This window comes from Dasypus novemcinctus, chromosome 1, assembly GCF_030445035.2.
Source record: "Dasypus novemcinctus isolate mDasNov1 chromosome 1, mDasNov1.1.hap2, whole genome shotgun sequence".
In the NCBI taxonomy this organism is placed as follows: domain Eukaryota; kingdom Metazoa; phylum Chordata; class Mammalia; order Cingulata; family Dasypodidae; genus Dasypus; species Dasypus novemcinctus.
Window position 1 is genome coordinate 128,246,077 of NC_080673.1, and position 121,896 is coordinate 128,367,972.

The 121,896-nt window shown below is 39.4% G+C and overlaps 1 protein-coding gene across 4 annotated transcripts; it reads left to right on the forward strand.

Moving 5' to 3' along the window:
* Positions 1-49,993: 49,993 nt before the first annotated feature.
* CCNI (cyclin I) lies at positions 49,994-120,755 on the forward strand. 4 transcript variants are annotated; one of them, XM_004472591.4, is made up of 7 exons: positions 49,994-50,555; positions 62,956-63,112; positions 111,199-111,327; positions 114,388-114,462; positions 114,601-114,741; positions 115,013-115,243; positions 119,151-120,755. In XM_004472591.4, the coding sequence occupies exons 2-7, from the start codon at positions 62,999-63,001 to the stop codon at positions 119,589-119,591; spliced, it is 1,131 nt and encodes a 376-aa protein (XP_004472648.1). In that variant the 5' UTR covers positions 49,994-50,555; positions 62,956-62,998; the 3' UTR covers positions 119,592-120,755. The 4 variants fall into 4 exon arrangements, with proteins under 4 accessions (XP_004472648.1, XP_058152553.1, XP_058152556.1 ...); XM_058296573.2 differs by lacking the exon at positions 49,994-50,555 and adding an exon at positions 71,191-71,248 and having other exon boundaries at positions 62,998-63,112; XM_058296570.2 differs by lacking the exon at positions 62,956-63,112 and having other exon boundaries at positions 50,010-50,555.
* Positions 120,756-121,896: the final 1,141 nt, after the last annotated feature.

A 121,896-nucleotide genomic window follows, 5' to 3' on the forward strand; every position in this document is an offset into this window, starting at 1 on the left:
TTTGTCCCTTCACACTATTTATGGAATTCTTTTCCTCCAGCACTAAGGATGGAAATCACACTTGATTGAAATGGTAGGATTATCAGTATAGCAGTGGGGGAGGAAGGAAGGAGCACAGAGCAGCATTGACACATTGCATTTTCCTTTTTTAGTAAGCTAACATCTCCTTTGAGTGATGTTGATATCTTCTTCACTCATCCACAAAATTTGCTCATTTAATAGAATTAATCAAACCACCTACTGGGGAGCAATGTGGCTCAACCAGTTGGGTGCCTGCCTACCACATAGGAGGTCCCAGGTTTAGGTCCTAGTTCCTCCTAAAGAAGATGAGCAGATGCCACACCCATGGCAATGAGCTAGATGCCTAAATGAGCAAATGACACAAGCCAGCAGACACCACAGCCCACGGGGAGTTGATATGGCACAGGGCATTGGGCACTCGCCTCCCATGTGGGAGGTCCCAGGTTCAGTTTCCAGTACTTCCTAGAGAAGACAAGCAAACAATGAGCAGACAAGATGAGAGATATATCTGGGGGAGTAGGGGGATAAATGAAGAAAAACTAAAAGTAAATGAATAAATCTTAATAATAATAATTTAAAAAATACCTCGTGGTGTGACCACCCCATGTGTGTTTTGAAACCTACAAAGTATATCAGGCTTTTCTTAAGAGGGAAAGTTTTGAAGATGTACTATATCCATAAAATTAGCTCCCAGTAGGCCTCAGCTCTCATTTATTCTCCAAGTCCAGTTCTGCTTTCCATTCCAGCTTGCTGCACCTTTTGCTCTTCTGGTTTTCTAGATTTTGCTCCTTGCTCTCTCGTTAGGTTGTGTCCACAGATTTATAATCTGTAGCATATCACTTTGAATGGCCCCCCAACACCTGCAACCCCTTCTACATGTCAGTGTCTTATCCTCCAAGGGAACCCAAACTGGAGTGGGTCTGTAGCCCAAGAAAAATGTTTAAAGCTTCCTGCTGTATGCTAGCTACAAAGAGAAATATCTCCAGAAGCAAGGAAAAAAGTCTGATTAAACTAAATTGGTGATTCAGGATAGAAAACAGTTCTACAAAGAGTAAAATGATGTTGTTTTAATGTGGTCCTTTTTTCCCAATGAAAAGAAAAGAAAATTTTTTTAGTGAAGTCTTTTTGAGATACAAATTTCAATAGGCAGTTACCATTTGATTTCTGTGGGGCTTCTTAATAAAGTATGGAACCCATAGTCCCTCCCAGTGAAATCTTTCTAAATAGGTACCTAGATATGAAAAACCTAAAGACCTTTGACAGTTTACAATCATAGTTGGCCAAAGTCTAGCAAAGTAGGTTGAGGCTTCCTGTTTTAACTTTTTTGACTTTTCTTTCTAAATACGTTCTCGCCACTTAATAGCAAAAATCATATTATTTAATGAACAGGCATACCTTTTCTCTTGATATCCTGAGATTGATTTGGAAGCTTTACTCTTCTCACTGTCTGTGTAGAGATTATGGAAAACAAATATTTTGGAACTAACAATTCTTAAGATCCTAAAGACAAGTGATCATAACAACGATCATTTCCTTTAGTATTTCTCCTACAAGACAGTACTTTCATAAATTGCTGCAAATGTTACCCTAAAAAATGTCATTTAGGACAAAGGACACTAGAAATTTTTATCATTGAAGATTAAACACTGTCCCGGATTCATATCCTGGACGAGCCCAGCCCCCACCTCCACCCCCACAAAATAAAAAAATTATGCCTTCTTTACTCAAAAATGTTAACTGTGTATTTCTTGAAATATAAGAATACTTAGCAAACCATTTTGTATTCATCATTTTGATTCTCTTCAGTTGTCAGACTTCTGAGGGAGTCTCATTATGCTATTTTGCATTTCAGAACAGAGCTTTGTTATGATAGCACACTGCTTTGTCCTGTGCTTCCTTACTCTAACACTTTGCATTTGAAGCAAGGTTTTGTTTTGTTTTGTTTTAGTAGGAACCAAGGATTGAACCTGGACCTCATATGTGCAAAGCAGGCATTCAACCACTGACCTACATTCACTCCCTGAAGCAAGATGTATTTTTTTTTAAGATTCATTCATTTTCTTTTTATTTCTCTCCCCTCCCCCCGACCCCGTCTGCTTTCTTGTGTCCATTTGCTGTGTTCTCCTGTGTCTGCTTGCTTGCATTCTCCACAGCACTGGGAATCTGTGTCTCTTTGTTGTGTCATCTTGCTGCGTCAGCTCTCCTTGTGTGCGGCTCCACTCCTGGGCAGACTGTGCTTTTCACGAAGGGCGGCTCTCCTTGCAGGGTGTGCTTCTTGTGCATGGGGCTCCCCTACATGGGGGACACCCCTGTTTGGCATGGCACTCCTTGCATGCAGCAGCACTGCATGTGGGCCAGCTCATCACATGGGCCAGGAGCTCATGTGATGAGGTTTGAACCCTGGACCTCCTATATGGTAGGCAGACGCTCTATCAGTTGAGACACATCTGCTTCCTCAAGATGTATTTTTAGTTCAATTTTCAATATTCCAGTCATGAAATAAAACAAGTCTAAGGAAATTTTAGCAATGCTTTTCAAGGAAAAATTAAAATCTTTAGAAACACAAATATCAACTGCTCACTAAGTATTTTTTCTGAATATTTGCTCTAAGATGAAAGACAAGCCCAAAACAACCAAAGGTGAGTATTTTTGTTCTAATGTTTAATGCAATCCAGAAATATCCACAGGTTGAAGCAGTGAATGAAAGTACACCATATTTTGGAGTCAGTAAAGCTGGATTTGAATCTTGGCTATGCCTTTCTAAATTATGTGATCAGTCTAGGGGTTTTACTTTGCTTCTTTACGTCTGTAAAATAAGGACACTAAAATACCTTTTGTAGAGGGATGCTGTGGGGATAAAATGACATAATACAATAAAAAGTGCTTAGTATAGTGTCTGGTACATAGTAACTAATATCAAATTATTATTCTCAAATTCTATGTAGAGAAGGATTGTGGGAAGATAGTGATATAGGGATCTCCAGGACTCACTCCTTCCACCAAAACAACTATTAAACAGGCAGAAACTCTTGAATACAACTATTTTGAAACTTTGGACTCTGGAAGAATATTGTATAGCATCCAGGAAAGAGTGGGAGGAGGAGGCTGATAAATAAGAAAAAGAACTGTAAATTGCTCTCTTCATGTGGCTGTTACTAGTGCCCATTCCCTACTCTTGTGGCAGGCTGCATGGCATCCAGCCCCTGGCTAACTCATTGGTGACAGAAAAGGCCATAAAAATCCCAAGAACAGGGGTGAATATGGCTAATCACTGATCACGGCTTTCGATTAGAAAACTTGGATTGCTGGGGCCCAGTTCCTAGGGTGGCCATTGTTTCAGCCTGTCCAGACGGAGGTGCTGACAGCCATTGTTTTTACCCTCCCTGGACTGGGACAGGAGTAGTGGAGACTTAAAGATGTTGCACTTCCTCAGGCCTGTGGGGGATAGTTAGTAAAAGGTCTGCATGTACTAGGCAGGCCAGGAAAGCTTAGTTTTGGGGAGCCATCGAGGAAGCTCTTGATCCCTCCCCAGGGCACTTTGGAGATGGTCTCTGTCCCCTTCATGGGTCCCTGGCCCTGTTTTGGCTGGGCAAGACTTACTTGGGAAAGTCCTCTCTGACATGCCGCCTCCTCCAGAATTTGCCCCACAGACAAAAAGCAGTTTGAGAAAATGAAAGGAGTATAAGAAACTATAGAGGTGAGCAGTCTGAGGCAAAAACCTGCCAGCATCAAGGGAGAGGGATATTTGTCTCTTGGGAAACAAAGAGGACAACAAAACTCCTCTAAATGGGAACACCAAGACAACTAAAAAGCAAAACCTCATGACAAGACAGAGACCCAGAAAGATAAGAAAAACCCTGCATACTGCATTTGGCTTGGGGCATACCTTCCTGATAGGAGGGCTGAAGCTCAAGAGAATCTCTGTCTTATCACCAGCTAGCTACAAAATCAAGAAACACACATCTCAGGGAATAAATCCCAGAGTTAACATTTTAAATTATTAAAATGTACAGTGTGCAAAAGAAAGTACAAGACAAGGAAAAAGGAAATGATAAATCATCCAAAGGAAGAGGATAAAAATCCAGAAAACACCAATGAAGAAGATGACAATGTGGACATACCAAAAGAAAGCCTTTAAAAAAATTATCTGGGAGAGGCAGGGCAATGTGGCATCTGAGTGAGTGCACCCTTGTCATCTCTCCTGCAAAAAACTGGCTGAGTAGGGTCAGAATCCTGCCTAAGTGAGCTGTACTGGGAGCCCACAAAGCTGGAGGCTTCTGGACATCGATCTGGAGAGAATGTGACAAAAGGAGTGATGGCTCAAGGTAAAACTGGTGGTTTCTGGCACTTGTGCCTGAAGCTGTGGGAAGGCTAAACCCTTCCCCTAAGGCTAGTGGCTGTAGCATTCCCTGAACACCGCTGGTTGCACATTGGCATTCCCTGAGCCCCATGTTCCCCAAAGCCGCGATCCCTGAACCCACATTCCCTGAACCCCACATTCCCCAAAGCCCGCATTCCCCAAACTCACATTCCCCGAGCCTATGTTTCCTGAATGCAGCAGTCCCCAAATTCAGGCATTCCCCAAGCCCGCCAGTCTCGGAGAAACTCCGAGAGTAGGAGAGTTCTGGTGAGTGGTGCAGAAGGGCCCAAGGAGTGCAGGTTCAATGGTCCGGTCCCCTCTTTTTGAGCTGGGAGGAGCATGCCACCTGGCTTGGGAAGAAACTAGAAAGAGATGAGAGGTGAATCTGCTGAGGCAGCCTGATCTACCTAGGATAGGAAAAATTGGTCTGGGAGAAGGTGGAGTCCAGCAAATAACTAGTCTTGTGCAACACACCTAAGGGAGGGAGACAGTAGGAAGTGCTTGGTAGGCTTCTAATAGCACATTTAGGGTTCCTGGCACGCTGTGGGTGCTCTCTCTCAAAGAGACTGAGAGTCATTAGCTTCTGTGCTGAGTTGGTTCAATAAGGTCCCATTTGAATCTCAGAGGTGAGCTCTTATATGGGCTTCCTGCAGCCCTGGGAGAGAGAGAAGTGAGGAAGGGAGAAAAGGGGAAGGACATATTCCTAATTTATTCAATTGCAAAGAGGACTCTGTGCTTGAGCACATGTCTGGCTTTTTTTGTTTGTTTTCTTGTCTTTCCTTCCTCTTTATTCCCCTATTCTCCGCCGCGCCCCCCCCCCCCTTTTTTTCTTTTTGTCTATTAGGTGCTGCTGGTGATGTTTCTTGTTTGCTGTGCTTCCTCATCCTCAATTTCCTCTTTTCTGTGTTTACTGATTTTGGCTACCAATGCTGTCTCCTTACCTTTACATCTTTCTATCTTCCATCTTCTGTTGTTGCTCATATAGTCTACCACTCTTTGTTTAGCCTCCAATTTTTTCTGGCTTTTTATTTCTAACAACTCTATTCTGTTTTCTATCTTTTATTCACTCTTTATGTTATTGTCCTTTCTTTTCTCTTTCCCTCTCCCCTGTTCACACTGGCCTTTTCATTCATACTATACTCTTCTCCATATTCATTTTCCCATCTTATTGTAGATACTCCACATTTTTATCCTATAACTCTACACAGCTTACATGAGTTTAATATCATTCTCCTAGGTCTTATATGGTTCTTCTGCTAACATTTACTATCAATACTACTATTACACTTTTTCTTTTCTTACCTCTTTTGCTTTCCCTGGCCCTAATCCTTTTGCTTCAAGGGAATTTAGACAACAACAAAGAAATAGAATAAGAGGAACAAAGTGTCAAAGAGAAGACTTAAAACCCACACAAAAACAGCACCTAAATAAAACCCAAGACTACACAGAGAAGCTAATCAACTGAAAAAACCCATCAAGATAAAATGATGACCAGATGGCAATAAAAAATTACAAACCATACCAATAATCAGGAAGACATGGCCCAATCCAAGGAACAAACTAAAAATCAGGAAGAGGAGCAAAACATCAAACAACTAATCAAAGCTCTCCGAACAAATATAATGGGCCAACTTAATAGAGGGAAGGAAGAAATTAAGGATATATATTTTTTAAAGATTTATTTATTTATTTAACTCCCCCCCTCCCCTGGTTGTCTGTTCTCTGTGTCTATTTGCTGCGTCTTGTTTCTTTCTCCGCTTCTGTTGTCGTCAGCGGCAGGGGAAGTGTGGGCGGCGCCATTCCTGGGCAGGCTGCACTTTCTTTCGCGCTGGATGGCTCTCCTTATGGGGCGCACTCCTTGTGCATGGGGCTCTCCTATGCCGGGGACACCCCTGCATGGGGCGGCACTCCTTGCGCGCATCAGCACTGCGCATGGGCCAGCTCCACACGGGACAAGGAGGCCCGGGGTTTGAACCGCGGACCTCCCATGTGGTAGATGGATGCCCTAACCACTGGACCAAGTCCGTTTCCCATAATAAAACACTTGGAGAGCATACAGAAGAAATTGTAAACATACACAAAAAGATAATAGATATGATGGTGATGAATGGCACAATCCAAGAAATCAAAAATACACTCTCAGCTAATAACAGCAGATTTGAAGAGGCAGAGGAAAGAATTAGTAATGTGGAGGACAGTTGAAATCAAACTGATAGTAGAATTGATAGATAAAGAGATAGAAAAAATTCAGCAGGGACTAAGGGCTCTGAATGACAACACAAAATGCACAAACATTACATTATAGGCATCCCAGAAGGAGAAGAGAAGAGAAAGGGGACAGAAGGGCTGTTGGAGGAAATAATGGCTGAAAACTCCCCAAAACTATAGAGGGAGATGGAGGTACATGTCCAGGAAGTGCAACACACCCCAAGCAGCGTAAATCCCAACAGGTCTACCCCAAGACATATACTTGTCAAATTATCCAAAGCACAGGACAAAGAGACAATGCTGAAGGCAGTAAAAGAAAAGAGAACCATCACATACAAGGGAAGCTCAATAAGATTAAGTGCTGATTTCTCATCTGAAAACCATGGAGGCAAGAAGGCAGTGGTATGACATAGTCAAGGTACTAAAAGAAAAAAATTTCAAGACAAGAATATTCTATTCAGGAAAGTTGGCATTCAAAAATGATGGAGAGTTCAAAACAGTCACAGATAAACAGAAGCTAAGAGAGTATGCCAACAAGAAAACTGCCTTCAAGAAATACTGAAGGGAGATCTGCAGGAGGAAAGAAAAAAATAGGAGAGACAGAGTTGTAGGAAAGTATAAGAACAACTAAAAAGACAAAAAGAGAAATAAAAACAACAGATGACACATACAAATCCAAAGAAAATATGTCTAATGTAAGTAATTCCTTGAGAGTAATAACACTCAATGTTAGTGAATTAAACTCACCTGTCAAGAGACACAAATTGGCAGAATGGATAAGGAAATAGGACCCATCTATATACTGTCTACAAGAAACCCACTTTAGACCGAGGGATTCAAGGAGGTTGAAAGTGAATGTCTGGAAAACAAACTTACAAGCAAACAATAGCCAAAAAAGGGCAGGAGTAGCTATACTAATACCTGAAAAAAAGAGATTTTAAATGCAAAACTATTGTGATAGACAAAGATGAACACTCCATATTAGTAAAAGGGGTAATCTTTCAAGAAGAAAGAATTATAAATATTTATGCATCTAACCAGGGTGCCTCCAAATACATGAGGCAAACACTGGAAAACCTAAGTGAAGGAATAGATTGCGACAGTTTGCTCGGTCGGTAGAGGTGGGGTCTGGCTGTGGACGAGGGGTCGGTCCAGCTCTGGACGAGGGGTCGGTCCCACTTGGGACGAGGGGTCGGTCCGGCAGCAGACGAGGGATCGGTCTCACAAGGGGTTGCGCGGTTGGGCTGACGGGGTCGCCCGGCGAAGCCGGCGACGAAGGGGTCGCCCGGAGAAGCAGGCGACGAACTGGGGACAAGGGAGGCCAGGCCCTTGTCCGGGGCTCTCAGGACTGGAGGGCGCATGGCAGAAGAACTACCGCGGAGACAAGGTAAACACGCAAGTCCACTTTATTGAGGGAGAGGCAACAGTTTTATAGGGGCTGGGGAAGGCTGATTGGTCGAAGCCACGCCCTGCTCTGATTGGTTGCCGGAGAAAGGTCAGTGGGAGGTGCTGGACGGGGGAGGGGTGGTGGTTAGGGATTGGCTGTCGCTGTTGCTGGGGGAAGGGGCAGGGTTTAGGGATTGGTGGCTGCTATTGCTGGGGTGGAGGGCAGACTTGAGTTTCCCGCCCATACCTGCCTGTTGCTGCTGTCGGGGGGAGGGAAAAGGGCAGACTGGATTTTTCCGCCCACGCCTGGCTGTTGCTGCTGTCGGGGGAGGGGAAAAGGGCAGACTGGAATTTTCCGCCCTGCGCCTGCGCAGGGAGAAAGAAGAAGAAGGGTGCCGCCCCACAGGCATCGTGTGGCGCCATCCGGGAGGAGGGGCGGCCGCGGAAGCATGGCTGCCGAGAAGGGGAGACCCGAGGGCACTCTGCACCCATGCCGAGCTCCCTTCAGGGGTGGTGGTGAGTCCGACCAGCCACCCTATTATGGGGGCAGCGGCTTGGCCTGCCGCGGCTGCTCCCCCGCCAGGCCAGCAAACCACACTTCAGCCCGAGGGGTGACCGCATTTCCCCCTTCTTTTCAAATAAGGACCAGGATGGCAGCAGCAACAAGTAGCCGAGGCCCAAGAGGCAGCAAGCAATGAGAGAAGTGGGGCTGAAGAGGGAGGTGAGTATGACGGGGATACAATTGTACAATTTGGGGGGCGGTATCTTGCTGTTGCAAGCAAGGGTGGCCAATGTCCAATTCTTGTTGATCTCGGCGGCTATAAGGTCTATCTGTTGTTAAAAGTCCAGGATGACCGCGCGTTGCAGGTAGTTGATCTCTCCTTGGCAGCGAAGACATTGTAGGAGAGGATTACGTTTTCCTGCCAGAGGCTTACTGTCCAATTAAAAGGCTGATGGCTGGGGTTGGTGAGTGCAATGGGGAGTGTGAGGAAAAGAAGGGTGACGGTTTTGGACAAGAGGAGGCTTGGTGAAGTCATTATGGGAGGAAGATAAGGAGTAAAGCATAAAAGAGGATAATAAACAGAAAGGCGATGGAGAGTAGAATTCGTTGGCCGAGGTTCCAATCTTCTGGGGCGGTAGCGGCTAGACAGATGGCGGAAAATATTATCAAGAAAGCAAAGGTTATGAGGAAGAAATAAAGTATTAAAGGCTGTGGGGGAAGTGAGAAGATCATTTAGAGGATAGGGTTGAGAATGGTATGTTTAAGACAGAAGCTTTGTGGTTTGTAGGAGACTGCTTTATAAACGAAGGAGAATGAGGGCAGTAAATATAGTAATGATAGATAGGAAGATGACAGTGAGGAGGAGTCTTTGTTTAAGGTTCCAATCGTCCAGCGCAACAGTGGCTAGGCCGATAGCGAGGGGTGTTGCTAAATAGACAATGGCTGCAAAGACAAAATCATCTTCTGTTTCCTTAAGAATAACTTTTCTTTAAATACTTAGTAGCATGCAATATTAGAAACCATTTCCTAAAAGCAAGTTGGCAGGGGAGCTTGGTTGCTGTTAATCTTTCCTGTTATAAAATTACCTTTTATTATTATTATCATCAATTCAGTTTTATATATATATATTTAAGAATGACCTTTTGGAATTAGCCATTTAATACCTTAATGTAAACTATTGAAGATAAATTTTATCTTTACAGAACACATTCCCCCACGTAAAGTTATCACAATACCTTTTACACTTGCCGCATGCAAATTAAGTTTCAAGAGTTTATGAAAAATTAGCCATCTTACTTTAGGACAAAATACGTCTTTTTGCAAAACTTATTACATTTCCGTTAGCATTTTTACAAACTTTTAACCTTTTTAATATTCATATAAGTTTTACATTCTTTATATTATCCTGTGAAGAAAAATAAGTTATTCATTTTAATCTAGGCAAGAACAACTTTTTATGAAGACGTACAGTTAATTTTGTTAATTAAGACTTACAATTTTTTTTAATTGTAGATATCTTATTAACATTTAAACTTATGTATTAATATAATAAACTTAAGTATTAATATAAGTGCTTATTTAATTTTTGGCCATTTGAATAGAGCTCTTTTAAAGATTTCTAGTAATTTATATATACCATCCGGAGGTATCACAATATATGTTGACACTGAACGAACAGACAGACAAACACAGAACAATTACAACACATTAACAGAAATATATAATTTATTTACAGTTGACTCATAATTCTTACTTTCTTGGTATAGCTGCTTTTAAATCCTTTTTTATATAGCATATCATAGATTATACCCTTCAAGATTTCTTCTGGACTTCATGTTGCCTGTAATAAGCCAGGAGGGAATCTTTTACCTTCCTGCTCCACAGCAAAAGTGACCCTATCTATAAGGCGAGTATAGGTGTCCGGGTCCCAAAGCTGACACGTGGTAAGCCACGGATTAAAGGGGAGAAGAAGGTCCCAATATACTTGAAGCTGTTTGAAAGAGATCTTACACCGGTGAGTGTCTAGGAGACCGGCAAGAGCCCGAACTTGCGGGGCTTGCTTAGCAGATAGGATGTTACCCATTGCTAATGGCCTTTTGGAGCCGATAAGAAAAGGGGCCCTTACCTTGAGAGCGTGGCAATGGGAGCCGAGGTGCGCGGTGAGACGAGGGGTCGGAGCCGATGGGACTCCGACGGTGGTCGCGGGCCAAGAGAAGGCCCCGACGAGGGGAGGGCGGGATGACGAGCAGTGGAGCAAGGCAAAGGGGAGCAAGCGCAGAGGGGAGGAGGCAGAGGTGAAGGCAGGGGTGGAGGTGCTCAGGCACGCGCTCCTGAGAGTTTTATTGGCGCCTCTTAATCATAGCGGGTCGGTATAAGCCCCCGACATGGAAGGAGAAAGCCATCCAGCGATTCTCCCAGACCGCCGTGGATCATACAAGGTCACCAAGGTTCAGGAGCAGCAATGCAGAGTGAAAAGATAGGGGTGAGAAGAGAGGAGGGCGTAGGGCTGTGGTAGGGTTGCTTCAGACGTGCAAGCGCACGCTCCCGAGAACTCCAAGGCTCCTCTTAATCATAGTGGGTCGGTGTAAGCCCCCGACATGGAAGGAGAAAGCCATCCAGCGATTCTCCCAGACCGCCGTGGATCGTATGAGGTAGCCAAGGCTCAGGTAGCAGCAATGTTGCATGAGAGAAGTCCCAAGGTGAGAAGAGAGGAGGGCGTAGGGCTGTGGTAGGATTACTTCAGACGTACAAGCACGTGCTCCCGAGAAATCCAAGGCTCCTCTTAATCATAGCGGGTCGGTATAAGCCCCCGACATGGAAGGAGAAAGCCATCCAGCGATTCTCCCAGACCGCCGTGGATCATATGAGGTAGCCAAGGCTCAGGTAGCAGCAATGTTGCACGAGAGAAGTCCCAAGGTGAGAAGAGAGGAGGGCATAGGGCTGTGGTAGGATTACTTCAGACGTGCAAGCGCGTGCTCCCGAGAAATCCAAGGCTCCTCTTAATCATAGCGGGTCGGTATAAGCCCCCGACATGGAAGGAGAAAGCCATCCAGCGATTCTCCCAGACCGCTGTGGATCATATGAGGTAGCCAAGGCTCAGGTAGCAGCAATGTTGCATGAGAAAAGCCCCACAGTGAGAAGAAAGGAGGGGGGCGGGCCGCCAGGTTATGGAGTGAGGCTGTGGTGGGGTTGCCTTGCCCCATGTTGGGCGCCAACTGCGACGGCTTGCTCGGTCGGTAGAGGTGGGGTTGCTTTGCCCCACGTTGGGCGCCAACTGCGACGGTTTGCTCGGTCGGTAGAGGTGGGGTCTGGCTGTGGACGAGGGGTCGGTCCAGCTCTGGACGAGGGGTCGGTCCCGCTTGGGACGAAGGGTTGGTCCCACTTGGGACAAGGGGTCGGTCCGGCAGCAGACGAGGGATCGGTCTCACAAGGGGTTGCGCGGTTCGGCTGACGGGGTCGCCCGGCGAAGCCGGCGATGAAGGGGTCGCCCGGAGAAGCAGGCGACGAAGGGGTCGCCCGGAGAAGCAGGCGACGAACTGGGGACAAGGGAGGCCAGGCCCTTGTCGGGGGCTCTCAGGACTGGAGGGCGCACGGCAGAAGAACTACTGCGGAGACAAGGTAAACACGCAAGTCCACTTTATTGAGGGAGAGGCAACAGTTTTATAGGGGCTGGAGAAGGCTGATTGGTCGAAGCCACGCCCTGCTCTGATTGGTTGCCGGAGAAAGGTCAGTGGGAGGTGCTGGATGGGGGAGGGGTGGTGGTTAGGGATTGGCTGTCGCTGTTGCTGGGGGAAGGGGCAGGGTTTAGGGATTGGTGGCTGCTATTGCTGGGGTGGAGGGCAGACTTGAGTTTCCCGCCCATACCTGCCTGTTGCTGCTGTCGGGGGGAGGGAAAAGGGCAGACTGGATTTTTCCGCCCACGCCTGGCTGTTGCTGCTGTCGGGGGAGGGGAAAAGGGCAGACTGGAATTTTCCGCCCTGCGCCTGCGCAGGGAGAAAGAAGAAGAAGGGTGCCGCCCCACAGGCATCGTGTGGCGCCATCCGGGAGGAGGGGCGGCCGCGGAAGCATGGCTGCCGAGAAGGGGAGACCCGAGGGCACTCTGCGCCCATGCCGAGCTCCCTTCAGGGGTGGCGGTGAGTCCGACCAGCCACCCTATTATGGGGGCAGCGGCTTGGCCTGCCGCGGCTGCTCCCCCGCCAGGCCAGCAAACCACACTTCAGCCCGAGGGGTGACCGCAATAGATGCCTCTACAATTTTAATGGGGGACTTTAATACACCATTATCACCTTAGACAGAATATCTCAACAGGGAATCAATATGGAAACAAAGTCTTTGAATGATATATTAGAGGATCTGGACCTAATATTCATATACAGAACGTTACACCCAAATACAGTAGGATATACATTCTTCTCAAGGACACATGGATTGTTCTCCAAGGTAGGCCATATGCTAGGCCACAGAGAAAGTCTCAATGAATTCAGAAAGATTGAAATCATATGAAATAATTTCTCTGACCACAGTGGAATTAAGCTGGAAATAAAATAAAATTGACAAATCCTTAGCTAGACTAACAAAGAAAAAAAGAGAGAGGATGCAAATACACAAAATAAGAAAAGAGAAAAGGGATATCACCACTGACCCCACAGAAATAAAGAGTATTATAAGAGGATACTTGAAAAACTATATGCCAACAAGAAGGACAATTTAAAGGAAATGGACAAATTCCTAGTAACACATAAGCAGCCTACATTGACAAAGGAAGAAATTGATCTCAACAAACCAATCACAAGTAAAGAGATAGAATTAGTCATTAAAAACCTACCAACTACAAAGAGCCCTGAGCCAGACAGCTTCACATGTGAATTCTACCAAACATTTCGGAAAGAACTAAAACCAATCTTTCTTAAACTCTATCAAAAAATCAAAAGACAAGGAACATTGCCTAACTCATTCTATGATGACAACATTACCCTAATACCAAAGGCAAACAAAGACACCACAAGAAAGGAAAATTACAGACAAATCTCTCTAATGAAACTAGATGCTAAAATCCTCAACAAAATACTTGCTAATTGTATTCAACAGCTCATTAAATGAATTATACACCAAGACCAAGTGGGTTTCATCCCTGGTATGCAAGGATGGTTCAACATAAGAAAATCAATCAATGTAATACATCACGGAAACAGATTTTAAAAATCACATGATCATATCTATAGCAGAAAAAAACATCTGATAAAATACAGCACCATTTCCTGATAAAAACCACTGCAAAAGATAGGAATAGAAGAAAATTTTCTGAACATGATAAATGGTATATATGAAAAACCCACAGCTAACATCATTTACAGTGGAGAAATCATAAAATCTTTCCCTCTAAGATCAGGAACAAGACAAGGATGCCCACTATCATCCTTCCTATTTAACATTGTGTTAGAAGTACTTGCTCAATCACTGAGGCAAGAAACAGGTATAAAAGGCATCCAAATTGGAAATGAAGAAGTCAAAATTTCACTATTTGCAGACAACATGATCATATACATAGAAGGCCCTGAGACTCTACAACAAAGCTTCTAGAACTTATAAATGAATTCAGTTAAGTTGCAGGTTATAAGATCAATGTGCAAAAATCAGTGGCATTTCTGTACACCAATAATGAGCAATCTTAGGAGGAAATCAAGAAAAAATACCATTTACAATAGTAAATAAGAAAATCAAATACCTAGGAATAAATTTAACTGAAGATGTAAAAGATTTATAAACAGAAAACTATACAACACTGTTAAAGGAAATCAAAGAAGACTTACATAAATGGAAGAATATTCCCTGTTCATGGATAAGAAGATTAATTATCATCAAGATGTCTATCCTACCCAAACTGATCTACAGATTTAATGCAATCCCAATAAAAATCAACACAGAATTTTTTAATGAACTGGAAAAACTAACTATGAAATTTATTTGGAAGGGAAAAAGGCCCCAAATAGCCAAAGACATATTGAAAAAGAAAAATGAAAATTGGAAGAATCACACTCCCTGACTTTAAAACATACTACAGGGAAGCAGATTTGGCTCAATGGATAGAGTGTCTGCCTGCCACATGGGAGGTCCAAGGTTCAAACTTAGGGCCTCCCGACCCATGTGATGAGCTTACCCATGAGCAGTGCTGATGCACGCAAGGAGTGCCATGCCATGCAGGAGTGTCCCCCGCATAGGGGAGCCCCACACTCAAGGAGTGCACCCCTAAGGAGAGCCGCCCGGCATGAAAAAAGTGCATCCTACCCATGAGTGGCGCTGTGCACATGGAGAGCTGATGCAGGAAGATGATGCAACAAAAAGAGACACAGATTCCTGGTGTCACCGACAAGAATACCAGTGGACATAGAAGAACACACAGTGAATGGACACAAAGAGGAGACAACTGGCGGGGGGAAGCGGAGGGAAATAAATAACAAAATAAAAATCTTTTAAATAAATAAAAAATAAAACATACTACAAAGCTACAGTGGTTAAAATGGCATGGTATTGGCACAAAGATAGACATACTGACCAATGGAACTGAATTGAGAGTTCCAATATAGATCCTCACATACACAGTCATCTGATATTTAACAAGGCCACCAAGCCCACTCACCTGGGAGAGAATGGCCTCTTCAACAAATGGTGTAAGGAGAATTGGATATCCATATGCAAAAGAATGAGAGAGGATTTCCATCTCACACCTTATACAAAAATTACCTCAAGATGGATCAAAGACATAAATATAAGAACCAAGACCATAAAGCCCTTGGAAGATAACATAGGGAAGCAGCTATATGACCTTGTAAGAGGAAATGGCTTCATGTGTTTCACACCCAAAACACGGGCAGCAGGAGAAAAAAATAGATAAATGGAACCTCCTCAAAATTAAAGCCTTTTGCACCTCAAAGGAGTTTATCAAGATAGTGAAAAGAGGGGGATGTGGATTTGGATCAACTGATAGAACATCTGCCTACCATATAGGAGGTCCAGGGTTCAAATCCTGGCCCATGTGGTGAGCTGGCCCATGTGCAGGGCTGCCATGTTCAAGGAGTGCCATGCCATGCAGGGGTGCCCCCGTGTAGGGGAGCCCCAAGCACAAGGAGTATGCTCTGCAAGGAGAGCCACCCTGTGTGAAAAAAATGTGCTTCCCGCCCAGGAGTGGCGCTGCACACACGGAGAGCTGACGCAGCAAAATGACACAACAAAGAGACACAAATTCCCAGTGCCACTGAGAATGCAAGTGTACACAGAAGAACACACAGCAAATGGACACAAGAGAGCAGACAACTTTGGGGGAAAGGAAAGGGGAAGAGAAATAAAATAAATCTTTTAAAAAAATAGTGAAAAGACAGCCTACTCAATGGGAGAAAATATTTGGTAACCATATATTTGATAGGAACATAATAGCCAACATATATAAAGAAATCCTATATCTCAAAAATAAAAAGACAAACAACACATTCAAAAAATGAACAAGAGATTTGAACAGATGCTTCTCCAAAGAAGAAATACTAATGGCTAAAAAGCACGTGAAAAAGATGCTCAAAATCACTAGCTATTAGGGAAATGCAAATCAAAACTACAGTGAGATACCATCTTACACCCATTAGTCTGGCAACTATTAAAAAAAAACAGAAGACTACAAGTGTTGGAGAAGATGTGGAGAAATGGGAACTCTCATCCACTACTGATGGGAATGTAGAAGGATCCAGCCATTCTGGAGGACATTTTGGTTGTTCCCCAAAAAACTAACTATAGATTTGCCATATGACCCAGCAACTCCACTGATGGGTATATACCTAGAAGAACTGAAAAAAAGAACACAAACTGATATATGCACTCCAATGTTCATAGTGGCATTATTCACTATTGCCAAAAGTTGGAATCAACCCAAAAGTTTCCCATCAACAGATGAATGGATAAACAAAATGTGATATTACATACAATGGAATACTACTCAGCTATAAAAAGGAATACAGTACTAACACATGGGACAACAGGGATGAATCTTGAGGTACTTATGTTGAGTGAAGCAATCCAGGCACTGAAGGACAAATACTACATGACCTCTATGACATGAATTAAGCAAATCAGGCTGTCTCAAGAGAGCTAGAGACTGGATGATAGGATTACAGGAAATAGGGGGAAGAGCAAGGTTATGAGCTGATGCCTACATGGGCAAAATCTATGATAAAGGGGAGGTAAGTAGCTTTTCAGTGAAGGAATAAGACGGGTGCATAAGGAAACTATTGGGTGGGTCTTTGCAGGCTTGAGGGGGGCTAAGGTTGGGAGGATGGGTCAGATGGTCCATGGAATTTGGGGGGAGGTTTTGGGGGAAGCAGGTGAACATGGGAGATTGTCAGGTATGGTGTTGAAACTATAATGTTGAGGGACTTCCGGCAAGATGGTGGCTGAGTGAGCTTGCCTTGCCGTCTCTCCTGGGAAGAGGCAGCTGGGCACCGCTGGAGGTTCTCCAGGACCAGGCTTTTTCAGGATTTTTTCAGGGCAGGAAGTGTCTGGACATCGATTTGGTGGGAAGGTAACGGAAAGGACTGGTCTATAAGTTATAATTTGGGACTTTTCAGGAAGGGGAGGCAAGATGGTGGCTGAGTGAACTTCCCGGTTACTAGCTCCTGGGGGGAATCGGCTGGGAGGCGTCGGAGACTCTTTGGGACCGGCTGTTTCGGGATTTTTCCTGGTTCAGAGGTGTCTGGACATCGATTTGGAGGGAAGGTAACAGAGAGGATCCATCTGTGAAATATACACGGAGATCCCAGCTACGTGTGGAGGACTCCCTCCTTGGGTAGGCGGAGCCGAGGCAGCTAGCACCGCGCGGAGCCCCGGCGGGCGGCGGCCAGGGTAGCCTAGCTGGGCCGAGGTGGGCAGCGGGCGGGGGATACGAGCCACGCCATGGCGGGCAGCGGGCGGGAGAGCCGAGCCGGGCTGTGCCCCTGCGGGTGGCGGGCAAGGGAGCCGAGCCCAGCCGAGCCTAGCCACGCCGCGGTGGGTGGTGGGCGGGAGAGCCGAGCCGCGCTGTGCCGCGGCGGGCGGCGGGCGAAGGAGCCGAGCCCAGCCGAGCCTAGCCGCGCTGCGGCGGGCGGCGGGCGAAGGAGCCTAGACACGGCGGGAGGGGAAGCCGAGCCCAGCCGAGCCGCGGCGGGCGGCGGGCCGGGGACCGGAGCCCAGCTGAGCCCAGCCAAGCCTGGCGGCGGGGTGTCTGTTCTTTGGGTTTTTTTTTTTGTTTTTTTTGTTGTTGTTGTTGTTCTTCTTCTTGTTCTTTTTTTTTTTTTTTCAATCCTCTCTTTCTTGTCCCCAATATTCTTCTTATACTATTTTACCTTAACAATACAATAGGTCCTACAGGAAATACCTCACATTTGCTGGGTTTCCTCACCCTCCACTGCCTCATTTCTCTGTGAATAGATTTAGCCTGTCTACACTATCCCCTTTCCCCTACAACTTGATATCCTCCACCATCTGCTATCTCTCCTATATTCCATCTCCCTCTCTTTGATCCACAAAGTGTCTAACTCTTAATTTCTAATACCTTTGTTTAGTTTTCCATCTGGTATTCGTCCCTGAAACTATTACCTTTCTTTTCTCTTTCCCTCTCTCACAAAAACAATAGCCTCTTAGTACGTACCACATTCCTCCCATATTCAGTCGTCTACCTCATTATAGGTACTTTCCTACTACTATAACTCTACACAATTTACATGATCTAACCTCCATCCTCCCAGAACTCATATTGTTGCTTTGTAAACATATATCACCAATACTACTTCACACTTTTTCCTTCCTTACACAATTGACTTTCCCCAGCACTAATACTTTCCTTTAAAGTGAGCTTAACTAGCAATAAGAAATTGGAATAAGAAGAACAAAGTGACAAAGAGAAGATATAACACTTACACAAAAACAACAGCTAATTAATCTCCAAGACTAGACAAAGAAGCTAAGGAACTGATTAAACCCGTCAAGAAAAAATGTTGACAAGACAGCAACAAAAATCTACAAACCAAACCAGTAATCAGGAAAACATGGCTGAATCCAATCAACAAACTGAAAATCAGGAAGTGGGGCAGGACTTCGCACAAGCAATGAAAGATCTCAGAACATTTATCACCGACAAATTTGATGAAGTAATGAAAGAGGTTAACAGCGTGAAGACAACACTTGGAGGGGAAATTGCAGACATGCGCAAAAAAATAACAGATATGATGGAAATGAACACCACAATTCAAGAAATCAAAAATACACTTGCAGCAAATATCAGCAGACTAGAAGAGGCAGAGCAGAGAATTAGTGATGTGGAAGACAGTGCATTGGAAATCAAACAGATAGTAGAAGTGGTCAATAAAAAGGTAGAAAAAATCCAGATAGGACTTAGGGACCTGAATGATAACGCAAAACGCTCAAACATACGTATTATAGGCATTCCAGAAGGAGAAGAGAAGGGAAAGGGGTCAGAAGGAGTGTTGCAGGAAATAATGAATGAAAACTTCCCATATCTACTGAAAGAGACAGATGTACATATCCAAGAAGCACAGCGCACTCCACTGGTCATAAACCCCAACAGGCCCACCCCAAGACATATACTTGTCAAATTATCCAATGCTCAAGACAAAGAAAAAATTCTAAAAGCAGCAAGAGAAAAGAAAACCATCACATACAAGGGAAACTCCATAAGATTAAGTGCTGATTTCTCATCTGAAACGATGGAGGCAAGAAGGCAGTGGTATGATATAGTCAAGGTACTAAAGGAAAAAAATTTCCAACCAAGAATACTCTATCCAGCTAAACTAGCATTCAAAAATGATGGAGAGTTCAAAATATTCACAGATAAACAGAAACTCAAAGAGTATATCAACAAGAAACCTCCCCTTCAAGAAATTCTTAAGGGAATTCTGCAGGAAGAAAGGAAAAAAACAGGACAGTCAGAGATGGAGGAGAGTGTAAAAGCAACAAGAAAGACAAAAATAGAAGGGGAAAATAAAATATTACAAACAAAATATAACAAACACAAATCCAACCAAAATATGGCTACCATAAATAACTCTCTAAACGTAATAACACTGAATGTCAACGGATTAAACTCACCTATCAAAAGATTCAGACTGGGACACTGGATAAGGAAATACGACCCATCTATATGCTGCCTACAAGAGACACATCTTAGACCCAGAGACTCATGGAGGTTGAAAGTGAATGGCTGGAAAACAATCATACAAGCAAACAACAACCAAAAAAAGGCAGGAGTAGCTATATTAATATCAGACAAAATAGACTTTAAATGCGAAACAATTGTGAGAGACAAAGAAGGATACTATATTTTAGTGAAAGGGACAATTTGTCAAGAAGATCGAACAATCATAAATATTTATGCTCCTAACAAGGGCGCCTCTAAATATGTGAGGCAAACGCTGGAAAAACTAAGTGAAAGAATAGATGCATCTACAATTATAGTGGGGGATTTTAATACACCACTATCAACTCTGGACAGAACATCTCAAAAGAGAATCACTAAAGAAACAAAACATTTGAACAGTATATTAGAAGAGCTGGATCTAATAGACATATATAGATCATTACACCCAAACACAGCAGGATATACATTTTTCTCAAGCGCACATGGAACATTCTCCAAGATTGACCATATGCTAGGCCACAAAGAAAGGCTGAACGAATTCAGAAAGATTGAAATCATACAAAACATTATCTCTGACCACAGTGGAGTCAAGCTGGAAATTTGCAAGGGACAGAGACCCAGACTTCACACGACAATTTGGAAATTAAACAGCACACTCTTAGAAAAACAGTGGGTCAAAGAGGAAATCTCAAAAGAAATCAATGACTACCTTGAAACAAATGATAATGATAACACAACATACCAAAATTTATGGGATGCAGCAAAAGCGGTACTGAGAGGGAAATTTATAGCCATAAATTCATATATCAAAAAAGAAGAAAGAGCAGAAATTGAAGAATTAACTGCACATTTGAAGGAATTAGAAAAACAACAACAAAGTAACCCAACAGGAAGAAGAAGGAAGGAAATAACAAAGATAAGAGCAGAACTAAATGAAATAGAAAATAAGAAAGCACTTGAAAAAATAAACAAGACCAAGAGCTGGTTTTTTGAGAAGATCAACAAAATTGACAAACCTTTAGTGAGACTAACAAAGAAAAAAAGAGAAAAGATGCAAATACACAAAATAAGAAATGAGAAAGGTGATATCACCACTGACCCCACAGAAATAAAGACTATCATAAGAGGATACTTTGAAAAACTATATTCCAACAAAAATGACAATTTAGAGGAAATGGACAAATTCCTAGAAATACATAAGCAGCCCATACTGACGAAAGAAGAAATTGATGATCTTAACAAACCAATCACAAGCAAAGAGATAGAATCAGTCATTAAAAATCTCCCAACTAAGAAGAGCCCAGGGCCAGACGGCTTCACAGGTGAATTCTACAAAACATTCCGGAAAGAACTAACACCAATCCTGTTGAAACTATTCCAAAAAATCGAAACAGAAGGAACACTGCCTAATTCCTTCTATGATGCCAACATTACCCTAGTACCAAAGCCAAACAAAGACACCACAAGAAAGGAAAATTACAGACCAATTTCTCTAATGAACCTAGACGCAAAAATACTTAACAAAATACTTGCTAATCGTATTCAACAACACATTAAACGAATTATACACCATGACCAAGTGGGATTTATTCCAGGTATGCAAGGATGGTTCAACATAAGAAAATCAATCAATGTAATACACCATATAAACAGATTGAGAGAAAAAAACCACATGATTATATCTATATATGCAGAAAAGGCATTTGACAAAATACAGCACCTCTTCCTGATAAAAACACTCCAAAAGATCGGAATACAAGGAAACTTTTTGAACATGATAAAGAGTATATATGAAAAACCTAAAGCCAACATTGTTTACAATGGCGAAATCCTGAAATCCTTCCCTCTAAAATCAGGAACAAGACAAGGATGCCCATTGTCTCCGCTCCTATTTAACATTGTCTTGGAAGTACTTGCTCGAGCACTGAGGCAAGAACCAGATATAAAAGGCATTCAAATTGGAAGGGAAGAAGTCAAAATTTCATTATTTGCAGATGACATGATCCTATATATAGAAAACCCTGAGAGATCTACAACAAAGCTCCTAGAACTCATAAATGAGTTTAGCAAAGTCGCAGGTTATAAGATCAATGCGCAAAAATCAGTAGCATTTCTATACACCAATAATGAGCAAGATCAGGAGGAAATCAAGAAACAAATACCATTCACAATAGTAAATAAAAAAATCAAATACTTAGGAATAAACTTAACTAAAGAGGTAAAAAACTTATACATCGAGAACTATACAAGATTGTTCAAGGAAATCAAAGAAGACCTAAATAAATGGAAGAATATTCCCTGTTCATGGATAGGAAGACTGAATATTATTAAGATGTCTATCCTACCAAAACTGATCTACACATTCAATGCAATCCCAATAAAAATCAACACAGCCTTCTTTAAGGAACTAGAAAAACTAACTATGAAATTTATTTGGAATAAAAAGAGGCCCCGAATAGCCAAAGACATATTGAAAAAGAAAAACGAAATAGGAGGAATCACACTTCCTGACTTCAAAACATACTACAAAGCTACAGTAGTGAAAACAGCATGGTACTGGCATAAGGAAAGACACACAGACCAATGGAATCGAATTGAAAGTTCAGATATAGAACCTCATGTATATAGCCGTATAATATTCGATAAAGCCACCAAACCCTCTCAACTGGGAGAGAATGGCCTATTCAACAAATGGTGCCTGGAGAACTGGATAGCCATATGTAGAAGAATGAAAGAGGATTACCATCTCACACCTTATACAAAGATCAACTCAAGATGGATCAAAGACCTAAATATAAGAGCCAAGACCATAAAGACCTTAGAAAGCAGTGTAGGGAAACATCTACAGGACCTTGTAATAGGAAATGGCTTCATGAATATCACACCAAAAGCACGAGCAGCAAAAGAACAAATAGATAAATGGGACTACCTCAAAATTAAAGCCTTCTGCACCTCAAAGGAGTTTGTCAAGAAAGTAAAAAGGGAACCCACACAATGGGAGAAAATATTTGGCAACCATATATCTGATAAGAGACTTATAACTTGCATATATAAAGAACTCATAGATCTCGAAAACAAAAAGATAAACAACCCATTTAAAAAATGGGAAAAAGATTTAAACAGACACTTCTCCAAAGAAGAAATACAAATGGCTAAAAAGCACATGAAAAAATGCTCCAAATCCCTAGCTATCAGGGAAATGCAAATCAAAACTACAATGAGATACCATCTTACTCCCATAAGATTGGCAGCCATGAAAAAAACAGTAGAATACAAATGCTGGAGAGGATGTGAAGAAAGGGGAACACTCATCCATTGCTGGTGGGAATGCAGAAGGATCCAACCATTCTGGAGGACAGTTTGGCAGTTTCTCAAAAAATTATCCATAGATTTGCCATATGACCCAGCAATACCACTGCTGGGTATATACCCATCAGATCTGAAAACAAGGACACAAACCGATATATGTACACCAATGTTCATAGCAGCATTGTTCACCATCACCAAAAGTTGGAATCAATCCAAAAGTCCATCAACAGATGAGTGGATCAATAAAATGTGGTATATACACACAATGGAATACTACTCAGCTGTAAGAACCAATACACTACAATCGCACGTGATAACATGGATGAACCTTGAGAATCTTATGTTGAGTGAAGCAACCCAGGCATTGAAGGACAAATACTATATGACCTCAATGATATGAAATAAGTTAACTGCCTCAGAGAGCTAGAGTCTGGAAAAGTGGCTTACTGGAAATCGGGGGGTGGAGGAAGGATGTGAGTTAATGTCTGTAGGGGTGGAATCTGTGATGAGCTGGGGGTAAGTATGAGCACAAAGAAGGGACAAAATGGGGGCAAGGGGTTACCTTCAGGTGGGGTTTTCTGGGTTTGAGGGGGGCTGGGGATGGGAAGAGGGGCAATATGGTCCAAGAATTAGGTGGGAGGGAGGGGCAACATACAAACATGGGAGAGTGCCAGAAGTTCGTTGAGAACTAAATGTTGAGTAAAAAAAATGTTGAGTATCAAAGTATAAGTAGGAGGGTTACCTGGTTAGGACGCTCAGGGGGTATGGTCTGATGCGGGACGGACTCCGGAGGGAATAGCTGAAGGCTCATTTTGCCAAGGTGGGTTCTACCATTGGGTGGGGTGGACCCATATCCTGGGGAAGACTAATGCCGTCGAATAGAGAGAACTGTATCTCTCGTGAGAAAGGACGGCTCCCAGGGCATTAGATTGGCAGGCGTTGTGGGCCCTAAGGGGAGGGGAAAATGGACGTGCAATGGATGGAACAAAGGTAAATAAGGGGGCAAAAGAGGAGTTATGTGAGAGTAAACGAGGATGAATATAAAACAGCTAATATTACACCAAAAACATATAGGGGACGACAGACTAATAATGAAAACCATAAGACAAAACATAGGATAACTAAAAAATTTAGAAAACTGTACAACCTAAAGTATGGACCACATAGTAAGCACAAATGTTACCTTGTTTGAAAACTATAGTTTCGGAATCTGTACATCAGTTTCAGGAAATATGATATGAATAAGTTAAAAGATTATTGCTGTGGAAGGCAAAAGGTTTTATGGTGGATCTGGGGAAATACTGTATATTGTATATATGAATTTTGGTGATCTAAGACTCTTCTGAAGCTGACATTATGTTGGGATTCACTTTACGGGAAGTTTTGGATCACAGAATGGTTCAACAATGGCAGCGGAGGAATACTGATATGGGATATTATTGACAGGATATATATGGTTGACAGGGAGTTATACAGGGCATATGCCCAGGGTATATGGTAATGTCTATATATACTCATAGTGGAAACAATTAAAAACAACAGCTGGGGGGGTACTGGGCTCCTGGCCGGGGGGTCACTGTTGTGGGCCCTGGGAGAGCAGCGGCAATCCTCCAGGTGCAACGGCAAGAACCAGGAAGGAAGGAGGGCCCAACAGTGGGCTCTTGATACTAATGGCTATACTTTTGAGCCTTTGCACCTGCAATAAGAACAAGGCCTAGAGTAGCATTGTGCCTGGGGGTTTCCTCCTGACAGCCTTCATGTTACTCAAATGTGGCCACTCTCACAGCCAAACTCAGCGTGTAGATGTGATGCATTCCCCCCAGCGTGGGACACGACACCCGGGGATGAGCCTCCCTGGCACCGAGGGATCACTACCACATACCAGCTGAAGAAGCAACTAGAAAATGACCTTGAATTAAAGATTCAATGTGGAACAGCAGAATATACCTGTCTACATATAATAACATGACTTCGGGAAGCAGTTTGACCTAATGTAAGGGGGAAATGGAAAGGAGAAATGGGATTATAAGGCTGTGAGTCTCTAAAAAAGAGTCTGGAGGTTGTCAGAAGGAATACCCCTATGTACAACTGAACAGAGTCTAAGAGACAGATAAGGTAGATACAACCCCAGGTATTGGTTCTTTTGAGGGATAAAGAGACCCACGGGTTCTATGGTCATGGCAGAAGGGGTTCACTGCCATGACAGATGGCCCTTCTTTGGAGCTGGTGTCTCTGCGTGATGGAAATGGACTCAGAGGGGATCTCTTTTCACAAGACTTGCATGCTACTTTATTGGAATTGTAGTTGGTGCTGGGTTTAAGATATATGTAGGGGATTTGAATCTCTGGACTGATAATATGACACCCAGGCCCAAAGCCTCAACAGACTTCAGCTCCTACACTTTGACTTATTGGACTTACTCCACTCAGCTAACATGGAGTTGAAGAAGGTCAACCACCACAACATGGAGCCTAGAGTGTCTACAACTAGAAGCGGGAAGAGTGCATCCAGTACCCATGTGGAATCTAAGCCCTCACTTGACATAGGTGTGCAATGGACACAACCAATCCAATGTCCACAGAGAAAATGTGGAATGGGTGTGGGAACGGTAGCCATGGGGGCTGCTGGGTGTGGGGAACGGGAGGAAGAGATGAGATGTGGAGGCATTTTCGGGACGTGGAGTTGTCCTGGATAGTGCTTCACGGACAATTACGGGACACTGTAGATCCCCCCAGGGCCCACTGGATGGAACGTGAGAGAGTCTGGGCTATGATGTGGACCATTGACTATGGGGTGCAGTGATGCTCAGAGATGAACTTACCAGGTGCAATGGATGTATCACGATGATGGGAGAGAGTGTTGCTGTGGGGGGAGTGGGGGGCGGGGGCGGTGGGGTTGAATGGGACCTCATATATTTTTTTTAATGTAATTAAAAACAATAATAATAAATAAATATTAAAAAAAAAAAGAAACTATAATGTTGAGACAACTCTTTAGAAAATATAATAAGGAAGGGTTACTTGTTTAAGGTGTTTGATGGGGGCATCTGGCACAGGGTGCACCTGGGGAAGGCTTCCAGGGAGTGCATGATTGCTCATCTGTCATAGTGTATTATATCAGAGGGTGAAGACCCATATAATGAGCAGAAAGGTATTGTACCACTATCCTGGGGAGGCCTGATATTCTCAGAGGAGAGGGAATCCCTCGAGAGCATGGGTGACTCCCAACTGGTGAGGACAGACTAGTGTGTCAAGCCCTCAGCATTGTTGCAAGGATCTATCAATCTTCTCCTTCAAGCGGTGAAGCTTGGTTGTCACTGTGGGCCCCAAGGGGAGGGGGAGAGAGGAATAGAATAGATGGAAGAAGGGGTAACTGAAGGGCAATGGAAGTGTTCTACAGGATAATGCAACGATGGATATAGGCCATGTTAAATTTCACCAAAAATTTATAAAAGTGTATAGTCCAAAATGTAAATGATAATGTAACCAAAAATGTATAAAAGTGTACAGTCTAAAATATAAACCATAATATAAACTATAATGCAACCATTATTATAGCTATGTTTCAATATCTGTACATGAATTATAGCAAATATAACAGTCATATGTAAAAAGATCATTGTGGGGAAGGGGGAAAAGTGTTTGATGTTGGGTACATGGGAGTAGATTGTATATATGACTTTACTGTGATTTAAAACTTTTTTCAAGACAAAATTTAAAAAATTTTTTTGAAAAGGATGTAGACACTAAGGAAGGAATGGAAGAGATTGCCTTGCCACTATCTATTACACTATCTAGGACACTATCTATTACAGTGATGAAAGAAAAACATCAAAAACAAAATTTTATGATATTTTTCATTTTTTAATACCCTAATTTATTTTTTACTTTACTTAAGCTTTTCTAAATTATTATGTATCCTATTTCTAATCTTCAAACCTATCATTACTATTTCATTTTCCTACTAATTGAATTTGGCAATATATTAGGTTTCATTTTTGAAGAACTTTTGGATCACAGAGGGCTTAAACTATGGCAGGGGAGGAGCACTGGTGTGGGGTGTCATTGATGGCAGATGCATGGCTGGGAGGGAGTTCTCCAGGGCATGTATATAGGGTATATAATATGTTTGAATCTTCACTAGGTATTGTCATAGTAGGTAGAGTTACACACAACAACTGAGGGAGTGCTGAGTTCCTAGCTGAGGGTGCTCTGTTGCATTCCCCAACGGAATGCCAAAGATGTACTGTGTTGATAAAGCGGCAGTATGGAAAATGTGAGCCAAATGTACACTATGGATGTGGTAACAATCAAATATTATCTGTAACAAATGTTCCACCACAGTGTAGTGTGTTGATAGAGGGGTGTTGTGTGGTAATTCTGTACATGTGCATAATTGTTTTATAAGTTTACAACTTCTATCATAAAAAATATATATTTTAAAAATAATTATAATAGAGTAGGTTGGGGGAAAACACACAAAATGTAAGATAAGGACTGTAATTAGTAAGATTTTGACGATATTCTTTCATAATTTGTAAAAATCTCGTGACAGTGCAAGGTGTTGGTGGAGGACTGATGCATGGGAACCCTGTATGATGTTATACATGTTTGCTTTGTAAGTTCACAACTTTTACTATGCACTTAATTGTTTATGTATGTTCATATATAAATGATATAAAGATAATAATAGGGTGGGTTGGGGGAAAAATACTTCGGTTAGTAGTAGTATTTTGACAATGCTCTTTTATCATTAGTTAAAAAGGTTTAACAACAATGCAAGGTATTGGTGGTAGGGTGAGTTATGAGAGCCTTCTATGATATTATATATGTTTGTTTTGTAAGTTCACAACAATTACCAAGCACTTATTGTTTATATATGTTTATGTATGAGTGATACATTTCAATAAATTAATTTAAAAAATAAGTTGGAAGGTCATCAGAGGGGTCAGCCTTATGCAAATCTCAGCAGGATCCCAGAGAAAGCCAAAGTAGATATAACCACAAGTACTGTTGCTCCTGAGGGCTATGGAGACACAGGTTCTATAGTCATGGCAGATGACTCTGGAGTTCAGTGCCTTACCTTTTGAATTGGTGCTTCTGTGTGATGGAGTTGGACTCAGATGTGACCTCTCTACACATGCCTCTTCTGTCACTTTTTCTGAACCTGTGGTTGGCACTGGGGTTAGTGTATGCTCAAGAGACTTGAATCTCTGGATTGTCTATGTGGCAGCTGGTCCTGAACCTCAGGAGAGTTGCAACACCTACTCTCTGGTTCACTGGACTTACCCAGGTCAGCTAACAGGGAGGTGAGGATGGCCAACCACCACACCAGGGAAGTGAGAGAGTCTACAACTGCAAGCAGGAGAATCACATACATCAGCCTTGTGAGATCTAAGCCCCTCTTGACTAGAGGTGGAGTGGACATCATCCCAGGGTCCACAGGATGGAGGAATACAATGTGGATTAGAGTAGACTTATTGGTATTCTACTACAGAACTATTGTAACTAGCAATGGAAGAAATTGTATCATTGGTGTGGAGACGGTGGCCACAGGAGTTGCTGAGGGCAGGGAGAGAGAAGAAGAGGTATAATATGGGGCATTTTCAGGACTTGGGGTTGTCCTGAATGATATGCAGGGATAGATGCAGGACATTATATATCTTACCATAACCCACTGAATGTACTGGGGGAGCGTGTAAACTACAATGTAAACTATAATTCATGTGGTGTAGCAGTGCTCCAAAATGTATTCACCAAATGCAATGAATGTGCCACATTGATGAAAGACATTGTTGATGTGGGGGAGTGAGTGGTGTGAGGAGTGGGGTATATGGGAACCTCTTAATTTTTTTAATGTAACATTTTGTGTGATCTATGTATCTTTTTTTAAAAAGACAATAAAAATTTTGGTAAAATAAAAAAGATTCTGGGAGATCAAAGATGGTGACAGAGTAGGGATCTCTAGCAATCAGCTTGTCCCACAGGGCAGCTAATAATCAGCCAGAATTTGTCCAGATCAGCAGTTTGGGGGACTCCAGTACACTATCCAGGGAAGAACAGAAAGAGAAGACTGAAAATGTGCAGTGAAGATTCATGAGTAGATTCCTCTACATTGCAGAGGCAGTTGCCCATCCCCCACTGACAGACCCACTCCCTGGCTGGAAGCAGAAGCTCCCTTTCCCAAAAGCAGGGGAAAGAAGGTAGCCTGGTACCAAGTATGGCTGTTGATCAGCAAATTTGGCTAGCTGGATTCCGATTATTTTGGGTGCAGTTTGAACTTTTCCTTAGGGCAGAGTTGGCAGATTCACCCTGTCCAACTTAAATGGATGCAGCAGTCTTAGCCCCAAGGCACAACAGGAAAGAGAGGAAGGGTGAGCAACCTGATCATTCTTGGGCAGTATGGGCCATCTTGCACTCCTCGTGGCCCACTTTGGGGAGCCAGCACATATTGTGCCAGTTGATTAGAAAACTCAGATCTCAGGGACTGGGAGCTGTGCAACAGTTTCATCCTAGGTAGTCTGGCAGCTTCAGTCTCAACCATACCCACACCAGAACATAAATCAGTTGAGAATTAAAGGCACAGAAAAACCTAAGGGCAGCAAGGAACAACTGGATAAGGAGTGCTACTTGCTGGGTACATTAGGAAAGCATAGAATTGGAGAGATGTCAAAGAGAAGATTGGGGGCCTTTAGGGTCTCTTCTCCAGAGCACATTGGAAATCCATCTACAAACCCCTTCAAAGTTCCCCTTGGCCTATTTTGAAATATACAGAGGTAAATAAAAAGCAAACAGAGCATATTAAAATTGCTGGAGGAGCAACAGGGAAAGGTTTAACAAAAAGCCAACCAAAAAGAAAGGCATAGGCTAAACAGAGAGACAGCACAGAATAAACACATCAAAAAATCAGATGCTAATACAACAGCAGAAAACTACAAGCCATACAAATAAAAATGGAGATAAGGCCCAGTCAGAGGAAAAAATTAAACCTCAGAATGAAACAGGATATGAGACAACTAATCACAGATATCCAAACAAATCTCCTTAATAAATTCAGTGAGATGGCTAAAGAGATTAAGGATATTAAGAAGACACAGAGTGAGCTAAAGAACTATTTGAAAGCCTACAAACAAAAATAACATAGCTTATGGGGCTCAAAGACACATGTATGAGATTAAAAATACTCCAGACACATATAACAGCAGATTTGAATTGGTGGAGGACAGAATTAGTGAACTGGAGGACTGAGCATCCCAACTTGGGTTAATTTTTTTATAAGGTGAGATAGGGGTCCTCCTTCTTTCCTTTAGCTCTGTTTACCCAGTTCTCCCAGCACCATTGGTTGAACAGGTTGTTCAGAACCAGCTTGATGGGCTTGACAGCCTTGTCAAAAATCACTTAGCCATAGAATGGAGGTTCTGTTTCTTAGTTCTCAATTCAGTTTCACCAGTCAATCTATCTTCATTCAGTACCATGCTGTTTCTACCACTGTAACTAGGTAATATGCTTTAAATTCAGGAACTTGGAGTCTCCCAACTTCATTCCTTTTAAAGACATTTTTGGTTATTCAGGGTCCCTTACCCTTCCAAAGAAATTTGATAGTTGACTTTTGAATTTCTGCAAAAAAAAGGCTATGGGGATTTTTATTGGGATTGCATTCAATCTGTAAATCAGTTTGAGTAGAACTGACATCTAAATAATATTTAATCTTCCAATCCATGAACATGAAATGTCCTTCTACTTACTTGTGTCTTTGGTTTATTTTAGCAATGTTTTATAGTTTTCTGAATACCAGTTCTTTGTGTCTTTGGTTAAGTTTATTCCTAAATATTTGATTCATTTAGTCACTATTATATTATAAATGGAATTTTTTTCTTACTTCCTCCTTAGATTGATCAGCAGTACTGTATAGAAATGATGCTGGTACAAAAGTGCATTAATCTTTTATCCTGCCACTTTGCTGAACTCAGTTCTGATAGCTTTGTTGTGGATTTTTTAGGATTTTCTAGATACAGAATCATATCAGTGAAAATTGAAAGTTTTACTTCTTCCTCTCTTATTTGGGTGTATCATTTCTATCTACCTATCTGTCTATCTATCTATCTATCTGGCCTAATTGATCTAGCTAGAACGTATAGCACAATATTGAATAACAGCGGTGACGTTGGGCATCCTGGGCTTGTTCCCAATCTCAGCAGGAAAGCTTTCAATCTTTCACTGTTAAGTGCAATGTTAGCTGTGGATTTTACATGTATACATTTTGCCATGTTAAGAAAGCTTCCTTTTATTCCTATCTTTTGGAATATTTTTATCAAGAAAGATGCCTTTACTTTATCAGATGCCTTTTATGTGTCAATTGGGAAGATGATTTGATTTTTCTTCTATTTATTAATGTGGTTTATTACACTAATTCATTTTCCTGTGTTGAACCACCCTTGTATACCTGGGTTAAGGTCCACTTGATCATGATTTTGGAATTGGTTTGCAAGTGTTTTGTTGAGAATTTTTGCATCTATATTCCTTAGAGAAATTGTCCTATAGTTTTCTCTTTTAATTGTATCTTTTTCTGTTTTTTATTTTTATTTTTTATTACAGTCATGCTGACTTTATAGAATAAGTAGCATTCCTTCTGTTCAATTTTCTGAAAGACCTTGAGCATGATTGGTATTAGATCATCTTTGAATGATTGGTAGAATTCACCTGCCATTCATCTGATCATCGACTTTTTTTTTTTTAAAGATTTATTTATTTATTTTTTATTTCTCTCCCCCACCCACAGCTGTCCGCTCTCTGCATCCACTCGCCATGTGCTCCTTTGTGACTGCTCTTATCCTTATCAGCGGCACCTGGAATCTGTGTTTCTCTTTGTTGTGTCATCTTGTTGTGTCAGCTCTCCATGTGTGCGATGCTATTCTTGGGCAGGCTGCACTTTCTTTCACACTGGGTGGCTCTCCTTATGGGGCACACTCCTTGTGTGTGTGGCTCCCCTATGCAGGGGACACCCCTGCATGTCAGGGCACTCTTTGTCACATTAGCACTGCGCATGGGCCAGCTCCACACAGGTCAAGGAGGCCCAGGGTTTGAACCACAGACCTCCCATGTGGTAGGCAGACGCCCTATCCATTGGGCCAAGTCTGCTTCCCTGGTCATAGACTTTTGATTTTTGGGTGGCTTTTGATGACTGTTTCCATCTCTTTGCTGGTTTGTTGAGGTCTTCCATTTCTTCTAGGGTCAGTGTAGATTGTACATGTATTTCTAGGAATTTGTACATTTTGTCTTACATTGTCTAGTTCGTTAGCATACAGTTGTTCATACTATCTTCATATGATCTCTCTTATTCTGCAGGGTCAGTGGTAATGTCCCCCCTCTCATATCTGATTTTATTTATATGACCTTCTCTCTCTTTTTTTTCTTTGCCAATCTGGTTACGCACTTGTCAATTTTGTTGATCTCCTCAAAGAACTAATTTTTGGTTTGGTGATGTATTGTTTTTATTTTTGTTGTTCTCAATTTTATTTCTTTCTGCTCTGATCTTTGTTGTTTCTTTCAGATTGCTTTGGGATTAGTTTGTTGTTCTTTTTCTAGTTCCTCCAGGTGTTCAGTTAGGTCTTTGATTTTGGCTCTTCTTTTTTAATGTAATCATTGAGAGGTGTAAATTTCCCTCTGAACATTGACTTTGATGTTTCCCATAATTTTGTGTTGTGTTCTCATTATCATTCACATCAAGATATTTACTGATTTATCTTGCACTTTCTTCTTTGGCCCACTGGTTATTAAGGTTGTATCTATAACCTACATATATTTGTGAATTTCCCTTTTTCCATCCATTATGGATTTTCAGCTTCACTCCAATAATAGAAGAATAAATGCTTTGTATAATTTCAATCTTCTTAAGCTTATTGAGACCTGTTCTGTGATCCAACATATTGTCTATCCTGGAGAAGGATCCATGAGCAAATGAAAAGAATGTATATCCCACTGTTTGGGGATGTAATGCTCCGCAAATATCTATTAGGTCTAGTTCACTTTATTATTCAAGCTCTATGTTTCTTTATTTATCCTCTGTCCAGATGTTCTATCCAATGCTGAGAGTGGTATATTGAAGTCTCCAACTATTATTGTAGAGACATCTACAAGGTTGGGAACCATACCTGGCTCTAAGACAGGGTAGAAAGGTGGGGATGGGGGCAGAAGTGAGACAAAGCTCCTAAGATCCAACCTCCAGACTGATATATGGAGAGTCTGAAACAAACATCAGACTAAAGCACATATAATATAGAACATGTATGTTTACAATGTCGTGTATAAATGGGGTAACTCCTCATCCTCTAGCCATCCCTTCTCCCTTAGGTTATATGGTTTCCCTCTTTTTCTAAGAACACCTGGAAGGAGTGCCTCCTTCAGAGCTAGCTGGGGGCTTGGCCCATCTACCTCTTGGGTGCCTGCTTCTTCCTCCCCATATGGTATCCCTTCCCTCTCCCATATGTTCAGTGTTTAGTGGAGTATATTTCTTCACTCAGAGTATATTTCTTCACTCTCCTTAATCTTAGCTCATGGGGCTCTTTATAAGGAGTTGGGGGAGTCATGAAATGGAAACTGAGCAGAAGCAGGGACTGAGATTAGGACTGGATGTGGGTGTCTGTAGATACCCAGCCTTCTATTGATAACCATTCCCAGGATTAGAGATGCTGTTCCCAAGGAAAAATGTTATCTCTCCCATCCCCCACATGGGCTCCCTGGTGTGATGCTGTGTCTGTATATTCCATACCAAGGTAATTGTCTTTTCTCTTTGTAACTACATTTAACTTGGATTAAGCCAACAGCAACAACAAAATTTATATGGAAGGACAAGTGTTATAGTTTGAGACTGTATGCACTACAGAAAATCATGTTCTCAAAGTTGGTCCATTCCTGTGGGTTGGAACCTATTTTAGGTGAGCTCTTTTGATTACATTACTTTAATTAAGAGACTTTTGATGAGGTTACCTCAATTGCTGGGTGACCCAGGGTGGATCTTAATCCTCTTCCTGAAGCCCTTTATAAATGGGATGACTATGAATAAAGAGACAGACAGAGGGGCGGCGGACTTGGCCCAGTGGTTAGGGCCTCCGTCTACCACATGGGAGGTCTGCGGTTCAAACTGCGGGCCTCCTTGACCCGTGTGCAGCTGGCCCATGCGCAGCGCTGATGCGTGCAAGGAGTGCCCTGTCACGTAGGGGTGTCCCCCGCATAGGAGAGCCCCACGTGCAAGGAGTGTGCCCCGTAAGGAGAGTCGCCCAGTGTGAAAGAAAGTGCAGCCTGCCCAGGAATGGCACAGCACACAAGGAGAGCTGACACAAGATGACGCAACCAAAAGAAACACAGATTCCCGTGCCGCTGACAACAACAGAAGCAGACAAAAGAAGATGCAGCAAATAGACACAGAAAAGACAACCGGGGTGGAGGGGAAGGGGAGAGAAATAAATATAAAATAAATAAATCTTTTAAAAAAAAAAAAAAGAGACAGAGAGAAAGGTACAAAGCAGAAAGCTGAAGGCAAGGAAGTCTGGAGGAGGAGGGAGAACACAACAGATACCACCGTGTGCTTTATTATGTGACAGAGGAGTCCAGGATCACTGGCAGCTGGTCTTTGGGGGAGAAAGCATTGTATGATAATGCCTTGATATTTGGATGACACTGTTTTCAGCCTCAGAACTGTAAGCTTGTAAGTCAAAAAATCCCCATTGTAAAGGTCAACCCATTTTGGGTTTATTGCATTTTGGCAGTCTTGAAGACTAAAACGGCAAGGAACCCTGAATAGCTAAAGTTATCTTGAAAAAGAAGAATGAAGTTGGAGGACTTATACTTCCTGATCTAAAACCATATTACAAAGCCACAGTTATCAAAACAGCATGCTACCGGTATAAGAACAGACATATAGAACAATGAACCTTAACTGAGAGCTCAGAAATCAATTTTGACAATTGATTTCTGACAAGCAGGCAAAGGCTGCTTGATTGGGAAAGAATAGTCTTTTCAACAAATGGTGCTGGGAAAACAGGATCCCCATTTGTAAAACAAAGAAGGAGGATCTCTACACACCATATATTCAAATCAACTCAAAGTGCATCAAAGACCTAAATATAAGAGCCAAACTACCAAATTTTTAGAAGAAAATGTAGAGAAGCATTTTCATGACCTTGTGTTATACAATGTTTTCTTAAACTTTACACCCAGAGTACAAGCAACAAAAGAAAAAAATAGATCTATGGGACCTTGTCAAAATTAAAAACTTTTGTGCCTCAAAAGACTTTATCATGGGAGAAAACCAAGATGGTAACAGAGTAGGAAGTAATCTGTAACAATCAGCTCTTCCCACAGGGCAACTAATAATCAGCCAGCATCTGTCTGGATCAACTGTGGGACTCAGGAGACCAGAACACAGTGTACCATCCAGGTAAGAATGGGAAAAGGAGACTGACAATCTGGGGTGAAGATTCGTGAGTAGATTCTTCCATGTTGCAGAGGTGGTTGTCCATCCCCCACGGGCAAGGTGCCTCAGGACCACTCTCCAGCTGGAAGCAGAAGCTCTCTTTCCCCAAATCATGGGAGGGAATTGGCCTGGCACCAAATACAGCTGTTGACTGGCAAATTTGCTAGCTGCATCAGAGAACTCAGATCTCACGGGTTGGGAGTTGTGCAACTGTTTCATCCCAGGTAGGCTGGCCATCTCAGCCTCAACCACTTTCCAACTAGGAGCTAAATCCTATGAGAATTAAAGGCACAGAAAAACCTTAGGGCAGCTGCTCACTGCTGTATATCTTAGGAATGCCTAGACTGGGAGAGATGTCAAAAATAAGATTGGAGGCTTTTAGGGTCTCTTCTCCAGAGAACATAGGAATCAATATACACTCCCTTCATCAGTCTCCTGATCCAGTTTTGACTGGGAAGCCAGAGCTGGGAAAGTTGTCTCCAAAGGATACTTCTACCAAAATTAGCCCTCCAGGAAATAGCAGTGAGAGAAGACAAAGGAGTATTAAAAATATATAGAGGCAAATAAAAAACAAACAGAAAATACTAACATTAGTGGAGGAGACACATGGAAACTTTAGCCTAAAGCCAACCAATTAGAAAGCCACTGGGCATAGAGGGAAACTGAGCACAGAGTAAACACATAAAAAATAAGATACCAAGACACCAACAAAAAATTACAAGCCATACTAAGAAACAGGAAGATATGGCCCATCCAAAGGAACCAAATTAAACGTTCAGAAAAAACATAGGATTTGAGACATCTAATCACAGATAACCAACCAAACTTCCTTAATAAATTCAATGACATAGCTAAAGAGATTAAGGATATTAAGAATACACTGGTAGAACACAAAGAATTTGAAAGTTTGAAAAAAAAAGTAACAGATTTTATGAGAATGAAAGACATAATGGATGAAACTAAAAATACACAGGAGGGGAATAAATGTGACTCAAGCAGTTGAGTGCCTGCTTCCCACATGGGAGGTCCCAGGTTCAATTCCTGGTGCCTTCTAAAAAAAAAAGGCAAAAACAAACAATAAAACTAAAACCAACTCAGGGGAGACAATGTGGCTTAGTGACTGAGTGCTAGCTTCATACACATGAGGTCCCAGGTTCAATCCCTGTCCACAGTACCTCACACACATACATACAAATACATGGAAAAGGAGCAGGTGAGGCTTCGTGGTTGAGTGCCTTCTTCCCATGTACAAGGTTCAAAGTTCAATCCCCAGTAACTCCTAAAAAAATTACATGAGAGGTTTATAGAAGCAGGTTTGGATTGGTCAAGGACAAAATAAGTGATTTGGAGGACAGAACAGCTGAATTTGAAAAGACTGGAGTACAAAAAGAGAAAAGAATGGAAAAAATGGAACAGGACCTCAGGAAATCGAATGACAATGCAAAATGCACACACATATGTGTTATGGTGTCCCAGAAGGAGAAGTGAATGGAAAAGAAGAAGAACGACTATTTCAGGAAATAATGGTCAAAAACTTCCCAACACTTATGAAAGACATAAATATCAATATCCAAAAAGGACAACACACTCCAAATAGAATAAATCTGAATAGGCCTACTCTGCAATAACTACTATTCAGAACGTCAAATGCCAGAGATAAAGAGAAAATTCTGAAAGCAGCAAGAGAAAAGCAATTCATCACATAAAACAGACTCTCAATACGACTAAGTATGATTTCTCATCAGAAGCAATGGAGGTGAGAAGTCAGTGGTATGATATATTAAAGGTTCTGAAAGAGAAAGACTGTCAGCCAAGAATTCTTTATCAGCAAAACTAAGAGTGAGTTTAAAGTCTTCACAGATAAAAACTAAAAATATATGTTAACAGGAAACTGGATTTACAAGAGATACTAAAGGGAGTGCTGCAACCTGAAAGAAAAAGACAGGAGAGAGAGGCCTGGAGAAGAGTGTAGAAATGAAGGTTATCGGTAAGGGTTACAAAAAGGGTAAAACTTTATAGCAAGGTAGGTCAATGGAAAGCAAAAAGATATCATGGATGAAGTAATAATGCCTTTACAATAATAACATTGAATGCTAATGAATTGAACAACCCAATCAAAAAACACAGAATGGAAAAAAAGAAATTAGCCATCTATATACTGTCTACAAGAGACTCACCTTACACACAAGGACATAAATAGACTTAAAATAAAAGGTTGGAAAAAGATATTCCACTCAAACAGGAATCAAAAAAGAGCTGGAGTAGTGATACTTATATCAGACAAAATAGACTTTAAATACAAACCTGCTATTAGAGATGAATAATTCACCAAGAAGAAATAACAATAATGAATATTTATGCATTTACCAGGGTGCCCCAAAATACATGAGGCTAACACTGGCAAAACTGAAGAGACAAATAGATGTCTTTATAATAATAGTTGAATATTCAATATAGCACACTCATCTTTGGCTAGAACAACTGAAAAAAGACTAATAAAGAAACAGAAAACTTGAATGGATGATAAATGAACCAGACCTCAGAGACATTTATAGAGCATTGTACTCCATAGCAGTTTGATATGGTTATGAATTCCAAAAATGGATATTAGATTATGTTTGTAATCTGACCTGTACCTGGGCATGATTGAATTATGATTAGGGCATTGAGTCCCCACCTATTGGTGGGTGAGAATTCACAGATAAAAGGCATGGCAAAGAACAGAATTGAGGGCTTTTAATGTTGGCATTTTGATGTCGGAGTTTGATGTTGAAGCTGGAGCCCCAGGGAGAGAGACAGAGCCATTCGCTTGATAGTCAACAGCTGATCTTGTGGAGATAGACAAAGCATAGAGAGCCTCAAAGTCTACAGCTGACCTTGTGGAGAAAACAGAGGAGCTGAGCCCAGAGGAACCCAAAAAGCCTGAACCCTCACAGACGTCGGGAGCCATCTTGCTCCAACACATAAAAATAAACCTTGGTAAAAAAAAAAAAAATTAAAAATAAATTAAAAAAATAAATAAAAAATAAAATAAAATAAAAATAAATAAATAAATAAACCTTGGTGAGGAAAGTAACTTAGGCTTTATGGCCTGGTAACTGTAAGCTCCTACTCCAAATAAATAACCCTTTATAAAACCAACCAATTTCTGGTATTTTGCATCAGCACTCCTTTGGCTGACTAATACACACTCCAAAACAGCAGGATATACATTCTTCTCAAGTGCTCAGGGATCTTTCTCCAGGATAGACCTTACATTGAGTCACAAAGTAAGTCTCAATAAATTTTAAAAGATTGAAATTATACAAAGCACAAATTCTGGTCATAATGGAATGAAGCTGGAAATCAATAGGTGGAGAAAGGGAAAACTCACAAATATATGTAGGTAAAACAACATACTTTAAATAATCAGTAGGTCAAGGAAGAAATCGCAGGAGTATTCAGTAAATACCTCAAGATGAATGAAAATGAGAACACAACATAGCAGAACCTATTGAATGCAGTGAAGACAGTGCTGAGAGGGAAATTTATAGCCCTCGATGCTTACATTACAAAAGAAAAAAGCTAAAATCAAAACCTAACTGCATATCTGCCGGAACTAGAAAAAGAACAGGAAGTTAATTCCTAATAAGTGGAAGAAAAGAAATAACAAAGATCAGAACACAAATAAACGATATTGAGGGAAAAAAACAATAAAGAGAATCAACAAAACCAAAAAGTGGTTCTTTGAAAAGATAACAATATCGACAAACCCTTAGCTAGACTGACAAAGAAAAAAGAGAGAAGAGTCAAATAAATAAAATAAAAAATGAGAGGGGATACATTACTACTGATCTCACAGATATAAGAGAGATCATAAGAGGATGCTATGAATAACTGTACACCAACAAACTAGACAATGCAAACAAAAGGACAAATTCCTAGAAATACCCACACAACCTACTCTGGCCCTAGAAGAAACAGAAGACCTCAAAAAGCTAATCACAAATAGAGATTGAAATATTTATAAAAAATCTCCCAAAGATGAAAGCCCAGGGGCAGATGGCTTCACAGGTGAATTCTACCAATCATTCAAAGAAGAATTAATACAATTCTCGCTCAAACTTTTCCAAAAATAGAACAGGAGTGAATGCTACCGAACTCATTCTATGAAGCCAACATCACCCTACTTCCAAAGCCAGATAAAGATAAACATGAAAAAAGAAAATTATAGACCAATTTCTCTATGAATATAGATGTGAAAATCCTCAACAAAATACTTCCGAATCAAATCCAACAGCACATTAAAAGAATTATAAATCATGAACAAGTGGGTTTATCCCAGGTACACGAGGGTGGTTCAACATAAAATCAATGTCCCACATTACAATACTAAATTGAGGAAGAAAAATCACATCATCATCTCAATGATGCAGAAAAGGCATTTGACAAAATCTAACATTCTTTCTTGAAGAAAACTTTCAGAAAGATAGGAATAGAAGGAAATTTTCTTAACATGATAATGGGCATATATGAAAACCCCACAGTTAACATTGTACTCAATGTTGAATGCCTGAAAACTTTCCCACTAGACTGGGGACAGGACAAGCATGCCCACTATCACCACTGTTATTTGATATTGAGCTAGAAATTCTAGCTAGAGCAATTAGGAAAGAAAAAGAAATAAAGACACCAAAATAGGAAAGGAAGAAGTAAAACTTCCACTATTTGCTGATGATACAATCCTATATCTAAAAAATCCTGAAAAGTCCGCAACAAAGTCACTAGAACTACTACAAGAGTTCACCAAAGTGCCAAGATATAAGATTAATATGAAAAAAAACAGTAGTGCTTCTATATACTCCTAATGAACAATCTGAGGAGAAAGTCAGGAAAAAATCCCATTTACAACAGATACTAAAAAGAATTAACTATTTAAGAATAAACTTAACCAAGGACATAAAGGACTTGCATTCAGAAAGCTACAAAACACTGTTAAAAGAAACCAAAGAAGAGCTAAATAACGGCATTCCATGTTCATGGATTAGAAGACTAAATATTGCTAAAATGACAATTCTACACAAATTTATCTACAGATTCAACACAATCCCAATAAAATTTCCACAGCCTTTTTAAAAATAGAATTGGAAAGGTCAATTATCAAATTTATTTGGAAGGGTAAGAGGTCCCGAATAGCCAAAAATATCTTTAAAAAAGAAGAATGAACTTGGAGAACTCTCAGCTCCTGAGTGTAAAGCATATTATTTAGCTACAGTGGTAAAAACAGCATGGTACTGGCATAAAGATACATAGGTTGACCAATGGAATAAAATTGAGAGTTCAGAAATAGATCCTCACCTCTAATGGCAAAGCGATTTTTGACAAGGCTGTCAAGCCTACCCCACTAGGCCAGAAAAGTTTATTAAACAAATGGTGCTGGGAAATCTGGATACCTATATAAAAAAAGAATAAGGAGGAGGACTCCTATTTCACACCTTATATAATAGTTAACTCAAAATAGATCGAAGACCTAAATATGAAAGCTACAACTGTAAAACTCCTCAAAGAAAATGTAGGGAAACATCTTCAAGACCTTGTGGTAAGCCTCCAATAATGGGGGTCCTGAGGGCTCTGGAGACATCCAGGCACTATAGGCAGGGCCGAGAGCTCAGGAATTTGGCACCCTGCCAATGGGTCCTACTTTTGAATTTATGCTCCCCAGTGTGATAGAGTTGGACTCAGTTCTGGTTCTCCTACACATGGCTCTTCTGCCCCAAACTATATTTGAACCTATATGTTAATACTAGAGTTGATTGTTGTACATCCAGGAAACTTAAATCTTTGGGCTGTCATATACTGGCTGGGCCCTGAATCTCAAAAGATTTGCAACACCCACTCTCCAGTTCATTGGACTTACCAAGGACAGCTAGCAAGGAATGATGGACAATGACCATCCAAAGTAACAGAGAGTCTACAACGGCAAGCAAGATAGTCCCATCCACCTACCCCATGGGATCTAAGCCCCTTCTCAATTAGAGGTGGAGTGGGCATCACCATCCCAGAATCCTCAGGCTTGGGGAATGAACAATGGACTAGAATAGACTTACTGCTATTCTACTATAGACTTATCGCTATTCAATAGAAGAAATTTTATCTTTGATGTAGAGGCAATGGCCACTGGAGGTTCTAAAGGGAGTGAGAGGGGGGGAAAAAGTGTAATATGGGGGTATTTTCAGGACATTGAAATTGTCCTGAGTGACCTTACAATTACAGATACAGGTCATTATATATTTTGTCATAACTTAAAAAATTGTGTGGGCGAAAGTGTAAACTATGATGTAAACTATAATCCACACTTAGTGGCAATGCTCCAATATGTGTTCATCAATTGCAACAAATGTACCACACTAATGAACAATGTTGTTAATGTGGGGAAGTGTGGGAGGGGTAGAGAGTGGGGCACATGGGAATCCCCTACATTTTTTTATGTAACATTTATATAATCTAAGTATCTTTTAAAAAAATAAAAATGAAAAAAAAAGATCTTGTGATAGTTGATACTTTCTTAAACCTGATACCCAAAGCATGATCAATGAAAGAAAAAATAGATAATTGGGTGGGGCAGTTTGAGATTATTTATGAATTCCAAAAAGCGAGATTATGTTTGTAAACTGGTCTGTTCCTCTGGGTATGATACCCTTTGATTGTATTAGATTCAGCTGAGATGTCTTTGATTAAATTATGTTAAGATTAGGGCTTTAGTTTAGATCCCTGTCCCCTTGGTGGGTTCTATAAATAGACATTCACTCAAGAAGATACACAGAAGATACAGAAGAAGAGAGATCTTTGTCAGTTTTGATCCTGGAGCCCCTGGGAGAGATGAGCCATTTGCTTGATAGTTTACAGTTTATCTTATGAAGAGAACAGATTAGCTGAGAAGCCCTGAGGGATGACCTCTACGCCAGCCTATAGGTGAGATTGCAAGAAGCTGGGCCCATGGAGCCCTAAGAAAAAGGAAGGAGACACCAGGGAATATCACCCACCATCTTACGTCAACACATGGCAACTGACTTTGGTGAGAAATCAACCTTTAGTTGGATTCTTTAAGGCCTTGTAACTCTAAGTATTTACTCCAAATTAAATACCCTTTATAAAAGCCAACAAGGAAGTGGATGTGGCTCAAGCAGTTGGGTGCCTGCCTCCCACATGGGAAGTCCCAGATTTGCTTCCCAGTGCCTCGTAAAGACGACGAGCAAGACAGAAAGCTGACATGATGGGCTGGTGAGGCGAGCTGATGCAACAAGGAGATACAACGAGAGACACAACAAGCAGGGAGCAGATACTGTTCAAGCAATTGGTGCCTCCCTCCCACATGAGAGATCCTGGATTTGGTTCCTAGTGCCTCATGAAAGAAGATGAACAGACACAGAAAGCACACAACAAACAGACACATTGAGCAGACAGGGAGCTTGAACAATGAAGGGGGGAGGAGAAATAAATCTTTCTAAAAAGCCAACAGATTTCTGGTAATTTGCGTTAGCACCCCTCTTAGCTGACTAACACATTGGGACCTCCTCAAACTTTAACACCTCCTCAAATAACTCTGTCAAGAAATTGAAGAGGCAGCCTATTCAGTGGGAGAAAATATTTGGAAACCACATATCCAATAATGGTTTGATATCCAAGTTACATTAAGAAATCATACAACCCAACAATAAAAAGACAAACAACCCAATTTAAAAATGGGCACAAGACTTGAGTAGATATTTCTCCAAAGATGAAATACAAATAGACAAAAAACACATGAAAAAAGTTCAACATAACAAGCTATTAGGGAAATGCTGATCAAAACTACAATGGTGATATCATTTCACAGCTTCTAGAATGGTCAATATTTTTAAAAAGCAAAAAATAGAAAACTACTGGAGCTGGAGAGGATGTGGAGAACTAGGAACACTCCTTCACTTTTGGTGGGAATGTAAAATGGTGCAGCCTCTGTGGAGGACAGTTTGGCAGTCCTTAAGAAACCAAATATAGGACTGCCATATGACCCAGCAATCCCATTCCTGGGAATATATTCAGAACCGAAACCAAGGATGCAAACTGACATTTGAACACCAATGTTCCTAGCGGCATTATCATAATCACTAAAATATGGGAACAACCCAAGGGTTCATCAATCAATGAGTAAATAAACATAATGTGGTATATTACATACAACGGAAAACTATTCAGCTGTAAGAGAAAATGAAATTGGGATACATATGACAACATGAATGAACCTTGAAGACATTTCACTTATATTGAGTGAAATAAGTCAGACACAAAAAGGACAAATATTGTATGTCTCTTAATATGAATTATATACTATGAGTAAATTCACAGTGGTAAGCTCTAGAGTATAGGTTACTAGGAAATAGAGTGAGTTGAGAATGAGAACTGGTGGTTAATGTATGTAGAATTTTTAAAAAGGTTTATTGTAAATGTGTGGAAATGAATAGAGTTGATGCTAATACATTATTGAGAGGATAACTAACACTGCTGATTTATAAATGTGATTGTGGCTGAAAGGGGTAGTCTGTGTAGATATAATATTTCAATTGAAAGGAAGCTAGAGAATAATCTAGGGACTGTATAATATACTAATCTTGGTGATGGAAGAAGACTGTGGTTAATAGTATAAGAATGTTCTTTTGCAAAGTGCTAAGAATATGGTGATACATGAGAAAATTACAACTAATGTAACTTATGGATAATAGTTAAGAGTAATATTGTAATGTTTTTGCAGCAATGGCAAAAAAAGATATTTTATCAATTCTAAGAGACAACAGTTGAGGGCCATAAGGGAGTATGGGATTTTTCCTTTTGGAGTAATGCCCATGTTATAAAATTGACTACTGGGTTGACAGCACAACTCTGTGACAAAAATGAGAACCACTGAGTATAAACTTTGAATGCATTGTACAAAGCATAGGACTCCATAACACAATGAATCCAGTGGTAGAATAGGGACTGTGGTTAACAGAACAAATATGAGAATGTTCTCCCATGAAACTGTAACAAGTATATAATACTGATACAGGGTGTTAATAACCTGGTGTGTTTGGGGAAAAATACACCAAATATAAGATATTGACTATAGTCAGTAGTAATATTTTGATGATGCTCTTTCACAGTTTGTAACAACTGTTTCACAATAATGCAAGGTGTTGGTGGTGGGGTAATATATGGGAGTCCAGTATGATGATATACATATTTGTTTTGTAAGTTCATAACTTTTACTATACATTTTTTGTTATTAGGAGGTACTGGGGGTTGAACCCAGGGCCTTGTACATGGGAAGCAGGTGCTCATTCACTGAACTACATCCACTCTCCAATGACAGTTGGTTTTTTCATTTATTTGTTTGCTTTTAGGTGGTACCAGGAATCGAATCCGGGACCTAGTACATGGCAAGCAGGTGTTCAATCATTTGATTTACATATTCTCCCCTACTAAACTCTTTTTGTTTATTTATGTTCATGTGTGAATGATAAACTTCAATAAAATGTTACTGAATGACTGTGGAGGAAAAAAGCTTTATCAAGAAAGTAAAATGACAACCTACACAATTGGAGAAAATATTTGAAAAGCACATCTCTAATAAAGATTTATTACCCAGAATATATAAAGAAATCCTTCAACTTAACAAAAAGACAAACAAATCAATTAAGAAATGGGCAAAAACTTGAACAGACATCTCTGAAGGAGATATACAAATGGTTAGAAAACACAGGAAAAGATGCTCAACATCATTAGCCATTAGGAAAATGCAAATCAAAGCCACAGTGATTGCAGAATGAACAATGGACTAGACTTATTATTCTACTGTAGACTTATTATTCCTCTAGCAATGGAAGAACTTGTACCACTGATGTAAAAGCAGTGACCACCAGACGTTGTGAGGGGAGGGAGAGGGAAGAATAGGGGTAATGTGAGGGCATTTTGGGTTCATTGGAATTGTCCTGCATGACATTGCAATGACAGTACAGACCATGATATATTTTATCATAACTCACAAAATTGTGTGAGACAGAGCGTAAACTATAATATAAACTATAATCCATGGTTAGTGGCAGTGCTTCAATACATGTTCATCAATTATAACAAATGTATCACAGTAATGATGTTGTTAATGTGGGAAAGTGTGGGAGGGGTAGGGAGTGTGGCATATGGGAATCCCTTATATATTTTATGTAACATTTATGTATCTGAAGTATCTTTAAAAAATTTTTAATGTATTAAACAAACCCATAGTGACATACCATTTCACACCCATTAGAATAGCTGCTTTTTAAAAAAATGGAAAATAACAGGTGTTGGAAAAGATGCAGAGAAAAAGGAATATTCATTCATTGCTGGTGGCAATGTAAAATGGTACAGATGCTGTGGGGGACTGTTTTCCCATTCCTCAGAAAGCTACATATAGAACTACCATATGACCTGTCAATCCCACTACTCAGAATATACCCTAAAAAAGTGAAAGCAGGGACTCAAACAGATATTTGCTTACTGATGTTCATGGTGGCATTTTTCACAATTGCCAAAAGGTGGAAGCAACCTAAATGTCCCTCATCTGATGAATGGACAAACACATTCGGAATAAAGGAATGAAGTGCTGATGCAAGGATGAACCTTGACATCAGGTTCAGTGAAATAAGCCAGACGGGGAAACAGACTTGGCTCAATGGATAGGGCATCCGCCTACCACATAGGAGGTCCGTGGTTCAAACCCCGGGCCTCCTTGATCTTTGTGGAGTTGACCCATGAGCACTGCTGATGTGCACAAGGAGTGCCCTGCCACACAGGGGTGTCCCCCGTGTAGGGGAGCCCCACGCACAAGGAGTGCGCCCTGTAAGGAAAGCCGCCCAGTGTGAAAGAAAGTGCAGCCTGCCTAGGAATGGCGCCGCACACATGGAAAGCTGACACAACAAGATGATGCAACAAAAGGAAACACAGATTCCCGGTGCTGCTGATAAGGTTAGAAGCAGTCACAGAAGAACATACAGCAAATGGACACAGGGAGCAGACAGCTGGCGGGGGGGCGGGGGGTGGGGGAGGTTGTGAAGGGGAGAGAAATAAATAAATAAATTAAAAAAAAAAAAAAAAAAAAGCCAGACAGAAAAGGATGTCTTTGTATGAGCTTGCTAATTTGAAGCAATTAGAATAAATAAACTCAGAGTCTGAATCTAGAATTCAGGTTACCAGGATAGAAGATGGGATAGGGAATAGAAAGTTAAGGCTTAAAATGTACAGGGTTCCTCTGTGGAAGGATGAAAATATTTTGGTAATGGATGGTGGTGATAGTAGCACTATATTGCAAACACAACCGCACTGAAATATACATATGAGTGTGATTAAAAGGGAAAATGTTAGATTGTACATATGGCAACAGAAAAAAAAATTTTTAATCCATGCAATTACAATATACAAACAGTGAAACCTAAGTCAAAACATGGACTACAGTTAGTAATACAATTATGATTTCATCATTTGTAACAAAATACCCACAGCAATACAAGGTGGTGGCGGCAGGCTATTTGGTGTGTGAGAATCCTGTGTTTTACATATGATTGGTCTGTAAACCTACAATTTCTTTAATAAAGGAAAACATTAAATGTAGAACGGCATTCTTTTCATTATTTAGGAAAAATGGGAAGCTTTTCTTAAAAATATAAAAATATGAAAAAATATAAATTCCCTGGATAGATGGATATTAATGTTTTCTTTAAATACCTTATTTGTTTTCTCAGGGTATTTAAAAGATCTTGCATTTTCCACAAATTACAATTCATTGTAAAAGCAGTATTACAATTAAGAAAAAAGTGGGGGGAATGGATGTAGCTTAAGTGATTGAGCACCTCCTTTCCATGTACGAGGTCCTGGGTTCAATCCCCAGTACCTCCTTAAAAAAAAAGTTGAGTGAAAGTAAAGTCAAACAAATGAATAGTGAAGAAAAAGATGTCCATATTCTGTTAGGACAACTGAAACTAGTTCCTTACCTACCCATTAATTACTTATAGCTATATTTTTAGAATTACAGATTAAACTGTTACTGGCAATTTCACAGTCATTAGGAGCTTTAATAAACCTAAACTTCAGAAAGGATAAGCATTTAATGAAATGGGGCTCTTAAATTTTCCTAGCTATAATTGGTTCAACCCCTCTGACAAGCAATTTGACAAGTTGATATTCATCAAAAGTCATAAAAACGTAAATACCATTATACTCAGCAATAACCCAGAAGAGGTCATGCATGGAGATGTTAATTGCACCATTCTTTTTGGTTTTTGTGGGGTTTTTTTTGGTAACAGCTTTATGATACCTAATGCATATATCAGAATATTTACCTTTTTAAAATGTACAACTCAATGGTTTTCAGTGTATTCAGAGTTATGGAAGCATGACCATAATCTATTTTAGAACATTTTTATTACGTCAAAAAGAAATACCATATCCCAATCACTCCATCACATCCCCCTACCTCCAGCTCTAAATAACCACTAATCTACCTTTTGCCTCTATAGATTTGCCTCTTCTGGACATTTCAGATAAATGGGATCATTTATACATTGTCTTTGTGACTGACTTCTTTCACTTTACATAATCTTTTCAAGACTCATCCTTGTTGTAGCATGTATCAATACTTCCTTTTTATAGCCAAATAATATTTCATTGTACGGATATACCATATTTTAGTTATGCATTTATCAGTTGAGCCATTTTGTTGTTTCACTTTTTATGGATAATGCTACTATGACCATTCATGTACAAGTTTTTGCACAGACACACGTTTTCATTTCTTTTGGGTATATATACCTAAAAGTAGAATTTGTATTATTCTTATGGGATTGAAAATCAGAAGCATTTTCATGGTCCGACAATGGAATTATGCTATTTTCCCACGGGTATGATGCAGAAAAAAAATGCTGGCGATGTAATGTGAAAACCACATAGTAATAAGGGAAAATACTACACCTAGTGAAAAAAGCAGGATACAACCCACTTAAAATCTTTCTGGGGCTTCCCATGGGGCTTCCCATTTCCTACCAGGTGCTGCGGAATTCCCCCTTATTCCCACACTACCTTTCAGTAAATTTTAGATTGTTCTGCCTGTATCATTCTTTCCCCACTACTTACTGAGTGGTTTCAAGTCTCTTCTTAAATGTCACTTCCTCAGAGAAGCATTCTCTGATATCCCTAAGTAAGCAAGATTTGTTTCCATAGCAACTTGCAATTTTCCATGTTAACACTTTTGGTGCTGGTAATTGCTTAGTCAGTAATCAAAATATTGAGAACCTTTTACACTGAGGAATATAGGTTGAAAACAAAACATACAAGATCCCTGCCAACCTAGGGCTGCTGGTCTAGGGAGGGGATACAACATTACAAGTAAATAAATCAATGTACTGGGTAATTTTTGGCAGTGATGATTAGCTCAATGGCTATCCTTTGTTTGGATAGTTAACTTAATGAAGGCAGGAATATTTGTCATGGTTACCTCCTTTTGCTCGAGTTTAGCACTGAATCTGACCTGATGGATAAGTTCAAAAAACATTCTTTCACTGGCAGTTAAAATGGGCACATAAAACACAGAAACAGGAAAGACAAATGAGACTTCTCTAAATGGTTGAGTTTGGGGGTCTTTTTTCCTTTCATTCTCAAAATTTTCTGTAATATTACGTACTCTTTATCACTAAAAATTAGAAGATAAAAAAATTTAACATAGGTGAACAAAAGAAGCCCAAATAAAATAAATTTGTATCATCACACACATATTAAAGACTTGGTCATAAAAACCACTCTGAAATATTCATACTTTTATGTGTATAGAATTCCCTCGGTGTACTACCAAGCTGGTACCTGGCCTCAGCAGTAAAAGTTACCGTTTAGTATGAGGACTGAAGCACTCAAAAAGGACTTTGAGGATTTGATCCCAATTTCCCATTTCTAAAGCGTTTCATAACGCATGGCGAGGCAGTGAAAAAATACACTATGGTAAAAAGAAAACACAATTTTTTGGCTAAGTAAAAAAGGAACTCAAGGTTTTTGCAAATCTGATCCCCAGTCCCTTCCCAACAAATCCTTCCAGCAGCCCCGAAAACAAGTCACGGTGGAATCAACCAGACAATTCTAGATCAGGCCAAGGAACCTCTACAGAAAGCTCAAACGCGTCTTTCTTAAAGCGACGCGTGCGCAGCACTCTCCAACCGCCGCACGCCTCTTCCAACCAGTGGCGTGGACTCTTACGTCACCGTGTTGTCAGTAAGAGATCCTTTCGCTCCTCCAAAGAAAATAAGTCCGCGCACCCATGGCTTTTCTCAGTCCACTGTAAACGTAGTTTCGCTCCCAAACTAGTCCTAATGACTTCCCCAGCCTGTCTCCAACAATCTAGATTTTTGGTGGACCTTCCCGTACTTTCACGGGGTTGGGAAGGGAGCGGCGGAGAGGAAAAATGGGGAGGGTGAGAAACCAAGTCTATGTTGTTTACAGGAGTGAGAAAGCTTAGGAATCGATCCGCAAAGGCGGAGTCGAGGCAGCCGGCACTTCTTTCCCCTCTCCCCTCCCTCCCCAGCTTTCCCCGCGAGCGGACGCGGCAGCGCCTCTGTCTCGCTTTTTCTTATTTTCCCCTCCCCTTTCCCCTTCCTTTTTTTTTTTTTTTTTTCCTTTCCTTTTTCCCCCTTCCCCCTTTCACCATTTCCCCTTGGAGGCGCTTTCTCCGGGCAGGGGCAGAGCCGGTCTCCCCCTCCGCCTCTCCCCGGCCCCCGCCGCCTTATGGCGAGAGGGAGCCCCCTCCCCACCCGGGCACTCGCGGCGGCGGTTGGAGGAGTAGGACCGGCGGTGGCGGCCTCAGTTCCAGGATCATCATGGAACTAATTCGCTGACCGACCCACCGGCCGCAGCCGTGCGTCCCGCTCGAGCCCCGCGCGCCCCAGCCCGGTTCCCCCTCTTCTCCCTCCTCAGTCAGACTGGTCCTCGTCCCTCGCGCTCCGCCGCCGCGCGCTGAGGAAAATGAAGTGGTAACGGGCCCGCGGATGACCCCGCGTCACCACTGTGAGGCCTACAGCTCTGCCGGGGAGGAGGAGGAGGAGGAAGAGGAGGAGAAGGTGAGGGGCGGGGGTTCGAGGAGTCTCCGCAACCCGCGCACCCACCCCACCCCCACCCGCATCCCCCTCCCCTGCGCAGTTCACAACCAGGCTCCCCGACTCGCGCGCGCCTGGACTGAAGGTCTCCCCTCCGAAGGAAACCTTTGGGACAGCCCTTTCGTCCGCTCCTTGCAAAAACAGTCCGGCACCTGCCTTGTTTGAAAACGGCTCTGCTGTGTTCCCTTTAAAGCCAGTTTTTCTGTCAGCGAGTAACTTTTTTTTGTAGCAACAGTAAACTACGTACTCTTTAGTGCATGTTCTAGGCACCGCGAACCTGTAATAACACACACAGAAGGGGGGACACACCCCCACTCTGAGACGGAAGATCCTACGGGAGCTAAGGGAAGAGTTTACTTTGCAAAGCGGAGTGAATGCCAAATGAATGGGGCGAAACGCTAGTGCTGTGGGATTTGGGGGGAGGAGGACGTTACTTAGGGTGGGTGGGGGAAACTGAAGAAGAGGTGGGATTTGCGTTGCATCCTAAAGGGCAGGTAAAAATACGAAATTTTGAAAGGAGGGTAAAGGGTCCTCTGACGAGCTAGGAGTTAAATTGCATATTATTGTGGCAGGAGTTGAGACTAGTAGGAAGGAATCTGTCGGGAGCTAGGTGGGATCAGACTTGGAAGGTCTTTGAATGTCAAGCTAAAGTACTAGATTTATTCTGTCAGTAGGGAGCCTCCCTACGTTTGAGCAGCAGAGCGTAATATTATGTTAATAATTTATTAACACTTGTTGAGGCCTGCTGTCTGCCAGGTACTTTTCTAAGTGGTTTGCGACTCATTTAATCCTCAAAAGGACCAGTTGAGGCAGTCAGTAGGATCTCGTTTTACAGATGAAGAAAACTATGAGGTGCTTATTTAACCCAGTTAGAACATGGTGTCCAGACTTCCAACTCCCAGGCAGTCTGACGCCTGTGTGCTATGTTGTCTCTGTCCGGAAAATGAATTTATTGAAAGATTAAAGGTAGTGTTTTGTGTTTCTAGCTTTCCCTAGATCGGTTATGGCAGCGGAAATGGCAAGGATTGGACAAGTAGATTAAAAGAATAGACAGGACCTAGATTGGCTGTGGGGGGCCAGAGGGTGAGCGATTTTGAACCCCTGTACTAGACTAGGTTTCTTAAGTGCCAATGAAGGGTAAAGCTAGTAGAGAATCGGCTTGTTTTGCAAAAACCAATAGAGAGAATTTATATGTTAGAGATGCTGAGTTTCATGTGAGAGTGACATTCCAGTAGGTTAGAATGGAACTTTAGACTGTGTCTTGGTCAAGACTGGAAGTTAGAAAATGAGTACATGTTTTATTCTCATTGTTCAGAGCTTTAATCTTACTGTGCATATTTCTTCATCTGTAAAATCGGATTAATAATATACCAACTTCATAGGATTGTATGAGGATTAGATGAGTTAATAAGGCATTAACATTTTCACCAATACCTGGCCTCATAGTATGCACTCACTGCTCTTGTTAAGCACTTAATGAGTGTAAGCTGTTATTTATTAGACGTTGTGCTAAATTCTGGAGATTGTTTTCCATCAGGGAATGCATGGTTAATAGAGGAGACAGGTCTGCTAATAATCAATTATGGAGCAGTTAAGTGCAAAAATAGAATTATGTCCAATTGCACATGTAGAATGGCAAGGCACAGCTGTACAGCTCAGGGAATGCTATTCACAGACCATGATATGAATGGCAACTTTGTAGGAAAGAGAGCATTCCCCAGAGGAGGACATTTAAACTGCAAGACAGTTTGTGGACAGGCGAGGAGTTTGGGAAAGAGCATGCTGCTTTGGAATTGGAAGTACTGGTAGTTCATTATTGCTGGAGCATAAAGTTAAGGAGGGAATGATAGAACATGAGGTTCTTGAATGGTCATATTAATAAATCCCTGTTTTTAGAGAAGGACTAAGACCTGGGAGACAGCACCACCACAGGATAATTAATTGCGTTGGCATATTATAATAAATATAACTCTGTATTAATAAAATTGTTTTTGAGTTCCTGTTGTATACACAGCACTCTGGCAGTTTTCCTCAGAAGAGCAGGAGGCCCTATACAGAAATCTGTAGTAGAGTTTTTGCTGTACAGTAAGCATTTTATAACAGTTAACTGAGACTTTAAGCTATTTGATAAGCATGGAAAAAGAAGAAGAAATGGAAAGAATGGGAGGAGAAATGTAAAACCATCATAAACTTAGAAGTGTAATATGTCAACCAAAATACAACCAGTGTTGTTTAATTTGTAGAGTTTTCTATCCAAGCATTTAAAATTCTGAAAATGACCAACAATAGGCATAAAATAAGATTCAACTACCATAAAGCTCATCTATTTAAAAAAGTAAAATTGTATTTTTAGTGATTGTATTTTATATTCTAGCAGGATTCATTATATAATTCAAATAATCGATACATTAGGAAACAGGCTTCTGCACTGTCAATAAAAGAAGTAAAATTCTCAAGGGGATGCTTTCTTCACTGTACCATGTTACCTCTCTTACAAGAGTCTTATAAAAAGTTTTAAAAATCCATAATGTAAGTGCTTCTGTATATTTTTTTTCAAAAAATTTAGCTTTCTTTGAAAATAATGTAAAACTTAAAGAAAACCTTTACCTGTTACTTGTTACTAACATTTTACCCCATTTCTTTTTATCATTTATTTTCTTCCTCCCCAATAAATGTGTGTGTGTTAAATAAATTACAGCCATTTACTCAATTTTTCAGTGCATGATCCCTAAGAATAGAGATGTTCTCTTACATTCAAAATCATAGTGACTCTATCAGTTTAGTAAATTTAACATCAATAACACTTATTTTTATGTAATCCTCCTCAGTCCATCTTCCAATTTTGTCAACTGACCCAATAGTAATCTGTTTTATAGCATTTGTGTTCCTCTAGTATAGTATCCAGTTTAGGGTCAGATACTGCACTTTTGTTTTTTCTTTAGCCTCATTTAATCTGGAACGTGCCCACAGGAATCCCCCACCCTTATCCCCTTTTTTTATCTTTTACTTGAATTATTTATATTTCATTTCCAAAAGTTTTTGAAAGGAAATTTCAGCTTTCCCCCTCCCCATGGTTACATTTCCATAGAGTGGCAAAGGAATTTAGAATGATTCTTTTATTCTATTTGTATGGTATGTTACATTAATTGACTTGTGGATATTAAGCCAGCCTTGGATTCCTGTTATAAATCCCATTTGGTCATGGTATCTAATTTTTTTATATTTTGCTGGATTCAGTTTGCTAGTATTTTGTTGGACATGTTTGTGTCTATATTCATAAGAGCTACTGGCCATAGTTTTCTTACGAAACCTGGTTTTGGTCTAAGGGGTAATACTGGCCTCATAGAATGGGTTGGAAAATGTTTCCTTCTCTTTTTTGGAAGAATTTGTGAACAGTTGGTATTCTTTAAATGTTTGGAAGAGTTAATCAATGAAGCCGTCTGGGACAAGGCTTGTCTTTGAGGGTAGTTTTTGATTGCTAATTCAATCTATTGTTTTAGATATATTCAGCTTTTCTATTTTTGTTTGGTTGATTGATTGTTTTTTTTGAGTCAATTTCATTAGTTTGTTTCTTTCCAGGAATATGTCAATTTCATTTAAGTTGTCTAATTTATTGGCACACTGATGCTTCATAGTATTCCTTTCTAATCCTTTCTGTGAGGTTGGTGATAATGCTCCCTCTTTCATTTTTGATTTTAGTAATTTGAATCTTCGTTCCTTGGTCAGCCTGGCCAGAGGTTTGCCAATTTTGCTGGCCATTTCAAAGAACCATCTTGTTTTCATTGTTTTTCTCTATTGTTTTCTATTCTCTACTTCATTAATTTTTGTTCTAGTCTTTATTTTTCCTTTTTTCTTTTGCTTTAAATTTAGTTTACTCTTTTTCCAAGATTTTAAGGTAGAAGGTTAAGTTATTTGAGATTTTCTCTTTCAATATAGTCACATACAGCTATAAATTTACCTCTAAGCTCTGCTGTAGCTGCATCCCATAAGTTTGGGTATGTTGCATTTTAATTTTCATTCATCTCAAAAGTATTTTAAAATATTCCTTGTGATTTATTTTTTGTCCCAGGTTCCTTTGTTTTAAAGAAGTTATAGCATCTCAATATTTGAAAATCTTACTAAGGACTTAATAAGTTACAGACGGGTGGAGACTGTATCTCTTAAACCTTGTTTTATTCCTGTTTATGTGCTTTTATATGTTCCTCTTGCTTCCCTAGCTATCTTTTCTAAAAATAATCTTCAAATGAAACTTGGAAAGTGAGAAGTAGTTACTAGAGGAATGTGTCAAGAAGGCTGGTGGATCCTGGTGAGCCATTTGTTGGGTGTAACTAATGGATAAAAGAGTAAAGTAATTTTGAGGTCTTTGACAAGAGTTCATAAATTACAGACTAAAGTTAGATTTGAAAGAAACCTTAGAAGCCAGAAAGTTCAAACTCCATCTAGTATAGGTGTTTTTTCTAAATGTCCTTGAAAGATGGCCATCCAGCTTATACTCTTAAGATTCATATTTATCTGTTTTACGTTAAATAGTGAGCCTGCTTATCTGACTTTAGAGAACCTGAGCAAAGTACCAAGGTGACAAAATTGGAATCTCAGAACATCTTAGCAGACTACAACAAACAAGATGGCCTTTTTTTTTTTTTTTTTTAAAGAAAGTGCTCTTAAGGTAATGAACAAAGGTATACAAAAATCAAACAAAAACCCATACCTGGTGGGATGGGGAAGGTGGATGAGGAATTTGGCTTAACTGTTTCTGAGAAAGTTTTAAGAATTTCAGTTGACCATAAACTTACCTGAACTAATATTGTATTATGGCATTCAAAAAATAGCTGATGATTTTAGACTGCATTCATAAACTGATTCAGGTTTAGAAAAACAAAAACCATGTCGTGTGAGAAGCCATTGAATGAATTACGGAAAAGCAGAGTTGTTGAGCACGACAGCAGCCTTCAAATATTTAAAGTTTGTGAAGGAAAGATTAGACTTGGTGTTCTTGTTTTTTGTTTTAGACCCAGTGTTTGAATCATTGGTTGAGTCTCTATTTTATCAAAGTGTTGTGCTATGGGTATAGTAAGTAATAATAAATTGTTAGTACATGTTCCCTAAGAAAAATTTAGTAGGTGAGATAGTAGGAAGCTGCTCTCAGAGAAGAGCGAAGTTACTTTTGATTAGAGAATCAAGTTACATTTGATTAGAGGATCAAGAGTTCTTGGATGAAATTACCTTTGAAGTCGGCCTTTAAGTATAGGTATTATTTCTTTTTCTCTCAGTTATTTATTTTTCTTCTGAGTATTGAATGTGTTTCATACACATTGTAGAAAATTTGCAAAAACTCTGGTATTTATAGAAGCAAGAAGAAAAGCAATCATAATCCAGTTAACAGAGACAACCTGCAGTAAGTAGGTTGGATATAAAGTAGGTGAAGTATGAGGTGATGGGATTAAGAAAGAGCATAGTAGCTGGAGGGGAGTTAGGGGTGTTGAAATTGAAGGATAGATTAGTTGTTTTTTGTTTGGGTCTTTGAATTTAATTTTCAGTTTTATCAAAATTTTGGGACTTTTCATGTTAATTCCAGGCATTTTTTAAAATTTTTAAATTCCATGGATCTCAGCACATGATACATGTACTTAGTCAAAAAGTCAAATGGTTACATGAAGTTCATAATGAAAATCATCATTCCTTTGCTGCTGTCTTTCCTTATACTTTCCTCACTCCACAGAGGTTAAGCACTCTTATCCCTTACTTGTTTCTTTTGTTATTTAAGATCATATTTTCAAATAGGTTACTCTATTGCTGTTTTTTGATATTTCAATTTTAGGTACTGTTTGCGGATTTCCTAATAGTAAAGATTTGGCTCTGTCAGTACCCTCTCCCAATATCCATATATACATTCCCTCATCTTCCCAATGTAGTTTTATCACAATGTTTATTGAAATCCATTTTCAGTATTTTCATTATTGCTTTGTAAATATTGTGGTATATTAGTGATTATATTTTACTTTCTTGTACATTTTTTCCCTGAAGTTACCTTTTCATTTGCTAGCTTTCATCAAGTCTAGCTAAGTCATTTCACATTCTTCCACAGCCTCTCAATCCAGTTTTCCACATATTTGTCAAACCTCTCAAATCTGCAGTTTTGTTTTGTGTTGGTTTTTTTTTGTTTTGTTTTGTTTTTTTAATCTGTAGACATCTCTCCTCCACTGTCAGTTGCCCTACTCTGATTTGGACTGTTACTCTTCAGACTTGCTGCTCAGTTGTTGTACTTGGAGTCCCTTACCATAATTCTAGGAATAGTCTTTAGTTCTCTTCTGTGTTGGATTCTTTGTTCTTGGATTCCGGGTCTCTTTCTTGCTTTGCTTCTGTATTTTGAAGGTATATATTTTCCTGTAACTTCCTGAGAAAGGATGCATATAAAGTAAAAATTGAAACTTTGTATGTCTGAAATATCTTTAATCCATCCTGACTTTTAATTGAGAATTCAGCTGTGTATAGAATTCTAAGGTAGAAATAATTTTTCTTCAGAATTTTCAAGGTGATCCATTTTCACCTAGCTTCCACATTTAATGCCGAAAATGTATGGTGCCATTCTGATGTACCATCCTTTTTATGTCATATTTGTTTTTTCTTTTAATTTTTTGTTTGATATCTCTCCCTCCCCTTCTCTCTCCTTTTAGAGTCTTTACACCTGATCTGGTGTAATCAGATTATGTGCCTTAAACATGTGTCTTTTTTAATTTCTAAATTTTTGTCTTTTTTTTAAAAAAGATACATAGATCACAAAAAATATTACATTAAAAAATATAAGAGGTTCCCACATATTCCACACCCGACACTGCTCCACTCCTTCCACATCAGCAACCTCTTTCATCATTGTGGCACATTCGTTGCATTTGGTGAATACATTTTGGAGCACTGCTACACCGCATGGATTATGGTTTACATTGTAGTTTACACGCTCCCGCAGTCCATTCAGTGGGTTAAAGCAGAATATATAATGTCCTACGTCTGTCCCTGCCATATCGTTCAGGACAACTCCAAGTCCCGAAAAAGCCCGCACATCATACCTCTTCTTCCCTCTCCTGGCCCTCAGCAACTTCCGTGGCCACTGTCTCCACATCAGTGATACAATTTCTTTCATTGTTATAGTCAAAATAGTTCTATAGTAGAATACCAGTAATTCTACTCTAATCCATATTGTATTCCTCCATCCTGTGGTCCACTCCACCTGTAAATCAAGATGGGCTTAGATTCCACATGGCTGAAGTATGTGATTCTCCTGCTTGCAGTTGTAGACACACTCGGTTCCCTGGTGTGGTGGTTGACCAACTTCATCTCCCTGTTAGCTGACCTGGGTAAGTCCAATGAACCAGACAGTCGGAGTTGTAACTCTGCTGAGGCTCAGGGCCCAGCTGGCACATGGCCAATCCAGAGATTCAAGTCTTCTTAGTATACACCAACCCAGGTGCCTACCACAGGTTCAGTAAAAGTGACAGAAGAGGCAGAACGATCACATCTGAGTCCAGCTCCACAAACGACAAATTCCAAAGTAGGGTCCCCTGGCAAGGCCCTGAACTCCAGAGCCATCTGCCATGACTGTAGAACCTGTGTGTCTCTGTAGCCCTCAGGAGCAACAGTACCTGGGGTTATATCTACTTGGGCTGTCTCTGGGATGCTGCTGAAATATGTGTAAGTGCAACCCCTCTGATGATCTCCTGACTCATTTTGAAGTCTCTTAGCCATATAAACTCAATTGTCTTTACCATTTCCCTCTTTTATTAAAGGTCTTTTTTCTGGTAGCATCACCAGCTAGTGATTGGTAGTAATCCCTCAGCATGAGGGAGTCTCATCTCCAGGAGTCATGTCCCATGCTGGGGGGAAGGTAATGTATTTACATGCTGAGTTTGACTTAGAGAGTGGCCACATTTGAGCAACATGGAGGCGCTCAGGAGGTAACTCTTAGGCACCCTGCAGCTCTAGGCCTAGTTGGAATTTCAAGCATACAGACTCATAAGCATAGTCATCAGTATCAAGGGTCCATCTCGGGACCATCCTTCTTCACTGGTCTTTTCCCTTGCACTTGGGGTATTGTTGCTCTTCCACTGGGGAATGTGACAGCTCCCTGGCTAGGAACTCAGCACTCCCTCAGTTTTCATGTGCAACACTACCTACTATGACAATACCCAACCAATATGCTAACATTTTTATGTGTCTTGTACACATGCCCTGGAGAACTCCCTCCCAACCCATGTGTCCCCCATCAGTGACACCAGTGCTCTTCCCCTGCCAAACCCTCTGTGATCCAAAAGTTCTCATTACTGTAATAGGTGTTGCCCTATATGTACTGTGGCAAGGCAATCTCTTCCATTCCTTGAAAAAAGTTTTAGATCACAGTAAAGTCATTTATACAATATAGAGGACTCCCATATACCCAATGTCAAACTCTTTCCCCCTTCCCCAGCAATGATCTTTTTACATGTGGATGTTTTATTTGCTATAAGTGATGTACAGATATTGAAACATAGCTTAGTAACCGTGGTTCCATTTTGGTTTACATTATGGTTTATATTTTAGACTATACAATATTCTAAATTTTTAGTTACATTATAGTTTACATTTTAGACTACACTTTTGTAAATTTTTGGTGAAATTTAACATGGCCTTTATCCATTATTGCATGATCTTGTGGAACACTTCCGTTGCCCCCCAGTTACCCCTTCTTCCATCTATTACTCTCTCCCCCTTCCTTCAGGGCCCACAGTGCCAACCAAGCTTCACTGATTGAAGGACCAGATACATAGATACTTGTAACAATACTGAGAGCTTGACACTAGTCTGTCCTCTCCAATTGGGAGCCACCAATGCTCTCGAGAGACACCCTTCCCTCTGTTTGTGAACATCAGGCCTCCCCAGGATTGGGGGGTATAACACCTTCCTACTCATTGTGTGGGTTCCCACCCAACAATATAACATACTGTGACAAGATGAGCACTCACAAATTCCCTAGAAGCTTGCCCGAGGTTCACCCTGTGCCAGATTTCCCTATCAAACACCTTAAACAAGTAACCCTTCCTTATTGTATTTTCTAAAGAGTTTTCTCAATATTATAGTTTCAGCCACGTACCTGACAATCTCCTGTGTTCACTTGTTCCTCCCAAAACTCCCCCCCCCCAATTTCATGGACCATCTGACCCATCCTCCCAACCCTAACCCGTCAAGCCTGCAAAAACACACCCAATAGTAGCCCTATGCCCCCTTCTTATCCCTTCCCTGTACAATTACTTACTTTCACTTTATCATAGATTTTGCCCATGTAGGCGTCAGCTCACAACCTTCTTCTCCCCAATTTCCTGTAAACCTATCATCTAGTCTCTAGCTCTCTCGAGACAGCTTGATTAATTCACATCAGAGAGGTCATGTAGTATTTGTCCTTCAATACCTGGCTTGCTTCACTCAACATAAGGTCCTCACAAGTCACACCATGTTATCCCATGTGTTAGTACTGCATTTCTTCTTACAGTTGAGTAGTATTCCATTATACGTATATACTACATTTTGTTTACCATTCATCGTTAGATACTTCTTTTGGATCTTTTTGGAAGGACTGTTATTTTCTAGATTATTTGCTCCCTGTCTTCTTGGAACTCAGATTTATATATAAGACCTATAACTTTCTTAAATTACTTTTTCTTATTTTAAATTTATTTATCTTTTTGTTCCACCTTTTTTCTTTTAGTGAATTTTTATTTTCTAGGAGATATTTTTTCCCTTGGAATTTTTTAAAAATTATATCATCCTGTAAATGACATACAAGCTCATGTATATGAGCTTTTCCTTTTTTTTTTTTAACTCATTTTTTTCTGCTCCCTGAATTCCTTTTTCCTCAGGTTTCATTTTTTGTTTGTTTTTATTACTATTTTTCATACTTTGGACTTTATTCAAATGTCTAAGCATTGCCTGACCAATCAGTTTAAGACTGAAGCACTTAAATGCTGGTGTGAAGCTCTGGGTACCTAAATTCCATTTTACAGTGAATGTTTAGGGACCTGACCTTTATATTTGGGACTTCAAAATGCCAGTATTTGTAGATATTAGACTAATCTATTTTCTGGAAGGTGGTGGTGGTCAGGAAGGTGTGTGCACAAGGATAATATATTTTAAGTCTAGCATTCTGGGAGCTGAGCCAGGAAACAGTTCAGTATGTAGATTTTCACTTAATTTATTTTCACAATGACTTCATCCTCTGATCAAAGCCTCTGTGATTCAGTCTTTTCAGAGAGTAAACCTCCATTCTTCTGTAGGGTATTTATAGATTAATAAATACTGCTATTTTTGGCCCCACCTGTCTTCTAAGATGTCTGCTTCCTTTAATTCCTGTTCTTTTACAGAATTATATGTTATAAATAGGCTTGATTCTTATTAATTTTATAACTTTTAGTCATTTCCCTTCAGATTTCTGTGGTCATCTAGTTAACTACTGTTGTCTTTCCCCTTTCCAGCTTCTAAACTCTTGTAAGCATTGTTCATCTGCTGTTTTCTCCTTTCCTGATGTTAGGGGGTGAGGTGGAGAGAGGGTCTTGGGAAGTAGACATAAATGAGTATGTATTATTTGACTTGCTTAACTGCAGATTATGAGTTTATGAAGGTGGGTAAGACCTTAGCAGACTTAAAGGAACAAGAGGGAAAGGATGGTGATAGAGAAGAAGCAGGAGGAGGAAGGGGAAGGAGGGATGTGTATAGTCAATAGAAAAAGTTCCCTGAAAATGTGGAAAGGCATACAGAGCACAGGGAAAAGGTCAGCTTTAAACGTGAAGAGATACCTCTTTAATGTAACAGGAGGGAAGGAAAGAGGAATAGGTTCAAGGGTTAATGTATAGGTTTGGAAATTGTATATTGTACATTGTATGTACATTGGAAATTGAAAGAGGATATGTGGTGAGATCATCTGCTGAAGGACTGGTGACATTGTGAAGAAGATAGATGAGGAGAGTTGACAAGATTTGAATAGCCATTGTGGAGAATGGAAGATAAACCGATTATGGGGACACTAGAATATATTTGAGGACCTCTAAACACCGAGTTGAGATTAGAGATTAGCACCACATTGTGGCTGCATGGTTGAGGGAAAAAGTTCTTTGGCAATAGCAAAAGAAAATCATTTAAAATGAATTCAATTGAGATAATATCAAAGTTTGATTATCTTTATGATTATCTTTTAGGAAATTAATTTAAGAACTGAACATAGACTGAAGTTGTATTATGAATTCTACATTGTGTTTAGCAATAATAGCTTACATTTATGAGTGTTCAATATGTCCTCACTATTCTAAGACTTTTATATGAAACAGCTCATGTAATCTTAAAACAGTCCTCCAGCTATTACTATTATAATCCTTATCTCAGAGATGAGAATCTGAAGTTCAAAGGTTAAGTAATTTACCCAAAGTTTTTATAGTCAGTGAGGGGTGAAGCCATGATTTTGGTGCAAAGCTGTCAGCTGTTTTTAGAGCTCAGAACTTAATTTTTTTTTAATGCTCAGAATTAGCACATGAAAAATTCCAAAATTTCCAGAATTTCAAATTTCACCTGGAATTGTAAAAGATAATAGAGGAGATTTCAATTTGGCTATTCATTTTCCAACATCAGTCTTCTTACCATTAAGCTTTCTAAATGAGTGCTGTCCAATAGAATTTTGTGTAGTGATAGAAATGTTCATTTTCTGAGTTGTCCAACACAGTATCCAGTAGCCATATGTGGCTATTGGGTATTTGAAAAAGGTAGTTAGTGCAGCTTAGGAAAAGGGGTTAGTAAGTAAATTTATATTTTTATCTAATTTCAGGTAATTCAAATTTAAATAGCCACATGTGTAGCTAGCAAATACTGTATTGGTTAACACAATTCTAGATGATTGTATTAAAAGGGAGTGAGATTTAATATAATGAACTTAACTATTTTTTAGTGAAAAAACATGTAGTGTCCACTATCAGGCTTTTAAGAGAAATATTGGTACAACTACTTTTAATAATTCCTAGTATTAAAAGCCAGTTACTTAAAAAATTTTTTTTTCATAACTATTAACATATTTTGACTAGTCCAAAGTTACTTTCCATTATATGGCCTTGTTTTTATTCTCTTCATAACTGAGCTTCGAATTTAAATGTTTTAGATGAGTTATTAGTAGTATAACATTTTAATATGTATTTTAAAGAGCTGTAAAATCCTGTACTGGCTCATAATATTAATAACATTCTTAATTTGCTTTATGAATTGCTTAATAAGTATCAGTATTTTTTATATGTGTATATATGTATAATGCTATACTATTCTATAATTAAACAAACAGCATTGTTCATATTTTATTTTATAGGTAACTACATCAAGCTGGGTAGCGGGCAGATCCAAAGGATATCATGAAGTTTCCAGGACCTTTGGAAAACCAGAGATTGTCTTTCCTGTTGGAAAAAGCAATCTCAAGGGAAGCCCAGATGTGGAAGGTGAATGTGCCCAAAATGCCTACAAATCAGGTAATGATTTTGCCCTTCACTCTAGATAGATTAATTTTATTAGACATATGTGTTCTTCTGACATGTATTATAGTATCTTCATAACTGCATTGGAGAAGTGTGTACCATTAAAAGATAAGCTCCATTCTGTATTTCAGAAACGTCTTGTTTCTTTCTGAAACAAAAAACAGTTATCTGGTTTTGTTTTGAGTTACAGCTTTAGGAGGAGGATGGTTATCGTCTTTCTCAATCTAATACTAACAGTAGTAAACTTTCTTTATTTCTAGATAATAGTTAGCCAGGGACACTGAACATCTTTATACCATTGTCTTTAGTGAACAAAAAATTGTTCTGCCTTGCATCAGTATTTGTAAGAACTTCATGTGAAGTACCAAGGTAATGCCAATGCTGTAAGCTTCTTAGGAGACAGCCAGATAACTTCTGAATTACTGGTGGCTGTATGTCTTTTCTTTTAAAAATTTCTGTACTTCTATTATATGATTGCCATTGTTATTTTTCATAAATTTTATCACCTCCAAAAGTTCACTGTACAAGACATCTTACCTATCTTTTTATCTCTAGCACGTAACATTGTGCTTGGCATAGAGAATAGTGGCCAAGATATTTTTTATATGAACTGGTAAATTAATGACATGTATCTAACTTCTCATGTATTGGTTTAGGTTATTATAGGTATTGAAATCTATGTGCTCTTTCTAATTCTGTTCTACTTCTGTCATTGTTTCCCACAAGCTGAAGAATGCTTTGTGTTTACTGTTACTTATTTGTCATTTTGCAAATTGAAGATTTTAACCTGAATGAGTACATTTTATGCTAGGAGCATTTACATATTCTGCATCATTTAATCATTTACTCCTGTGACATAAGCAGTAGTCCCAATTTTTTCAACTTTAGCTAATCATTGTTAGAGCTGTAATTTCAACTTAGGTCTTCTCCTGAAGTAATTCTCTTCCCATTTGTGGCAGTTTGATATTATTTATGAATTCCAAAAAGAAATATGGCTGATGTTTATAAACTGGTCTGTTCCTCTGGGCATGATACCCTTTGCTTGTATTAAATTCAACTGAGATGTCTTTGATTAAATTATGTTAAGATTAGGGCTTTGATTAGATGTCAGTAGGATGTAACTCAGTTTAAGTCACCACCCCCCCTTGGTGGGCTGCCGCTGAGCGAGAGGGTTTCAACCTCGCTCAGGCCCAAAAGTTGGGGGGGTCTTGCTCCTGCCGAACCGCCGGCGGGGGGTACTCCCAGAGAGAGCACCGGTTCTCCAGGTGTGGGGGACACGCGGTTGGGGAAAAACCACGGAGACCGCTTGAGCGCAAGAACAGGTCTGCTTTATTGCGGAAGTACACTTGGTTATATAGGGCTGGGTGGAGGGAGAAGTATAAAGAAGGGAGGGCTGGCTACGGGGCGGCTGTGGATAGGCTAAAGCTGATGGATAGACCTGAGGTAAGCAGTTACTGGGGAAGAGGGCAGATTGGGGGTTGGCAATATGGGCGGGACTGGCGGGAAGGGCGGCGGGGGCTGAAAGGGGAGGAGGGGAGGAGAAAGGCGGTAACAATGGGCTATATAAATAGACACAGAATAAGATACCTAAAAAATAGAAAGAACTCTGTAGATGCCAGAGGAGAGAACTAGGTGATTTTGGTCCTGCTATGTGACAGAAAGGAGAATGCTCAAACAGCTAAAGCCCCAGGGCTGAGCCATTTGCCTGATAGTTTGCAGAGCCCTGAGCAGCTGAGAAAGCCTGGAAAGAAACGCACCCTCCAGCCTACAGCTGAGATTGGAAGAAGCTGGATCCACAGAGTCTTAAGAGGAAAAGGAAGGCTGAACCCTCGCAGAGATCAGCCACCATCATGCTGCAACACATGGCAACAGACTTGGTGAGAAAATACCTCTTATGATGCCTTGAGTTAGACTCTTTAGGGCCTTGTAACTGTAAGCTTTAACCCAAATAAATACCCTTTTTAAGAGCCAACAGATTTCTGGTACTTTGCATGGGCACTCTTTTGACTGACTAATACACCATTATATCTCAGTTGTATTTTTATTTGTGTGTGTGTGTGTGTTTCAATTTCCAAAAGGCTGCCAATGCAAAAATACCAGAAATAGGTTGGTTTTTATAAAGGGAATTTATTTAGGCAAAAACTTAAAAGTTCTGAATGTCCTAATGAAGGCATCATCAGAGATGCTTTCTCACCAAAGGTCAACTGATAGCAGATCCTGGAGTCCTCCTATGTGATGAGGCATGATGGCGGGTCTCCTGGTCTCTCTCTTTCTTCTGGAGCTTAGCTGTGGGTGGTCTGGCATCTCTCTCTGGGCTTTGTCTCCTTGAGCCTCTTGGGGTTTCTCTTTCTTTCTGCAACTGTAGGAGAACCTGGAGTCCTCTCTCTCATGTGGCAGGTTCAAAATGGCAGCTGTCTTTCTGTGTTTCTGCTTAGTTCTCAGTTTATATAAGACCCCAGCAAGAAAGTAGAGACCCAACATGGATCATACTCAACTGACAAAGTCTAATCAAAGGCCCTAAAGTGATCTAATAACATGATCTAATCAAAGTTCCATTAACTGAATCTAATCAAAAGGCCCCATCTACATTGGCACTGGTGTGGGTTAGCTTAAGAACATAATTTTCTGGGGTCCACAAAAGACAAACGGAGGGTGTTGTGTATTCTCTTCCTCTGACTTTTAAGACTACCTGGAAATTCAGTCACTAAAATATTTAAAGAGTATCTGCTATGTTCTGAGCATTCTTTTAGGCTTTGGGGATACAACAGTGGGAAAAAAAAGATTCCTGTTCTTAATGCTATGACATTTTAGTGAGCCTCAAAGTTTTTTTACAACTGCCTTTTAGAACCATTCCTTTCTCCCTTTTCTTGCTATCTCCTTGAGTTAGCATCTAACCAACAATAGTATAGTTTTACAGCCTGGTTTTTGAAGGTGGTATTTTACCAATCTTGCAGTACATTGCTATATTAACTCTTACTTTAGCTTATTTCCATAGGTGATTTCACAAGTCTTAAAGAGGTAATGCCAGAGAACAGAACAATATCAGAACTTCTAAGAGAGAAGAGCTTTTTAATGGTGGAGCAAGTAGAAGCCATACTTAATAATAATTAAGTATGAATTGGTTTGATTAAGTGAGGATAAGAGATAAGATGAGGATGAGAGGAAAGAGGTACAGGAACTTCAAATGCTTGCCCAGAGTAATGTCCAGAGATACTTCTCTATTCTAGTTCTAATGCCTTCATTTTCTTCTACCATTGTCAGGGATTGGTCTTCCTACTTCTCTTTCCACTGTTGCTTTTAACCATGATTTCCCTCCTTCCAGTGTTTCCTCCTTTCTCCTTTCCCCCACCTAAAACCTACTATAAAGTCATTTTCTAAAAAATCACTTTCTTTTATTTGAATCCCCTGTTCCCCAGGTTTTGTACAGTATGGTCAGACAAGAATATTATACACCTTTCACTCTGCTTCTTTGTGCTTCCACAGAACTCTGTACTTTATATGATAGTGCTTATCATACAGTATTATAATTTCCCGGTGATCTGACTCTGAGTTCTCTTGGAGTAAGGCTATGGCAGTTTACTGGCATATACTAGCTGCTCAGAAAACATTTGTTGAATGTTGATTATAATTTTTTTATAATTCATCTATATACCCTACTGTGTTCCTTGGTACTCGTAGGAAAGTTCTTTTATATAATAATAGCAGTTTCAAGTTTCTGATAATTTTGTTATATGAATTTGGGGGAAAAGTGAAGACAGGTCAAAGTGATACACATTTCAAGGTATTCTCAATTTATATTGTTAAAGTACTTATGAACATTTGCTTTCATTAGAATATTTGGACACTAAGGAACCTTAAAGGTTATCTCTGTAGTTTTCGAATACAAAATACTGAACCACTGGACTACTAGGTGTATCAGAATCACCCAGGAAGGTTCTTAAAAATAAGAGATTCGAAGTTCCACCCAGGCTCATTGAACCATAATCTCTTGGGATTAGGAGGGTTTATAGTGGCAGCTATGGAAATTTTTATTTTTAAAAGAACTTCATAGTTTTATTGATATGTGGTAGGTTTAGGAACTACTGATGTAGTCTAATTTACTGCACAGTTAATCGTTCTCCCTCCTAACATCGCTAATAAATGGTTTAGCGATCCTCTGCTTTGGGCACGTTTTTTTTTTTTAACCCTTTTTTTTTTTTTTTTTTAAGATTTATTTATTTTTTATTTATTTCTCTCCCCTTCCTTTCCCCACCCTGGTTGTCTGTTCTCTGTGTCTATTTGCTGCATCTTCTTTGTCTGCTTCTGTTGTCAGTGGCATGGGAATCTGTGTTTCTTTTTGTTGCTCATCTTGTTGTCAGCTCTCCGTGTGTGTGGCACCATTCCTGGGCAGGCTGCGCTTTCTTTCACACTGGGCACGGCTCTCCTTACGGGGCGCACACCTTGCGCATGGGGCTCCCTTATGCGGGGAAACCCCTACGTGGCACGGCACTCCTTCCGCGCATCACTGCTGATCATGGGCCAGCTCCATACGCATCAAGGAGGCCTGGGGTTTGAACCGCAGACCTCCCATGTGGTAGGTGGATGCCCTAACCACTGGGCCAAGTCTGCCGCCCTGCTTTGGGCACTTTTGATTACTTTCACCACTAAACAGAATGGTACATTTACCCTGGAAGAGTTTGTCATTACTGGAAAATTTCTCCTAAATTGAGCTCAAAACTACTTTCTAGTGGCCACTTTTTTTTTTTTTTTTTTTTTTAAGATTTATTTTTTATTTATTTCTCTCCTCTTCCCCCCTGCCCCGGCCCCAGTTGTCTGTTCTCTGTGTCCATTCACTGTATGTTCTTCTGTGTCCGCTTTTATTCTTGTCAGCAGCACCCGGAATCTGTTTCTCTTTGTTGTTGTTGTGTCATCTCGCATCAGCTCTCCATGTGTGTGGCTGGATTTTATTTCACGCTGGGCAGCTCTCCTTATGGGGTGCGCTCCTTGCATGTGGGGCTCCCCTACGTGGGGGACACCCCTCCATGGCATGGCACTCCTTGCACGCATCAGCACTGCACATGGGCCAGCTCCACACGGGTCAAGGAGGCCCAGGGTTTGAACTGTCCCATGTGGTAGGTGGACACTATCTGTTGAGCCAAGTCCACTTCCCTAGTGGCCACTTTTTAATCCTGGTTCTTGTGAGTAAAACACTATATAGTAAATCTGTTTCTTATTTTAAATGATAGTCCTTTAGATACTTAAAGACGGGTCCATGCCCACCAAGTCATCTCTTTTCCTGACCAGACATTCCCTGTTCTTTAATCGTTTTTCATTTGACAAGGTTTTCCTTTACCATCTCAGTTTTTCTTTCTCAGGACATGTTCTTTTTAGTGTGTTTCTTAAATTGTGACATTTCAAATATTTTAATGAGCAATAAATGATACTATTACCTCATTTTATCTTGGCTCAATAATTTCATTAATTTAGCCCTAAACTTTTGTTTTGACAGTAATATTTATCTTATTGGCTTATATTGAATTTGGTTCTCTAAAACTTGGTTGTTTATTTCAAGCCCACTTATTTTATCCTGAGTAAATTTAAAAGTGTTGCCTCTGGCCCATTTTTCTAGTTTTAAAATTGATTGTTATTTAATGTATTAAATATATATAATATATTAAATATATTAAGTATATTTCTGTCATTTTTATGTCCTCTGATTTGGTAAATAAATCTATTATTCCCCTAGGATTGGTTTCTTTTTTCTTGTTCCTTAAAATAGTCTCTTAAAGAGTACACAGATCATAAATGTACATCTCTACAAATTTTCAGGAAGTAGCACTGTGTAACCACCATGGTACCAGTACCCAGAAACCCCTGTTTTGCCTCCTTATAGTTACTACTACCCCGTTCCACCCTTTTCCTCCCGGAGAAAACCACTACCCTAATGCCACAGATTAGATTTCTCCTCATCTACTTTTTGTCTCTATCAGTTTGCTTATTCTAGATATTTCATTTATGTGGAATCATACAAGATTTGTCCTTTTGTGTCTGGCTTTTTTCATTTAACATGATGTCTTCAAGGTTCATCCATGTTGTAGCATGTATTGGAACTCCCTTTCTACTGCTGAATAATCATCAGTTGTATTTATATATCACATTTTGTTTATCCATCATCTGTTGTTAGACACTTGGGTTGTTTCTACCTTTTAGCTATTGTGAATAATGCTGCTGTGAGCATTGGTGTACAAAGATCTGTTAAGGTTCTATTTTCATTTATTTTGAATATATAATCTAGAAGTGGAATTGCTGGGTCATATGGTAATATTATGTTTAACTTTTTGAGGAACTGCCAAACTGTTTTGAACAGCTGTTACACCATTTTACATTCTCACTAGCAATGTCAGAGGGTTCCAATTTCTCTGCATCCTTGTCAACATCTGTTATTTTCAGTTTTCTTAATAATGACCATACTTGTGTGTGTGAAGTGATATCTCAATGAGGTTTTTGTTTGTTTGTTTGTTTTTAAGATTTATTTATTTCTCTCTCCTTCCCCCCCATTGTCTGCTCTCTCTGTCCATTGGCTGTGTGTTCTTCTGTGTCCGCTTGCATTATCTGGTGGCACTGGGAAACTGCGTCTCTTTTTTTTGGTTGAGTCAGCTCTCCTTGTGTGCAGCGCCACTCCTGGGCGGGCTGTGCTTTTCTCACACGGGGTGGCTCTCCTTACGGGGCGCACTCCTTGACCATGGGGCACCCCTACGTGGGGGCGCACCTATGTGGCACGGTACTCCTTGCACACACAGCGCTGCACATGGGTCAGCATACTGCATGGGTCAGGAGGCCCTGGGGATTGAACACTGGACCCTCCATATGGTAAACTGATGCTCTTATCAGTTGAGCTACGTCCACTTCCCTCTCAGTGTGGTTTTGATTTGCATTTTCCTAATGGCTCATGATGTTGAACATCATTTTATGTTCCTATTGAACATAACTATTTGTATATCTTCTTTGGAGAAATGTCTATTTAAATATTTTGCTTATTTTTAAATTGGGTTTCATGCCATTTGTTGTTGAGTTGTAGCAGCTCTTTATATATCCTAGATATTAAACCTTATTAGATATATGATTTCTAACTATTTTGTCCCAGTCTGTGGGTTGTCTGGTCACTTTCTTGTAGTATCCTTTGCACAAAAATTTTTAACTTTGATGTTCAGTTTATCTGGTTTTAGCTCTTATGCTTAGGTCCTGGATCATTATGAATTAATTTATATGGTGTGAGGTAGGCATCCAACTTCATTCTTTCCAACACCATTTGTCAAATGACTTCTTGCCTCATTTTACGTACTTAGCACCCTCATTGAGAATTAGTTGACCATAGATAGGAGGGTTCATTTCTGGACTCTGAATTCTATTCCACTAGTTTATATGTCTCTCTTATTGTCAGTACCACACCATTTTGATTACTTTGGCTTTGTAGTGAGTATTGAAATTGGAAAGTATGAAATCTCCAACTTTTTTGTTAAGATTTTTTTGGCTATTTGGAACCCCTTGCAATTCCATATGAATTTGATGGTTACCTTTTCCCTTCCTGCAAAGAAGACTGCTGGCATTTTGACAGGGATTACATTGAATCTATAGATTACCTTGGGTACTACTGACATCTTAACAATTATCAAGTCTTAATATTCATGAACACAGAATGTCTTGCCATATATTTAGTCATCTTTAATTTATTTCAGTATGTTTTATAGTTTTCAGTGTATAAGTCTTTCACCTCTGGTTAAATGTATTCTTTTAAATGCTATTGTAAATGTAATTGTTAATTTACATTTCATATTGTTTATTGCTGATGTATAAAAACAGCACTGATTTTCCTGCAACTTTGCTGAATTTGGGACTTTTCTATATATAGGGTCATGTCCTCTGCAAATAGGGAAACTTTTACTTCTTTTTTTCCAATTTGGATGCTGTATTTATTAGTCAGCAAAAGAGGTGCTGATGCAAAGTACCAGAAATCTGTTGGTTTTTATAAAGGGTATTTATTTGGGGTAAAACTTTGTAGTTACAAGGTTCTAAAAGAGTACTTTCTTGCCCAGGTCAGTTGCCATGTGTTGAAGTAAGATGGTCGGCCTGGTCTCTCCTTCCTTCTTCCTGGTAAGGCTCTGTGGGCCCACCCTCTTTGGGTCTCAGCTGTAGGCTAGCATAGGATTTGTTTCTTTCCGGCTTCTTCAGCTCAGCTGCTCTGTTCTGTTCAGCTGTATGCTATCAGGCAAGTGGCTCATCTCTCTGCCTGGGACTGTAGGATCAAAGTTCTGTCCTCTGCCCTGTCTATGGAGCTCTCTTTCTTCCTTGTGCCACCCCTCCTGTATCTTCTTGAGAGAATGCCCCTTTATATCATCCCACCAAGGGGGCAGGGACTTAACCTGATGTGGTCAAATCAAAGCCCTGATCTTAGCGTAATTTAATCAAAAATATCTCAACTGAATCTAATACAGGCAAAGGCAGTCATTCCCAGAGGAACAGACCAGTTTACAAATATAATCTTTTTGGAATTCAGAAATAATCTCAAACTGCCACAGATGCCTTTTATTTTTCTTGCCTAATTCCTCTGAACAACGTTAAATAGCAGTGATTGAAAGCAGGAATCCTTGACTTGTTCCTGATCTTAGGAGGAAAGTCTTTCACAAGTATGTTAGCTGTAGGTGCTTTGGTCTTTTATTTACTATATATATATTTTTAATTAGAGAACTTTAATTATAGAACAATCATGCATAAAATATAGGATTCCCTTTTACCACCACCGTATTTTTAACATCTTGTATTGGTATGGTATATTCGTTAAAACTGATTAAAGAACATTTTTATAATTGTACTATTAACTATAGTCCAAGGTTTAACTTAGGTTCACTGTTTGTGTAGTGCACTTCCATGGATTTATTTATTTTTTTTACTTTTTAAAAATTACTACTATTCTAATTGTCTTTTTTTTTTTAAGGATACACAGGTCACAAAAAATGTTACATTAAAAAATGTAAGAGGTTCCCATATACCCCACACCCCACCCCACCCCACTCCTCCCATATCAGCAACATCTTTCATCCTTGTGGCACATTGATTGCATTTGGTGAATACAATTTGGAGCATTGCTGCACTACATGGATTATAGTTTGTTATAGTTTAACACTCTCCCCAGTCCATTCAGTGGGTTATGGCAGGATATATAATGCCCTGCAATACCATTTAGGGCAACTCCATGTCCCAAAAATGCCCCCACATCACATCTCTTCTTCCCTGTCTTTGCCCTCAGCAACTCCCGTGACCACTTTCCACATCAGTGATACAATTTCTTCCATTGCTAGAGTCACAGTTGTTTTATAGTAGAATACCAGTAATTCCACTCTAATCCATATTGTATTCCTCCATCCTGTGGACCCTGAGATAGTGATGTCCACTCCACCTCTTTACTCAGGGGGGCTCAGATCCCACACGGTTGATGGATACTGTTCTCCTGATTGCAGTTGTAGGCACTCTCAATTCCCTGATTTGGTGGTTGACCATTGTCACCTCACTGTTAGCTGACCTGGGTAAATCCAATGAACCAGAGAGTAGGAGTTGCAACTCTGCTGAGGCTCAGGGCCCAGCTGGCACATGACCAATCCAGAGATTCAAGTCTCCTGAGTATACACCAAGCCCAGTGCCAACCACAGGTTCAGGAAAAGTAACAGAAGAGGCATATGTAGAACGGTCACATCTGAGTCCAACTCTGTCACACTCAGGGGCACAAATTCCAAAGTAGGGTCCACTGGCAAGGCCCTGAACTCCAGAGCCATCTGCCATGACCGTACAACCTGTGTGTCTCTGTCACCCTCAGGAGCAACAGTACCTGGGATTATATCTACTTGGGCTGTCTCTGGGATCCTGCTGAGATATATGTAATCGTGACCCCTCTGATGACCTTCTGACTCATTTTGAAGTCTCTTAGCCATATAAACTCATTTGTCTTTACCATTTCCCCCTTTTGTTCAAGGTCTTTTTTCTAGTTGCATCACCAGCTGGTGATTGGTAGTAATCCCTCGGCGTGAGGGAGTCTCATCTCTGGGAGTCATGTCCCATGCTGGGGGGAAGGTAATGTATTTACATGCTAAGTTTGGCTTAGAGAGTGGCCACATTTGAGCAACATGGGCGCTCAGGAGGTAACTCTTAAGCACCCTGCAGCTCTAGGCCTAGTTGGAATTTCAAGCATACAGGCTCATAAGCATAGTCATCAGTATCAAGGGTCCATCTCGGGACCATCCTTCTTCACTGGTCTTTTCCTTGCACTTGGGGGATTGTTGCTATTCCATTGGGGAATGTGACAGAGCTTCCCTGGCTAGGAACTCAGCACTCCCTCAGTTTTCTTGTGCAACTCTACCTACTATGACAATACCCAAAGAATATCCGAACATTTTTATAAATGTATAAATGCTCTGGAGAACTCCCTCCCAACCATGTGTCCCCCATCAGCAACACCCCACACTAGTGCTCATCCCCTGTCATAGGTGAACCCCTTTGTGATCCAAAACTTAAAGATTTAAAAAAAAAACTTTGTTCTGTTACCATAGATACAACCTAACAATTCCTCTTTTAACTACATTCAGATATATGTATTTCAGTGCTGTTAATTATATTCACAATGTTGTGCTACCATCATCACCACCTTCCATTACCAAAACATCTACATCCTTCCAAATAGGAACACTGTATACTTTAAGCATTAACTTTCCATTCCCTATCCTCTCCCTGTCCCCTGGTAACCTGTATTCTAGATTCTGACTGTATAAATATGTTTAATTATTATATATCAGTGAGATCATAAAATATTTGTCCTTTTGTGACTGGCTTATTTCACTCTTTGTCCCTCATAACTGTTTAGACTTAAAGTCTATTTTAACTGAAATTAGTATAGCTATCCCAGCTCTCTTTTGGTTAATACTTGCATGGTATATTTTTTCCATTCTTACACTTTCAACCCAGTTATGTCATTGTATTTAAGGTGAGTCTCTTACAGACAGCATAGAGTTGGATTATGCTTTTTCATCCATTCTGCCAGTCTCTACCTTTTGACTAGAGAGTTTAATCCATTTGCATTCAAAGTCACTAGTGATAAAATAGGGACCTTCTTCCATTTTGCTAATTTATGCTTTGTAAGTCTTGTACTTGTTTTGTCCCTTAATTCTTCTGTTAATGCATACATTTATATTTACTTGATTTTTTGTCGTTCTATTTAGTGCCTTCTCTTTTCTGTCTGGATATATTTTTTATATTTATTCCTTTTGGTTACCATGGGGTTAAAATTTAACATCCTAAATATATGTCATATTCGGTTTGATACCAAATTGATTTCAGTAACATAAATATACACTTTCCCTATACCCCTCCATCGTCCCACCTTTTTTTTCTTCAATTAAAAGCAAGTGTTTATTTTGCATGAAAAAAATTTCAGAATACTGATCACAGGAACAATTTACCCATTGTATTGAGTAATTATTGTTCATATAGTATAATGCTGTTTACATTTATCTGGTCTACTTCAGCTCTTTTTTTTTGTTTTGGTTACTATTTGCATGGAATACTTTTTTTAAAAGATTTATTCATTTTCACACACACACACCCCCTCCCACACACACACACACACATTGTCTGCTTTCTGTGTCCATTTGCTGTGTGTTCTTCTGTGTCTGCTTGTCTTCTCTCCAGGAAGCACCAGGAATCGATCCCAGGACCCTCTGGAATGGGAGAGAGGTGTCGATCACAGGACCCTCTGGAGTGGGAGAGAGGTGCTCAGTCTCTTGCGCCACCTTAGCTCCCTGATCTGCCACGTCTCTTATTGTCTCTTCGTTGCGTCATCTTGCTGCGCACCTCTCCACTCAGGCCAGCTTGCTGCTCAGGACAGCTTGCCATGCGGACCTCACTCATGTGCGGGCCAGCATTGCACTGGGGCCAGCTTACCATGCAGGCCAGCACTCTGCTCAGGCCGGCTCTCTACTTGGGCCAGCTTGCCTTCACCATGAGACCCCTGGAATCAAAACCTGGACCTCCCATATGGTAGATGGGAACCCAATCGCTTGAATCACATTCACTTCCTTGGAATACTTTTTCTAGCCTTTCACTTTTAACCTGGTTGTGTCCTTCTGTCTAAGGTGGGTCTCTTGTAGACAACATACAGACGGCTCATACTTTTTTATCTATTCTATCAGTCTTTGTCTTTTCATTGGGAAGTTCACTCCATTAACATTCAATGTTACTACTATAAAGGCGCTACTTCATCCATTTTGTCCTTTAGCTCTCTGTTGGCATATCGTTCTAGTGTCTCTTCTTATCCTTTAGTTTACCCTTTGTAGCAGTTTGATATGGTTATGAATTCCAAAAATAGATAATTGGATTATGTTTATAATCTGATCTGTACCTGGACATGATTGAGTTATGATTAGGGTATTTGTGGGGACTCACAGATAAAAGGCATGGCAAAGAACAGAGTTGAGGGTTTTCTGATGTTGGAGTTTTGATGCTGGAGTTTGATCCTGAAGACTTAAACTGGAGCCCCGGGAAGTCAGCATGCAGAAGAAAGAGAAGCCAGCCCCAGGAAGCAAGGAACCTTGAACCCAAAGAAAAGCAAGCTCCAGGAATGTAGGAACCCAGGAAGCCTGAGCCCTCGTAGATGTCAGCAGCCATCTTGCTCCAAATAGACGTTGGTGAGGGAAGGAACTTATGCTTTACGGCCTGCTATCTGTAAGCTCTTACCCCAAATAAATACCCTTTATAAAAACCAACCAATTTTTGGTATTTTGCATCAGCACCCCTTTGGCTGACTAATACACCCTTCCTAAAATTTTCATTTCTAAACTTTTCTCCAGTTCTCTCACCCTTGTTTTTTCTTTTTAGGCAGTAGCACCCCCGTTAGTATCTCTTGGAAATCTTGTCTTTCAGTAGCATATTCTATCAGTTTTTGTTTGCCTGTGAAGATTTTGAACTCATCCTCATTATTGAAGGACAGCTTTGCTGGATACAGAATTCTTGACTGGTAGCTTTTCTTTTTCAGTTCCTTAAATACATCATACCACTTTTCTTCTCTCCTCCATGGTTTCTTATGAGAGGTCAGCACTTAATCTTATCAAATTCCCCTCGTATATGATGGTTTGCATTTCTCTTGCTGCTTTCAGAATCCTCTTTTTATCTCTGAGACTTGTCATTCTGAATAGTAGGTGTCTTGGGGTAGGTCTATTCAGATTTATTCTCTTTGGAGTTCATTGTCCTTGTTAGATATTGGTATTTATGTCCCACATACGGGCTGGGAAGTTTTTGGTCATTATTTCCTCAAATATTCTTTGTTTCTTTTTCATTCTCTTCTCCATCTTGGACACCAATAATGGAATGTTTGTGTGTTTCTCATTGTCATTCGGTTCCCTGAGACTATTCCATTTTTTTCATTTTCTTCTCTTTCTGTTCTGTCTTTTCCAGTTCAGATGTTCTGTTTTTGAAATCACTAATTCTGTCTTTGAGCAATTCAGAACTGCTCTTATGTGCTTTTTATTTTTAATCTCATCCGTCATGTCTTTCATTCCCGAAAGTTCTGTTACTTTTCTTTGAATGCTTTCAAATTGTTCTTTATGCTTTCCCAGTGTCTTCTTAATATCCTTTATTTCTTTAGTCATATCTTTAAATTCTTTGAAGTGATTTAGGAGAGTTGTGTGATTATTGCTAATTAATTATATTAAATCCTGTATCTCTTCAGGATATTTGGTTTGTTCTATTGACTGGGCCATCTCTTCCTGTTTCCTAGTATGGCTTGTAATTTTATGCTGATGTCTAAGCATCTGAATATGTTGGTGAATTTACTCTGATGGTCAATTTCTCTCTTGCCTAGTGTTTTTGTTCCACACACACACAAACACACACTCACAGCTCTTCTTTGATATTTGGTTCAACTTATTCACAGTATTTAAATTTGACCCACTAATGTTTACAAAATTGGGCCAGGGACTCCCCAGTAGGGCACAAATTTTCTCCCAGGGGTTGGATACAGAGAGCATAAAGTTTTGGTTCCTGCAATTTCCAGATTGGCCAGCAGATGGCACTAGTTAGTGCCATTCCAGATCAGAGATTCAAAGCCGGCTCTGTTGGCTGAATTCACTGAAGAAAAGCATCCCAACCTCCCTTCCCTTTCCCCTTGAAACAGGTGGCAGGGAAGAAAATGTCTGTTCCCCTCTCCATTGGCTGCAGTGAGCCAGGAGTTTTTACCAAAGCTTAGTATCTTGGGGGTGGGGGAGGGGAGCCCTTCCAGGCCGCCATGGGAACTTCATAACTCACGTTTGTCATATAGGCCTCTTCGTCTCTGTCTCTCACCCTGCTGGGAGTTGAATAGCATTGTCCTTGTCTGCTGACCCCAAAAGCAGGTGCCTCAGACAGCTTTTGGCTCTTTTTCTGTTGTTTTTGTGAAAGCATTAAGCTCTGCCTGTTAGTCCAAGGCCAGCTTCCCACAATCATTTGCCCCATATTTTTTTTAGTATTTGTTACTTCTTTGTACTTCATATGTCCAAAACCATACATTTGTCATTACTTTTTTTTTGTCCTTATTTTTTAAATATTACATTCAAAAAATGTGAGGTCCCCATATACCCCCCACCCCCTCACCCCACTCCTTCCCCCATAACAACAGTCTCCTCCATCATCATGAGACATTCATTGCTTTTGGTGAATACATCTCAGAGCACCGCTGCACCTCATCATCAGTGGTCCACATCATAGTCCACACTCTACCACGTTCCACCCAGTGGGCCATGGGAGGTAATTACTTTTTATGCATTTAAACACCCTTAGGAAGCAAGAAGTGGTGTTATTAATACATACCAAACTATACAATATAGTCATACTGGCATTAATAATTACCCAGATAGTTGCCTTTACCAGTGTTCTTTATTCCTTTATGCTACTTTGAACCACTTCCTACTTTCCTTTCCTTTCTGTCTGAAGAATTCCCTTTAGCATTGTTTGTAGGTCACATCTAGTGGTGATGAACTTTCTCAACTTTTGCTTATCTGGGAACGTCTTAATCTTTTCCTCTTTTTAAAAGAAAGTCTAGCTAGATACAAAACATTTGGTTGGCAGTTGTTTTCTTTCAGCACTTTTAGTATTTCAACCCACTGCCTTCTTGCTTCCATCATTTCTGATGAGGAATTGGCATTCAGTCTCATTGGGACTCCCTTGTACACAGGATACTGCTTTTTTCTTGTACCTTTCAGGACTCTTTTCTTGACCTTTGCATTTAATAATGATCAGTATATGACGGTGTACTTTTCTTCATGTTTATCTTGTTTAATGTTCTTTGGACTTCTTGAATGTGCATATTGATGTCTTTTGCTAAGTTTGGAAAGTTCTCTGTCATTTCTTTGACTATTTTTTTCTACCCCTTTGTCTCCTCTTCTGGGACTCCTATAATGCATATATTGGTAAGATTTTGTGTGTCCCTGAGGTGTCTTATGCTATTTTCACTTTTAATGGTTTTTTCCTTCCTGCTCTTCAACTTGACTCATTTCAAGTGTCATGTCTTTTTTTTTTTTTAAAGAATTATTTTATTTTATTTTATTTCCCCCCCCTCCCCCGGTTGTCTGTTCTCTGTGTCTATTTGCTACGTCTTGTTTCTTTATTGCTTCTGTTGTCGTCAGCGGCACGGGAAGTGTGGGCAGCGCCATTCCTGGGCAGGCTGCACTTTCTTTCGCGCTGGGCGGCTCTCCTTACGGGGCGCACTCCTTGTGCGTGGGGCTCCCTTACACGGGGGACACCTCTGCGTGGCATGGCACTCCCTGCACGCACCAGCACTGCGCATGGGCCAGCTGCAAGGTATCATGCCTTGTCTTCAAGTTCACTGATTCTTTTTTTCTGCCAATGTCTGTCTGCTCTTGGACATTTTTTCATTTCAGTTTCTGTGGTCTCCAACTCCAGACATTCTGTTTGGTTCTTTTTAAAATTTCTGTCTCTTTACTAAGATTTAATATTCTCATTCATTTTGTTTCCCTGGTATACTTTAGTTCTTTCTCTTTATTTTCTGTCACCTCCTTGAGCATTTTTCATCATTTTTATTGTAATCTCAATGTTTTTAAATTTATTGAGTCCTGTCTTATGACCCAATATATGGTCTGTCCTGAAGAAGGATTCATGAGCACTTGACAAGAATGTGTATTATGCTGTTTTGGGTATAATGTTCTATAAATGTCTTTTAGGTCTAATTCATAAATCATATTATTCAGACTTTCTGTTTCTTTATTAATCCTCTGTCTAGATGTTCTGTCCAATACTGAATGTGGTGTATTGAAGCCTCCAACTATTATTGGAGAGACATCTATTTCTCCCTTCAGTTTTGCCATTGTGTGCCTCAGGTATCTTGAGACACCCAGGTTAGGTGTATACATATTTGCTATAGTTATTTCTTCTTGGTTAATTGGCCCTTTTATTAATATAATATATAGTGACTTTTTTCATCCTTTGTAACAGTTTAGCATTTAAAATTTTTTCTGGTATTAGTATTGTCAATCCAGGTCTTTTTTGGTTATTATTTGTGTGAAGTATCTTTTTCCAACCTTTCACTTTGAACCTGGTTGTGTCCTTACATCTGAGGTGTCTTGTAGATAACATATAGATGGCTCATTTTTTTTACCCATTTTATCAGTCTGTGTCTTATGTCTTGTAATTGGAGAGATGAAGCCATTACCATTCAGTGTTATTACTGTAAATGCATTATTTATGTCATGCATTTTGTCTTTTGGCTTTCTGTTGTCATATCTTGCTATTGTCTGTCTTTTTACCCTTTAATTTATCCTTACTAATACTCTTCATTTCTACACTTGTCTCCAAGACTCTCTCCTTTGTTTTTTTCTTTCAGACAGCAGCATTTGCTTTAGTATGTCTTGCAATTCTGGTCTTTTTGTATAGTATTCGCTCAGTTTTTGTTTGTCTGTGAAGACTTTAAACTCATCCTCCTTTTTGAAGGATGGTTTTGCTTTACAGAATTCTTGACTGGCAGTTTTCTCTTTCAGTACCTTAAATACATCATACCACTTTCTTCTTGCTTACGTGGTTTCTGATGAAAAGTCGACACAATTTCATTGTGGTTCCCTTGTATGTGATGCTTTGCTTTTCTCTTACTGCTCTCAGAATCCTCTCTTTATCTCTGATATTTGTCATTCTGAATAGTAGGAGTCTTGGGAAGCATATATTTGGATTTATTCTGTTTGGGGTGCATTGTACTTGGATATTGATATCTTTCATATGTGAAATATAGGGGTCCTCTTTAATTCTTTTGTTTATGTATATCCAGTTCTCCCAGCACCATTTGGTAAAGAGACTGTTTTGTCCCATAAATTTTTCATATCTTCTTGGATATTGATATCCTTCGTAAGGATTGGGAAGTTTTTGGTCATTATTTCCTGAAATATTCTTGCTGCCTCTTTTCCATTCTCTTCTCCTTCTGGGATACTGATTACCCGTATGTTTGTGTGTTTCACGTTATCATTAAATTCCCTGAGACCCTGTTACATTTTTTCCATTCTTTTCTCTTTTTCTCCTCCTCTCTTTTCCACTTTGGATGATCTGTCCTCAGAATCACTAATCCTGGCATCTAGTAACTCAAATGTGCTCTTTTATCCCCCTAATGTATTTTTTTAAAGTAGTTTTATTGAGATATATTCATATACCATGCATTCTATCCAGTGTGTACAACCAATGGCTTTTACATAATAATTACAATGTTGTGCATTCATCGCCACAAAAAATTTTAGAATAATTTCATTACTTCAAAAAGAAAAACTCCAAACCTTTTAGCAGTCACCGCTCAATCCCCCTATCCTTCCCCAGCTTTACTTAACCACTAATCTAATTCCATCTTTATAAATTGAATTGTATTTACATTTTACATAAATGAAGGTCACCGCTCAATCCCCCTATCCTTCCCCAGCTTTACTTAACCACTAATCTAATTCCATCTTTATAAATTGAATTGTATTTACATTTTACATAAATGGAATTGTACAATATTTAGTACTTTCTGGTTTCTTAGCACAATTTTTTCTTCTGTTTTCTTTTGCTTGATATTAACATCTTGTGACATTAACATTCATAACATTTGTTCAGTGTCAAAGAAAAATAGTCTTACATATGTAGTATAATTCATATTTCATATGAGCTGTTACTATGCCATACAGTTCCAAGTTACATTTTTTAGCTTTCCTTTAGTAATATGAATGACAGTAGTTGTTCCCTTTCAACGACTGTCATACCATATAATAGCACTGCTAGTTACAAACATTATGTTGTGCTTTCACCTTTTCTGTACATTTCCAAAGGTCAACACACAACTTTTTTGCCATTTCTGCACAAGTTAACCCTCAGCTTTCCATTCTCTAACCTCATTCTGTTTCCTGGTGACCCATATTCTAGTTATTAACTACATGACTTTACACAATCTATTTAGTTCGTAATAGCATAGTCATATAGTTTTTGTCCTTTTGTGCCTGGCTTGCTTCACTCAACATAATGTCCTCCAGGTTCATCCATGTTGTCATATGCTTCGTGACTTCATATCTTCTTACAGCATCATAATATTCCATCGTGTGTATACTCCAGAATTTGTTCATCCATTCATTGGTTGGTGGACACCTGGGTTGTTTCTTTTGGCAATCAAGAATAAACCCCCTGTTAACACCAGTGTGCAGATGTAGGTTCATGTCACTGTTTTCAGTTCTTTGGGGTATATACCTACTAGTGATATTGCCAAATCATGTGGCAAATCTATATCCCTCCACAGTGACTGTACCATTCTGCATTTCCACCAACAGTGAATAAGTGTTTCTATCTCTCCCCATCCTCTCCAACACTTGTAGTTCTATGTCTTTTTAATAGTGGCCATTCTAATAGGTGTGAAATAATATCTCATTGTAGCTTTGATCTGCATTTCCATAATAGCCAGAGATGAACATTTTTTCATGTGTTTTTTTCATCATTTGTATTTCTTCTTTGGGCAAATATTTATTCAAGTTTTTTGTCTTTTTTTTTTTTTTTAAGGATTTATTTTCATTTGTTTATCCCCGCCCCACCCCCCGGTGTGTTTTTGTGCTTCCTTTCTGCTCTCTCTGTCCATTTGCCAAGCACTCTCTGTATCTGCTTGTTTTCTCTTCTCGTCTTCCCTTTAGGAGGCCCTGGGAACTGATCCCGGGACCTTCAGTATGGGAGAGAGGCACTCAATTTCTTGAGCCACCTCAGCTCCCTGGTTTGCTGTGTTTCCCCTTGTCCCTCCTCTGTGTCTCCTTTGTTGCGTCGTCTTGTTGCACCAGCTCTCCATGCAGCCCTCTGCACAGGCCAGCTCACTTTCACCAGGAAGCCCCAAGAATCGTACCCATCACGTGACCTCCCGTATTGTAGACAGGAGCCCAATCTCTTGAGCAACATCCGCTTCCCTTTTGTCCATTTTTTAATCAAGTAATTTGTCTTTTTATTGTTGAATTGTAGCATCTCTTATATATCATAGATATTAAGCCCATTTTGGATATATGATTTCCAGAAATTTTCTCCCATTGAATCAGCTGCTTTTTCACTTTTCTGACAAAGTCCTTTGAAGTGCAAAAGTGATTAATTTTGAGGAGTTCCCATTTATCTCTTTTTTCTTTTGTTGCTCATGCTTTGGGTTAAGATCCAAGAAACCACCACCTATCAAAAGATCTTTTTAGTCTTTCTTTTTTTGCATAAACAATAAGTATATAGTAAAAGTTGTGAACTTACAAAGCAAACATGCATAACATTATACAGGGGTCCCATACATCAACTACCACCAGTAACTTGCATTGTTGTTAGATTTTTGTTACAAATTATGAAAGAATATCATCACAATCTTACTACTGACTCTAGTCTATATCTTATATATGGTGTATTTTCCCCCCAACCCACCCTATTATTATTTTTAAATATATTTTTATTATAGAAGTTGTGAACTTAGAAACCAATGGTGCACGTGTGCAGAATTCCCATACAGCAGCCCTCTATCAATATTCTACACTGTGGTGGAACATTTGTTACAGATTATGAGATAATATCATCAGATGATTACCACTAACAATGGTCCATAGCATACATTTGGCACACTTTTTCCATACTCGCCCATTACCAACACAGTACATCTTTGGCATAGATGCATGAATATTACAATATTGCTGTTAACCACAGTCCATAGGTCACTCCAGTTTTAGTTTTCCCATGCTTCTCCACGTTCTCACCATGCTGCAATAGTGATATACATCTTATCTAGCTCACAAAGGACACTCTTGCATCTGTACTCTCAACCACAGTTTTCATCCACCTCTGGGTTTACCGTTATTCATTCCCTAGATTATTCTCTAGCTCTCTCATTTACATCCCTACACTACCCTTTCCAGCCACATTCCAGTTTATAAACCTCCTGTTACTATAATGTGGTACCATCAACTCTGTGCATTTCCACACTTTTACGGTACAGTTATTAAAATTTCTATATACATTAAGCATCAGTAACCTATCTCAGTTCTCCTCTTATCTCCTTTAAGAATCCACCACTTACCACTAGGTCTTGAAGATCTTTTTCTACATTTTCTTCTAGAAGCTTTATGGTTCTTGCTTTTATATTTAGTTTTTTTACCCATTTCGAGTTAATTTTTTTATAAGGTATGAGATAGGGGTCCTCTTTCTTTCTTTTGGCTAAGGATATCCTGTTCTCCCAGTACCATTTGTTGAATGGACTGTTCTGCCCAAGCTGGGTGGGTTTGACAGACTTGTCAAAAATCACTTGACCATAGATGTGAGGGCCTGTTTCTGAACCATCACTTCAGTTCCATTGGTCTGTATGTCTGTCTTGATGCCAGTACCATGCTGTTTTTTAATGACTGTAGCTTGCTAATGTGATTTAAAGTCCAGGGTCCTCCAACTTCTCTTTTTCTTTTTAAGATGTGTCTGGCTATTCAGGACCCCTTACCCTTCCAAATAAAATTGCTAATTGTGTTTTCCATTTATTTTAAAAATACTGGTGTAATTTTATCAGGACTGCATTGAATCTGTGTATCAATTTGGGTAGATTGACATCTTAATAATAATATTCAGTCTTGCAATCTGTGAACCAGAATGTTCTTCCAATTATTTAGGTCTTTTTTTATTTCTTTTAACATTACATTGTAGTTTTTTTTAATAGAAGTGCTTCACATTGTTAAGTTTACTCCTAAATATTTGATTATTCTAGTTGCTATTGTAAATGGAATTTTTTTCCTGACTTCCTCCTCATATTGCACATTACTGGTGTTTTTTAAAGTCTGTATCATCTGATACATATTTTGTTATCCATTCTGCCAGTCTGTGTCTTTTGATTGGGAGTTTAATCCATTAACATTCAGTGTTGGAGAGCGGATGTGTCTCAGGCCGTTGAACTCCTGCCTACCATATGGAAGGTCCCTGGTTCAATTCCCAGTGCTTCCTAAAGAAGACAGTGAGCTGGCTCAACAGGCAGGTGCAGCAAGCTGATGCACCAAGAGACAGAGGGAAAAAAAACATAATGAGAGACAAACAAAAACAGGGAGTGGAGGATCCCAGTGCCTCCTAAAGAAGAAAAGCAATATAGTGAGTTGACACAACAGGCAGGCATGGCACACTGATGTAACATGATGACACAACAAGAGGCACAAGAAGAAAAAACATGAGAAACACAACAAAGCAGGGAATGGAGGTCGCTCAAGCAATTAGGCCCTCCCTCCCACATCGGAGTTCCCAGGTTCGGTTCCCAGTGCCACTTAAAAGAAACGAGGAAGATGAACAGACACAGCAAGTACAAACGAGGGGGTTGGGAGAAATAAAATAAATCTTTAGAAAAAAATTTATGTTATTACTGTAAAGGCAGTTCTTATTTCACCCATTTTGACCTTTGGGTTTTATCTATCATTTTATTTTCACCACTTTTGAGACTTTTAGTTACTTTTACTGGTATAATCTTCATTTCTAGACTCTCTTCCAAGCCTCTCTCCCCTGTCTTTTCTTTTCAGACCATAGCACACTTTTTAGTATTTCTGCAAAGCTGGTCTCTTGCTTATAAACTCTGTTTCTGTTTATTTGTGAGTATTCTAAACTCACTCTCATTTTTGAAAGATAGTCTTGCTGGATATAAGATTCTTGGCCGGAAGTTTTTCTCTTCCAGTAACTTAAATATATCATACCACTGTCTTCTTGCCTCCATGGTTTCTAATGAGAAATCAGCACTTAATCTTATGTGTATCCCTTATATGTCATCTACAAATAAGAGTTTTACTTCCTCTTTTCCAATTTGAATGCCTTTTTTTCCTCTCCTTGTTTAATTGCTTTAGCTCAAACTTCCAGAAAATTTTGTGTAACAGTGGTGACAGTGGGCATCTTTGTATTGTTCCCAATATTAGAGGGAACGCTTTCAACCTTTCCCCATGGAGTATGATGTTGACTGTGGACTTTTCATATATGCCCTTTATCCTGTTGAGCAAGTTTCCTCCTATTCCTACCTTCTGAAGTGATTTTATCAAGAAAGGATGCTGAATTTTGTCACATGCCTTTTCTGCATTGATTGAGATAATTATGTGTTTTTTTCCATTTAATTCGTTAATGCGGTGTATTATGTTCATTGAATTTCCTATGTTGAACCACCCTTACATACCTGTAATAAATCCCACTTGCTCTTGGTATACATCTTTTGATATGCTGTTGGATTTTATTTGTAAGTATTTTATTGATAATTTTTGCATCTTTGTTCATTAAAGAGATTGGTCTGTAATTTTTGTAATTTTCTTGTATCTTTCTCTGGCTTTGATATTAGAGTGATGTTGGCTTTATAAAATGTGTTGGGTAATTTTCCTACCTCTTCTATTTTTTTGAAGCATTTAAACAGGATTGGTGTTAATTCTTCTCAAAATGCTTGGTAGAATTCACCAGTGAAACCATCCAGTCTTGGACTTTCCTTTGTTGGGAGATTTTTTTTTTGTCTTTATTTTTTTAATATTACATTCAAAAAATGAGGTCCCCATATACCCCCCACCCTCCTCACACCACTCCTCCCCCCATAGCAATCTCCTCCATCATCATGAGACATTCATTGCATTTGGTGAATACATCTCTGAGCACCGCTGCACCTCATGGTCAGTGGTCCACATCATAGCCCACACTCTCCCACATTACATCCAGTGGGACGTGGGAGGACATACAGTGTCCAGTAACTGTCCCTGCAGCATCACCCAGGACAACTCCAAGTCCCCGAAACGCCTCCACATCTCATCTCTTCCTCCTATTCCCCACACCCAGCAGCCACCATGGCCACTCTCTCCATACCAATGCCACATTTTCTTTGATTACTAATCACAATAGTTCATGAATAGAATATCAGTAAGTCCACTCTAATCCATATTCTATTCCTCCATCCTGTGGACCTTGGAATGGTTGTGTCCATGTTGGGAGATTTTTGATGACTGATTTATCTTTTTTTTTAAGTTATTTCTTGTAGAGTCAGTGTAGGTTGTTTGTGCCTTTCTAGGAATTTGTGTGTTTCATCTAGGTTGTTGAGTTTGTTGGCATACACTCTCTCATAATATCCTCTTATGATCCTTTCTTTTTCTGTGGGGTCAGTTGTAACATTGCCTCTTTCATATGTGGTTTTATTTATTTGTCTCTTCTCTCTTTTTTTTTCTTTGTTAGTCTAGCTAAACATTTGCCACTTTTATTGATCTTCTCTAAGAACCAGCTTTTGGTTTTGTTGATTTTTTTCCTATTGTTTTTTGTTCTTGATTTCATCTTCTCTAATCTTTATTTTTTCTTTTCTTCTGCTTGCTTTGGGATAGGTTTGCTGTTCTTTTTCTAGTTTGTCTAGCTGTTCAGTTTGACCTTTGATTTTAAGTCTCTCTTCTTTAATATAGGCGTTTAGGACTATAATTTCTCTCTTCACTGTATTCCATAAATTTTGATAAGTTGTGTTCTCATTTTATTTTATTTTATTTATTTATTTTTTATTGACTTTGTAATAATATTACATTAAAAATATATATGTGAGGTCCCATTCAACCCCACCCCCCCCCCCCCTCTCCCCCCCCCAACAACACTCGTTCCCATCATCATGACACATCCATTGGATTTGGTAAGTACATCTTTGGGCACCTCTGCACCTCATAGACAGTGGTTCACATCATGGCCCATACTCTCCTCCATTCCATCCAGTGGGCCCTGTGAGGATTTACAATGTCCGGTGATTACCTCTGAAGCACCATCCAGGGCAGCTCCATGTCCCAAAGACGCCTCCACCTCTCATCTCTTCCTGCCTTTCCCCATACCAATCGTCCACCATGTCCACTTTTCCCAATCCAATGCCACCTCTTCTATGTGGACATTGGATTGGTTGTGTCCATTGCACCTCTATGTCAAGAGGAGGCTCAGATTCCACATGGATGCTGGATGCAATCCTCCCATTTTCAGTTGTAATCACTCTAGGCTCCATGGTGTGGTGGTTGTCCTTCTTCAACTCCATCTTAGCTGAGTGTGGTAAGTCCAATAGATCAGATTGTAGGTGCTGGAGTCTGTTGAGGCTCAGGACCTGGCTATCACATTGTCAGTCCAGAGATTCAAATCCCCTAAATATATCTTAAACCCCAACATTAACTGCACCTCCAGCACATTAGCATGAAAGTCTTATGAAGGGAGATCCCATTTAAGTCCAGATTCATCACACATAAACACCATTTCCAAAGAGGGGCCATCTGCCCTGGTAGTTAACCCCATCGGCCATGACCATAACTCCCATGGGTCTCTTTAGCCCTCAAAGGAACCAATATCTGGGGGTTGTATCTGCTTTATCTATCTCTCTGACTCTGCTCAGTTGTACATGAGGGCAATCCTTCTGCCAGCCTCCAGACTCTTTTTTAGAAACTCGTAGCCATATAAACTCATTTCTCCTTTCCATTTCCCCCTTACTTTAGGTCAAACAGCATTTTAAAGTCATGGTATTTTATGTAGACATGGATATTCTGCTGATCCGCATTGAACCTTCCATATAAGGTCATTTTCCAGTTGCATCATCAGTTTGTAGTTGATAGTGGTCCCTCGTTGCCAGGGAGGCTCATCCCCGGGTGTCCTGTCCCACGCTGGGGGGAAGGCATTGCATTTACATGCTGAGTTTGGCTTCGAGACTGGCCACATTTGAGTAACATGAAGGCTGACAGGAGGAAATTCCCAGGCACAATGTTGCTCTAGGCCTTGTTCTTATTTTAGGTTTATCAGCTCACAAGCATAGTCATTAGCATCAGGGGCTCACTGTTGAACCCTCACTCCCTCCCGGTCCCCGCCACTGTACCTGGGAGACTGTCGCTGCTCCCCTAGGGACCACGACAGAGCACCACTGGCCAGGAACCCAGTACCCCCCCTGCTGTGGTTTTTAATTGTTGCCACTATGAGTATATCCAAACATTACCATGCACCCTGGACATATGTTCTGTACAGCTCCCTGTCAGCCATATATCACCTGTCATTGGTATCCCATACCAGTATCCCTCCATTGCCATTGTTGAAACACTCTGTGATCCAGAACTCCCCGAAATTTGAAGCCCAATATAATGTCATGGTCCCTTACTAGGGAATGGCATATAGTGATGGGTTTAAAGGATAGATAAAGAACTTGGATAAAGTTAGATAAAGAGCTTAGATAAAGAATGTTGACTTGAAAAAATTCCACATCCTATCTTTTTTTTTTTTTTCCCCCGCCCTAATTATTCAGCTTTTCTTCACAGGAGTCCTAGACCACAGCAATGTAGATATATAATATACAGCACTCCCACACATCCACCAGGAAACCTTTTCCCTTCCACAGTGATACTCTTACGCCCTATTCATATCATATTTACTTAAAGTGATGTACAGAGTCTGAGACATTAGCTTTCTAACAAGGTGACATCTGTGCTTACATTATGGTGCATACTTTAGGATACACAGTTCTTTACATTTTTAGTTATCCTATGTTTTACATTATGGTTTACATTATCAGTCTGTCATCTCCTATATGTTATGGTGTAATATTGCATGTTTTATATCCATCCTTGTGTACTCTCAAGAAACTCCTCTCTTACCCCCCATTTACTTTGGTTCCACACATTTAACGTCCATTTTCCCTTCCACCTTGGTGCCCACAGTGACAGCCAACCTCCGTTTCCTGAGGAGCCACTTCCAGAGATAGATGGAATAGTGTTCAGGGCCTAACTTGCTCAACTGCCCCAATGCCCTGGGAGCCACCCTTTCTCTCGAGGGATACAGTTCCCTCTATTTGATGGCATTAGTCCTCCCCAGGATGTGGGTCCACCCCCACTCTCACTACTTGGGTTTCTACCCCATGGTGTCACCCACTCTGGCAGAATGAGCATTTAGACATTCCCCAGGAGCCCGTCCTGCATCAGACCCTCCCCTCCGAGCATTCTAAACAGGTAACCCTCTTTATTATATTTTGATATGATTTTCTCGGCATTTTACTCTCCACCAACACCTGACCCTCTCCTGTGTTTGTATGCTACCCCTCCCTCCCCCCACTTTTGGGCAGCGTTACCCATCCGTCCCTCCCCAGCCACCCTCAAACCCGCAAAGCCCCAACCAAAGGCACCCCCTTGCCCCCCTTTTATCTCTTCTTTGTGTTCATACTTACCACAATCTCGTCTTAAATTCCACCCCTGCAGACATCGGCTCATATCCTTCCTCCACCCTCCGATTTCCTGCAAGCCTATCGTTCAGTCTCTTGCTATCTAGGGCAGCTTGTTTATTTCATATCATTGAGGTCATGTAGTATTTGTCCTTCAATGTCTGGGTTGCTTCACTCAACATAAGGTTCTCAAGATTCATCCATGTTATCACATGTGTTTGTAGTGTGTTTGTTCTTACAGCCGAGTAGTATTCCATTGTGTGTATATACCACATTTTATTGATCCACTCATCTGTTGATGGGCATTTGGGTTGATTCCAACTTTTGGCAATAGTGAACAATGCTGCTATGAACATTGGTGTACATATATCGGTTTGTGTCCTTGTTTTCAGTTCTGCTGGGTATATACCCAGCAGTGGTATTGCTGGGTCATATGGCAAATCTATGGCTAGTTTTTTGAGAAACCGCCATACTGTCCTCCAGAATGGTTGGATCCTTCTGCATTCCCACCAGCAGTGGATGAGTGTTCCCCTTCCTTCACATCCTCTCCAGCACTTGTATTCTTCGGTTTTTTTCATAGCTGCCAATCTTATGGGTGTAAGATGGTATCTCATTGTAGTTTTGATTTGCATTTCCCTGATAGCTAGAGATTTGGAACATTTTTTCATGTGCTTTCTTGCCATTTGTATTTCTTCTTTGGAGAAGTGTCTGTTTAAGTCTTTTTCCCATTTTTTAAATGGGTTGTTTATCTTTTTATTTTCAAGATATAGGAGTTCTTTATATATGCAAGTTATAAGTTTCTTATCAGATATATGATTGCCAAATATTTTCTCCCACTGTGTGGGCTCCCTTTTTACTTTCTTGACAAACTCCTTTGAGGTGCAGAAGGCTTTAATTTTGAGGAAGTCCCATTTATCTATTAGTTCTTTTGCTTTTGGTGAGATATTCATAAATCCATTTCCTATTACAAGGTCCTGTAGATGTTTCCCTACACTGCTTTCTAAGGTTTTTATGGTCTTGGCTCTTATATTTAGGTCTTTGATCCATCTTGAGTTGATCTTTGTATAAGGTGTGAGATGGTAATCCTCTTTCATTCTTCTACATATGGCTATCCAGTTCTCCAGACACCATTTGTTGAATAGGCCACTCTCTCCCAGTTGAGAGGGTTTGGTGGCTTTATCGAATATTATGTGGTTGTATATGTGAGGTTCTATATCAGAGCTTTCAATTCGATTCCATTGGTCTATGTGTCTCTCCTTATGCCAGTACCATGCTGTTTTCACCACCGTAGCTTTATAGTATGTTTTGAAGTCAGGTAGTGTGATTCCTCCAATTTCGTTTTTCTTTTTCAATATGTCTTTGGCTATTCGGGGTCTCTTTCCTTTCCAAATAAATTTCATAGTTTTTCTAGTTCCTTAAAGAAGGCTGTGTTGATTTTTATTGGGATTGCATTGAATGTGTAGATCAGTTTTGGTAGGATAGACATCTTAATAATGTTCAGTCTTCCTATCCATGAACAAGGAATAGTCTTCCATTTATTTAGGTCTTCTTTGATTTCCTTGAACAATCTTGTATAGTTCTCGGTGTATAAGTTCTTTACCTCTTTAGTTAAATTTATTCCTAAGTATTTGATTTTTTTATTTACTATTGTGAATGGTATTTGTTTCTTGATTTCCTCCTGATCTTGCTCATTGTTGGTGTACAGAAATGCTACTGATTTTTGCGCATTGATCTTATAACCTGCAACTTTACTAAACTCATTTATGAGTTCTAGAATCTTCGTTGTAGATCTCTCAGGGTTTTCTATGTATAGGATCATGTCATCGGCAAATAATGAAATTTTGACTTCTTCCTTTCCAATTTGAATGCCTTTTATTTCTGGTTCTTGCCTCAATGCTCGAGCAAGTACTTCTAAGACAATGTTAAATAGGAGCGGAGACAGTGGGCATCCTTGTCTTGTTCCTGAGTTTAGAGGGAAGGAGTCTAGGATTTCTCCATTGTAAACAATATTGGCTTTAGGTTTTTCATATATACTCTTTATCATGTTCAAAAAATTCCCTTGTATTCCAATCTTTTGGAGTGTTTTTATCAAGAAAGGGTGCTGTATTTTGTCAAATGCTTTTCCTGCATCAATAGATATAATCATGTGATTTTTTCCCTTCAATCTGTTTATATGGTGTATTACGTTGATTGATTTTCTTATGTTGAACCATCCTTGCATACCTGGGATGAATCCCACTTGGTCGTGGTGTATAATACGTTTAATGTGTTGTTGAATACGATTAGCAAGTATTTTGTTAAGTATTTTTGCGTCTAGGTTCATTAGAGAAATTGGTCTGTAATTTTCCTTTCTTGTGATGTCTTTGTTTGGCTTTGGTACTAGGGTAATGTTGGCATCATAGAAGGAGTTGGGTAATGTTCTTTCTGTTTCGATGTTTTGGAATAGTTTCAGCAGGATTGGTGTCAGTTCTTTCCGGAATGTTTTGTAGAATTCACCTGTGAAGCCATCTGGCCCTGGGCTCTTCTTAGTTGGGAGATTTTTAATAATTGATTCTATCTCTCTGCTTGTGATTGGTTTGTTAAGATCATCAATTTCTTCTTTTGTCAATATGGGCTGCTTATGTGTTTCTAGGAATTTGTCCATTTCTTCTAGATTGTCATTTTTGTTGGAATATAGTTTTTCAAAATATCCTCTTATGATAGTCTTTATTTCTGTGGGGTCAGTGGTGATATTGCCTTTCTCATTTCTTATTTTGTGTATTTGCATCTTCTCTCTTTTTTTCTTTGTTAGTGTTGCTAAAGGTTTGTCAATTTTGTTAATCTTCTCAAAAAACCAGCTCTTGGTCTTGTTTATCTGTTCAAGTGCTTTCTTATTTTCTATTTCATTTAGTTCTGCTCTTATCTTTGTTATTTCCTTCCTTCTTCTTCCTGTTGGGTTACTTTGTTGTTGTTTTTCTAATTCCTTCAAATGTGCAGTTAGTTCTTCAATTTTTGCTCTTTCTTCTTTTTTGATATATGAATTTATGGCTATAAACTTCCCTCTCAGTACTGCTTTTGCTGCGGCCCATAAATTTTGGTATGTTGTGTTATCATTATCATTTGTTTCAAGATAGTCATTGATTTCTTTTGAGATTTCCTCTTTGACCCACTGTTTTTCTAAGAGTGTGCTGTTTAATTTCCAAATCGTGGTGTGAAATCTGGGCTTCTGTCCCTTGCAAATCTCCAGCTTGACTCCACTGTGGTCAGAGATAATGTTTTGTATGATTTCAATCTTTCTGAATTCGTTCAGCCTTTCTTTGTGGCCTAGCATATGATCTATCTTGGAGAATGATCCATGTGCGCTTGAGAAAAATGTATATCCTGCTGTGTTTGGGTGTAGCGATCTGTATATGTCTATTAGATCGAGCTCCTCTAATATACTATTCAGATGTTTTGTTTCTTTGGTGATTCTCTTTTGAGATGTTCTGTCCAGAGTTGATAGTGGTGTATTAAAATCCCCCACTATAATTGTAGATGTATCTATTCTTTCACTTAGTTTTTCCAGCGTTTGCCTGACGTATTTAGAGGCACCCTTGTTAGGGGCATAGATATTTATGATTGTTCGATCTTCTTGACAGATTTTCCCTTTGACTAAAATGTAGTATCCTTCTTTGTCTCTCACAATTGCTTCACATTTAAAGTCTATTTTGTCTGATATTAATATAGCTACTCCTGCCTTTTTTTGGTTATTGTTAGCTTGTATGATTGTTTTCCAGCCATTCGCTTTCAATCTCCATGCGTCTCTGGGTCTAAGATGTGTCTCTTGTAGACAGCATATGGATGGGTCATATTTCCTTATCCAATGTCCCAGTCTGAATCTTTTGATAGGTGAGTTTAATCCGTTGACATTCAGTGTTATTACTATCAAGGAATTATTTGTGTTAGCCATATTTTGATTGGATGTGTGTTTGTCATATTTTGTTTGTATATTTTTTTTTTGTCTTTTTTGTTGTTGTTGTTGGTCTTATACTCTCCTCCAACTTTGCCTTTCCTGTTTTTTCCTTTCTTCCTGCAGAACTCCCTTTAGAATTTCTTGAAGGGGAGGTTTCTTGTTGGTATACTCTTTCAGTTTCTGTTTGTCTGCGAATATTTTGAACTCTCCATCATGTTTGAATGCTAGTTTAGCTGGATAGAGTATTCTTGGTTGGAAATTTTTTTCCTTTAGTACCTTGACTATATCATACCACTGTCTTCTTGCCTCCATGGTTTCAGAAGAGAAATCAGCACTTAATCTAATTGAGCTTCCCTTGTATGTGATGGTTTTCTTTTCTCTTGCTGCTTTTAGGATTTTCTCTTTGTCTTGAGCATTGGATAATTTGACAAGTATATGTCTTGGGGTGGGCCTGTTGGGGTTTATGACTTGTGGAGTGCGCTGTGCTTCTTGGATATGTACATCTGTCTCTTTCAGTAGATTTGGGAAGTTTTCAGCCATTATTTCCTGCAACACTCCTTCTGACCCCTTTCCCTTCTCTTCACCTTCTGGAATGCCTATAATACGTATGTTTGAGCGTTTTGCATTGTCATTCAGGTCCCTAAATCCTAATTGGATTTTTCCTATCTTCTTATTAACCCCTTCTACTATCTGTTTGATTTCTGATGTACTGTCTTCCACATCACTAATTCTCTGCTCTGTCTCTTCTAGTCTGCTGATATTTGCTGCAAGTGTATTTTTGATTTCTTGAACTGTGGTGTTCATTCCCATCATATCTGTTATGTTTTTGCGTATGTCTGCAATTTCCCCTCCAAGTGATGTCTTCATGTTGTTAACCTCTTTCATTACTGCATCAAATTTGTCGGTGATAAATGTTCTGAGATCTTTCATTGCTTGTGCCAAGTTTTGCTCCCCTTCGTGATTATTGGTTTGTTGATTGGATTCAGCCATGTTTTCCTGATTATTGGTTTGGTTTGTAGATTTTTGTTGCTTTCTGGTCATCTCTTTATTTTGACGAATTTAATCAGTTCCTTAGCTTCTTTGTCTGCTCTTGGAGGTTAATTAGTTGTTATTTTTGCATAGGTATTATATCTTCTCTTTGTCACTTTTTTCTTCTTATTCTAGTTACTTGTTGTTGGTTAAGCTCACTTTAGAGGAAAGTATTAGTGTTGGGGAAAGGCAATTGTGTAAGCAAGGGAAAAGTGTAAAGTAGTATTGGTGATGTATGTTAACAAAGCAAGAATATGAGATCTGGGAGGATGGAGGTTAGATTCGTGTAGATTGTATAGAGTTATAGCTGTAGGTAGAGTACCTTTTATGAAGTAGATGACTGAATATGGGAGGAATATGGTATGAACTACAAAGCTATTGTTTTCATGAGAGAGGGAAAAAGAAAAGAAAGGTAATAGTTTCAAGAGTGGATAACAGACAGAAAACAGAACAAAGGTATTAGAAATTAAGAGTTAGACACTTTGTGGATCAAAGAACGGGAGGTGGGGGGTGGAATATAGGAGAGACAGTAGATGATAGTGGATATCAAGATGCAGGGGAAGGGGGATAGTGTAGGTAGCCTAAATCAGTTCACACAGAAATGAGACAGTGGAGGATGGGAAAACCCCAGCAAACGTGAGGTGTTCCCTGTAGCACCTATTGTATACTTGAATTAAAATAAAATAAGTGGAAGATGAGGGACAAGAGGGAATGAGAAAACCGAAAAACAAAAAAACTAATTATAATAAAGAAAAAAAGAAAGACAAGAAGAAAGGAAGAAAGAAAAAGAGGATGGGCAAACGGTGGGGAACGGATAGGGGGAAGAGAGATACAGGTATACACGTGTCACAATTGCAACACTATCTAAAACAACAACTTCCCCCCGCTTTGCCCTAAAACCCCCCGTCTGTCTGCCCAAATGGGTCTGCAAGCACCTCCCTTCCCACAAACCCCCAATAGGCCACCCAGGGCCCACGAACTCCCCAGTACTGCAGATGCTCAAAAAAAAAAAAAAAAAACAAAGAACAGAAACCCCTCCGCAGGCCCGGCTCTCCGCCCGCCGCTGCCCGCCGCGGAGGCCTGGACCAGCTCTGCCCGGCTCCTTACGCCGCCGCGGCCTGGCCCGGCTCCGCTCGCTACAGCGGCCCAGCCGGCTCCCACGTCCACCTCCCGCCGCCGCAGCCTGGACCGGCCCCGCCCGGCTCTGTACGCCACCGCAGCCTGACCCGGCTCCGCCTGGCTCCGCTCGCTACAGCGGCCCGGCCCAGCTCCGGCGTCCGCCTCTCGCCGCCGCGGCCTGCACCGGCCCCGCCCGGCTCCGTACGCCGCCGCGGCCTGGCCCGGCTACGCCCGGCTCTGCTCGCTACAGCGGCCCGGCCCGGCTCCGGCGTCCGCCTCTCGCCGCCGCGTCCTGGACCGGCCCCGCCCGGCTCCGTACACCGCCGCGGCCCGGCCCGGCTACGCCCGGCTCCGCTCGCTACAGCGGCCCAGGCCCGGCTCCGGCGTCCGCCGCTGCGGCCCGGCCTGGCTCAGCCCCACCGAGCGGGGCTAGATGCCTCGTCTCCGCCTACCCAAGGAGGAAAAACGTGTTCTCATTTTAATTTCTTGCTATACAGTTACTAATTTTTCTTACAGTTTCTTCTGTGACCCACTAATTGTTTAGGAGTGTGTTGTTTAGCCTCCACACATTTGTGAATTTTTCCCTTTCCCAACTATTGTCAATTTCCAGTTTCATTCCATTTGATCAGAGAAGGTACTTTGCATAATTTCAGTCTTTCTGTATTTATTGAGACCTGTTTTCTGACCTAATATGTGGACTAACCGGGAGAAAGATCCATGAGCATTTGAGAAGGTATAACCTGCTGATTTGGATTGCAGTGTTTTATATATGTCTGTTAGGTCTAGCTTGTTTGTCATTTTTTTCAAGTTCTCTCTTTCCTTGTTGATCTTATGCCTAGTTCTACCTAATGATATGGGTGGTGTATTAAAGTCTCCAACTATTATTGTAAAGATGTCTGTATCTCCCTTCAGTTTTGCCAGAGTTTCCCGCATGTATTTTGGCTTACCCTGGTTAGGTCCATAAATATTTATAATTGTTATTTCTTCCTGGTGGATTGCCCCTTTAATATATAATGGCCTTCTGCATCTCATAACTTTCTTGCTTTGAAGTCTGTTTGGTTCAATATTAGGATAGCTACACATGCTCTTTTTTGTTTACTGTTTGCATGGACTATTTTTCCAACCTTTCACTTTCAGCTGGTTTGTATCCCTGGGTGTAAAATGAGTCTCTGTAGACAGCATTGGGTGGCTTATGGTTTTTCATCCATTCTGTCAGCCTGTATCTTTTTTTTTTTTTTTTAGTGTGATTTTTTTTTTTTTACTTTTATTTTTAAAGAAGCTTTAGATTCTATAAATAATATATCAAAAACATAGGGGGATTCCCATATGCCACACCCCTTCTCATTCCCCCAGCCTATATTTTTTGATCGTGGAGTTTAATCCATTTGCATTTAATGGCATTACTATAAATGCATTCATTATTTACTTCCACTGCTTTATTCTTTGGTTTTCATATGTCATACCTTATTTTTGTCTGTCTTTTACTCTTTTAGTTATCCTTTCTGCTATTCTTACTTTTTACACTCTCCTCCAAGCCTCTCTCTTCCATCTTTTTCTTTTGTACTGTAAGGCTCCCTTTAATATTTCCTGCAAAGGCAGATTCTTTTTTAACAAACTCTTAGTTTCTGTTTGTGAATATTTTAAACTCACTTTCATATTTGAAAGACAGTTTTGCTGGATAAAGAATTCTTGGATGGCAATTTTTCTTTTTCAGTGTCCTAATTCTATCATAACACTGGCTTTTCACCTCAGTGGTTTCTGATAAGAAATCTGCACAAAGTCTTACTGGGCATCCCTCGTATGCAATAGTTTGCTTCTCCCTTGCTCTTCTCAGAATTTTCTCACTCATCTTTGATATTTGACATTCTGAGTAGTATGTGTGTCTTGGAGTATGTCTGTTCGGTTGTATTCTGATTGGGGTACGCTGTGCTTTTTGGACATGTAAATTCATTTATTTCACGGGAGTTGGTACATTTTCAGCCATTATTTCCTCAAATTCTTTTTGCCCCTTTTCCCTTCTCTTCTCCTTCTGGAACTTTAATGACATAGGTTGTCATGTTTCATGTTATCATTCAACTCCCTGGTCCCTGCTCAATTTTTTCCTGTTCTTTTCTCTCTTCTCTTCTATTTCAGCTGTTCTGTCTTCTGCATCACTTATTTTTTTCTAATATTTCGAGTCTCCTCTTATATGTCTCTCTCTCTATAAATATATATATATTTTTTAAGGTCCCAAGGCTGGGGATTGAACCCAGAACCTTGTATATGGGAAGCTGGCACTCAATCACTGAACCACATTGGGTCCTCTGAGTTGGCTTTTTCTTTTGTTTGCCAGTTGTTTTTGTTTTTAGGAGGCACCAGGAACTGAACCTGCGACCTCACATGTGGGAAGCAGGCACTCAACCGTTTGAGCCACATATGCTCCCCTTTAATTGCGTGTGTGTGTGTGTGTTAAAGATGCTTAGATTATCAAATGTTACGTAGAAAATATGGAGGATTCCCATATGCCCCGGTCCCCATACCTCCCACATTTTCCCACATTAACAGCATTCTTCTTTAGTTAGGTACATTCATTGCAATTGATGAACACATTTTGGAGCATTGCCATTAAGTGCAGATTAAAGTTTACGTTGTAGTTTACGCTCTTTCCCACCCAATTCTGTAGGTTATGACAATATATATAATTGCCTGCATCTGTCATTGCTGTATAATTTAGAACAATTCCCAGCCCCTCTCCCTGCCCTCACAACCTCAGTGGCCACTGCTTCCACATCAATGATATAATTTCTTCCATTGCTAGAATTGCAATAAGTCTTTAGCAGAATACCAGTAAGTCTACTTTAGTCCATAGTTCATTCCCCAATCCTGAGACTTCTGGGATGGTGATGTGTCCTCCACCTCTGAGAGGGGCCTATGATACCATGGGGCAAGTGGATGGGATTCTCTTGCTTGCATTTGTAGACTCTCTTGGTTTCTTCCTGTGGTAGTTGACCATCATCACCTCTTTATTAGTTGTCTTGGGCGAGACCAATGAACTGGAGAATAGTTGCAACTGTGTTGAGATTCAGGGCCCATCTGGCACATGGACAACCCAAAGATTTAAGTCTCTTTGACATACTCATACCAACTCTAGTATTAATTATAGGTTCAAATAGAAGGGTCAGAAGAGCCATGTGTAGGGAAACAACTGAGTCCAACTCTGTTTTCAAAGTAGGGCCCACTGGCAAGGCACCAAACTCCTGAGCTATCTGCCCTGATTATAATGTCTGGATGTCTCCAGAGCCCGCAGAAGCCCTTCTATTTGGGGTAGTATCTACTTTGGCATTCAATGAGATCCTGCTGAGACGTGCATAAGCATAACCTCTGGAATGACCTCCTGACTCACTTTGAAGTCTTCAAAAGTTCTCACTTATAATATCTTTCATTCCTGTGAGCTCAGTTATTTTTCTCTTTAGGTTTTCAGATTCTTCCTTGTACTCTGTCAGTGTCTCTTTAGCCATGTTGTCTTTCAACTCATTCGTTTGATTTTGGAAATTTATGTGAATCTTGTTGGTTTCTCAAATCTTGCGTCTCATCTGGTGCTTTGATGTATTATTTTTCTTCAACCAATTCTTTAGTTTTCTTAGTATAGCTTGTAATTTTTAGCTGATATCTAGGCATCTTATTTTCCTCGTGAGTTTACTCTGATGTTCATTTTTTTCTCTTGATAGGGATTTAGTGGCAGGAGGCTGTGTGTTATTGCCATTCTTTGATTCTTGATTCAGTGTTTTCTAGGTGTTTAGGAATGACCCTGTTTAGGTGCTCAATTCTGGTCCCTAGACCCAATAATACATTGCAGATCTTCTTCCAAGGGCCTTGGGGAGGGAGGCTGGAGAAAGCCTCTCTTATTTACTTTTTTTTTTTTTTAAGATTTATTTATTTCATTTATTTCTCTCCCCTTCCCCCCCTCACCCCAGTTGTCTGTTCTCTGTGTCTATTTGCTGTGCCTTCTTTGTCCGCTTCTGTTGTTGTCAGTGGCACGGGAATCTGTGTTTCTTTTTGTTGCGTCATCTTGTTGTGTCAGCTCTCTGTGTGTGCGGCACCTTTCCTGGGCAGGCTGCACTTTCTTTTGCGCTGGACTGCTCTCCTTATGGGGCGCACTCCTTGCGTGTGGGCTCCCCTACATGGAGGACACCCCTGCGTGGCATGGCACTCCTTGCACGCATCAGCACTGCGCATGGGCCAGCTCCACACGGAGTTAGGAGGCCCAGGGTTTGAACCATGGACCTCCCATGTGGTAGGCGGATGCCCTAACCACTGGGCCAAGTCCGCCACCCATCTCTTATTTACTTTTAATTTCTTCATGTGCATTTCCTTGGTTGGCCCAAAGATGGTGCTCTTCAACAGGTCTCTCAGTTCAAAGCCTGGTCAGAGTGTGTTTCCCGCACCATCCATCAGATCAATGTGACAGGGTCCTGCCTGGAGGCTAAGAGCCTCATAATTCAAACTTTCTCAGAGGCTGTTTTCCAGCCTTGCTGGTAGCTCCTCCCTTTTCCTAGGGAGGAAATAATTCCACTCCCCTCTGAGTCCTTGCCAATCAGTTCCAGTCAGTAGGAAGGGTAACTGAGAATGTCAGATGTCTTTAGTCTTGTGCTGGCTCCCAGGACAAACACTGGTGCAGCCCCACCCCACTTCAAAGTGCTCTTGAGGCACAGCAGTCGAAATTTATGGGCCAAAATTAAATCAATCTTAGACTAATCCCTCTTCCTTCTGTTTTTTTGGGGAGGTGCATCTCTGTACCTCTCTTTGTCTGTAGCTTCCAGTCAGAGGCTGGAGTATACAAAATTTTATGTTATTAGGGTTCGATGGGGTGCTGGCAACTGCAGCTTCAGATTCTGCTCACGGTATTTCCATTGATATTCTTTTTCTGTGCCCCTCTTTCTTCTGGGTGGTGCCCAGCCTTCCCCTGGTGTCCTAAACTCTGGAACATTTTTTCCAGCCCTGTCCTCTAGCTATTTTTCTGGGAAAGGAAAGAGGCCCATGTCTTTCTAATTCACTGTTTTCCTCGAAGTTCACCTCTAATTTTTTTTTAGGAGATAAACCAGAGATTGAACTCAGGACCTTATACATGAGAGGCATTCAGTCAACCACTGAGCCAAAAGTACCCTTGCCTCTAATTTTTAAAGATTTATTTTTATTTATTTGTTCCCCCCACCCTCCTGGTGTTTTGTGCTCTCTGTGTCTACTTGTCCTCTTTAGGAGGCACCAGGAACCAAACCTGGGACCTCCTATGGGGGAAAGAGATGCTCAGTTGCCTGAGCCACCTCACTTCCCTGCTTTGTTGTGTCTCTCTTTGTGTTTCCTTGTTGCGTCATATTGTTGCATGAGCTCACTGTAGCGGCCTGTCACACTAGCCCATCATGCCAGTTCACTCTCTTGCTTGTCTTCTCCAGGAGGCACAGGGAACCGAACCTGGGATCTCCCATATGGTAAGTGGTAGTTCAGTCACTTAAGCCACATCCACTTCCCTCTAATGTATTTTAAATCTCAGCCTTTCTGTCTTCCATTCCCATAAGCTCTGTTACTTTTCTTTGCAGGCTTTCATATTGTTCTTTATGTTCACCCAGCATCTTCTTAATATTCTTTATCTTTAGTCATATTTCCCATCAATTCAATTCTTTGAATTGATATAGGGGATTTGTGATTATTTTGTTTAGTTATCTTAAATCTTGTATCATGTTAGGATATTTGATTCATTCCTTTGGCTGGGCCATATCTGTTTCTTAGTATAGCTAGTCATTTTTTGCTGTTGTCTAGGCATCTGAATATGTTGGTGAATTTACTCTGATGATTAATTTCTCTCTTGTGTTTCTTTGGGTTTTTTTTTTTCCCCCCACAGCTCTTTGATTTCTGGTTCAACTTATTCAGATTCCTTAAAATTGCCCAACTTAAGTTAATCAAAATCAGGCCAGGGACTCACTAATGGGGCAAACATTTTCTCTCAGGGATGGGTAAAAAGAGACCTAAAAACAGTTTTTCTCCTAGCAGTTTCCTGGCCAGCCATCATACGATGTTCATTGGCTACCCTTTCCACAGAGGTGTTTCTTTCAAACTCTGCTTTCCTGTGTTTCTGGTCTCACCAGAGCTGAGATTCAAAGCAGGCTTTGCTGGCCACATTCACCACAGAGAATCCTTCTGACTCACCCTCCCTCTTTCCTTGTAACAGCTGACAAGGAGGAGATATTTGTTCTCTCTTGGTTGGCTGCAGTGAGCCAGGCTTTTTATTCAGGCTTAATGTCTTGAGTATGAGGAATGGGAGCTCTTCCTGGCCACCTCAGGGGTTTAGTAACTCACCTTTTTTGTTTCAGGTTCTTCATCTCCCTGTCCCTTGCCCTCCTGGTTGTTGTACAGCACTGTCCTGGTCTGCTGATCCTCCAAAGCTGGTCTCTCAGACAGCTTTTCCTCCTTTCTTGTTTTTGTGAGAGAGTTGAGCCCTGCCTGCCTACTCCGATGGCCTGTTCCTGGAACCACCAGATCATTTTTTTAAAAATCTTTCTTTGGTATATCCTCATTCTGATCATCTTACTTGGTGTGTTCTGGATTTTCATCCTTGTCTTTGCATGGGATTTTATTTTTTCTTTGTCTTGTACTCTTGTTGCACATTGTACATTTTAATATTTTAGAATGTTAACTCTAGGATTTATTCACTGAGATGTATATTTCTTGATTTTGTAACTAGGTGGTAATAAGACAGAGATTTTCTTGAGCTTCAGCCCTTCTATCAAGAAGGTCCACCAAGGCAAATGCAGAGTGCAGGGTCCTCACTGTCTTCTTGGCCTTTGCTTTTCCAGGGCTTTTGCTTGTTAGTTGTTTTGTAGTTTCCTTATTTGCAGGCGTTTGAATACCCCCTCTATATCCCAGGAGATGAACCTGCTTTAAACCTGGGTGTTTAAAGCAGGCAAGTCTTTGCCCAAGGCTGTCCTCTGTAGTTTCTTAGACTCCTTCTGTTGTTTCATGCTACTTTTAGCTTGAGGGAAAATTGTGAGAGAGGGCCATGCAGAGAGGAGTTTCCCAAGTCAATTTTTCCCAGGTGAAGCAAGACTAGTGAACCTTGAATGGGGCATAGATTGGGCCCAAACTCCCCACAGGGAGAGGATCAGGAAGTTTCTTCCAGCTGAGTTTTCTTGATCTGCTCAGCAAATGCAGCCCTTGAAGTTATCACCCCCAGTCCTGAGGAAGTTTAACGTCTTAATTTAAGTCTCCTCCACTGCCGCCTTTGTCCAGCATGGGTTGGAACAGTGGCCACCCTCAGACACGGGCTTCTGTCAGTCTGAAGTTGCTGATCAAAAGCCATGATCAAGGATCATCTGTGCCCACCCCTGGTCTTGGGGAAGAGAATTTTTTTGTCTCTCATCACCAGCAAGCTCGCCAGGGGCAGCGCTTCAGGGAGCCTGCTGCCAATACAGCCATGCAAAGAGAGCAGTTTACTGGTCTTCATCATAATTTATCTATCTCTTCTTCCCACTCTTCCCTAGATGCTATATAATGTTGACCTGGCCTCCTCTGTATCATAATAGTTTTTTCAGTCAAAAACTGCCTGTATAATAGTTGTTTTGCTGAAAGGACTGAATCCTGGAGTTTCCTATTCCACTATCTTTCCACAATCCACCCGCTCTGTCATAGTTCCACAGTGCCCCCAGCTGCTGGTCCTTTGTGATCCTTTTTTGAGTGTTTTTATTATGAAAGGGTGTTTGATTTTGTCAAATGCCTTTTCTGCCTCAATTCAGATGATCATGTGGTTTTTTTCTAGGTTCTTCTGTTAATGTGTGGTGTATTACTTGTAATGATTTTCTTATGTTGAATCACCTTTGAATTCCTGTGATAAATCCCAGTTACTCATAGTATATAATCTTTTTACTATGTTATTGGATGAGATTTGCTATTAATTTTTTAGGCTTTTTGCATCCAAATCCATAAGAAAAGTTGATCTGTAATTTTTTTGTGGTGTCTTTTCTGGCTTTGGTATCAAGATAATGCTGGCCTCATTTGATGTGTTTTGTGTTAGTTCTTTGAATGTTTGGTATCACAACGGATTTTCATGTGCTTTTTTTTTTTTCTTATAACTAATGAAGGTGAACAACTTTTCATACGTTTATTGGCCATTTGAGGTAAAAACTTACTGCTCCAAGGCCATGAAATGTCCAAATCAAGACATTATCAGAGATGCTTTCTCACCAAAGTCAGCTACTGGTAATACTGGTGTCTGACAACATGGTGAAGATGATTTACTATCTCTTCTGAGATCTCTGCCTTCCCCTGCAGAAAGAATCTACTGTCTCCCAGAGTTCAGCTTGGCTCTTTCCAGGCCTTCTCTCTTGGGCCTTCTCTCAGACTCTTGGGGCTTCTCTGCCTTTCTGCAGCTGTGGGTGAAACTGTAGTCCTTTCTGTCACTTGGCCAGATCAGATATGGCAGAGCTGCCTTCTGGGTGTCTCTCTCTGTGTCTCCATTTATATCAGACTCAGCAATAGGGCAGAGACTTAACCTGAGTCACGCCTCACCTCTGCCGTAGTCAAACCACAAATGTCTCACACTCACAGGAATGGATTAGTTAAAAAACAATCTTTCTCTTTTTCGGATTTGTAAAAGAATCTCAAACTGTCACAGAGAGATTCACTGGAGAACCACTGGGTTGTAGAGATATATTTTTAGAAAAGTAATAAATCAACTTCCTTGGCAAATATGAAACTAATCACCTTTTTAATTCTTGTCTCAGTTTTGGTAAATTGTATTTTTCAAAGAGTTTATATATTTAGTCAAAAGTTATCAAAATTATTTATGTAAAGTTACAATCTCTTATCTTACATCTAAAGGATCCATAGTGATGTTCCCTTTTTCACTTATTTGGTGATTTGTGCTTTTTCTTTCTTGATCAGTCTTGCCTAGAGATGTCATTTTTTATTAGTGTTTTAATGATAACTTTTGGTTCTGTTGATTTTTCCCTGTTATACATTATTTTCTTTCATTAAATTTTGCTTATTTTTATTATTTGTTCCTTTCTACGTAGTGTAATTTGCTGTTTTGTTTTTTTTTGGATAGATGCTTAAATAATTGCTTTTTCAACTTTCCCTTTTTTTAATTAGAGAAGTTGTAGGTTTACAGAAAAATCATAACATTCCCATATTACTCTCCCCCAATTATTAACACTTTGCATTATTGTGGTACCTTTATTCCAATTGATAAAAGGATGTTATAGTTATAATAATAACTATATGTTTGTATATGTTAGTAGTATATATTCATTTAGAACAGGGGTTCTTAACACAAGCAGTCTGAGCTTAAATTTAAAAAACATTCTTGTGGGGACGTGTTGGTGTGGGTGTGATATATTTTTTATTAAATAATATACAGTATAGTCTGGACTTAGTAGGGGGTTTTCACCTGATTGGCAAAGGGGGTCCATGGAACAAAAAAGGTTAGAACTCCTGATTTAGAGCTGTAAGGTTTCCTCAAGGTGTAGCTATCCTGCCACATCTAATCTGTTTTACCCACACATTTGTGGTCTTAATTCAGTTACTATATTTTGAGCTCTGGAATTTTCCTTTGATTTTTTAAATAGATACTTCTGTAATGAAATTTTTCATGTTTTCCATTTCCTCTATTTTCTTGTATATTAAGTCCTTTTCTGATAACTCAAAAGTTTACGTCTGTTTCTGTTACCATTTTTTTCCTCTTGTTTCTTAGTAACTTTGTTCTTGTCCTGCTTAATAATTTTGATAGAATACTGAATATTGTATATGAAATATAATAGAGGCTCTAGATGATGATATTTTCTTCCATCATAGAGGATTCTGTCTTACCTCTAGTAGACAGGCCTAAGTGTAGAACTGACCTCTTTAATCAATGAGGGTATGACCTCACTGGAGGCTTTGCTGTATTTGGGTAAGGCTTCTTTTCCTCTGGTTTGCCCCAACTCCTAGAGTATAGACAAAGAATCCAATGAGAGCTTACAGTGTTCACTAGAGTCCCTTAGCACCCTGGAGGATGCTGAATAGTCTGCTATATCTTGGCAGTCAGTTTCATTCCTGCTTTCCAGAGACTTTCAACTTGGGTAGGGCTTAGATCTCTGCCGTCCCCAAGTTTGAAATTTTGTTATGAAAATGTTAAAGGGAAAATAAGCTGAGTGTCAAGTTCAGTTCTCTGATTTTCCCCCTCCGTATTAGGTTCAGCTACCTCAAGTCTCCAAATTTTGTCTCTAGTCCTTAAGACTCTCAAACTCTTTATTGGTTTCTCTGTCCAGTCACATTTTATCTCAACCCCACCTCCAGCACTGTCTCTAGGTGTTTTGCCTCATGCCTAGAGGGAAAAGCTGCAGAATGTTGACATCTCTTTTTTGTTATCTCTCTAGAGTCTTCTCTTTAAGACCTGGTTTTCTGAGCAGCTCTGATACCTTTGATTGTTGCTTTTTTTTTTCTCCTAACTTTTTTAGTTGTTCTCAGCTGGAGTGTAGGTTTTCTGTTTTACCCACTCCATCATAAATGAAAGCAGAAATTTAATTTTTAAAAAATTGAACAAAACAGTTCTGATATAAGTAATTGTGTGGGGACATAGGAAGGGTGCTTAGCCCAACTTGCATTTATAGAAGAAGTATCGGCAGCTGTGTGTAGCCATTGACATAGCTTTTGAAGGATAAGTAATAAGGCAGATGAAGGAGAAGATGGGGGTGTGTTCTAACCCGCAGAAACAAAATGAGCAAAGGAGAAATGATTGTTGAGCAGGGAAGAACTGTAAGTAGTTAATTATTACTCTCACAATATGGCATTTAAAACAGAAAGTAATAGGAAGTAAGTGAGGTTGAAGAAGGAAGGTAGGTGTGGAGGGCTTTGTATGACATGCCTGGGGAATTACACTTAATCTTTTTGGTAATGGGGAACCTTTTAGAGGTAAGTAAGCTGAAGTGGATGTGTTCTAATGATCAGTGTAGCAGCATGTAGAATATGAAGCCCTGTGTTTGTACCATGTTGAATCAGTCCATTAATTCTTTTTGAGATTAGTTGTTCAGTCAAAGTGCTGAATCCTCTTCACCTGTGTAAATCCATATACGAGAGAACACATCCCTTGATGGAACCAGTAAATACTGTCTGGGGCATTTTGTTTTATTCATTTATTTTTAGCATTAATGAGAATGGGATTACTTAGGCACAGATCTTATTTTTTATAAAGCTATTCTGATAATATTATTGTTTAGTACATACTTGAATTAATTTGAAAAAGTGATCTTAGAGAAGTACTGCTTCATTAAGAATGGGTCTTCTCACACTTTAATACCTTTTGGGGTTTTTTTGGTTAGTGTTAGTTTTGGCTAGTGATTCCTACACATGCAGGAATGCTTTCTTAATCCTATTCTTATATTTTAATTTTAGGTATAATAAAGATCAAAGATAATGTGATATCTCTTTATGATTCATATAATGTTTAAGACAACTACTCATATAATAAAGTTTTTGTCACTTCATTTTTCTGGCATCATCAGAGCATCAGATATTTCCACAGGTGGAAAAGGAGAAAATAGTATGAGTGCCTTTTGCATGCCATTTGTGTGCTTACAATTTATATCATTTAGTTATCACAACTGTTACAATGGTAATCTCCACATAACTTGTGGTTCTTCTGTTACACACTTAAAGCACAATGCTTGTCTTTTGTAGTACTTCTTAAAATTATATGTTTGTGTTATGGTTTAAAGTCAGAAATCAAATGATGTAAATAATGACATTATTTAATGTAATCTGTAATACAAGCACTTTTTTCTTCCATACTCCTATGTGTTGCTAACCTGAAAGTGGAGTTAGTAATGTTTCTGTTCCTTATTGCTACTCTAAATCATTGTTCCTTTCATATACCTAAAACAGTTTTATCAGATTATATCCACCTGCCTTCTTTATATGAATTTATTTCCATATTGATTTGTTTGGCTGGCTTACTTAGCATTGCATTGCTTTTCCTTACTTGTTTCGAACTTTCTAAAAAAGGCTCATCTTGGTAGGAATTTAATTTCTCTTGAACGCTTGTGTCTGTCTATCTAGAAGATTAGTAGCTGCCTTTACATGGTTTCCAAGGACCTAAAAAGACCCCTAGTGTAGAAATAGATCTTTTTTTTTTTTACCTATCTGGTTGCATCATCTTCCTTTTTGGTGCATCGCTTTGCTTTGCATGCTGTTTGGAGGCGTGCGCGGGCCTGGACCTCACCACGCAGGTCTGGGACACCTTTTTTCTTTTTTTCTCTTTTTTTTTTTAACCAGGAGGTCCCTGGGATTGAACCTGGGTCCTCCGTATGGTAACCTGGAGCTCAATTGCTTGAGCCAAAGCTGCTTCCCTAGAACTAGGTCTTAAAGTGGCACCACCAGGTTCCATGGAAATGTGGCTTATTGTAGAACTAACAGCTGCTTGAGCCAGCTCCTACCTTCAAGGCTGTGTCTGCCTCCTCTCACTTTCTTAAAGATGTTATAATCCCAGAGGGTGTGTTTGTCACCTTTTTCAGATCCTTTGTAATTGTAAGAATGGAACTCCTGGTTTTATTAGACTGGCTTCAGTTTCCTCCATCATCTTGGACAGTAGTTTCTTTAAGATATATACTCCCCTGCTACTTTTATGTACCCAGAGTTTATCAGTCCCTCAGCTTCAGTTCCATGTACTGCCTTACACTTTCATTCTCTTTTTGATTTTGTAGAATTAACATTTTTGAGCAAAACTGTGGTTTTTAAATTTTCCTTTTTTATATATTCCTTTGCTTATGCGTTTGAAGCTGAAGATGGACTGAGCTGCCTTAAAGCATGAACTTTTACAATTTCATTTCTGTAGGCAGAGATGCTTTCTTTAAGTAACTGATACAATTATAGAGATTTCTAATATAGGTCACAGTTCATTAAGCAGAACAAAATGGAAATTAGATTAACTATTTCCTAATGACATAAAAATAACATTAAGAACAAATTATGAGGTTATGTAGGACTGGGGAAGGAAAGAGGGATTGAGAGGTGACTGCTAAGGGGTGCGTGCGGGGTTTTTCTTTTTTTGGAGTAATGAAGTTCTAACATTTTTTGTGGTGACGAATGCACAACATTGTGATTATACTAAAAGCCATTGACTATACACTTTGGTATGTGGATTTTGTGGTATATGAATAAATCTCAGTAAAACTGCTTTAAAAATAAAAATTTAAAAAGAACAAATTATGTGTAATAAATTATAATGTGAGATAGTCACCTCCTTTCCTTGTACCAAATAAGTGAGTGTAGCTTCTTCCTTACTTTCAGTTCTCATTATATCTGTTTCTAATGGTGTGCTATTCACCTTGATTTTATTTGCAAGTCTTAGGAGCTTAACTATATATTACTGCCTTGAGGTTAACATCATTCTTGCCCTTCACAGTAAAATTCACAGGCTTAAAATAGTGACTCATTTCTTCCCTCACAAACAACCTCACCTCCTTACTATTAAGGGTTAAGATTCAGGTTAGTTGCTATATCTCTAAGAAGGTTCCACTCTACTCCCACAATGGGCCAGGTGTCCTTCCAGTATGTTCTCTTGGCACCCTATGCATACCTCTCTTTGAACACTTAATATACGTATTTTAACATTATCTGATTGTCTGCCTCAGTGTGGATTCTTAAGTTTGAAATTTAAACAGGCAATGTCTCATTCATCATTGTATTCCCAGAACCTTTCACATAATAGGCACTTCATTAATATGAACTAAATATCTTGATTGTCAAGTGTTTTCAGATTGTTGTTCATAGTCTTAATACCAGCTTAGTGGAGGGATACTAATGTAAGTGGTTGAAATCATCTTTATCCTGTTTTCTTGGCAGTTTTCTTGGCAGTCAGTCCTTGACAAAGGGAATTGACGTGAGGTGGGCTTATGGTAGTTAACCTTCTAAAATACCAGTTTATATCGAGTATATAAACTGGGCTAGATGTAAAAATTAAGTAAGTATGATTAGTTGATTTGGACAACCCAGGGAAACACTTTATGGTGCCAGAACTGAAAAATGACAGAAATGAAGAAAGAAGTTGAAATAAATAAGAAGATACATTAGCAGATGCAGTAGCAGAGATTACATGAGCAGCAAGTAATGTATTTCACAACCCTGGAGATAGCCAAAAGGAGGAAGAGAAGACATTCCAACTAAAATACCTGTTTTGAGGAGGAGACATGTTATCAAAATATACTGTCCTTCATACTTTAGTAGGTCTTTTATGCATCTTTGTATGATATAAGACTTAATTTTATAAGTTGATCCTGGAAAAAGTCTTAAGTTATGGTCTCTATTCTGTATAAGGAATAAGGTTAAAAAACAAAAAAAGGAATGAGGTAAGTAATATACTTTTTAAAAGACTTCCATCAAAAATGGTTATGTTAAAGACTACACTGATTAAACTTTTGGTTGTCTGGAATGGTCACACTGAAAATACTCTTTTCCACTAATGACAGATTTGTTTCTATACTTTGTTTTGTTTTGTTTCGTTGGGAAAAAGTAGTACTTATAAGGATCTGTTTCATTTAGCATTAGTAAATTATTACTAGTTTTGGAGGTTTTTAAAATGGTGGCTGCAAAACTTCAACAGTAAAAGTATCTAAATTATTATTGCTTTAGAGTGTAAGTCTGCATTCAGCTAAAAAGAATATGTACTAAGTTTAAAACAAAGTCTATATATATTTATGGCATAATCCTTCCAGATAGAAATTTAATTCAGATTAATTTCCCCTTCAGTGTTCTTTCATCCTTAAATATGTAATTTATCTGTTGTCCTTGGTTTCTTTCATTCCTATTGATTTTAGTTTTGTTTTTAATGGACCATCCTTCCATTACCACAGTCCAATTTATATTTCCTAAGATGATTTAATGGCTATTTGCAGACTTAGAAATAAATTTACTGTATTTTCTTATTCTTAAGAAATGGGAAAACTTAATTCCACAATTAGTTGAATAGTGTTACCTAGACTTTAAAATGTTATATTCCCTGAACACCTCAATTTCATTAAAGTATGTGTATTTAGTGAGATGATTTCGTGGATTTTATTTAATAAAAGAATAAAGAATATTGTATATTCATATTAAATACCATGTCCGGTGCATAAAATTTTATCTTCATCAAAAGTTGATGGATTTTTAATAAACCTTAAAAACCTTTTTAAACATATAAGCATATATTCCAGAGCATTTACTAACCTTTATAAGAATTTTATAAACTTACTCTTTGTGATAACTTGAAATGTTACTTGTTCTCTTTTATTTATTTATTTTTAAATATTTTCCTTAAAGAATGTTTCTCCGTCCCAGAGAGATGAAGTGATTCAGTGGCTGGCCAAACTCAAGTACCAATTCAACCTTTACCCAGAAACATTTGCTCTGGCTAGCAGTCTTTTGGACAGGTTTTTAGCCACTGTAAAGGTAAATATTATGATACACTCATTTACAGCCTCTTGTTTGATGGTTTATATGCTAAACCAGAGTCTACTAGTAAATATTCTATAAAGTGGAAAGAAGTGGGAAACCTTCCTGGAGAAGGAAGACACCATGAGTGGTGTCTTCTGCTATTGCTTTAAGTTTTTAAAAGTGTTTACATTTGTACTTGCTATAAGTATTCATAATTCATACTTAACCTATGAGGTTTTTGATCTCTTAATTTTAATACAAAACATATACTATTGGCAGAATGTTTAGTTATTTTCTAACAGATTGTGTACTAGGTATGAACAGCGAATCAGTATAGAAAAGTATAAGCCTAGTGTGTATTTTTCTGTCACTGCAATTTTTAAATTTATTTTTTTGGAGGTATCAGGCTCAGGGACTAGGTGGGAAACTGGTGCTCAACCACTGAGCCACGTTTGCTCCCCTTAGTTGATTTTTTCATTTGTTTGCTTGTTGTTTGTGTTTTTGTTTGTGGGAGGCACCGGGGACTAAACCCCAGACCTCCTATGTGGGAAGCCGGCACTCAGCTGCTTGAGCCATATCCACTCTACTGCTTATTTTTGAAAGTTCGTATTATGTGGTTTTTTGAACAATATACAGTTTGTAGGGTATACATTTGTAATATAACTAGATGAACTGAATGTTCAGAAAATAACTTTGATACATTTGTGTTGATTGGCAATATGCAAATACATTCAAAAGTTTTATATTTCCTCTGTTAGTATAATATAGCTTTGGTTGTTATGTGAAATTGGTTATAATAGGACCTCAACAGATTTAAAGCAGAAAGTCAGCATTCAATTAATGGTAAGGCATGAAGAGTAGAAAAGCAAATTCATTTTTATGTCTAGGAATATCTAAGTTCAGGGAACTATGAATTCAGTGCTGAAGTGCTTTTCTGTTTATAATAAAGAGAAGCTATTTGAGGAGCCATTTGGATACCTTTTTATGTTTCAAGCTTCTGTTCTTAAGAGACATAAAAAACCCTTAATTATGATGGCACTAATTGCTAAAATATGGGTTAAAATGCCTACTTTGATGTCAGCATCAAGTCCCCCTTCCTCGTTCCTATTTTCCTACCACAGCAGACTTAACTTTCACAGATAATTTAACAGAAATATGAGTTTAAGGTTATTGTTCTTTCTTGGGTTGTATATTCTTCAAAATTTGTTAATGACCTAATAGTTGTAGCTTCTGTCATCAAAAAGGTATTTACTGTATTGATTAATGATTTTAAACAAATCTGGGGAAGTTTGTATGACCAATTAGAGAATTTTACCACATATAATAACATTTTTTTCATATTTCATATTTATTGGGTCCTGGCATGTTTATTATCAGCATTACTTCAAGATGAGAAATACTCTAAATAGACATGGCTTAATTTATATCAAAAAAAAAATTTACCTAAAATGTATTTGTAGGTTAAACAAAAGCACTCAAAGCAAGTTGTAAAAGGCTGCAACTATGAATGGAATCCCAATTCTAGCTGTACAGCAGAAGTCCCTATAAAACTCTTTAAAAGTATGGAACCTGGACCCTATTCCAGACCTCCTGAATCTTAATTTCTAGGAGGTGAGATCTGAATGTCTGTATTTAAAAAGCAAAAACAAACTACAAAGATGATTCTGACATACAACCGGGATTAACTCTGTTGGTTTAAAAAAAAATCACATTTGCTGTTGGGATTCTAATTTTTATTACTAAATTTATTATTGGTACCCTTGATTAAAGGTTGGATTTAAGGATTATATTGCCTTCTCGAAGTTGTTAACTTTGTTAGGCTCTTTTGCGGTGTAATGAACTTAGGGTTACCTCAGGAATCCCCAGTTTGAGATAACTGCATACATGGGTAGGGAGCCTGGGAGACTATTTTCTTACCTATAAAATGAAGGCATAACAGATATGACAGTATTTATGAAAATACTTTTGAAACTGTAGTGCTCTGACTAATGAGTGATACTGGACCAGCTTTTTTCATGTGGCCAGAGGATTGGAACATTCCTAGGCTACATGTCACTTATACCATGGTAGTAGTCATTATCATGTTTAAGTGGAAAACTAAAGACCATACTCGGGTCATCAGAAATCTACAGTTTCACAGGAATGTAATATTTAAGTGTGCACTAAGTATTGAAACAGGGTTTACTGGTTCTTTGTGTTATTTAACTTACCTGTCATTTGATATAATTAGACTAAATGGTTCTATTCTATTTTAAAGTGTGGGGTGTAGCTCAGTGGTTGAGCACCTGCCTCTCCCACATTCAATCTCTTGTACCTCCTTTAAAAAAAAAAAGAGGTGGATTCTGATGCAACGTTGGCAGACACACTGAAATTGGACCTACTATAGTATACATAAGGAAAGCAGGCAAATTCAGGCCCTCCTATGTGTGTCAAACCCAAGGAAGTTTTTTGGTTTTTGTTTTTCATATAAATCCTGAATAGATGTAGGAGCCTTTCATTCCTATCTTGAAGCTTAAATATAGATTTTTTTTATGGACACTTAATAATTAGAAAATTTCTATTCATCTGCTAGCATCCTATACTTTTATGTATTTGAAATATACTTTTATAGATACGTATTATATTCTCTTTAATTCCCCTAACACCTAGTATGTTATCTTACTGATATTTTGTTAATGGATAAAAATAATAAAACTAACATATATACACACACGTGTGTGTAGATAACACACATATAACTAACATGCATAAATATATATTTTCAATTTGGGGCACATTATTTTGGATAGAAATTAAACTTTGACTGACTGCCTTTGGTTGAATTTTCAGCAATATAATAATCTTACTGTTTCTGTAATACTCATATGGCTAGGGCTATGATATTAAAAAAAGTTAGCTCTAATCTAGAAAAGCGATGGGTGGAAATCAGATTAGAATCAAATTCCATAGAATTGTGTTCCTATTTGTCTCACTTACATATTTAGTTGTTGTTTTTGTTTTTTTGTTTTTTTTGTTTTAGTAAACTACTTTTTTGAAGACTTACTAAAATTACTTTTTCCCTTTTCAAAATTTTAGGCTCACCCAAAATACTTGAGTTGTATTGCAATCAGCTGTTTTTTCCTTGCTGCCAAGACTGTTGAGGAGGATGAGGTAATAGAAACTTAAAAGATTACTTTTCTTTTTTTGAAAATTTTGCTCAATTTATTAACTTGCTTTGTGTCAAAACAAAAATTGAAAATGATTTTCTCTTCTCTGCTCCCTGCTCCCATTCCTCCTTACTTTGGATAGAGAATTCCAGTATTGAAGGTGTTGGCAAGAGACAGTTTCTGTGGATGTTCTTCATCTGAAATTCTGAGAATGGAGAGAATTATCCTGGATAAGTTGAATTGGGATCTTCACACAGCTACACCATTGGATTTTCTTCACATTGTAAATATACCTGAAGTCTTTTGATTTCTTACAGGAATATGTAGTCCTGTTTCAGTAAAATGAAAAGTAGATTGCCCACTTGTTTGTTTTGTTCTTATTTTTAGGAAAATGAGAATTATTGAAATTAACCAAGGAAAAATGAGAAATTAATGTATGGTAAATCACTGACGATAAAATTGCAAACTTAGAAACTGAGGTTACTTCAATTTCTGTACATAGTTTATCTAGTCATTTAAATAAAGAACTAATACGATATTTTTGTGACTTTCAGTTCCATGCCATTGCAGTGTCAACTAGGCCTCAGTTACTCTTCAGTTTGCCCAAACTGAGCCCATCTCAACATTTGGCAGTCCTTACCAAGCAACTACTTAAGTGTATGGCCTGTAATCAACTTCTGCAATTTAAAGGATCCATGCTTGCTTTGGCCATGGTTAGTTTGGAAATGGAGAAACTCATTCCTGATTGGCTTTCTCTTACAATTGAACTGCTTCAAAAAGCACAGGTAATTAAATAATGTTCATTTTAAACTTATCTTTTATTGGATACATAGAATTACTAGGTGGTTATAAAACTAGGGTAGAATCATTTCCAATCTTGCAGTGGTAAACAATACTTAAAAGGAAACAGGAGTAAAGTATTATACACTTTAAATTCATGGGCTAGATGGCTTTTTTTCTCTTTTGGTATATTTTTTAAATTCTTTTCAACCCTTCTCCTAAATTACTTAAATTTTGATCAACTACTTAAGGCTTCAGTCTAGAAAATACTGATTCAAATGGAAAGTTGGTAATGGTATTATAAGGATCTTTATTGGTTCTATTTGTCACCAAATAGAACTGATTAATCTTATATCTACTGTAAACCTAATTCATCTGCAAACAGAGTTCATAAAAGACTCTTTGTACAGCTCTTATTTATTCCTATTTTGTTATGAGTTAGCTTCCTATGTTTTATTGGATTTTATTTTAAGTTCTCAGTTTAAAAAATTTGCAATATAAGAATTAGTGGTAACAAAGAGCTGCAGTTATTGAATTGTATAAAAGAATACTAGAAAAGAAACAGAGTAACACTTGAATTTGGTATTTTGTTAAGTAGGTATAGTTGATCTTATAGATATGAGCTGTAAAAGTTAGCAGACATTTGAGAAGTACCTCTGTGCTACCATCAGCTTCTGAGAATTTCAGGCCCTAATTTGTGAACAGAGAGACTGAAAGACTTTTTTTCTTAGAAAGGATAATAATCAGAGCAGTATATTAGCTCTCTTTATGTCTTGTAACACAGGCTCTTTTATAAGGAGGATACATTACTTTTAATTAAAATAATTTAGAGAAGTATTTCTTTGCATTGACATAAGTGCTGTAATGGAAATGAATAATTCCTAGGAGACAGTTGTTGGTGAGAATTTTTCGAAACTATCATAAACCACCTTGTTAATGCAGAGTGTGGCACAGAAAATTTGTTTTGTTTACCTAGAGTGTTAGAAAGTGAGTGAAGTGTCCGATATAAATCATTTGTATTAGACTGTGGAAGTAGGGAGAGGAGCACTAATAGAGAACCTCCTGCTTTACATTTTTAAATTTTTTTATTAGGACAAATGACATGTCTTTAACTGCCTCCTAACTTGCTCTGTCTGTATTCCCAAGGTCGTACAGAGAAATTTTGGTTTATGAAGTATTACTGTCACAGAGAGATGACAGACTTTGAAGTATAAATAATAAGAATTTGTAAATAGTATATTTCTTCAGCTTTGAGAGCTTATTCTCTTCTGAAGAACATTTGAGAACCTGCTGGTTCTCTTTCACATGATCCTAGAAGAATATGTTCACTGAAATTTCCCCTCCCCTCCCCCCTTAACTGAAGGAATTTGATAGGCTCTTAGAAATAATTTGTTCAATGCCTTTATTTTACATAGTTCCAGTCTAGGGAATTTGAGCCTTTCTTAGAGCCATTCAGGTCTACTTAGTGGTAAGGAAGATTAAAAAGATCTATTGCTTTTCCATACCACATAAACCTTAAAGATTCTAGTCCAGCCGTTTTCAGATTTTCCTTTAAAAATTGAGCTCTTTTGTAACCCACACAAAATCCTGTACATATACAATCCCAGAATACAAAGTAGAAAAATGTAGCTATACTTCGTGAGTTTGGAGCAGAGACCTGTAAGGGTGCAGCATTCTACTGAACATGACCTTTTTCTTTCCCCAGGCTGTTTGGATGTAGTTTGAAAACCACTGTTCATATTTTTTCTAATACATACTCGGGGATAGAGTGATTAAAAAAAAAAAAAAAGTCTCCCTGTGTAGTGTTCAAGCTCTAATGGGGAAGATAATTAACAAAGTCACACAACTTAGTAGAGACTTTGGGACTTGTTCTAATAGTTCTACTGTAGAACCTACTTGGACTGTTCACCAAGCCTGTGGCCCAAAGATGGATGACTCCTGATTCTTCAGGATCCTGGTTTGCTAAGTTCACCTGCATTCAGATAGGACTACCATGTCTAAAATCTTTGTGATAGGGTCAGCGACAAGGCCATAGTAATATCAGATGTTCCTCTCGTATTTCTGGTTTTAGTATGAGAATTTCTTGTATCAGATCAGGTGAGATCTTGTCCAAATTACTTCTGACATGTTTCCTAGTGTCTTGGTTTGAAGAAGGGACTACCAATGGTTTATCGCAGATATCTTGTGCTATGGGTTGGCCATTATCACAAACTCTGCCTGTGCTCCATTTGGACTTGAGGCCAAGTATAGAGAGTGTTCTGTGTGGTTTGAAAGGCAAGCCTCCTGTCCTCCTTACTACAGCTAGCCCACCCCCTTTCCCTGCCGACTGCTTTTGAGGTCTAATGCTACCTGTTGGTCATCATTCTGGAATGGCTAACTCTTTGTCTTCTTACCTCTTCTCCCATTACTTTATCTCTGTGGGTATTCTCAAGTCCTCTTCTTTCTGATGATCCCAAGATATTAGTCTACTCAGATTAGTGTGGTGGTCTCCCTCATCTCTGGTTGGGTGGTAGTCGAAAGTAGATATTCTCTGTTGTGGTGTATTTCAAAATTAAAATAGGGTGTTAAACAAGCAGAATCTCCCTGACCATAGGTTGTCTCCTGGTTCTTGTAGGTACCTAAGGTCAGACTGTTTCAGCAAGTACTTTTCAGTGCCTCTGCTCCCTACTGAACCTGGATCCATCTGGAACCTAGCACTAAAGTATAAATGCCACACTATGCACTTACGTGGTGGTTTATGATAATTTTCTAAAAAATTCTCAGTAAATAGCAACTGTCTCCTAGGAATTAATCATTTGCATTACAGCACTTAGGTCAATATCATGCTATTCGGATCCCTTTCCCATCAGTAACCTATTTGAATGTCTGCTCTGTAAACATTAGTTCACCTCTCTTGATGAGCCAGATTACACTTTTGATTGTTTTTCTAGCAAGGGAAACTTAGAAATGGTTACCATATCCAAATTTGGGGAGATAGTGATGAAAAATAATATTCTTTTGACATCCTGCAATTAGATCGAGTTCATTATAAATTTTTTTTAATAAGAAATCCATAAGGGGACTTCTGGTGTCTGCAGTGGTAATACTGGTAGACATGCTTGTTTTGTTTCCTCCATGAATCTCAAGGATAAAATTATTTTGTGTGTGTGCTTAGAACAAATTTAGGTTATCCTAGACTAGGATTTTGTTTTCTTCTTATTTTGGACAAAGAACTTACTTGAGACTTGGGTAGAAATGGGGTTATAATGATCCTCTTTACTTACGGTGACATAAACAGTCTTCATTAAATATATGTCTTTTTAAGGTATTCTGTCTGTAGTATTTATTATGAAGGTGACCAAGCCATTTGAATATTTGTGGTTCTTTTACTTTTCTAGGCCACTAAGTATCATTCAGTTAGTAATGCATTAAACTAGGTACTTATTTTTAGAAATAATTTCTATACTATAGCTTTTACACTTCCCAATAGGTTTCTTAAAGTATTGGCTAGGATACCAGTTGCTTTAAAAAACTTTGTGAAGCCCCATCCCCTCTTCTCTGCACTTTTTTGTTGTTGTTCCACTCTTTTTGGCATGACTGAACTTGTTCTACATTCCTGGGGCATATCATAAGACCTAGCCTAGAGGAGTAAACTTGATAAAGAGTAGTTTCTGCTCTCATGAAGATGTCCAGCATACAATTGCAAATACAAATTCAAGTTCCAAGGATATTTCTGTTTGGATGTAATTCCTAAGATTACAGTAAGTAGATTGGAGAAATAATTAAGTTTGAGATAGAAGATGTGGGGAGAGGAAAAAAAGGCTAAGAAGACAGAGCTTTAGAGGGTACAAAGTGGAAAACTGGCAGGTAAAGATGAGAAAGAAGCCTATATTAATTAAATTGAGTTTTATGGTGTTGTTCTTTTTAATCCAGATGGATAGCTCCCAGTTGATCCACTGTCGGGAGCTTGTGGCACATCACCTTTCTACTCTGCAGTCTTCTCTGCCTTTAAATTCCGTTTATGTCTACCGTCCCCTCAAGCACACCCTGGTGACCTGTGACAAAGGAGAGTTCAGATTAAATCCCTCCTCTGTCCCAGGCCCAGATTTTTCCAAGGACAACAGCAAACCAGAAGTGCCAGTCAGAAGTACAGCAGCCTTCTACCATCTCCCAGCTGCCAGTGGGTGCAAGCATACTTCCGCTAAACGCAAAGTAGAGGAAATGGAAGTGGATGACTTCTATGATGGAATCAAAAGGCTCTATAATGAAGATAATACTTCAGACAATGTGGGTTCTGTGTATGGCACTGATTTATCAAGACAAGAGGGACATGCTTCCCCTTGCCCACCTTTGCAGCCTGTGTCTGTTATGTAGTGTCAACAAGTGTTATTTTCAAGTGAAACCGAAGTAGTCTACTCTGAGAATGGGAACATGCAAAACCAGGAAAGGGGCTATATAAGGATATAAACCTTAACAGGCTGAATTAAAGTGAGCCAGTTATTAAAAAAACTCATGTTTACTTGTGCGGCTAATTATAATTCAACATTATTTAAGCACTTAAAGACCAAAAAAAGTATGAAAATTTCAAAAGACCTAAAAACTAAAAAAAAAAGCAAAAAATTTATTTGTACTATTTGTCAGTTCCACTATTTTCTCCACTAAAATGTTACCCTCATAAATTCACATTTAATGTTAAAGAAAAAAACAACAAAAAAAAAATTAGCTAGCAAACCTTGTCCCCAGCATCCTGATTTAATTTTCCTCTTGCTTGTTTCTTCATTGAATACTTAATGAATTTCATGCATGTTGATCCTTACACCCTGACCTCCAGTGAATAGGAAACCCCCAAAATTATTTTTAGCAATTTAGTGAACAAATTATTTCAGCGTAAAAGCCATGTTTAATCCGCGATTCAGATTCAAATTTAAATTAGTCTGAAAAGGGAAGGGTACCTCAAAATTGCCCCATATGAATCAGAGGTAGTAAAATAGAAAAAGGATCCACGTTTACCATATTGATTTTTCCTGTTTGTCTCACTTTGATCTCTAGGATTTAGAGACAAAATTACTGTTGTCATTTTTTGTTTATCTTAAGGTGAAAACCTAGTGGCATGTAATTAGGACATTCTTAGATTTGTTGAAAGCATTTTTGACATTTGTATAAAATTTGTGATAAAGTTAATATATATCCAGGTGCTCACCAAAGAAACATGTATGTAACAACTAAAATTGAATTTTGTAACTGATCAGAATTTTCACTCATTTATAATCAGTAGGAGACTGTCTAGATGTTGGGGCAGCTCTATGATTGAGTCTGAAACATGTAATAATTCAGTACCCAGGTTTTACGTTGTTATTAGGGCTTTCTTGATAAAAAACTACCCCCCCTCCCTGCCCTTGAATCCTGATCCCCGATATATCTCAATGACTTCTGGATCTTGAGCTCCCTGTGCAATGCGAGGAAGGTATTGCCATCAGAACCATGTACCTGATGATAAAAGCCTCTGGTAAGCAATAAAAAGTTGTCCTTAATTCAAAAGTATCTGCAACTTTTTGTTTTTGCTCATGAAGAAGTATAAGTTCTTGACTGTCTCATAGGAACTGCTGTTTCAACTTAAGGAAAGCTATGAAATCCTAAGAATTTTCTCTCTGAAAATAAAACATGAAGGGAATCTGAATATGACTAAGGGATATAATTTTTAAACATGGAAGAATTTTTCCTTTATATTTTCTCACTGGTAAACCCGGGGCTAGGACCTGCCAAACTTTTAAATTCTGATCTTAATGTAACTCTTTGTGACAGAAGGCACACCACCATATCTAGGTAACGTTGTCTTTTTAGCCATGGATTTTGTTTTAGTAACAGAGCAAAAGGATTCTCTAAGTCAACATTTGACTTTGTTGAAAATTTTGCAGTTAGGATTGGCTGCTTTATGGTGTCACAGTCCAATTAGAGGGAAAGAATTTACTCACATATAAGTATGGAAATGGGAGGGAAGTTCAAATGAAGAAACAGTTTGTGAAGAAACCAAGCACTTAGGGCCTGGCTTCAAAACACAAGGAAAAAAAACACATCCTAATCTTCATCTGATTTTGTTTCTTAATTCTCTTCTGGAACTGTAGGAGTTCCAGGTTTACAACTATTTATGTTCATAATATCTGTCCAATAATAAGCACTCTTTCTCCAGTCTGCTTAACATGAGGACACAGCAGTTTTGTTATGTAGAAAGCTTGTGATAAAATTCATTCGAGGGTCAGGATATTTCCATTTGTAGTCCAGAAGTTAAAGATTAAAACAAATTATAGAACAATAGAATTTTTATTCCTTAATCTTAAATTTTCTAATCTTCTTGATGGTAAAAATTGATGGCAAATCAGTTTGGAAGGTAACATAGGAAACTGAATGAAGTAGTATGGTTGCGCTACTAGCCCATACCTCAAAAACTTATTTAACCCAGTTTAATTAAATGATAGTACTTTGGAGACAAGACTTTCCTGAGCACTTTGAGGTTGTATCTCTCTGTCCCAGAAACCTGAGGCTATAGGCAACCTACCATGGGCTCTTGGGGGAATTTTGGCTCCAAGAGGCCTGAACTTAAGGAGTAAGAAAGAAAAGACACAATATGGCTTAAATGGTGTGGAACTTCTAATGAAGAACATTACTGCTGTTATCTTAAACT

What these genes read in the sequence shown, in the direction of transcription:
- CCNI (XM_004472591.4), top strand. Translation starts at nt 62,999, where the DNA reads ATGAAGTTTCCAGGACCTTTGGAAAACCAGAGATTGTCTTTCCTGTTG. An exon ending in CCAAAATGCCTACAAATCAG is followed by an intron (nt 63,113 to 111,198) that starts GTAATGATTTTG and finishes TTTTCCTTAAAG; the next exon opens with AATGTTTCTCCGTCCCAGAG. An exon ending in CATTGGATTTTCTTCACATT is followed by an intron (nt 114,742 to 115,012) that starts GTAAATATACCT and finishes TGTGACTTTCAG; the next exon opens with TTCCATGCCATTGCAGTGTC.